The following is a 144,179-nucleotide window of genomic DNA, read 5'->3' on the forward strand; positions in this document are numbered from 1 at the left end:
GCCAGATGTGGTTGACTGTTGTATTATGCTTTCCATGGGGTCTGAAAGTAACCTTTAACTTGCTAATCATTTGCAGGCCCCTATTACATATTGTTGCAAAATTTTATAACAGCAGGGAGACTTTCAGGGCCTATAATGGTTCTCACTCGGGTTGGTTGGGAAACATGACTTAGTGATCAGGCTGCAATCTGGGACCAGTGGGGCAGTTGTTGTTAGGAAAGCCCAGGCCCTTCCACTCCATCAAGCTCCAATTCAGGGACCTTTGAGCTGCCAGTGGTCTGGCAACCAAGGCAGTATAAGGCTGCTCTCTATCTCCCCATGCCCGAGCCTCAGATTGGTCCAAGACTCTTCTGTGCTGGGGGAGTCCAAATCAAGAAAATAAAAGGGGAGTACCAATGTCCACAGTGCACACATGAGAGAGAGGGGAATACTTCCCTCTCAGGGGGTATGTCTACACTACCACCCTAGTTCGAACTAGGGTGGTAATGTAGGCAACCGGAGTTGTAAATGAAGCCCGGGATTTGAATTTCCCAGGCTTCATTTGCATAAAGCTGGGCGCCGCCATTTTTAAATGTCCGCTAGTGCGGACTCCGTGTCGCGCGGCTACACGCAGCACGGACTAGGTAGTTCGGACTAGACTTCCTAGTCCGAACTACCGTTACTCCTCGTGAAATGAGGAGTAATGGTAGTTCGGACTAGGAAGCCTAGTCCGAACTACCTAGTCGGTGCCGCGTGTATCCGCGCGACACGGAGTCCGCACTAGCGGACATTTAAAAATGGCGGTGCCCGGCTTTATGCTAATGAAGCCCGGGAAATTCAAATCCCGGGCTTCATTTGCAACTCCGGTTGCCTACATTACCACCCTAGTTCGAACGAGGGTGGTAGTGTAGACATACCCTGATTGTTTATGGGTCTTCTCTCCCCCATTGGGGCAATTATGTCAGTTTCCTATGCCCTGTGCTGCTGGAGCATTGGCCAGCAGGTCTACCATCTTTCAAGTCTGCCCCCAAATGAGCTGTTTCCCTGCATTTTAATTCCAGCACCAGAGGGAGCGTTTGTGTGGCAGGAAGTGGCAGGGCTGACTAGGCCCAAAATTATCCCTTAATCCCACACTGGCCAACAAGGGGTTTCCACATCCCATCTGTATAATTAACCTCTCTGTGGAAGGGGTAGAAACATGCACCCAGAATGGAGGGTCCAACAGTAGCATGGCATGTAACATGGCTCCGTGCCCAAGGATGAAGTTGGAATGTGCTGTGAGGGGGCTGAGCTTAGTCAGAAATCTGCATATCAGTACCCATCATTTGAAATAAATCTTCAAGCATTACAGCCCTGCTCCTTGTCCTTTCCATGAGTTTGCTACTTTGGCTTCAGTGAGGGAACGATGAACAGGCTATATGGTATGACAGTGAAAACCTCAAGTTTTCAGCATACGGTTTCCAACTTGCCAGAATTTCCCCTTTTGTAGAAAAGCCTAACTTTGGTAGTTTTCCAAATCTCTACTGCATTGGATTTGATTTTAACATTTCAAATAAATGGTTACTTGTGAAAATTAGAGAAAGTTGAAAGCTCTGCAAATACAAATATACACGTTTTTCCTGTCCTCTCGCGTGTGTTGTTGCTGTTTCTTATTTATGCACTGTAAGAAATTAGCATAGAGAATTACAGACAAATGAAAGACAATGGCCAAGATTTCAAAAGTGTCAAATGATATGAGATGCTTTCAGAGTGGTCAACTTGAGACCCAGCCTAAAGGGGTCTGCTTTTCAGTGTGGGAGGTCAGCACTTGCTGACACCCGGGTCCCTTGAATATATTTGAAAATGGGCAACCAATGAACTCAAAATCATAGTCACATCTGATAACCTTGACCACTGTCTCTGCTCCTAAGTACTTGATATACAATTGTGGGAAACAGTAATACACACATGGGACTTGTAGGGAGATAGAGGGAAGAAACCAAGTATAAAGATCTTGTGAATGTTTATTTTTATTAGCAATAAATCCATCCTAAGAGCTTTATTTTTTTAAAAAATGCTGTTGACAGTATTTTAACTCTTAAAATGGTTAGAAATTGTTAATTACTTACGTTAGGTTTTGCTCCATGGCCAACCTTGAACATTTTGTTATCTAGTATATCACAATCCATGCCTAATCAAATAAATAAGATAAGAGATGTGATATCAATAGAGGACAGCAACATCACTTGAGCTGAGATGTAGGCAAGCTCAAGACTCAAAATACACATGCACTGGAGTAGCTAGAAGATGTGGAGAACTGGGAGTGCTTCAAGAATTGCTGCTCTGAGAGAAAAATGGCCTACTTTCCTTGACTCTTAGCTGATACATGCCATACGTTGCTGCATGTCTCAGGGTCTGGGAAGCATCAAAGCTCATTACCAGTAAAACCTCTATCCTCATAGATTACAACACAGTTAAGCATATGCACAAGTACAAAATCTTCAAGGCGTGTCATTTATTCCTCTCCCTGCTACTCACAAATGGAACTGAGGCCTTCAATTGTAGGACATTCTTCTGGGTTAGTTCAATACTGAATATAAAAAGTTGGTGTGTTCCTATCTCCTGTGGGGATAGCACTGTCCCTCTACCTGAAGTATTCAGTATTGCCTTCACCGTGATGACTTCATAAAAGTTCCATGCTCCCCTGATGGGGACTGAGAAAGGAACTTGTCTTGGCTGGATAGTTTTAACTAACCTGCTACTTGAATCTTGTTGTAAATCTTTTACCTCAATTTGCCTTCGTGCTATAAGCAATCAGCACTTGGTTGCAGTCACTGTCAACATTGCAGCAAATCTGCCCATGGTAAATTCTTTGAGCTTGATTATTAAAATGTCAGGTATGCAACTTTATAGACATATATTTATGTTAGTATTATTTGTATTATCACAGATGTGCCTAGGATCCCTGATCATGGAACAGGAGCCTACTATGCAAGGCATGGTGTAACAAACAACCAAAACATGGTCCTTGGCACAAGAGACATAAAATTTAAGATTAAGATAATAGGTTGACACGGACAGACAGGGCAGCACTAGTGGTAGAGGAAGGAACACAAGCCAGGATAGGGAAAGAATAAGTTAAAAACATTGTAGATAAATTAGATGTGCTCATGTTAACAGGGCCTAATGAAATTCACCCTTGGGTACTTAAGGAATCTTGGAATTTTTAGTGATAGTCTTTGAGAACTTATTGAGGGTGTGAGCTCTCAGAAATGGAGTAGAGTAAATCTAGTGCCTGTCTTCAACAAGGGGAACACAGACAACCCAGGGAAATATGGACCAGTAAGCCTGACTTTTGATACATGGAAAGATATTGGAACAAAATATTTAAGAATCAGTTTGTAAGCCCCTGGAAAATAATAAGGTAATAAGTAATAGCTAACCTGGATGCTTTGAGAACAAATAATGATAAGCCAACCTAATTTCCTTCTGTGACAGGGTGACTAGCCTAGTTAATGGGGCGAAAAGTAGATATAGCTTGATTTTTAGTAGGCTTTCAAGACAGTCCCACGTGACATTGTTCATAAGCAAACAAGGAAAGGTGGTCTAGATAAAATGTCTATGAAATTCATGCACAAATGATTGAAAGACCATACTAAAAATAATCAATAATTCTCTTTCAAGCTGGGAGACCATATCTATTATAATCTACTGGATTCCCAATGAGGTCTTTCCTGTATCAACTTGATGGAATTCTACCAAGGCAAGTACAAAGTACTTTACTTGGAAAGGAAAAGTCAAATAAATTAATACAAAATGGGGAATAACTCATATTGCTTAAATAGCTCTGGTGATTATAGTGGATTGTGAATTGAACATGAGCCAACAATGTGAAGCCATTATAAAAAAGAACAATTATCATTTGGTGTCTATTAATGGGAATGTCATACAGAAGACCCAAGAGGAAACAGTTCCACATCAATTAGCAATCTCAAGCATGAGAGCCAGCATAATTTAACAAGTGGGAAATGGAGGCTGGCATCATGGGACCATTGGAGCGGCGCATCGATTGTTGTAAAGTTAATTATTGATGGTGACTGTGAATAGCAGTCACTTATGTTTTATGCAATATGGAAGGGGAGCTAGTGGAGGGAAGCAAGGAGAGTGGTGATGTGGTCAAGATGACGGTCTAGGAAAATGATCTTTTCAGCAGTATGCTGAATTCTTATAAGCAGGTCAAGTTTGCATTTGGCAAGATCAGAAGGAAATATAGTGAAGTAATTGAGACACGAGATGATAAAAGCCTAGATAAGAACATAATACATAAAAATGGCCATACTGGATCAGACCAATGGTCCATCTAGCCTAACATCCTGTTTTCCAACAGTAAACAGTGACAGGGAATGAATAAAAAGGCAATCACTGAATGATCCATCCCTTGTCATCCACTGCTAGCTTCTCACAGTCAGAGGCTAGAGAGACCCAGAGCATAGGGTTGGATCCCTGACTACCTTGGTTAATAACCATTGATGGACCTATCCTCCATGAATTTACCTTTGCTCTTGACAAAGAGTTCCTGAGGTTGACTATGTTATGTTCAGAAATACTTCCTTTTGTTTATTTTAAAGCAGCTGCCTAATAATTTCACGGTGTGACCCTTGGTTTTTGTGTTATGTAAAGGGGTAAATAACAGTTCCTTATTCACTTTCTTCATACCAGTCACAATTTTATAGATGTCTATCATACGTCCCCTTACTCATTCTTGGAACTGTCCCAATCTTTTAAATCACTCCTTCTATGGAAGCAGTTCCATACCCTAATCATTTTATTGCTCTTCTCTGTACCTTTCCCAATTCTAATATCACTTTTCAGATGGGGTACATGCAGTATTCACGGTGTAGGATCCCATGGTTTTATATAGTGATATCATGATATGTTTGGTCTTTTTAGCTACCCCTTATCCATTCTGCTAGCTTTTTGACTGCTGCTAAATGAGTGGATTTTTTCAGGAACTATATCTAATGAGTCCAAGATTTTTCTCTTGAGTAGTAACAGCTACTTTTAGACACCATCATTGTTTATGTATATTTGGGATTATATTTTCCAGTTGCATTACTTTACATATCACCATTAAATTTCATCAGCCACTTTATTGCCAGCTATTTAATGCAATCCCTTTGTATCTGCTTTGGACTTATCTTTAGTAAACTAGAACTTTAGTGGAGATAGATAATAAAGGCAAAATCTTAAAGATATCATGCAGAAGGAATTGGTAAAATTTAGCTAGGATGTGAAAACCAATAGAGAAAATTAGTACCTTAATTTCCCACGGATGCACATGCACACTGGGTATTGGCACGTGCATGTCGATAGTGTGATACATAATTTCAGCAGAGATATAAATGATTCCCTTGGGGCAAGACTGGAAATCAGAGTCCATATGTAAAATTGTTGTGAGGAGACTGCCCCACACAGGTAGAAGAGAAGCAGCCTTAGAGAGGCTGTGCAGAACCCAGCCAATTAGCGGAAGGCCAACCAATAGGGAGAAGGGACTAGCCAATCAGAGCCAGGAGAGCCCATATAAGAAGGACTGCTGAGCAAAACCGAATCAGTCTCTCGTTGGAGGTGGAAGTCAAGAGAAGAGGTCTGGCTGCCCTATAGGAGGGTTGAAAGAGACAGCACCACAGTCAGCAGTTCTGGGAAGGTTCAGGGAGAAAGATGGAGCTGCCAAACTGAGGTCCTGATATCAAGTCAGCAGTAGTGCAAAGGCTTCAGGGAAGTGACTCAGTGTATGGCTGCTGGCTATAGGATCCCTGGGTTGGGATCTGGTGTTGTAGGCAGGCCTTGTCCCCACCGAAATGAGTGGCCAATGCCTGGAGTAGAGTTTGCCACTGAGGCAGGTGACTGAACTGAGGATTGTCAGGTCCCCTGGAAGGGAGGAGAGAATTGAGCGAGGCTCAGTTTGAGGGCTATGTCCAGAAGAGGACACCTCTGTCTGGGGAGCAATGTTGGCCCTAGAGATGGAGGCAAGAGGGCCAGCATCACTCTTGCCTCCATCTCTAGGGCCAACATTGCTCCCCAGACAGAGGTGTCTGAGTGAGGCACCATGAAATGAGGAAACACAGGTGAATCAAGAGCTAATTCCCTGGACAGTCAGCAGAAGGCACTGCAGTAGTGAGTCACCTCCCTATTACAAAGTTTTTTTAAAAAAGACATAGGTTGTGAAAATCCAGTCCTTCCTCTGTTGTCTTCTCTACTGCTTATGATATATTTTACTCAGGACTAATAATATAAATCCTTTGGGGGGGAGGATTAATATTTAACAAAATCATACTGCATTATATCATTAAAAACCATAGCCAACTTAGCCACAGTATTCAAAAGACTGGCTCCTATGTGACTATGCATAGAAGCAGAAGTCACATTGAAAATCAGTGGTTGAGTACTCCTAAGTCGCTAAGGTGCTTTACAAAATCTCACTTTGAGATACTTTTGAAAACTGTGTTTAGGTACCTAAATAAAACTGGGTTTATTTTCAGATGTATTGAATAAATACAAATTCCTATTAAAGTTAATGGGTGCTGCTGCTGCTTTTACAAATTAGGATCCTAACTTGAGGTATCATGATTTGAAAATGCTAGCCCTCAAATTTACATTGTTGGCCTTAAAATATTTATGAACTTATGTGTCTTTATTATATCATCCCACCAAATGGTCCCAATAATATGAATATGAAGTCCAGAAAACATTACTTATCAAATCTGGTAAGCATCCAGTAGAGCTAGATGGGTGACAGATGTGCAAGATGTAATAATGGAAAATTCATGAAGGAAGCTTGATTTCAAGTGTTTCCATTTGGCCTTATTTTTTCTTGATGAGAGCTCAATACTGAAATTACTTGTAAGAATGAAACTTCCTAACAATCTATCTGCAGTCTTATGAGCCATCCAACCAAAGCATTACCATCAGTAAAGAAGAGTTCCTGCATGGAATATTCAATAGAATGGAAAATCTCCACTGTTATTTTGGGATAGCTGACACAGGACGTGCAGACTGATAATTATAACTCTGTCTTCATTTCTATCTTTGCTTACTCTTGTGCTCCTTCAAATTCAAGGAAACATCAGAGTTGTTCTTTTGCATGGGGTAGCTATCTGTATATTTGAAAATTCCATTTTCAGAAGTATCTATCTGTCTTACAGCAGACCATGGCTTGTCCGACTCTGCTTAAAGGGTATTTGACTGAATATAACATGAGCCATTATTGGTTTAGTAGTTCCCCTGCATGCCTCTCTCCCAAATGTGTTTTCATATTTATATTGTGAATCTGACAGTCCATGGTTTTCTTCACATCTGAGTCTCAACTTTGCAGACATCTTCTTTTCAGGTAATAAAGACCATACTGTGTTTTTGGAGCAGATTAGTTCCACTATGCAATATAATACATCCTTGTGGGCAAGGGAGTTGTCTTCTGTGCATAGGTCCTCAGGCTTTAAGAGACATGGCCAAGAGGGACTTTTAGGGTGAGGGTACTATCCAGGAGGACATGTCCAGATTAAAGATGTTCAGTGACTTTACCTGAGAAACAGTTTACATTCCCAGAGCGCAGACATTAATTGCTCCAGAAATCTTTACAAGGAAAATCAAGAGTAATGCACTTACATTAATGGGAACAATGTTCACAGACTGAAGAGTCAATAGAGGACACAGAGTAAATACTGAGAAGGTAGGCAGATCACTCTAAATGATATTATTTAAACAAATTAGGAGTAAGAACCTGAAAGTGGAAAAATGTAGATAAGAAAGTGCTGGATAAACAATTCAACTGCACACAAACTAACATGTAGAGCCCAGTAGCCCAGCTATCCTCCTCAGTCTAAAACATCCTCACTAAAGCTGTCTTTCTTATGTAAAGACAAAATCCAAACAAACATTGCATATTAGGATGCTGAGGAATGAGTTGCATGAGCCCCCTCCCCTCATACTTAAGTGCACAAACGTTGGATGTCTTCTAGATCATATGGTCAGTTGTCTTGGAAAAAGGGCTCCAGTAATGGGGCAGGAGAGAAGCTCCCCAAAGGAAGTAAGAGGTTGGAAATCTCTCAATAACCACTGAGTCTCTGAACAAGATTTTCACAAACAGACATCTCAAGTTGGCAACATTCATATTTAGGCAGCTAAATAATTGGCCTGATATTCAAGAAGTATGCTATAGTTTCCACTGACTTCCTAAACTTCACTGTTACCTCTCTGTAGCCTTATACTCTCTCCTCCTTTGAGGAAAAATCACTAGATTGTATTTTATTCAAAAGACTTGTGTGATATTTTACCAACTTCAATTAGCCATTTTAAGAAGAGAGGAGTTTTTTTCTATTTTAGCAATTGGAAACAAAACCAGTAGTCAAATCAGAAGGCTTTGGGGAGAGTTCTTTTTCTTTGAGTCATTGTCACAAATGGCTTTGAGGGAAAAAGTGGGGAGAGCTCACAAACAAAGCACCTCTACTAGTTAATATTGTCTAATATGTTCACTATATATTTAATCACAGAGAGTTTTAGAAACTATAGGTCAAAGGGTCATCTATGTGGCTACGTCTACACTGGCCCCTTTTCCGGAAGGGGCATGTAAATTTCAGCAGTCGTCGTAGGGAAATCCGCGGGGGATTTAAATATCCCCCGCGGCATTTAAATAAAAATGTCCGCCGCTTTTTTCCGGCTTTTAAAAAAGCCGGAAAAGAGCGTCTAGACTGGCCCCGATCCTCCGGAAAAAGTGCCCTTTTCCGGAGGCTCTTATTCCTACTTCAAAGTAGGAAAATAAGTAGGAAGTAGGAATAAGAGCCTTTGAAGTAGGAATAAGAGCCTCCGGAAAAGGGCACTTTTTCCGGAGGATCGGGGCCAGTCTAGACGCTCTTTTCCGGCTTTTTTAAAAGCCGGAAAAAAGCGGCGGACATTTTTATTTAAATGCCGCGGGGGATATTTAAATCCCCCGCGGATTTCCCTACGACGACTGCTGAAATTTACATGCCCCTTCCGGAAAAGGGGCCAGTGTAGACGTAGCCTGTGGGTTTTTCTCACTCATGGAGCAGGAAATTCTATCAGTCTGGACAATATTCTTTATGGTAATGTGGGGTTTCCCTCTCTGCCTCTCCAGAGAAAGGGAAGGATAGTAGATCCCATGAAGCTCTCCTGAGAGCCACAAACCAGGGTCATTAGCACCACCTCTCTATCCCTCCACAGTGACTCATTGACCCCTACAAGAATCCTCCATTTCTTGCTCCATTTCTCCCACAGAATCATATCATGTCGTATGTAGAGCCCTTTGCATTGTAGAGCTCATTTCACGAAGAGTAACGGTAGTTTGGACTAGGAAGCCTAGTCCGAACTACCTAGTCCGTGCCGCGTGTAGCCGCGCAGCACGGAGTTCGCACTAGCGGATATTTAAAAATGGCGGCGCCCGGCTTTATGCAAATGAAGCCCAGGAAATTCAAATCCCGGGCTTCATTTGCAACTCCGGTTGCCTACATTACCACCCTAGTTCGAACTAGGGTGGTAGTGTAGACATACCCCTAGAGGGGCCACTTGGGGATCTGGGGCAAATCTGTCAGGGATGGTACTTGGTCCTACCATGAGGGTAGGGGACTGGATGCAATGACCTCTCAAGGACCCTTCTAGTTCTATGAGATAGGTATAGATCCATATATTATATTATAGGTGCAGACACCTGTGGATATAAAGCAGACATCTGCAAATTTGCAGGACTCTGGCCATAGAGTTTGTCTTATGGAGTGGGCAACCCTCTGTTTGTGTATTTGTCTTCTAAGGACAGCAGCTAGTCAGAACACATCACACCACGGGGCAGTGTAGAAAGAGGACTCTTGGTGTCCAGATACATTGTCACTGATGCTTATATAATCAATATGATATGTTCTTTAATACCCCTGAATGCCAGATAGGATTTTGCATTTTAAGCATTCAGAAGTCGCATATGTAGTAAACTGTAGACAACTTTAGCTCAGAAGGATGAAGGGGTGAGTTAGTTCTGTTAATGTTTAGAACCCTGTGGTTTGAGGGAGTCTACATAGTTCAAGCATGATGTGGCAAGCATGAAATTATCCCTTCCAGCACAGTTAGCCAGAGGGTTGTTACTGAGTAACACATGCATTTTCTTCTCTCACTGAAACTGAGTAAGCCACCTCTTCTGAAATCCATTTCCTTTCAATCTTGGAGAACCAGACGGGCACAAGGACTTCTCCAGGGCAGCCTGGTTGTTCTTGCAAATGATCTCAGTAGATTCTGAGTTTGCTATGGAATTTTGTTTTGCTGGCTTTGTTTGAGAGAAAGGGTAGAAAAGATTTCAGAATACGGATACTATACCACAAAGACATTCTGCAAGGCAAAAGTGCACATGATAATTTATTAATTCCCATGCTAATTCAGCTATTTTCTATGACACATTTTCCAAGCTTTGGGTAATCTTTTCAAAAGAGCACAAGGTCAAATTTTAAAGTGCCTAAGGTGCAGATAGGTACTTAATGGAATTTTCAAAGTGTTCCTCTGCATCTTTAGGCACCTACGTACCTTTAAAACTCTGGCCCTAAGTACCATTTTTAAAAAATGTGACATAACTCCTTAAGCCCAGAGTTTTAAAGGTATTTACCGTAAAATCTCGAGTATAATGTGCACCTGCCTTTTAAACATCAGAATTCTTGAATAAACTAAACTCTTATCTATAATGCGCACCCCCATTATACTCAAGATTTTACGGTATCCTATTTGCCCCCATATTTCTCCTGCTAATTCTTCTAACACCATATAAGCAACTCCAAAGCACAACAAATCTACAAAGTCAGATTAGGAAGGTCCTCACAACTCAAAGGCACAACTGCAAACACAAACTGAGCTCACACCTGCCGGGGGAGCATCCCCCGCCCAGCTGTCTGCACGCCGAGCTCGCGCCTGCTGGCCCCCTCCCCCAGCTTGTGCCCGCCGAGCGTGAGTTTAAAACTTTTTAAAAAAACCTCTTATAGATAATGTGCACCCCACCTTTGATGCTAAAAGAAACGGGAAAAAAGTGTGCATTATACTCGAGATTTTATGGTAGGTGTTGCTGGCCTCAGTGTCACAATGCCTAGCTGGTTTAGGAGCCTAAACCTTATTTTCAAAAGTACTTTCTCACAGTTGGACATCTAAGTCTCTTTCCTGAAAATGAGATTTAAGCTCCTAAGTCAGTTAGGTGTTGTTATTCTCAACAATAAAATACCTAAATACATTTTTTAAAAATTGGAGCCCAAGCAGCTAACTTCCCAAAGGAGACCTAGACATGGCAACACTTTTAATCTTGCTTGGGGACGATATCAAATTTCATAATCTCATAATTGCCACAGAGGGGAAATGCAACTTTTTTATTCTCTCTGCTAAAAATACACACAGATGTTTAAATCCATGGACAATATTTACTTAGTCTTGAGGCAAAATCTTATTCGCTTCAGGAATTTGCTTAAATTAAAATTGTGTAAAGCCCTCAGGACTTGGTCCCATACATTAAATGAATTAATCAATACATTTCTTACAAGTACCAGCCTATTTTGTCGCAGACATTTCAAAAGTAAATTTGTAAAAGGTCAGATCCCCACCTTGCATGTAATCACTGTGACTCCATTTAGTTCAACTGAGGCACACTGTTTTATACCTATTGACATCTTGCCTGGTATCTGTATACTTGCTGCTGCATTTCTCTAAGCTTGATCCATTGACACTATAAAGCTTAATACAGAGACTGAAGCTATAAAACTGGTGTATGTGGCAAAGCTTTGATCATAAAAAAAATAACATCCCATGACTTTTTCTTGCTTTTTGATAAATATCCTTTGACAGATCTCTCTTTATTTTTATTGTGAGATAACATAGCTTTAATTCATGGGAGTGAAAAAGCAACACTTGTCACAGGATGTCAAAGAAAAAAAAAGACCAACTTCCATGAGATACGATACAACTAGGGTTTTTTGGGGGGAGGGGTAGCAGGGTGAAGGATGATTTCTATTACCCCATTGGTCTAATCTGCTGAGATTCACAAAAAAGAAGAGAGTTCAAATAGAGGTCAACTAGGTTTCTTTATCAGTAACACCTCTGGAATTACACATAAAAAAATCATTACTTTTTCATAGCAAAACAAGCATGTTTTAACTCTATATCTCTCTAAACACGGCTGAGGAAAAATTGTGGGCTGGGGGCAGGGAGGGAATAAGTTTTTCTCTTGTTTTTTGAAGGAGTGAAAGGCCACGCAGCATATGTACTTAAATGAGCAGTCTTGTTCAGAGTTGGACTTAAACAAGCTGTCTGTACTGCATACAGAATCATGCCAAGTGGCAACAAAGAGACTAAATCACAGAACTGTGGATAGATGCTGGAGGTGCATATGGCAAAAGTGTTTATAGCCATATTATAAACCTCTTCAGTTTTCCATGATCTCAACAACAATCACTGCCAGCTGGAGTGCTTTTGCTTAAGCATTTTAAACTTGGGTATAGATCTGTGCTGAGTATGTTCTCAACACTCCTTTCCCAATGGATTTGGGTGACATTGAGCAGTAACTATTTCTTCCTGTTTGGGTAAAACTGAACAGGTAAGCAGGTAAGCACTGTTCCTGAAAAAATGTAGATGAAATGTTAGACTGCTTTGGATTTGAGAGGCTCTATACATTTTGAAATGTAGTTTCCTAAAATTCAGACACTGTACATAGATTCATCTTGTTCAATTTCTCTTTGAGGTAAAGAATAAAAAGGCAACACTGAGATATCCGAAGCATATATTTCCTATAAAAACTTTTGTTGACATAAATATCTTATGAATATGGTTTTCTAGATGAAAACCTGCAACAGATTACTACTATAAATTGGTCAATACACCACAAAACTACAAATAAAAGTTACATACTCACTGTAGAGTCAAAAAGGTATCCTAAAAAGAAAACTAATTCCAAAATAACTCTATATGTGCCTCAACCTAAGCCTTCTCCATAGGCATGACAGAGGATAGGATTCTTGTCCCCAGACTACACTCCTCCCCAAACACCTGTTCCCTCCACCAGAAGACTATTCTAATTTTTCTAATTTTAGAGTGGAGTCCAAAGAACTGTGCTGGATAAAGTGAGACTATGTCTCCACTACAAAGAAAAATCAGAAAAAGATACACAAATCGTGACCGGCAATTTGTGTATCTTTTTCTGCTTTTCTTCCAAAAGAGGCTTTTCCAACATTTGGCCCATCTACACGGGGCCAAATGTCAGGGAAAAACCCTCTTTTGGTACATCCTTTCTTCCTCGTGAAACAAGGTTTACAGGGATGCTGACTTTTTTTTCGGAAAAGTGGACACATTCCTTGGACATGGCAGATGGTAGACTAGATGTACCCCGAGTCAGCAGGAGTTGACCAAATTCCAAACCACACTGATGTAGTGAAGTGAAAATAAAATGTTGCCATCTTTGTTACATGGCTTATTCCAGGGCTCACTGAGCTTGGTTGAAACACTGTGTGTTGACTCTCATTGTCTTTGTATTTGCCCATAATGATCAAAATATCTGTGTGGATCTTTGTGCATATCCAAAGGAAGAATTTGTGGCATGATGGTAAGTATCTGTGATGCATAATGTCATAGAATCATAGAGCTTGAAGAGACCTCAGGAGGTCATCAAGTCAGGACCAATCCCACCTAAATCAACCCAGCCAGGGCTTTGTCAAGCCGAGACTTAAACACCTCTAGGGATGGAGATTCCACCACCTCCCTAGGAAACCCATTCCAGTGCTTCACCACCCTCCTAGTGAAATAGCTTTTCCTAATATCCAACCTAGTGCTCTCCCACTGTCATTTGAGACCATTGCTCCTTGTTCTGCCATCTGTCACTACTGTGAACAGCCTCTCTCCATCCTCTTTGGAACCTCCCTTCAGGAAGTTGAAGGCTGCTATCAAATCCCCCCTCACTCTTCTCTTCTGCAGACTAAACAAACCCAAATCCTTCAGTCTCTCCTCATAAGTCATGCGCTCCAGTGCCCTAATCATTTTAATCGCCCTCCGCTGGACCCTCTCCAATGCGTCCACATCCTTTTTGTAGTGGGGGGCCCAGAACTGGACACAATATTCCAGATGTGGCCTCACCAGAGCCAAATAAAGGAGAATAATCACTTCTCTGGATCTGCTGGCAATGCTCCTCCTAATGCACCCTAATATACAATTAGCCTTCTTGGCTACAAGGGCACACTATTGACTCATATCCAGCTTCTCATCCACTGTAATCTCCAGGTCCTTTTCTGCTGAACTGCTACTTAGCCATTCACTCCCCAGCCTGTAACTATGCTTGGGATTCTTCCGTTCCAGGTGCAGGACTCTGCACTTGTCCTTGTTGAACCTCATCAGATTTCTTTTGGCCCAATCCTCTAATCTGTCCAGGTCACTCTGGATCCTATCCCTGCCCTTCATCTTATCTACCTCTCCCCCTAGCTTAGTATCATCTACAAACTTGCTGAGGGTGCAATTCATCCCCTCATCGAGATCATTAATAAAGATGTTGAATAAAACCGGTCCAAGAACTGATCCTTGGGGCACTCCGCTAGAAACTGACCACCAACCTGACATTGAGCCATTGATCACTATCCATTGGGCCTGACAGTCTATCCAGCTCTCTATCCATCTTACAGTCCATTTATCCAATCCACATTCCCTTAACTTGCAGGCAAGAATATTGTGGGAGACTGTATCAAAAGCTTTGCTAAAGTTAAGGTATATCACATCTACTGACTTTCCCATATCCACAGAGCCAGTTACCTCATCATAGAAGCTAATCAGATTGGTCAGGCACGACTTGCCCTTCGTGAATCCATGTTGACTATTCCTGATCACTTTCCCCTCTTCCAAGTGCTTCAAAATGGATTCTTTGAGGATCCCCTCCATGATTTTTCTGGGGACTCAGGTAAGGCTGACTGGTCTATAGTTCCCTGAATTGTCCTTTTTCCCCTTTTTAAAGATGGGCACTACGTTTGCCTTTTTCCAATCATCCAGGATCTCTCCCGATCTCCACGAGTTTTCAAAGATAATGTCCAAAGCCTCCGCAATGACATTTGCCAACTCCCTCAGTACCCGCGGATGCTTTAAATCTGGGCCCATGGATTTGTGTATGTTTAGCTTTTCTAAATAGTTCCTAACTTGTTCTTTCCCCACCAAGGGCTGTCCACTTCCTTCCCATAATGCATTGCCTAGTGCATTTGCCTGGGAGCTGTCCTTGTCTGTGAAGACAGAGGCAAAGAAAGCATTGAGTACTTCAGCTTTTCCCACATCATCTGTCATTAGGTTACCTCCCTCCTTCAGTAAGGGCCCCGCATCCTCTCTGATCACCCTTTTATTGCTAACATGCCTGTAGAAACCTTTCTTGTTACCCTTTACATCACTTACCAGTTGCAATTCCAATCACGCTTTTGCCTTCCTGATAACTCCCCTGCATTCTCGAGCAAAATATTTTTACTCCTCCCTAGTCATCAGTCCAAATTTCCACTTCTTGCAAGTTTCCTTTATGTGTTTAAGCTCACCATGGATGTCCTCGGTAATCCAATCTGGTTACCAACCATATTTGCTTTCCTTGCTGCGCATCGGAATGGTTTCTTCCTGTGCCTTTAATAAGGCTTCTTTAAAATACTGCCAGCTCTCCTGGACTCCTTTCCCCTTCAGGTAAGCATCCCAGGGGATCCTGACCATCAGTTCTCTGAGGGAGTCAAAGTTTGCTCATCTGAAGACCAGGGTTTGTATTTTGCTACTCTCTTTTCTTCCTTTGGTCAGGATCCTGAAATCTACCATTTCATGATCACTGCTTCCCAGGTTGTCACCCATCTCTACTTCCCCTACTAATTCCTCCCTGTTTGTGAGCAGCAGGTCAAGCTGTGCATGGCCACTCATCATTTCCTTCAGCACTTGTACCAATAAGTTATCCCCAACTTTCTTCAAAAACTTCCCGGATTGTCTGTGTACTGCCATATTGGTCTCCCAACAGATGTCAAAGTGATTAAAGTCAGCCATGAGAATCAGGGCCTGCGATCTGGAAGCTTCTCTCAGTTGTCCAAAGAAAGCTTTGTCTACCTCATCCAACTGATCCGGTGGTCTATAGCAGACACCAACCACAACATCACCCTGATTGCTTCCACCTCTAAATTTAATCCATTGGCTCTCAACAGTCTTTTCTCCCTCTAAGTACTGGATCTCCGAGCAATCATAATGCTCTCTTACATACAATGCAACTCCTCCTCCTTTTCTCCCCTGCCTGTTTTTCCTGAATAGTTTATACCCTTCTATGACAGTGCTCCAGTCATGCGAGTCATCCCACCAAATCTCTGTTATTCCAATCAAATCATAGTTCTTTAACTGGGCCAGGGCTTCTATTTTTCCCTGTTTGTTTCCCAGGTTTCTCACATTGGTGTACAAACACCTTAGATAACCAGTTGATCACCCTGCCTTCTCCATACAAATCAGGGTCCTTCTTTGTTGCGCATTTCTCCTTGTGTTTCTTCCCGGTGTCCGACGTCCTCACTTACCTCAGGGCTTTGGTCACCATCCTCCAACAAACCTAGTTTAAAGCCCTCCTCACTAGGTTTGCAAGCCTGCTCGCAAAGATGTTCTTTCCTCTCTTGGGGTATGTCTACACTACCCTCCTAGTTCGAACTAGGAGGGTAATGTAGGCATACCACACTTGCAAATGAAGCCCAGGATTTGAATTTCCCGGGCTTCATTTGCATAAGCGGGGAGCCGCCATTTTTAAATCCCCGCTTGTTCGAACCCCGTGTAGCACGGCTACACGGGACTCGAACTAGGTAGTTCGGACTAGGTTCCTATTCCGAACTACCGGTACACCTCATGGAACCTAGTCCGAACTACCTAGTTCGAGCCCCATGTAGCCGCGCTACACGGGGTTCGAACAAGCGGGGATTTAAAAATGGCGGCTCCCCGCTTATGCAAATGAAGCCCGGGAAATTCAAATCCCGGGCTTCATTTGCAAGTACGAACTAGCGGGGTAGTGTAGACATACCCTCCGTTAGGTGGATCCCATCTCTTCCTAACAATCCTTGTGCCTGGAACAGAGTCCCATGGTCGAAGAAACCAATGCTCTCTCTCCAACACCACCTGCACAACCACGCATTTAATTCCTCAATTTGACGATCCCTACCAGACCTTTTCCTTCACCTGGAAGATGGATGAGAACACCACAACACTTGCACTTCAAATTCCTTGATCCTTTTTCCCAGTGCTCCATAATCTGCTGTGACCCACTCAAGGTTATTCTTGGCCGTATCGTTAGTTCCTACATGGAGAAGCAGGAAGGGGTAGCGATCTGAAGTTTTAATCACTTTCGGAAGACTCTCGGTCACATCCTGAATGCGAGCTCCCGGTAAGCAGCACACTTCTCGAGATTGCAGGTCTGGATGACAGATGGATGACTCAGACCCTCTTAGGAGGGAGTCCCCGACCACCACTACCCATCTTCTTTTGGGAGTGGTGGTCGTGGAACCCCTATCCCTAGGACTGTGCATCCCATGCCTTCCGGTAGATGGTGTTCCTTTCTGATTTCTTCCCTGAGAGGTCTCTGCCAAAGCATTGTCCACCACAGTGCCTGTGGAGATTGCCTGAAAGCGGTTACTTACTTCTACAGGAATGGGTGATACCTGAGTTGGTGGTCTTCTCCTTCTAGAGGTTACATGCTGCCAGTTTTCTTCCTTGTCCTGTACTGCCCTGACTGGCTCTTCAGCCTGCTGTGGCTGCAGGATTAAATGCTGCCTTCTATCGAGGAAGTCTTCATCCTCTCTGATAGAACGTAGGGTTGATACTTGGGCCTCCAGTCCTCTAATTTTTTCTTTCAAAATGGTGACCAGCTTGCACTTAGTGCAGATGAAATCACTTCTTTCTTCCTGGAGGAAGACAAACTTGGCACCTGCTGTGTAGGTAACAACAGCAGAGCTATCACCATCCATACCTGCCTTCCTTTTGAGAGATTCCTCAGGGTATGTCTACACTACCCCGCTAGTTCGAACTAGCGGGGTAATGTAGGCATACCACACTTGCAAATGAAGCCCGGGATTTGAATTTCCCAGGCTTCATTTGCATAAGCCATTTTTAAATCCCAGCTAGTTCGAACCCCGTGCCGCGCGGCTACACGTGGCATGGAGTAACTAGTTCGGATTAGGCTTCCTAATCCGAACTAGCTGTACTCCTCATTTCACGAAGCCTAATCCGAACTAGCTACTCTGTGCCACGTGTAGCCGTGCGGCACGGGGTTCGAACTAGCCGGGATGTAAAAATAGCGGCGCCCGGCTTATGCAAATGAAGCCCGGGAAATTCAAATCCCGGGCTTCATTTGCAAGTGCAGTATGCCTACATTACCCTCCTAGTTCGAATTAGGAGGGTAGTGTAGACATATCAGTTGTTATTCAATGCCTCCCTGAAGGGAAGGAGTGTAGTGAAAAGACGTTAAAGAATGGCGAGTGCTATCTCACTGCCTTCCCACACCTCTTCCCAACTCCCTCTCCAAACTCCCTGTTAACAACCCCTGTTCCATGGAACTTCCAGGAATGCAGACACTGAAGCAACCTTATGTCTTGACTACTGCTACTGGAAAGACTGGCAGTGGATGTTGGTAACATTCCGTATCACTAAAACAACTGTGGGTAATTGTCTGGCTACAGTGAAAGAAGGACAGGAGACACTTAAAATGGGTTTTAATCAGACTGCAATTTTTTAATATAGATGTCTGTGACTTCTTGTCAGATAAAATGTACAGTGTGAGTCAATCCATGTTACTTTAAATCAGGGGTAAGGAATCTCAGGCCTGCCTGGATCTGGCCCCTGAGCTCAGAACCCCCACAGCGTTGGGGAGCCTGTGCTGGTGCTCTAGCCCCCCTGCTGCTCCACCAGAGGGCTGGAGCACACAACAATCTACTATGTTGGGCTCTTCTAGGCTTTGGTGGACGTGGAAAATGTGTGGAGTGTCTTTTTCCTCAGTTCCGGCCACATCAGTGAGGGGGGTTATTTGCTTCCCACTTGTGTGTGTCCCCTGACTGATTTTTCTGTGGGTCAGTGGCCCCTGACACAAAAAAGGTTCCCTATTCTTGCTTTAAATCATTACCCAGGGCTCTACCAGCCCCCTTGGATTTCCACGTAGGTCCTGAAGCCAACCAATGGCTTCAACCTTACCACCTGCAATCCACATAGAAGGGTTAAGGTGGTCAACTGGAAGTAGGGGAGGGCTGTTATTTTTTTCAGTACCTCCTGTTAAGTACTTTACCAGGCCATTTATCTTGTCCCTGTGTGGCTTCCCTATGGAGTACCTTCGCTGAACATCCACCCAACCTTATGAAATAAGTTGCAACATATGGTCTACCACCTTTTCTTCTTAAGACTGAGATACGTAAAAAATAACTCCCAAAAAAATAATTTCAAAATAACGTGTCCACGCTACGAGGAAGCCTCAAAATTTGTCCAATGCAAGCTTCCTTAATGCAAATGCGCTACCTTGATTTAGAGCCCCAGCAAGCACTGGGGAGGAATTAGTTTGAATTACTCTGGGGAGAAGTTATTTCTAAATAGTGGCACCGGAGTGTCCACACTACTGCTATTTTGAAATAACGACTTGGGAATTAGAGTTAATCTTCATAGAAAGCAGGAGTTAGTATTTCAAAAGTACCAGTCTGTTATTTCAAAATAACGGGCATGGTAGTGTGGATGTTTCACTTGTTCTTTTGAAATAATTCCCAAGTGTAGAACATGGCAAATTAGTATGTGTCTCTTAGGTTGCGATTTTCAGAGGGAGGGTGTGATGGGGTGCCACGGCCCCGCACTTTAAAGGCCCTTGTGACAGACCGTCAAGGCCCCGCACTTTAAAAGTTCCCAAGCCAGCCCTGAATAGAGGGCAGCAAGCGGGAGTGAGCACATGCGCGGCGTGCTCAGACGCTGCCAAACAGATGGGAGGAAGGGAGATGAGAACCATGCCAGCTCTGAAAGGGGTGCAGTGAGAGAGAGAACAGGGGTGCAGAGTGCCCCACAGTGACCAATCCGTGGAGGGGGAGAACGTCCGGGGTGATATCGGCTCTGCCTCACGCGGAAAGGGGACAGGCGGTAGCCAGGAGAAAAGGTGGGCAGGTAGGAAGGGAGGGGGACCCGACCTCAACACAGGAACTTTGAAGGAGGAGGTAGGCGAATTAGTGTGGCCCGAGAGGCCTGGAACAATAGGTAAGGAGGGGAGAGGAAGCAGCCCAGAGCAGGGCATACATAAAACCCGTGGGAAGCCCCACCAGCTGGACCAGACCGGGAATGGTCTCAGTCCTTAGGAATTGTCTTTTAACTTAAGCTGTAAAGTCTCACACTTTTAGCCCTGGAGGTCCCTGTGTCAATCAAGATGGTGGTCATTGCAAAGTCATAGCAGAAATAGTTTAAATAATCCACTAACATTGGAGGCATCAAATCCATAACATACACGAAATCTTACACAAAGGGAAAATGTTGTCAACTCTCAACATTTTATTGTGCTTCCTACTATATTTGATGTTTTCATAAAGCCCCAACCTTTGGAATATTGTGAATACATGGGAAATACAGCTTTTTTGTTTGTTTGTTTTAGTTTGTAGCCCTCAGTGTTGTGGAGAAAAACTTGAAAATCACAAACATCAAAATTCCTTAAAAATGAAAGCAAACACAAAGAACTTGTTTGTTTGTTTGTTTGTTTGTTTGGTAATTTATCATTTTGCATACTTGTTGCATACTTATGATTGTGTAGGATTGGTAGTACTTAAGGAATCTCCCTCTCTTTTTTTTGAAGGCGTGGGGGAGGTAGTGTAATGTCTGATTCCACCATAAAAATTAGGATAGTTTTCACTTAAAGGGTGTCATAATCAAGGAGCCAAAGACAGACAGTATCCATTGGACCATTCTTGTTCACAAGTAAGCTGTCATAGTGGCTTTTAGTTAATGCCAAGTGTATTTTAGTGTGTGTTCCCAGACATACAATACTTTGACTTCCCATTTTCAGGTAGCATGCACTAGTTTCTTTGTATCAGAAGGGATAAACACTTCCTAACACTTGTTGCCTGTGACATCTAATACATTTCATTTTCACGTTGACAAAATTCATAAATGCATTTCAGACTATTACTTAACAGCTCATTATAACAGGCATATTTCACCTGGCAATTCTCAATGCACCAGGCCTGAACAAAATGATAAACACAAGTAGTAGTGGATATGATTAGATGATATGTTTAAAAACATTTTGAAACTGAAAGGTACAGAAAACAGTTTATTTAACCTTACAATAAATTCAGCAAAATATAATACCTCAGAATTTTTTGTTTTAACCTGAACTTCCTTTTCAAGTTTATAAAAGACTGCAACATATTTGACAATGATATGGACACAACAGAGCCATTTGCTATGTTTTATTTTCTATAATCTGGTTAAACGTAGCATGCAAGTAATTGAATAAAAATACTTGTATATAGGATTTACTGTGAAATAACAATTCTACTGGTAGCAGACAAAAACCTCTCCATGAAAGTATACAGGTAACTTTGACAAAAACAACAGCAAACAATTTTAAAAACCTGAAAAATGTTCTCATTTCTTCATAATCTTTCATGTCTCATTAATGTCTTATTGAAATGGGCTCTGAAAATATATTTTCATAAAATTTTATCATATTTATATTGCTAACTTGTATTATGTTGTTCTTTTGAAATTTCTAAAACTAGATCTAAGGCATGAATAATTTAGAATATTAATGTTGATGATGGTGAATATTCAACATGCACAGTTCAGCCCTAAATTACCATTCTGTACTCTGCCAAAAACACACCTGACTTCCATGAGAACCTGAGCACAACTGCATACACCAATGTGTGTGTGCATGTATGTGAACGTACATAGATTTCGACAATCATGATCATATCCTTCCAACTTGAAAGCCAGATTTGGGGGTAAGGGTGGTGCTGAATTGGGTCCTTTTGTGTTTCCTAAAATAAACAATTGAAACTACTTGTAAAACTATGCACAAACATGATTTGTTAGGATCACCAGGTTCATGCTAAATATTACAAACAGAATAGATAATATTCAACTTGCCTTTTGTTAAGGCAGCCTAATTTTAAAGAGTTATGTTGGTGTAAATCTGCAGTATATTTATGGCCCTTAGGAGGAAATCAGAGACTCATTACTCCAGTGAGACATCAGCAGCTACACGGAGACAGTTGTACATTTCCTGTGGCAGGTCAGATCGAGTAAGATTATTTCCATCCAAACGCAAATGTTTGATCTTGGAATAGGTTAGTGGTCCAACAACCTTACAAAAGCTGCTCAGTGGGAACTCTGAAATGCAAAATAATGATAATAATTAATTGTAATAGCAGTCTACATGACACAATAGTCTGAAACTATGACTAATGCAGAGGAGTCTCTGAGGGCTTGAATACAATGGGCTGCATATTTAGTTGGAGTAAAGTGGTAGTTCCCTTTACTTTCGTGGAGTACCATGGATTTACATTAGATGAGGAGCTCACTCTTAGTTGCTGGCTTTTCAAAGGAGTTTAGATCTAGATTATTCAAATCCTCTGCACTTACAATAGGTGCCAGATTTTAAATGGAGTCTACTCACATTTAGACTCTTAAATTAGTGGCCACATTTTCAAAAGAGCTCAGTACCCAGTTGGCAGGTGTGTTGGAAGGAAGGCATTTACTAAATTGTAAGAGAGCTATAAAGCAAATGTTACATGGCATAAATATGAAGAGAGACATAAATGTGGTAAAAAGAAACTAGGCCTATGCTGGCAGATGGATGCAGGCCAATGGGCCTCTATATTAGGAATTATCTTTTAAATATCTTATTTTTATTTTGAAAATTCCATCCTAGGCCTTATTTCAGGCTAATGCTCTCCACCCTTAAGTCACGTAGGAAAACTGATGCACCTTGTAGATAAATAAAAAAATGTTTCTTGATGAAGTATTAAAGAAGAGAAAGATCTGAACATATGGTAGATGATATCTCCATTTGGACTTTAAGGAGACTCCTTGAGCATGCTCATTAGAATCTTCTATAGTTATTGGCAATTGGTCTTGATAAACCCAACATATGAGTACTTATGTGGCAGATCTTTACTTTAGTAAGGCTTTTGATAGCATCCCACATGACCTTATAAAGAAATTAGGAAAATATAACCTAGATGGAATTGGTATAAAGTAGGTTTATAAGTGATTCATGGTGAAGCTGGAAGGGCATATTGAGCATATCCATCAGGGATTGGTCCTGGATCTGGTTTTCTTTACTATTTTCATCAATTATATAGATCAGTGATGGACAACCCATGGCCCATACACTCCCTGACTGCTCCCCCTCCTCCATGCACTTCTTGCGTTTCAGTGCTCCACACTTTCTACTCCTCCTCCTCCCTCCCAGTACTTTAGGGGCACCATGAATCTGCTGAATCAAGCTCCATCCCCGCTCCTCCCTCTTCCCCCTAGAGCTTGAAGGCCTTGAATCAGTTGTTTGTGGCTGTTCACACTCTGGGAGGGACTGGGAGCTGTGGGGACAGAGAATGAATCAGAAGATTCATGGTGCTCTGAAAGTACTGGGAGGGAGGAGGAGATGTAGGAGGTGTAGGGCTCCAGTGACCCCAATGCATGAGAGACACATGGAAGAGGAAGGCAGAGAGAGGGTGCCTGGGTCACAGGTTGCCCATCACTGCAGTCCACTGAGAAGATGGAGGGCCACTCATGCAGCCCACTCACTAGTCTTGGTTGCCCATTGCTGATGTAGATAGTGGGATCCAGAGTACAACTTATAAAGTCTGCAGATGATACCAGCCTGGGAGGGGTTGCAAGTGCTTTGGAGAATAGGATTAAAGTTCAGAATTATCTGGACAAACTGGAGAAAAGATTTGAAGTAAATAGGATGAAATTCAACAAGGACAAATGAAAAGGGAGGTACAATCAATTGCACACATACAAAATGGGAAATGACTGCATGGGAAGAAGGACTATGGAAAGGTTTCTGTGAATCACAAACTAGATGAGTCAACAGTGTACCACTTTTGCAAAACAAAGGAAGCATTATTCTGGGATGTATTAGCAGGAATGTTGTAAGGAAGACACGCGAAGTAATTCTTCCATGGTACTCCATGTTGATAAGGCCTCAACTGGAAAACTGAGTCCAGTTCTGGGTGTTACGTTTCAGGAAAGATGTGAATAAATTGGAGACCATCCAGAGGAGAGGAACAAAATGATTAAATGTCTAGAAAACATGACCTGTGAGGAAAGACTCAAAACAACAACCACAACATGGATTTATTTAGTCTAGAGAAGAGAAGACTGAGGTGGGAATATAACATTTTTTCAAATACATAAAGATTGTGACAAGATGGTGAAAAATTGTTGTCCTTAACTTCTGAGATAGGTTGGACAAGCAACAAGGGGATTAATTTATAGCAAAAGAGCTTTAGGTTGGAAGTTATTTTAAAAAATCTTATCTGTCAGGGCAGTTAAGCACTACGGAGGTTGTGGAATTTCCATCACAGGAGGTTTTGAAGAGCAATTTCGACAAACACCTGTCAGGAAAGGTCCAGTTGTTAATCCTGTCTTGAGTGCAATGGACTAGACTGTCCTGTTGAGGATCCTTCAAGCCCTATACTTTTCTAATTCTATGAGCTGATTCCAATTTCTTCCCAATATGATTTGTCTGTTTCAGCAAAAACAACAAGGAGCCCTATGGCATCTTAAAGACTAACACATTTATTTGGGCATAAGTTTTCATTTGTCAGAGGCATGAAGTGGAAGGGATACACACACACACACACACACACACACACACACATATGCAACGGTATTACATTCCATATGCAGAGGACAAGTGCTAACGAGGTCAATTCAATTATCGTGGATGTGGCCCATTTCTAACAATTGATGAGAAGGTGAGAATACTAAAAGAGGGAAAAAACACTGATTTTTACTTTGCTCTTCCATTCTGCTTTTGTAACCAACACACCTGCTGGATGCCATATACTGTCCTATCTAGTGGCACTAATAACTCTTACAGAGAGAATAATGGGCCTATTCTATAGCTTTAGCTAATTCTGTAGCTTGCTTTTAGTTCATGTGCTAGAGACTCATACGCTAACCTCCAGAGGATGCAAGATCAGTTCCACTTGTCAGCATTACACTTTGACTGCAGTTAATACATCAGGACTTCCAACAGGGCAATCAAAACTGGGGCAAATCCAGCCACTTCTCTGAAAGAACCTTTGGCAGTGGAATGAGTGCAGTTATCTGCGTGCAGAAGGGATTGGATGTGTTGTGTTATGCAGGGAACCTGCCCTACTTCCTACCCAAAGGGAGTCAGGGCCCAGGAAAGGAACCACAGTCTATTCTAGACAGGGAGCATGCTAACATCTTTTCATGGCTTGTGAGAGAAGATTCCTCCCTGCATCTGCACAGGACCTTTTCTAGATTTGCACCTATTAATAGAATATATAATATACAAAACCTCTCAAGAGTCTCTATTCATTTACCACATACTAGAATTTAAAGGCTAATCATGTCTGCCTACTTCCTGCTTCCCAGCTGTTGCACCAACTGGAACTGAGATGGACCCAAGGAGCTAACTAGCCCTCTGAGGTTACATCTACACTGCACACTTATTTTGAAGTAAGGTATTCCGGACGAAATACTCTGAAATGGCTTATTTCGAAGCAGCACATCTACACTACAGGAAAGCCTCAAAATTAGTCTAAAACAGGCCTCCCTAATGTGGATATGCTTCCTCAGTTTAAAGCCCCAGGAAGCACTGGGGAATAATTACTTTGAATGTCCCTGGAAAGGAACTATTTCAAAATAGCAGCAGTGGAGAGTCCACACTATAACTACTCTGAAATAGCTATTTCGGAATAGGCATTATTCCTCATGGAATGAGGTTTACAGAAGTCAGAATAAGCCGTCAGTTATTTCAAAATAATGGAATTGCTGTGTAGATGCTCACATTGTTATTTTGAAATAACAGATGTTATTCCGAAATAACGTTGCTGTGTAGGTGCACCCTGACTGTACTTAAAAACTTGACTTAACTGGCCTAATTTAAATAGGAAAATCCCTACTGAAGCAACCTTGCTAAAAATAAGGTATGTAAACTTACAAGGTTCGATCCTAGGCTGCAATGAGTTTAAGAACTGGAGGGAACAAAGGTGCCTCTATGGCTAAGCCTTCAGTGATTCTATGTTAATTGGGAGACCTAGCTACTAAATTATACCAGCCAAAATATCCAGGTTGGGCTTTGCTCCACTGTCCTGGGATCAATGAAATTTATTGCACTCAATTGTAATCTCAGAATGCTGAACTCCTTGCCCACTCCTTTCCTACAAAGTAGTCTAGCCTGCTCTATGCAGTGATGTGGGGATATGTCTATTTAGATTAGATTCACCCAGTGTTGCTTGGGTCCTAAACTCAATTATTTTTTTGTTTTTGGAAAATAAAATGAAAATGTACATGCTTCATTGAAATCATTGCTCTGGGGTGGGGTTGAGGGTGAGGGGTTAAGTATGCAGGTTGCCCTTGGGAAAGAGGACTACTGGAGTAGGTTGAGGCCATGTGAGAAGCACCTTTCTATGGCTGCTGCAGCTCTAGTGGACATAGCTGAGGGAAGGGAGCATGTTCTCCATCTGGAGCAGGCAAAGGTTCGTCTGCCCTCTATGCAGCCAGAGTGAATACAATAACTACTGGAAAAAGTTGTGACTATTACATGAGAATAGCTCCTCTCGACTTCCTTGGAGCAAACTGTGCACTTTCCCCTTGCTCCCTGATGAATTGGAACAACCAGCAGCAGTGCTCCTGAATTAGGAGGAGGGACTTCAGCCTTTCTTCCTCCCTACAGGGCACTAGGAGGGTTGGGAGGTTCAGGGCTGGGGCAGTCCCAGGCAGCAGGGGAACTTACCTCTAGCCTTCCCCTTTCACCTTCCTGGTGATGCTGTCTCTTTTCTATATGGTTTTATGCATCTCCATATGAATGGGGGAGCTTCAGACCCTCCCAAAGGGGAGCGAGGCTCAGGCTTGAGACAATCCCAGATGAGGGCCACCCCCAGATAGCTCTTTTCACCTGCCTGATGATTCTCTTTTCTGTCTTATTTTAGGAGAAGCAATCCCATTCCAGACATTTCCTATTTTCCTGCCACAACCAAACCCTTACCTTGCTTTAAGTTATGATAAAGAGGAAGTGATATACCAAATTTGGTGGTCCTAGAACTTACCGTTCGGGAAGAGTTCTTGAACACACAAACACATAGGCTACGTCTAGACTGGCCCCTTCTCCGGAAGAGGCATGCAAAGCAGGCAAGTCAGAATAGGGAAATCCGCGGGGGATTTAAATATCCCCCGCGGGATTTAAATAAACATGGCCGCCGCTTTTTTTCCGGCTTGGGGAAAAGCCGGAAAAGAGCGTCTAGACTGGCGCGATCCTCCGGAATAAAGCCCTTTTCCGGAGGATCTCTTATTCCTACTTGCAAGGAATAAGAGATCCTCCGGAAAAGGGCTTTATTCCGGAGGATCGCGCCAGTCTAGACGCTCTTTTCCGGCTTTTCCCCAAGCCGGAAAAAAAGCGGCGGCCATGTTTATTTAAATCCCGCGGGGGATATTTAAATCCCCCGCGGATTTCCCTATTCTGACTTGCCTGCTTTGCATGCCTCTTCCGGAGAAGGGGCCAGTCTAGACGTAGCCATAGACACATGGACAGACAGACAAACTCTCTCAAATATATATAGAAGCCCACCAGCTCTTAACAGACTACTTTGTTTTGATATGGGATTCTTATATGCTTTAGGCTTCTGCAGCAGACAGTGCAAAGTGACCTAAGCAAGGCCTCAAGACACTAATGCTGATAAATGTTTCATTTTCATTCTGGCAATATATCGAGAATTTCCATACAAAATTATTCTCTCTCTCTCTCTAGCAGCTCTGTTGCCACGTCTCATCTTGGCAAATCACAGACATGGAATTGAAGTTATTATTCAGAGTTTAGAAGATTTAAAGCACTGTTAAGTTGTTATGTATTAGTAGTATTATTTGTACGCTGTCACACCCAGCATTACAGTTTGCTGCTAGGCCCAGGCCCAATTACCGTACATGGAACAGGTGAACTCTGAGGAAAAAATGACATCTAATACAGACATTGTCTGATGATTGCTAAATATGACTCAGAAACTGGAGGACACTAGAAAAAGTGCCTTAACATGAATAGATTTATGTTTCAAATGGGTAGCCTTGTTAGTCAGTATCTATAAAAATAACAAGGAGTCCTGTGGTACATGCATCTGACAAAGTGGTTTTTACCCATGAAAGCTTATGCCCAAATAAATCTGTCAGTCTTTAAAATGCTTCAGGAAGTTGTTTTTGTAGATTTATGTTGGGTCTCAAAACAGTGATTTTTTGAAAAAATACATAAGCACGGTCCATCAGTTTTTTACTAATACTTTAGGGGTAGATCATCAAGGCTCTCTTATGCAAGGCTCTCTTTCACTATCTACCTGTATCATGGTCAGCAGTGTGCACAGGCAGGCTCTGCAAGGCCCAGTTGACCAAGATGAATACACAACTCTCATTGTCTTCACTGGGAGCTTTGAGTGGTTGGCATTTCTGAAAATTGGGGCCTTTTGATTGAATACCTAACCACTATAGGCCCAAATTTCTGAAGAACTGATACTCACAACTGTAGAGCGGGCTTCATGGATTGAGAACTGGAGATGCAAGCACAACTGAAAGCTGATCTTGCTTGGATTTAGTTGCTCCACTAGGATGCATCTACACTGCACCGTTATTTTGAGATAATAAGCATTATTTAGAAATGACAATGTGAGCATCTACACAGACATTCTGTTATTTCAAAATAACGACCGGCTTATTCTGAAATCTGTGAAACTTATTCTACGAGGAATAACACCTATTCCGAAATAGCTATTTCGAAATAAGACATGTATAGATGCTCCACTGTTGCTATTTCGAAATAGCTCCTCACCAGGATCATTCTAAATTATTCCTCCCGAGTGCCTCCTGGGGCTCTAAATAGAGATAGCACATCTACATTAGGGAAGCCTGCTCAGACTAATTTTGAGGCTTCCATGCAGGGTAGACTTGCTATTTCAAAAAAACGGTTTCGGAATAACTATTCCGGAATAACTTCTTTTGAAATAGCTGTGCTGTAGACATACACCTAAGATGCTAATCTCTGAAAATGATGGCCTTAGTCTTTTGATTAGTAATTCATAGGAAATGCACAATTCTATGCCAAAATGGAGACCTGATCATGAAAATTTTACAGCAATATCTATGCGGAATTGAAAAGAGCCTACAGAAGTTACTCTGAGCAATGTAAACTCAATGAATGTTAACTTAGATACCCAGTAATGACCATTTAAATATCAACATTCCTATGTGAAGTAGTTAACAAAGGAGATAAAAAACCATAGATCTCCACAATTTCAGCTCAGTTCAAAACAAGGTTAACTCCTCTGTCCAAAGAAAATTGGCTGAAAATGGAAAAATACAAAACTGATAAAGAATATATATATTTAATACTTGGAGGAGACTGAGGGGGAAAATAATCAAAGAGAAGAAACCTTTTTAACATTTTGTTTTTGTCTCTCTTTGTTTCTCCTTGACCAGTTAAAGCTAGTGAACCTGGGGGATAATATACTGAGCTTCCATGGAAGTGTCAATATCTAGGGATCTCTTGTGGCCGAGGCAAAGAGTTGCATTAATTGTATTACACAATGTGTTAAAATATGCAAATATGACTCACTGTTAATTTGGTTGACTTGGAGGTAGAAGTTTTCTAGATTTTCATTGACTGTTGGAATGGTCTTCAGCATGTTAAAGGAGAGATCCAACTCAACTAGGGAGGAGATATTAAAAACGTTGCCTGGTATTCCAGCATCTGTCAAACGATTGTGAGACAGACGTAAATATTGCAGAGCCTTAAAACCTTGGAAGTACTCGTCAGGAATGTTGTTGATCTGGTTGTTGTCAAAATACAGCATGAGTAAAGCATGCGGCAGTCCTTTTGGTAGCTTTGTAAGTTGATTGAAGCTCAAGTCAAGATATAAAAGTGACTTCAGGCTTTTAAAAGCTCCAGAAAGAGAGTCTGTTTTCAGCTGGTTGTTCTGTAGGTGAAGGACAGTCAGGTTCACTAGCCCCTCCAATACATTGGGGCTGATTTTTGTGATCTTGTTGTGACTAAGTTGCAGGTCATCCATAGTATTGGGAAGTGGTCCAACAGCTTCAACCAAATTGTTATAATTTATATGTAATTTCTTTAAACTCTTTAGTTTGGAGAAGACTCTTCCCTTAATTTTTGAATTTTCCAAATTATTGTGATCTAGGATCAGCCACTGCAGGTCTGTTACATTATCAAATGCATTCTCTTCAATGCCCTCAATCATATTGTTTCGGACATAAAGATATTTTATTCCAGGAGGTACAATTGGGAGGCTTTTCAATTTGAGGTCATCACAATACATTGCTGATGGATAATTTTCAGGACAATTACATTCTGGGGCACAGATCGCTGAAGATGGCCCTTCCATTGAATGAATGTAAGGGTAATCTGAGTCTGGAAAATATCCCACATCGTAGTCGTATTGGCAGAAAATACCACTAATCAATACCAAAAAGAAAGGTAGGGAGCTTAGATGCATCTTTGCAAAGTGGCTTGTCCCTGTATGGTAGGAGGAAAAAAGTTACAATTTTGAATTTATTTTCCTTGATATTATTTTTAATTTTACCATATAAAATTATCCATAAAACTGATAAGGAAGATAGAGTTAATTAAAGTTGTTAATTTATGAATTTGTCAATTAGGATTGTTATTGTTTCCATAACATGAACTTGAAGGTTTTCCTGTCATATTAAATTTGTGAAGAGAGCTTTAAAAGTTGGTAAATCTGATATGACAAGTAGTTAGAAATTAGAGAATAGGATAAGCAATTACCTACATTTTACTTTAACCACTGCATAGAAAGTATCTGTAGTGGACCAATGACATTTGATAATAACATAATACATTTATAATGTCTTATTTTGGGATGTGAATGAAAAATAAGGGCATGTGACTTTCAAATGAAATAATTTGGTGGTAAACTCCATGATCAGCTAACACATTTTAGCCTCAGTAAGTTATAGATTGAGAAAACTCATCAACCTGTACAAAAATGCTCATCATGAAATAAACTGTTTACCAGCTATTGTGAAGGTGGTTGGATGGATTAGAAAGGTACATAACAGGGGGAAAGTGGAGAGCTATGAGTAGAAGGAATCAAAGAAAAAGAGAGGATGAGTCTACTTGGTCTTTACTATGGTGTTGATGGTTTTGTTAGGTGATCTCAGTTAACATGAGGAGAGAAGGAAAGACGGGGAAATGTGAAAACAGGAATGGAATACTTCCTGCTTAAATTCTCCTTTCCCTTTTTCTCTTATCCGTTTTTTTTTTTAAGACTGGCAGGTGAGTTCGGTCACACTCATGTGCAGTTATTTGATGACGTAGCTAAATTTTCAGGATTGTAGTGAGTAATATTCAAAGGAAGGTTCTTCCATTGAACTTTAATTGGGTCCATTGTTATTACTAATTAAATACAAGAAAGTTGCTGCGTATTTAAATAACTTCCATTGATCTGACTTAAACTGAGAGCATCCAGGAAGTTCCAAGTTAAGACTTACATCTCACTATATAATTATTTGTTTAAAATAGCTATTGTTTCATCAGTCTTCTTTGATAATCTCTTAAATGTTTTCTTTTATGAGTAGGAAACTTATATACAAATCCACATAATGTTTGGAAGGTCCAGAAGAGTAGCTGGCACTGAAAATATCTATCTATCTATCTATCTATCTATCTATCTATCTATCTATCTATCTATCTATCTATCTATCTATCTATCTATCTATCTATCTATCTATCTATCCCAACACTGAATAAATTGGTTATATACTAATGTAAATGGCCTTGCAAATTCTAAATGTTCAAACTTAAATAAAATGAATATGACAAATAAACAGCGCAACTTGTTTTAAACAACCAATCAAGGGTCCAATAAGCCACTTGCTTAACATAGGTGGTATTCAGATCCAGATGAAGCAAAATTGTTCCCATTGCACTTGGGAATGCTTTGATGTGGTCTTGAGCCAGGAAACTGCTTAATATGGGTGGTTTCCTGTAACTTTTAACTGCTTAGTGTTTTAACATATTTATATAAGTAATATATATACACATACAGTCCTACTACCAAGTCACACAGTGGGTCAGACCCACATCTGGTGTAAATAATTGTAGCACCATTGAAGTCAGCAAACTGGGTGATTCATACCAGCAGCAAATCTGGCCCTGTGTTTTTAACTGCAGTTGAGAATGAGATGGAAAGCAGTAAAAATTAGTTCAAACTCAAAGTAAACTTTAAATTGTCCTCTTGTTCCCAAGTAATTCCAGAACATACCCATATGCAATTTGGTATACATATTAGCATCAGACATGGAACTAAAATCCATGGAAAACTCCAGCAGAACAAGGTGAACAATTTTTTTATTTTATTATTTATCTCGTGAGAGTACATTTGTAGCTATACAATGTTGAGAACTCCTGCGGTGCTTACAATTTAATTAAGAACAGTGTATTTGCCTTCAGTTTATTTTCCTATTTTTGTTGGCTGGCTAAAAGTCATGTTATATTCCAGTGGGCTAATAATTCTTGAACTGAAACATCACCAAGAAGTTCTTGTTAATCTATCTTCTGACAAAATGTGAAAGTTTTTAAGGTGGTGTTACAGTATTTCCAATCAATTAATTTAAGTTTTTTCAGTTATGCCTTATTATGCTAAACTTTTGATCAAGGAGCTCTATTAAGTATCTTTAATTCGGCATTTATCCAATCAAGATTACCTAATTAAACACAGAACGGTAGACCTGTCACTGGGGAGATTTTCAAATGTGAGTTATAAGTATGGTTTTATTTGTCTGTTAGCCACTATTGTCTGAGAGCACACTAAATCAAATGCAAAATATGTTGCAGATCCCTTGCCAGTGTAAATGGGCACAGCTTCAGTGAAGTCAATGCAACTTCACTGATTTACATCAGCTGAAAATCTGGCCCCTTCTCTGTAAACACATTCAGGATGGGAGGTCTTACTATTTTCCTATAAGCATGGTAAGTCAGAGCTATGACCAGAAATTTGAACTGGTACTCTTCAGCCTTCCAGTAATATTCTCTGAGTAAAGGCCTATTAATATAGGAGCACAAATATTCTACTTTAACTGTATATTTCATTGCTTTTCTGGTTTTAATTTGTACTTTTAATGGTTCTTAGTTGCTTTTCCCCCTTGGTTTCATATACAGGACTCTTGCTTCAAATAACATGCAATATTAAATACGATGCAGAAGACCAGAAACAGTGTTAGGATTTACACTAAATGTTAAAAATTAGGTGGCATATGATTCATATGAATGTGTGTATTTGTTTAAAATTAATATGGTGTGTGGGTATACAAGAATCTTCCACAATAAAGTAAATATTATGTAGAACAATTATCTTGTTTAGTGCCAGGTTCTTAATGTTTGGATCTAAAAAGTGCCCTTATCAAAAAATGTAAAAAATGTGATCATATATATACTTATGAACTATATGATTCTTAATTATAAGATCAGGGTATATGCTGAAAATATTTTTTGAATGAATTATTTTTCATTTTTTAAAAAGTTTCATTGTAAAATACCTGAGCACACAGTAGGGAAACTGCTCAGCAAATACAGGCAATGATAATTGCATCCCAGCAAACTTCAAAAAACCTCACTAGAGTGGAATAGATGCAATGGCAAAATCTCTTTAAAATATTTTGAAACTTGATTATATTAATTATATTGTTTGCTTCTTATGAAAACAATGTAGTATCTTCTATATTAAAATGTGATTTGGAAATATCCATTTCACTCTGTTAGCTATGATGTGTAAAAGGAAATTAAAATATTTAATTGGAGATTCGACAAATTTAAATGGTAACAATTAAAATAGCAAACTATAGCATTTTCCTTTCATCAACAGCCATATGAATGATTTAAATGTTCATATATTCATCCTTCTGTTTAAATTGTATAGTAATGATATAACATATCAAGAGGACTGTTAAGGTGTTGTTATGAACAAATACCTGGAGGGCTATTTGAAATGAGTGGAATTTTTAAATTCTCCTTTTGCTCTGTATGAAATTTCTCTTCCCAAATATTGTACAAAATGTTCACCACTAATGCATGCAACATGAGGTTATTTTAAGCAAACAGTGAAATCAATACACTAAACTGCTGATTTGTGTTCAATTTACAAATTGGCAAACTTGTTCTGACATTTTTCATGTCCTCATTACAGCTACATTTAAATAGCTGAGCATTATAGTTAAAATATGCAAGGGCACTTACCTTACTGCCTTGAAGCTGCTTTCTTTAATTCCCAGAGCAGATGCAATAAGGGACTGAATCGACCAATATATGCTGTAAACAGTGTCAGGAGGTAACTGGTTGCCAGATCCTCTGTGATACAAGAGCTAAAAAAAAACCCCCAAAAAACAAGAATAAAAAAAACACAACCTCAAACCAAAAAAACCCTAGTCACGCTGTTCTCTGAAGCTGCTATGTCATCATGATGATCTTGTGGTGTGGTATGTACAAATGCTGCTCCCTAATGAAGTGCAGGTGGACAGTGTATACTGTACAAGGACAACCCATCTGCAGTCCTTATGGAATAGAGAAAAGATAAGTGTTTCATAAACCTGAGAAAGTTTAGACTATGAACCACAGCCTTACATAAGGAATGTTAGTATTCTAAGTGAAAAATACTTTAAATAAAATACAAATTACACACAGACCTTTCCTGTCTCCCAATTTATTTTATACCACTGGGCATGATTTAACAAATAACATTCAAACCTCAATGTAGTTTTATGTCTTAAGGAAAGTCATTCACTTATTTTTGCCTTGTTTTTCTTTCTGTTACATTATGTCCATCATAATGTAATAAAAGTTTCAACTAAGGAAAAGAATCAAAGATGAAAATACACCAAGATTTTTGTTAGAGTGCTATACTATGTATCTATCTCCAGCATATTTTAAGCAGATATTGTCTCCAAATATTTTTTTTCTATATACACAGTAATTTACTAGCTTTGGGAATTTTTTTTGGTGATCTAATCGATCAAATATATATATATGTTTCATAATAAAAATGCCCCATAAAGACTTTTTTGCAGTTGTAAATTCACTTTAGACATATGTTCCTTTTTGCTTTTCAAAACACTGCTACCCTTCATAATCTGTAACCACTCAGCTATGCGTTGTCTGGTTCTTATTTCATGGATATCATTCAAGAATGCATCCTAAAGCTTGGATGAGAATGTTGGTTTTAGTTGGACAATCCCAAAAGATAATGTAATAAAGAAAATCATTGGCAGAACTGTAATTGTTCATTTTGGGTCTTAACATTTCCATAAGAAAACCCAAGACACCTAAACTGTGTGTTGATGTGTTTATGGGATGTAAACCCTTTTCAAAGAGTTCATTTGTTTCCCCCTCACACAAATGTGTCTATGGATAGGATAGACAAAGCATATTGAAAAGTTCTGTGATAGAATGTTTCATGCTGGTCAGATATGAAATAAGTACACTTGAATTTTGTCATCTCTTTGAATTTTATTAAGAAGGTGATTGTTTTGTTTGCTATCACTTTTTTTAAAAAAAGTGATTTTGTTCAGAATTTTCATCTGTCATCCATGTGTTGTACTTAGTGTTCAGTGCAAAACTGTCCTTTATGTCAATATAGGGGAGTAAGGAAACTACCCATATTACAGGTTGTAAACCAGCGGGTATGTCTAAACTATGGGAGTTTTTTTCAAAAGAGGAGATGCTAATTCCGCAGGAATTTGCATATCTTCTTCCAATCGCTTTTTCAAAAGCGTGTCTTTCAAAAGTGAAAGTAGTCTGGATGCATTCTATTCGGAAAAAAAACCTTTTTCGAAAAACCACGTAAAATCTCCTTTTTTTAGGAAGAACTTTTTTTCAAAAAAGGTTTTTTTTTAAAAAAAAACCCACACCCAGACTACTTTCACTTTTGAAAGACCCACTTTTGAAAAAGCGATCAGAAGAAGATATGCAAATTCCCATGGGAATTTGCATATCCTCTTTCGAAAAACACACACACGTAGTTTAAACGTACCAAGTGTGAGGCAGGGGTGGGGTTAATTTTAACCCTTTTGGAGCCACTACAGGTTGAGACTCTCTAGTCTGGCACTGTCTAGTCTGGCATGGTTTTAGTTAACAAATGTCTACTTATCATGGAGTGGGCAAGTTTCCTGTGGGCCCATAAAGTTTGTTTACAGCCACCATCCTTGGCGCTCAGTGTCTTGTGCTGTTATTTAGCTCTAATTTACTCCTAAATGTCTTCTAAGAGCCTAGTAAGCAGTAGAAGTGTTGGTAATGCTGCTAGACAATATTGACTTCACATGGCCCAGCCAATTCTCTGTTTTGTCGCCAATCAAGTCCTGAGGGTACCAGACTAGAGAGGTTCAACCTGTACTCTCACTTTTGCACAGGAAGCGGACAGGGTCCTGACTCTGTCCCAGACTTGCAGGCCCCTTCATTTGTGAGCCTCAGTGTTAGGGGAAGTAATCTTTAGTGGGAACGTAGAACTAATGTATAGTCTCTGAGATCTACACTAGGGAGTTATTTGGAAATAACTTCCCTTGTCTCAAAATAACAAGCAGAGCGTTCACACTACCAAGCCCATTATTTAGAAATAATGGGCTGGTTATCTTGAAATAATAACTCCTGCTTTCCAAGAATAATAACACTTATTTAGAAATAGTTATTTTGAAATAGCAGTAGTATGGATGCTCCACTGCTGCTATTTTGAAATAACTACTCCCAGAGTCATTAAAGTAATCAAACTCATTTTTTGAAGAGTAACGTTAGTTTGAACTAAGGGGTTTGATTCAAATTAACACAGCCCAGAGCGCACTTCCTGATTTGAATCAGCTGGCGAGCGGAATAGCGCATGGGCGAGATTATGCTAATGAAGCATGGGATATTTAAATCCCCGCTTTATTAGTAATTTTGGTCGCCTACATTTGCATCCCTATCTTGAGATAGGGAGCAAGTGTAGATGTACCCCAAGTCAAAGTAGCACATCCACATTAAGGCAGACTGCCTCAGATTAATTTTGAGGTTTCCCTGAAGTGTGGACACGCTATTACAAAATAGTTATTTCAGGAGATATTATTTTGGAATAAGTTATTTTGAAATAATTCCCTAGTATAGACATGCCCTGAGTCACAGCTCAGTACCTGCTTTTGCTCCTGGGGCAAACTGTGTAGCTAAGATGACTGAAGCACCAGTATAACCACTGTCAGATCAATGAAGAATTCTTCCATCAACCTAGTTACTGCTTCTCTAGATGGTAGATTTACTACAGTGACAAAAAATATCTTTTCATTACTGAAGCACGAGTCTAAACTTCAGCAGTGCAGCAGAAGTTCCACGGCTCTGCTGCTGTAGCATTTGTAATGTAGACCATCTACTTGAGGAAAAGAAGTTGGTCCAGCATCTGCTTTTACTTCCATCCATTTCATAGGGGTTTGCAGTATATATTCCTTTCACTCATTTTTATTTCATGAGACCAATGGGTAAAAGACTTTTTGTCTAGTCTACTTTTTCCTCAACACTGTAAATGTCTATACATTTTCTCTTCATTTACTCTATTCAAACCTCCTTCCCTGCCATGTCTTTCTGTTTGAGGGTGGCTGCATGAGATCCCATGGAATCTGCCAGTGGAATCTGAGTATTGAAGACAATGGAGCTACATCCCTTCAATCCTTGTATGCCATTGTGTTACATTTTGCCTTCTTCACCTGTCAATCTTCCATTTTGCCAGCTTCTTTTTCACATCCCCTTCTTCACACCTCCTTCCATGCTGCTCCAATGTATTCTGTCCTTTGTGTCTTGTATAAATCGGAGCATATTATCAGCACTCAGTAACAATCCTTTCTGTTACATTAAAAGTATGGAAACAGTAGGCATTTTTCACTCATCTTGAATTAAATACTGTGGGGCAATTTCTGTGCTTTGCTACATATGTGCAACTTCCATTGAAGTCAATGTAACATTAACATTGCTTGTTTTGATTGTTCTGCTACTTTTGCTGCTGCAAAGAGAACTGAAATCTCCGTTAAAACACGCTGGCTATGCCACAGGCATAGGCAATTTAAGATAAGTGCTCTTTGTAGTGCATATTGTAAGTTACTGAAAAGGCACAAGATTTTCTTAACCACCAGTGTATGGTGAATGAAGAAAAAATAGCATTGGCTCAAGCCTTCAATAATAATTAGCTGTGTGTTTTTTCTGAAGCCCTGCAACATTTTAAATATATTAGTTAATGCTGACTCATACCAAATCAGTTCCACTAAAAACAACCCAGTTCCAGATCCTTGGTGTTGCAGACACTCATTATTTTCCAACTAAAAGCTTTTATCCTGTTATTTTGTTTGTCCAATATTTCCCCTACACTTACATTTCAATGGAAAATATTGGGGTGCATACTATGAGAATTATAGGGTTTGCGGTGATCAAATTTTTTTCCTTTCCTTCTCCTAAAAAGGAAATAGTGGCTTTGGAGGCTTATAAAAATGGTAATACCGGTGCTACACCCTAGTAACAGACCCCAAGACATTTTTTATTTGTCTGGATTTTTGTTTCCGAGGTTCTGAAAAATGAAACACAGCTTTGTGATGCGTCATATCTGACAGCGTTTAGAAGTTGGTAAACATTTACTTCTTCCAGTGGAAGGGAGAAAAAGTAGGATGACTCATTGCTTGAGTCTGTACATACTGACTCTGAAGCAGGCATCTACCATCTAGTTGAGAGAGTTTGTCTGTTTGTTCAAGAACTCTTTCTAAATAGTCAGAGGTAGGCCCACCAAATTTGGTATACACCTTCCTTTTATCCTAACTTAAAGCAATGTAAGACTTTGGGTTTGCCAGGAAAATGGGATGTGCATGGAATGGGATTGCTTTTCAGAAAACTATACAGAAAAGAGACAGAATCACTGGAAAGGTGAAAGAATCTTCCTCTGGCCAGGATTGTGCCCACTCTGAGCGTTCCACCCCCTAGATCTTCTTGAGGGAGGGCAGGGATGCTGAAACTTGTTCCCCCAGATTCATATGGGCACATTGCTGTTCTTTCATCAGGAAGCAAGGGGAAAGTGCACAGTTTGCTGCATTCCTCACTCTGGCTGCAGAGGGCAGATAAACCTCGACCTGCCGCAGATGTAGGATACACATCCCTCCCTGTCTGTGCCTGCAAGAGGTGCAGCTATCATGAAGAAATGGTTCTTACCTGGCTCTAAGCTGCGATGATGAGATAGTGCTGGGGTAGTCCTCTCTCCCCTGGGCAGCCTGCTTACTGAACTCCTCAGCCGCAGGCCCACCCCAGAACAATGATTTCATTTTCATTTTAATGTCCAAAAACCAAAAATGAATGGTGGTGGGAGGGTTGAAACTTCTGACCATCCCTATGTATAGTGTGAAAGTCTGAGGAAGAAGGGCCTTCACATATGAGAGGCAATTTAATGGTAAAGCTCAAGATTCCGTTTTTTCCTCTTTATTTTGTATGCCTAAATTGTCTTTTGCTGTTTAATGATGTCAGATGCTATATGTGTCTATGCTGAGATTCTAATTTATATATGCACATTTCTAAATTTGCCATAAATCATGTTCTCATTTACTCTTTTCTAAGATGCTCCAAGTTCTTTGACCACAGGTACAGAACATACTGAATTTGTTACATTAACATTGAACAGAACTGATATCTGTATGGAGTATTCCATTATCACACTCCTAAGATGCAGCAAATCGAATACTCTTACCTGAAAGCCATAGGAAATGTAAGGGATGTTTGTCATTCTGATTTTTTATTCCTGTATTAATACAAATATCACATGGATGTTTGTGTTATATAGGCTGTTGTTATGTCATCTTACTAACATACTTGTGCAGCAGGCTCAAGAGGTATACTTTATTAGTTAATTTAAAATTAGCTCTTAATAAAGGACTTTATAAATATGTGTACAGCATATATAAGTATAAACGTATTCCAAAGCAAAGCAAAAGGAAAAAATCAAAAGCATTTTCATATTAAAACTAAGATCTGTGGCTAGATGTAGGTTTGTGGGATTGTGAGGCAGTAACTGTAGTTTTCATCATACAAGCTGACAAAACTTATTTATTTCTATATTACTATTGGTATGCAGCATGGTTTACAGAAATAGTACAGAGCCCTTCCCTGAAGGTCTTAAAATAGAAAGTAAACAGATAAAATGAAACAAGTAGCCAGTGGGTGATTATGCAGACAACAGTGAGTGGAAAGGAAGTTGCTTTTGAATGTTAGCTTTAATACATATCTTTTGCTTATTCTTCAGTAGCAGAATCTTGTACACAACCACAAACCATTTCATAGAATCCAGCTCTTCTTCTCACCATTGGTCCCGTATGAAAATCCACAACTTCCCCCAAGATAATTTACTGTCCATTTGGCCTAGTAGCTGAACAGGAGGATCTTAATCATCCATGTATATTGCAACAGCACCCGGAGGCCTCATTTGAGATCAGAGCCCATTCTGTTAAGTATGTCATAAGCACAGAGTAAGAAGAAGGTCCTACCACAAAAAAGAATGGGGACTGTGATGGAGTGGACTAGGCTCTGAGGCTCTGTGTTGCAGTCCTCATGGCTCTGCCACACACTACCCCAGATAAGGGCAGTGGAGAGGGTCTTCCAAGCTGCCTAGAGTGGATACATGGGATAAAGCCAATTAGGAAAGGGCTAATATTATATGGAATAGCCAATCAGAGCCAATCAGGGCCATGTATAAAAGTAGTTGCACAGCCAGTGTGAGTTCTATTTGCTGGCAGGGACTGAGAGGGCAAGAGGTGCTCCTGGATGTCTGGAGGGGCTGAAAGAGCTGGGAAAATCAGTTGCTGGCTGGGACTGGGGGAGAAAGAGGTGTGAAAAGAAAATGCTTTGTTGTCCAGGAGACATTATTTGAACCCACAAATAATTATAGGTACAAGAGCACTCACAGATTGTGGCCATAATGGGAGAAGTGAGTTTCTAAGCTGTTTTCTGATATTACCAGTTGCAACAAAGAAGATATGGGATCATAGCCTCACTTGGTCTAGATTGCCTTAGCTACAGTTACCTTAGTGGAGCTATGCTAGTGTATGTCAGCTGAGTGTCTCGTCCAGTGTCTGAAAGGAAATAGGATAAAAACAGCACTAGACTAAATATGAAAAACACAACTAAAATTATTACTCAGTAAAACATGTTACGCTCACTCTCCTTATAAAAAAACCAAACTATAAATAGATTTTTAAAAGGTCAGATTAAAATTTAGAGGCCAATTTTCTGCTCTCCTTGGATCAAATCCTGCATTCTTTTTGCACTGTACTTAAGCAAACTTCATAGTCTTCAATAGGAGTTTGTCTTCAGGAAGAATAGTGTACAATTTGAGGACTTCAAGATTTGCATCATACGCTTTACAGGAGTAACTCCATACCTGCACTGGTATACCTGAGAACACAGATCCAGATTGCTCTCTCCTCTTCACAAGGAGGGACAAGCTGCACACTGAGGGTACGTCTACACTACAACGTTAATTCGAACTAACTTAGTTCGAATTAGTTAATTCGAACTAAGCTAATTCGAACTAACGTGTCTAGAACTAAAAACTAGTTCGAATTAGCGTTTTGCTAATTAGAACTAGCAAGTCCACATTAAGTGGACCCTGAAGCGGGGTTAAGGATGGCCGGAAGCAGTGCCGGCAGGGCATCAGAGGAGGACTTAGAGCGTGGAGATGCTGTCTGAGGCTAGCCGAGGGCTGCGCTTAAAGGGTCCCGACCCCCACCCCGGACAGACAGTTCTAAGGGGTGCCCCGCTTGCAAAGCAGTCCTGGCTTGGATTGCCTGGACTACCCACACTGGGCACATCACACCACTCGGCCATCAGCCTGGCTGCACTTGCCGCAGGCTGCCATCTGGGGAGAGGGGGCAATCGGGGGGCTGCAGGAGAGCTTCCAACCCCAGAAGCCCGCAGAGCCAGCCCAGTCCTCCCCATCGGGGGCTCGTACCCCATTCCTCCCTCACCTCCTTCCACTTACCCTTCCCTAGCCCCCCTTCTTATTGATGTACAAAATAAAGATAAAGTTTCTTCCAACATTGACTCTGTCTTTATTGAACAAAACTGGGGGAGACTGGGAAAAGGAGGTGAGGAGGGGAAGAGAAAGGCTGGGAGAGGGGAGGGCAACTAACATGATCAGGGGTTGAGAACAGGTCCCAGATGAAGAGAGGCTAAAGAGACTGGGACTGTTCAGCTTAGAAAAGAGGAGATGGAGCGGGGACAGGATAGAGGTCTCTAAAAGCAGGGGTTGGGTGGAGAGGGTGCACACAGAAAAGTTCTTCATGAGTTCCCATAAAGAAGGACTAGAGGACACCAAAGGAAAGGAATGGGTAGCAGGCTTCAAACTAGTAAGAGAAAGTTGTTCTTCAGAAAGCAAATAGTTAACCTGTGGCACTCCTTGCTGCAGGAAGATGTGAAGGCTACAACTAGAACAGAGTTTAAAGGGAAGTGAGATCAAGTCATGGAGGTTGGGTCCATGGAGTAGTCTTAGCCAGGGGGTAGGAGTGGTGTCCCTGCCCAAAGTTTGTGGAAGGCTGGAGAGGGATGGCACGAGACAAATGGCTTGGTCACTGTCTTCGGTCCATCCCCTCCAGGGTCCCTAGGGTTGGCCGCTGTCGGCATACAGGCTACTGGGCTAGATGGACCTTTGGTCTGACCCAGGACGGCCATTGTAAGCTCAGGACTCAGGGTCGGGGGTCTCAGTGGATCCCCTTGATTTTCATGCACACCTGCTCCTGGGTGGCCAGGCTGGCAGCTCTCCTGCCCTAGACGGCCACTTTCCTGTGCCTAGTGCGGAGATCGTGGACGAGGTCTACAATGTCCGCACTAGCCCAGGAAGGTGCCCGCCTCTTGCGGTCAAGGGCAAGCTCCCGGGAGCCGCCAGCCTGGTCCCAGGAAGAGGGGGTGGGCTGGGGGACATCGGGTGGGTGGCTCTGTGCCGTGCCAGGTGCAGGGTCTGCTGGCTGGGTGCTGGCAGGCTTGCACCTGGCACAGGCACCGTAGCCAGCCCGTGCCCCTTTAAGGGGTCCGGGACCGGGAGGGGGGCAGACGAGTTTCCCTGGTGTTGGCCAGAGTGGCCACCAGGGAAACCTGGGGAGGGCTAACCTCCCACTAGTTCGAACTAAAGGGCTACACAGCCCTTAGTTCGAACTAGCTAGTTCGAACTAGGCTTAATCCTCATAAAATGAGGTTTTCCTAGTTCGAACTAAGCGCTCCGCTAGTTCAATTCAAATTCGAACTAGCGGAGCGCTAGTGTAGCGGCTATGAATGTTAGTTCGAACTAACGTCCGTTAGTTCGAACTAACATTGTAGTGTAGACATACCCAGAGCTCTCTGCCCACATGGATAAACTGAATCAACCACTTCTGTGGCATTGTCCTCCACCTCCCTATGGACCTCGCAGCTCTCTTGCTGAAGGACGTAGAGGTGGAGGTGGGTACATCTGGGTAAACTGAGAGGGGAGTGTTAGGTTCGGGTGGAAGAAGATGGATACACCTCATATCTTTGAGACCCACAGATTCCCCAGAGAAAAAAACATTCATCATGTGTCTTTCCCACCAAAGATCTCATGCAAATCTCACTGAAGTCTATGAGATGAGAGTCACTCCATTGACTTTGATGTACATTGCATCAGGACCAGATTGTTGTTTACACACACACACACACACACACACACAATATCTTCCTAAAACCTGGATGGGAATTACAAAAGGTAGAAAAATCTCCACCTTTGCACTCATCAAGTCAAGTAGATCTAATTTACTTCTATTATTCTCAGATACCATTGTAAGAATGGAGATGGACACCACAGAAAATCCTAAAATAAAGACCATACTGGAATGACATTTTCACGGGTTCATGAAATATTCCTTATACATTGCAGCAAGAAGCAGTGTTTTCACAAGAAAAGTCCATTTAGCCACTTGATTATAGTATTTTAACCCTCTACCAACTGGTTGCAGATTTGCAGGTTGGTTTTCCATGGGAGGAGAAATCATTGATGCTGTGTTTATTTTCTTAGTGTAGCTTATACTTTGTAATATATACCAGCCTTTGAACAGAGGTGGTCAGACAGGATACATCTGTACTACAGAACAAAGTCGAATTAAGCTATGCAGCTTCAGCTATGTCAATTGTGTAACTGAAATTGAAGTAGCTTAACTCGGCTTTAGGCGCTGTCTACACTGCAGGAAGTCAAAGGAAGAACACTCTTCCTTCAACTTCCCTTACTCCTCATGAAATGAGGGTTACAGAAGTTGGAGTAAGAAGCCTGCTATTTTGAAATAATTTTGAAATAACAGGCTTGCTGTGTAGATGCACACTCTGTTATTTCAAAATAACATGAGTTATTTCGAAATGTGCATGCAGTGTAGACATAATCACAGTATCAGGACAAACCTTCTTTCAAGAATCTCATCCAAAACATTAGTCCCTAGCCATCAGGCAGCAACTCTGGCTCTTGAGTTTATTTTATTCAGAGAGATTAAGTCAGGCAGGAAACTGTGAAAGAAACTGCTGCCCATACAGTATTTCTTCCAAGACTGTACAGTGGCTGCAGAAGGGGGATGGTTCCAGAGCCCAGATTCCAGTCTGAGCCCAAACATCTAAACAGTAATGTTTAGCCCTGCATCTGGAGCTCTGCATGTCTGAATCAGCAGAACCAGTCCAGGCAGGTGCATTTAAGTGCCAGGTTGACATACCCTCTACTCAACCTTATTTATTGGATATTTACATTTAAGCAAATTTTATAAGAAATAAATTAATTGGAATTGTGCCTTTTCCTACTCCCCTACTCAACTGGCATGAGTGGAAAAAAAATTCCCACACAAAATACTCATAGCTTGTTTCACATTCTATGTGTCATAGGCTGCATCTAGACTACACCCCTCTGCCGACAGAGGGATGTAGATTAGGCATTTTGGAAGTGCAAATGAGCCCGGGATTTAAATATCCCGGGCTTCATTTGCATACTCACGTTCTGATCCTGTGCTTCTCAGGATCTGCCGAAAAAGCTCCCCACTGTCAGCAGAGCCACAGCTACACTTTACTTTCACTTTCGACACAGCCTGATCAGCATAGCGTCGGAATGTGAGTATGCAAATGAAGCCCAGGATATTTAAATCCAGGGCTCATTTGCACTTCCGAAGCGCCTAATCTACATCCCTCTGTCGGCAGAGAGATGCAGTCTAGATGAAGCCATAATGTCCTGCTTTATTTTTTATCTCTGAAAAGAACTAAATTGAAGTTTTCTTTCAAAAAGTAATACAACATTAATGAATATAAGAGCAGTGGATTTCTGCTTAAATGATTGAGACCCTGAGCTTGCTAATTATATTTATTATAGTAGCTCCAACTAATGTTCCATCTTTGAGCTTCTCATGTGCCACCTGTATGCATGTTGGCCCTCTTTGTGCAGAGGTGAGTATTATAGTAGCTCCAACAAGCCATGCTCAGGAGGTGACCTCATTGTGCCAGGTGTGATACAGAAGGACACCATCCTTGCCACAAAAAAGTGAGGATCTAAACTAAGATACTAGAGCTGGTGGTGAGAAGCAGGGAGGCAAGAGTGTTAGAAATTCATGACTATATAGACTACTAGAAGATTTACCCAGCATTTGCGGGGGTCCATAACTCACATAATTTTTGTTTTCTGGTAAAGGAAATGGTGGGGCTGGGGATGAAGGGCTCAGTATGCAGGCTGCCCTGGGGAGAGAGGATTACCCCAGCCCTGTCTTACTGCAGTAGCTTGGGGCCACCGAGAAGCACTAAGCCATGGTTGCTGCAGCTCCAGTGGGCACAGCCAGGGGAGGGTGTATGTTCCCCATCGGGTGCAGCTGTAGGTCCATCTGCACCCTGCACTCCCCAGCCAGAGTGAGGAGTGCAGCACACTGTGCACTTTCCCTTAGGGGAAGAGCCAGTAATGTACCTGTACACATTTGGGAGGGGGAGTTTCCCTCTTGCCCTCACTAAAGGGCACCTATGGAGGTGAGAGGCTTGGGGCTGGGCAAGTCCCAGTTGTGGGAGAGAGAGGAAGGAGCCAGCCCCTTTCACATGCCTGGTGATTCTCTCTCTTTCCTGTATGGTTTTATGAGCAGCATTCCCATTCCTGGCACATCCTGGGTTTTTTTTCTGGAACAACCAGATCCTTACACTGGTTTAAGTTAAGAGAAGAGGAATCTACATACCAAATGTGGTGGTCTTAGCTCTTACCATTTAGGAGGAGTTCTTGAACAGACAGACTGATGCATGCAAGAAGAAAGACAAACTCAGATATATAGTAGACTATGATGTAAATCTGATCACAGTGGTTCTGTTGATTTTTAATTATAGGATATAAATAAATACATAAAATAAATAAATAAAATAGACTGTCCTCCACTCTGGACTAGACTAGCAATGACCAAAGAATTAGATTTACTTCTCCCAGTATTTGTTGAGCCAATACGTAAGCCCAAATTCGGGATGAAATTATAACCATCCTCCTGGTACTATGAATGAATGCAAAATGTCACCCACACTTGTGCTTTCTTTTATTTGGAAGTTTGGCAGGCTGGGGAATGGCCAAACTCTCTTTACTTTTGTTTTGCAAGGGAAGAAATACGTTTCTGAACTGAGAGTCATATCCTAGATTATAACATAGGGCTTACTTTCAAATGAAAATGAAGGTTTAAAAAAAGGCTGATAAAACTAAAGCAGAATGAATGCAAAACAGTATAATTTAACTCCTGGTTGGCTTCTTATACCTGATAATATTAATGGGATGATCTAACTAAAACTGGCTAGCCACTGCTAATGTTATAAAATCCCTTATGCATCACTCATAAGAGCACATTGGTTCTTTCTCACTCTGCAGCTTGTCTTTATATTCTTCAGATTATTTGGCTTGTAAACCTGATTTTTCTTTAATTGGAAGATAGCAGTCAACGTTTTGCATTTACTAAGAAGTTTTTGGCATGCCTGCTGATCTAATATTCCTGAGCATAGCTGATGGCAGAAAACAGTCAGTAGCCAGTTGCTAATTGCTTTGATCTCTCTGTGAAAGAGATCCTTTGAGCATGGCTGTAACTTTTCTGTGCTATGTAACTTTGTTCCTTGCCCTTCCTAGGGCCTGGCAGAAGGCACTTGCTGAGACTGAAGTCAGGTGTAGGGGAAAGGAATGGCAGGGCTGGAATGCAGCCTGCAGAGTAGCGGGGGTGGGAGGGTGGGGAGGGGAACGACGACAGTGGAGTCATTTTGACCTACTTTATGTTTATGGGGACAAGCAGCTAGTCTCACAGAGAACGCAATCCTCACTGGCGTTATTCTGAAATAACAGTCTGCATCTACACTACAAACATATATTTTGACATAATGTCAACATAATATCGAGTTGGAGGACTTTGTCTGTGTCATGCTCCAAAGTTCCGTAGTGCAAATTCAAGTGGAAAATATTGCCTTTATCTGCAATATATTCCTTTAACTGAAAAGATGAAGTCAGTGTTTAGAAAATAATGAGGATCCTTCCTATTTAGTCCTTTGCAACCTATTTCCATAGGGCATTTATCCACTGAAGGAGAATTCACATGACCTTTAGAATACTATACTAGGCACACTTTACATCCTAATATGAATGATCTCAGTCATTAAAACTGGTTGTCCTGATTTTAAAAGTTCTGAGTATGAGTAGTGAGGGACTGGAGTGAAAGGACACCCAATGAGTTAACATAATTGCTTAATTTTGGTCATGCTGTGAGGCGATGTTAAATTGCCTTGAAATTTGGGATCCGTGAAACTCCATTAGCAGAAACATCAAAGGCACTGCTATGTTTTGAGATCTCAATACAGTATGCCAACTTCTCCCAACACAATAGAAAGATATGCACTGACAAACTGAGTGATTAAATATTTTCAGGAGCGAGCCTTCCGGAACAAGAAAATTATCCAAAGTTGCTTGCACAGATAAGCAATATTGAACGATAGTCAACTTTTTTCCTTTTGATGTAGACTCATACTTGAGTGATTTTTAAACCCCATCTTTTTCCTTTATGCTCTGGAATTCAGCTTATGCAGGATAATCTTTTTGTCCCTCTGAAAGAAAGCTTTACTCTAAAATTAAAAGAAGGAAAAAGGAATCATCAACAGAGCACTATATAATTACCTTAATTGGTTGTTCTGAGTAGTTTTTTCCTGTTAAAAGTGCCTTCATATTATATGCTAGTATTTAGTAGCAGACACATATGGTGCCTATTTTCATAGTTTATATGGATTTGCTGGAATCTGAACCTTTTCTAAAAGACATGGAAAAGCACTAGTCTAATTGATTTAACTAAAGCTTTCCATATGGAAACAATAATCCAACTTGTCCAAAGTTGAATTTTGTCAAAATAATAGCAAAATCCTTAGGTTTCTGCTTTAATTCTCTTAAAATATATTTAGTTGATTTGAAAATGAATGTCTATTTAGATTAAATATGAAATATAATCATGGGAAATCTATGTAGGAAGAGTTGAACAAAAGCACTGTGTTTAGCTTGGTTTATTGTTACGTGTGAAAACACACTGCCATTTCCATCAACTTCTAATTCCTAAAAATGTATCCTAGGTCTTTTTAACCAAATAAAATCTCACACATTTTATGACAAAAATATTAATATTTTGTCTCTGCTGTCTTCTCTTCTCACCTTGGCCATGGCCTGATCTAAGGGTAAGAAAGCAATGAAAGAACTCCTATTGACTTCAACAGCTTTCAATCATGCCTGAACAGAGAGAGGATTTTTTCCTTTAAAAGCTGCATTTATTTTTTGACAAGGAAAACAATGGGTAGATTCGACTCTGCAAATATGAGTGCACAGTAGTAATGTAGAACACACCAAATAGTCTAATGGAAATCAATGAAACTACCCACATGCAGAAGTCTTTGCAGGTTTGATGCTTAAATAAGGGTTTTTGTAGTTTTGTTAAAATGTTGAATCTGATCACCTTCAATGGAATTTTGCTTTTGCTTTGTGCAGCCATAAATATGGATTTCAGAGCCTGAATGTCCCTTTTTCTTCTCCATATATAGTTCTTGGTTACAATCCTAGATTTTAACATTTGTGATATTGCATAATTCAATTGTTGTATTACACATGAATACACTTATTTTTAAAGAAAGACAATATTCATGCAATAAACTTCAGCAGGAGTAGCTTTTGCCATACCCACCAAATCCCTCTTCCTGCTCATTTGCATCACTTCTATCTTCTGTTGAATAAACTTCAGACAGCTCAGATTCATTCATCCAAGTTCTAGTCTTGTCTTGGCAGTGGGAAATCACTAACATCTGGATCTGATGTATGCAACCACAGATTACTAGCACCACATTCCATATCATCTCACTATGCCTTCCTCACTCAGTGGCCTTAGACGCATGTTAAATAAAAGGAATGACAAGGCAGCTTTGAAGACCTTCACAAAAAAGTCGTCCAGAACCACCCTTGGCAGTCCCTCAGACAGAGAAGTGTGCTACTGTAAACAGACCTACCCCCGAGGCTGCTCCCTAACCTCTTGGGCTACATCTCCACTGCAGGCTTTTTGCACAAGAACAGTAGTTCTTGTACAAAAATTTGTGGAGCGTCTACACTGCACGCATGTTCTTGCGCAAGTAAATTTACAGTAAAGCATCAGAAAAGAGGGCTTCTTGCACAAGAGTTATTCCTTTCCCCAGGAGGAGTAAGCCCTCTTGCTCAAGAGCTCTTGTGCAAGAAGGCAGCGTGGATGGGCAACAGGGGTTTCTTGCACAAGACACCCCTATGGCTAAAATGGCCATCAGAGCTTTCTTACACAAGAGAGCGTCCAAACAGCCATGGACGCTCTTGCGCAAAAGCACATCTCTTGCGCAAAAGCATATGGCAGTGTGGATGCACTCTTGTGCAAGACCTTTTGTGCAAGAACTCTTGTGCAAAATAGTTCTTGCGCAAGAAACCTCCAGTGTAGACATAGCCTTGGAGTGTATTAATGGCAGGGCTGGTCCTAACCAATTGGCGGCCCCAGGCGACTGCCCAGCTCACCCAAAGGGTTGAAAAAACACCAGGGAAAATGTGTCAAGCAAAAAAAAAAAGGGGGGGGGGAGGGTCAGGGAGTTACCAGGGAAACCTGGGGGAAGGATTCGGGAGATCGAGTCTGCCCCAAAGACCGGCTCTGTGGGGGGCCTCTGATTAATGGGCCTTATAAAGTGCTCAAGCAGTAAAGCAGGCAATGGGTAGACGAAAGACAAGATCTTTCCTATGGTTTTTTAAATGAACACACTGTATGGAGGAAAACAACCATTTATGTTCCTTCTGAAATCAGTTTCTAAAATGGCTGATAGCGTTCTCCAGAGCCAGGGGCTACCCCACAGTCCTCTCGATCTGTTCCAGTTGATCCTGTGGGATGATGGAGATGACTTCCATTCACAACTGGACGTCTTTATGGCTCATGTTTCTCAACTAATTTCACTTCTTCTTCTGTGTAAAAATGTATGGTCAGGAAGAGGACACACTTAATGTGGATTTTCCTAATGCCATACTTCACCCACTCAAATGCTGTGCTGGCTTTACAGAGATTCAGCTGCTTTAATTTCTCTTTTCGTTATTGGATAACTAGGAATGAGAACTTAGAGCCAGCTAATGCACTTGTTCACCCTTTAAAATGAGAAAGAAAGACTTCAATAATTTCTCATTGACCGTCGTGTAAATATGGCTGCTAATGTTTAATGAAATGACAGAGAGCCTAATTCATCCCTGCTGACAGACCATAGACTGCAGTGCAAATTTCTGTGTGCTAATCACATTATAAATGAGCAAAATCCTCGGAAATAAAAAACATCGACAGAGATCCAGGGTCACATTGGCTGCATCTAGACTGGCAAGTTTTTCGGCAAAAGCAAGTGCTTTTGCGCAAAAACTTGCCAGCTGTCTACACTGGCCACTTGATTTTGTGCAAAAGCACTGATGTTCTACTGTCTGAAATCAGTGCTTCTTGTGCAAATGCTTTGACGTTCTCGTTCGGGAAAAAGTGCTTTTCCAGAAATGTTTTTGCGCAAGAGGGTCAGTGTAGACAGCTAAAAACTGTTTTGCGCAAAAGAGCCCCGATAGCGAAAATGGCTTGCGTAAAACTGCATCTAGATTGGCACAGACGCTTTTCTGCAAAAAGTGCTTTTGCGGAAAAGCGTCCGTGCCAATCTCGATGCTCTTTTCCGCAAATGCTTTTCCATTAAAAGCATTTGCGGAAAATCATGCCAGTCTAGACGTAGCCATTTTGACTATTTGAGCATACATGTCCAGAAGGTGTTGAGTTTGTCCTAGCTGTGCTGATTAAAATGTCAACACATATGGGCTACGTCTAGACTGGTATGATTTTCCGCAAATGCTTTTCACGGAAAAGTTTTTCCGTTAAAAACATTTGCGGAAAAGAGCGTCTAGATTGGCACAGGGCTTTTTTGCGCAAAACAGTTTTTAGCTGTCTATACTGGCCCTCTTGCGCAAAAACATTTCCGGAAAAGGGCTTTTGCCTGAACGGGAACGTCAAAGCATTTGCTCAAGAAGCACTGGTTTCGGATAGTAGAATGTCAGTGCTTTTGCGCAAAATCAAGTGGCCAGTGTAGACAGCTGGCAAGTTTTTGCAGTCTAGACACAGCCATTAATGGTGAGCAGAATAACTATGCTTATTTGGGTCACTGTGTGCTTTTATTCTGTTGCTCAGCCCTTTTTTCTTTTATTTTTTTCTGGTTTAACAATAGGTAAAGTAGAGTTACCAAAAGCCTATTCAACACTCTCTGGTGGTAGATGGCACTTGAGAGTAGTGGTGGGATTGTGAAGCCGTTGGGAATCTTTTGTGATCGTTTTGTGATATTACAGTCCTAAAGAGTTAATATTAAAATAATCATCCCTTCACTGCTCCTAATGTGTATCAAATAAGCAAAACTGAACTAGATATTAGCTGTGCAAAGAATCAAAGCACAACTGGAGGAAGAGGTTATGAGACAGAAGGTTCACCGGCAGGTCAGAACATTCAGAGGTTAGGACTAAGCAGCTGCCAGGCTCAGAGAGTGGAAGATTCTAGACACAAATTAAGAATCAAAAGGGAACTGAAGAAAGGCTTCAGCAGCTGGAAATTGGAACAGCATGGTCTGTGTAGTGTCTTGATCTGACTTCTGGGAATTTGGAGTTAATCCTTTCCTGAGACTCCAAGAGTACAACTGTTCATACTGTTTATATAACAGCCTGTTTATGATATATCCGTACATGACCTTGTGCACTTTAAGAGAAAAGAGATCTGCAACTGATCATAATGGTCATTTCTGTCTTTATAATCTACAAACTGGGTATCTTTAACTGGCTATTTTTCTTTACAGTTACTTTCCAGTTTCTGTAGTTGACATTTAAGATGCAACACTCTCTGTGGATCTGTGGTGTTGCTAAGAATGAATGTGTGTGTATTTTCTGTAAATCCTAAACCTATGAGGCATTGTTTAAAATTACTGGAAGTAGATTACAGAAGCAATGTATTAGATATACAGCATTGACACCAGAGACTGTGATAAGTATTTGGGAAGATGCAAGAATGATAGAAACAGTTTGCATTTTCTTATTTCCAGGTATTCACTGCCAATTCAGTGAAGAGACAAGTGCAAATGTTTCCCTTAGCAATCTCCTACGCAGATTTGTATTAATTTTTATGCAGGAATTTATGAATGGAGATAAACTAATACTTATTGTGACCACAATCACAAAAGTTAGCAGGAAACATTGGCCTTGATTCTGCAGAGCATTTCAGCATGGTCTCATCTATGGGCTTTGATGTATCATGACCATTGTTAGGTTCAGAAAATACAAAAGGCCAGCTGTATCTCTAATTTGTATTATTGCAACTTCTTTATTTCAAAACTATAGGGAGGGTTTTTTTTACTATAGCTATTCCTGTATGCTAAGAGAGAGAGAGAGAGAGAGAGAGAGAGAGAGAGCTGTGAAACAAAGGCTAGCATGGATGATCACATTAGTACAGCTTTTTGAGGCCAGTACTTTAGACTTCAGTGGTGCTACACTGATTTCCAGTGGCTGAAGAAGTGGTTCTAAACTTTTCCCTCTCAGTATTGTGGTTTCACCCAGTGTGAAGTGGCAAATGAAAGCAATTGTAAGCATATGGTTTCATTGTTGATTCTCTAAGAATACCCTCCACTCTGTAATTCAGCGCTTTTGCAGGTCTGCCCAAGGAGAGGCTCATAGTATTTCCTTATAACTTACCTCCTCCCCCATGCAATGCAGTTGCTAGGAAATTCAGACTTGCCTTGGGGTTCCACCCCTGAGACATGCATTTTCTTCCTTGACCAGTGGGCCTCAATCCCAGAGGTTGTCTATGGGTTACCTTACCTTTTCACAACTTCTGGAGGAAATAGATTGTACTGCCTGGCCAGAAGGCATTCTGCTCTATCCCATTCTCTCACCCATTCTCAAGGTTCTGCGTTTTTGTCCCCCCCCCCCCTTCCATTTCCCCTACTGTGAGGCATTGTGGGTTTGATTTGTATGGCAAAACAGTGCTTTAATAGTTCTGGGCTTCCCAACAGTTGGGGATCAGGAAGAAATTTTCTTCACTTCAGGCAGATAACCATTGTGTGTTGGAGGGGTTTTTTAGTTTGTTGTATCTCATTAGTGCCAAGAGCCAGTGTAGTAGAATGGGTTAGGAATAGTCACATATTTGATGATAAACCAGTCAAGTGTTGTCTTGTTTTGGACCAGCTCGAATTTGCCATGAGCCCACTGGAGTGAAGATGTATTATTTTGTCCTTTATTTATTCCAACCTACTGCACAGGTCTGAGGCAGTGAGGCCACATCCTATTAGCAGTGGTTGGATTGTAGAGGGGATGTAGTTAGTCTTTGGGAACAGCATTTGCTTTAACATTGCTCATACATGCTTTTTGTAGGGATCCAGATCCTTGTATTCAGATGAGAACTATGGACTGAATCCCACAGATGTGGGAGATAATGGGATCTTAGCCAAATGGGATATATAGCCAGAGTATGAAGGAAAAGTACTGCATTGGACTAGTTCTATTGCCAGTTTGGGAGAATGGAATATTTTGGTTATATACAGATCTAGAGGTCTACATAATACATGGATAAAAGTTATGGCAATTCATTTAAATCATGTACATATTCATTGTGTGTAGTCTTTATAGGTGTGTCTAAACTACATGGCTCAGTCGACGGAGCCATGTAGATTTGTTTACTCGGCAAAGGGAAATGAAGCGGCGATTTAAATAATCGCCACTTCCTTTAAATTAAAATTGCTGCCGCGCTGTGCAGATCAGCTGTTTGGCAGCACAGCACTGTAGTCTGGATGCTCCACGGTTGACATCAAAAGCATTTGTCAACCTTCCCGGTAAATCTTATCCCACAAGGCATTCCAGGGAGGTCGACAAATGTCTTTGATGTCAACCGCGGATCATGCAGACTACAGCGCTGTACTGCCAAACAGCTGATTGGCACAGCGCAGCAGCCATTTTAATTTAAATGAAGCGGCGATTATTTAAATCGCTGCTTCATTTCCCTTTGCCTACAACCCTAATCTACATGGCTTCATCGGAAGAGCCATGTAGTCTAGATGTGCCCTATGATTGCTGATGATCCTTGTATCCTTTGGTGCAATAATGACACAAAAGCTCCTATAGAAAAATATGTTTTGGTGCCTGTCAGTCTTTCTTTTTTACCACAGCCACATAAGAGGCTATGCAAAGTTTCTGATCTTAAACTCTCAGATAACCCTAACTAAATAAGGAGACTATTTTACTGCAGGCATAGAAAACCCATGAAATAAGTATGCAAATAAATTCTGTCCCCATCTTCTATGGATTATATGGGTTCTTGTCATTTTTGTTAGCTACAGTAGTGACAGCTACAAAAAGAACATTTTCTTTTTCAGGAAAATACATTTATAGAAGACCGTTGTGTAGAAAAACATTTTTGTTTGTTTGTTTTCTAATTTCTTTGGTGAATAAGAGTCATTTCATACAATTTGTGCTCATTTTTGCTGTCACTGAGGAGAGAAGGTTTTTTTATTGTTCTGGATTCATCCAGGATTATAATTCTGAAAATTTGTCTCTATTTTGATTACATAACCTACATAATAAAGACGAGGAATTGGGTGTTTGCCTGTATTACAGCATTCTTTAATACAAAAGCCATACAAGTTTTACAAATTGAAAAAGATTGACTTTTGCAGAATTAAGTGGCCTTGGAAGGTTCTTTTAACATGACCATTGGAATGAGTATAAAATAAAACTTTGTAGACAATGGAAGCAGAAATGTGCAGCCTTCCTTTGCCATGACTACCACCCTCCCGCTCTAACTGGATTACTTTCAAATCACTCTTAAAGGAAGAATGTATTTCCAAGAATGATGTCCGAGTTCTGGCCAGTCATTTAATCTCCTTTCCAGAAGTATGAGTTAGTTGATATTCCAAATCCCATGAATTCAGAATTCCCTTTTTTTCAGACAGGCAGGCTGCATATCTCTACTTGACTTTAAAAAAAAAAAAGTTAAAATCTGAAAACAGTGAAGAGAGTCTACTAGTGTACAATACAAATTCAGTGAAGAATGTTGAAGTTTTTAGCTTTTAAATCTATAAATGGATTAATATAGAAGGTTAAATCATAATTACCTCACTCTCACAAATAGGCCCAGTGAAAACTGCTCATGAAATTAAGGTGTGCTGGATTCACCCCAGACATTGTTAGTCATCATGATCCAAAAATCGTGAAGAACAGGAATATATGACAAATGTCTTGTACTGCAAATTATTTATTTTTTAGGCCAACAAAATTGTTATTTGCTAACCTTGACTAAAATTGCTCAGGTTGATTTGTAAACACTTAAGGAAAAGGAAATATGTATACAATGAGTTTGTTTTATTTTTTTTTACCAAAATAATGACATTAGCAAACATTTATATTGTCTTTGCTAAATAGATACATTCAGAATTAGACTTAAAACATGTTATAGCAAATATTTTTAAACCTCCAGGGCTTGATTTAAGTTTTAAAGGGGCTAACTGTGCCCAAGAATAAAAAATAGTCTCATCTCTTTTTTCTCTACCAATTTCCATGAGTGGCTATAAAAACAAAACAAAAAAACAAAAATCCCAAACAACCCTCAATCATTATCATTTGTTTTTAATATCAAAAACTTCGACAAATATTTACCCCAAATCTCATATACAATGGAATGTGAATACTGCATTGTTCAGCTAGCTGAAAGATACCACAGAAAGCATTCTGGCACAATGAAGGCTGAAATAAGTCAGAATAGGGTACAGCTGGTGTGTTTTGTCTTATACACTTATAAAGATCACTTATTTTACATCAATTGGTGATATCCACTCAGTGAAATTTTCAGAATTTGGCTTTAATTGTTAACAAATTTTAAACAGGCTTATGACAACAGGTATTTGTAGCTGAAATACAACCGAGCCCCATCTCTATGGATTTATTTGTAATTACCAAGCTGTATTGCCGAACGTTCATAGACACATCGGAAAGTAGATGGCTGGATCTCCCAGTATTGTACAGGGTTGCTAAAAAGACTCACACCTGAATAGGAAGCCTTTTTGGTGTTGTATCCAGGAGGGCAAAAGTCGCTGGGGCCAACAGAAGCAATTTTATTGTTATGAAGGTAGACTACCTGAAATACATATAATTGTATAAGTGAGAAATCAGACTAATATGACAAAGTGCATAAACAATCTGGATATTTTATAAAGTCAGTAAACAACATCACAGCATAGCAATCTACCAGCTCTTCCAAATACATTCTCATTTGATACATTTTTCTGTACTACTAAGAATGCAACTGAATTTTACCATGGCTAATAACCAGCCATCATAGTTTTCTGTGATGAAAAAGCTCCCAAATTCTCTGCTAAAAACATAATAAAATGAAAAGCTGAACCTTAGTTTCTCTAGATACAAACTATATTGAGCACAATGTTTTGTTGATACAGTACAATCCTGTTTATCTGAACAAATTAGAGCCAGGGCCAGGACAGATAATAAAAAATTCAGATAATATGGATAGCTTCAGCCCCAAAGCACAGGGCTTATGGTCTGAACCACGCTGGCTTATCTTGACAGCCCCAGTTCAGTTAATATGAAGGGCTACATAATGGAGCCTGGGGTTAATGGGGTTCTACAATATACATTTATTTATTTTTTCACAAAAATGCGAACACTAAAAAGTCTCTATAAAAGTGCAAATTACATGCATTTTTCCATGTTTTCCCATTGCAAATAGATTTGTAGGATCCCCGCTAATAACATTTGAAGAGTGGTCAAACAAAGCTGTGTTGCTTCTAATATGAGGGCCCAATTACAAAAATACTTAAGCACATGCTTAAATATTTGGGACTGCTCATGTGCTTAAAGTTAGGCTTGTGCTTAAGTGTCTTGCTAAATATGAGATATAAGCCAAAAACTTAAAGCAAAGCTATTATACTATGATATAATCATTATTGATTGCAGACGTTTTTCAATAATAATAATTTTCTTGGACAACATATTTGTTATAGAAGTGGACAGTTGCAAACAGTGTGTGTGTGTGTGTGTGTGTGTGTGTTAAGTGAACATAGATTGTTTACTATTTGGTCTTTTGCTTCAACATAGGAAATGTCATTGATATTGTAATAATTGTAACTACTTGCCAAGAACAACTGTAAAGATTTTAATGCTGACTGTAGCATATGCACTATTTTCCACCAAAGTTTGCAGTATACAATTCTATTATTTATGACAGCTGTTATAGGCATTAGTCAAGATTGATTATATTTTTCTCTTGTAAAGACACACATAGCTGAGGTTCAGAATGATAACTCATCTGGTTAGGAAGGGACAAAATACATCAGGGTGTTAATTTTGGTATCTGTATTTTTACTAATATTATTTTAAGAATTGAGTTATTTTTTGAGTGGCAAAGCAATTATTATCTAAGTAATCCCATGTAAGTACTGTGAAACCTCTCTACTATGTTACATGATCACATATTCAGAAAATGGAAATACTTTATAGGGGAAAAAACTATTTTAGAAATGCTTTAAAGTGCTATATTTACAAAAGGGACAAGTTTTTGTTTCTTTCCAAGTATAATGCCTTCAGAAAGAGCTATAAACCCTTTAAGAATGACTTCTGGCTAGGAATGTCACATTTTTAAAGTTTGCTATCTCCAGTTTTGCAGAGGTACATGCAAGTACAGGTTCCCATTTAGGGAATTTTTCCTTTTCTTTTTCTTTGATGTTTTCTAGGTATAATACTGGCATCACTGATGTCAGTGGTTTTGTCATTGACATCAGTGCAGCCAGGATTTCAATTCCTATTTCTAGACCTTCGGGCTTAGAAGACGTCTGAGTTTAAATTTGACTGTGGAACTGAATATGAATTGTTCTTGTCTTCAGGAAGTAGTAATTTTGTGGAAGGCCAAGGCAAACGTTTCTGGAATAGTTTGGAAAAAATATGACTGTCTAAAGCTGCTGAAAAGTTTTTAATCTGAAATGAAGTCTTGAAGAGATAATGTGCAAAGAACAGCAAAGTGTGCATGATAAATTTATCAAATGTATTATCCCCATTGCATACACATTTACAGGTCTATGGACCTTCACACTTAAAAGACTAGATACCTCCATCTCCATATACTTAGAACCATAATTGAAAAGTCAGTCCTTTAGATGAAATACTTCCTTTTACATGACAAGAAGATTATTTTTCTCTCCCTTCTTTTTCTGTTATAAATTCTGATAGTCCCCCTTTTTTTCTCCACTCAAGCTCATCTGAAGCAGTGGATTTTGCCCACAAAAGCTTATGATACTATATATATTTTTGTTAATGTCTAAGGTGCCACAGGACTACTCGTTTTCTTTTGCATTTCAGCAAATATGTAGTCAATTACTGCCAAACATTGGATATGAGGCTTGCTTCAAGTCACAGTTGGGGGGCACAAATGAAAAAGAGGATGGCCAGTACTGCATATTGTTTAAAGATCAATAGTACTGCACTGTTTCTCAGTCCCTTTTAATTATTACCCATCTGAGTCCATAAGATATACTTTACCTGGATGTATTTGTGCTCAGCCAGGCCACCAGGTACTTTGACAAGTTCATTGTTATCCAAGTGGAGTTCTTTCAGATGAGGTATATTGGAAAGAGAGCCATTATCAACAGCACTGATACTGTTGTAACTGAGACCCAATCTGCAAGGAGGAATAACATGGGTAAACATTAGCAAAATAACTACTTCTCACAGGTGATTGCTATGTCAGTTCTTCACAAAGTAGATGGCTTTTCACATCTATCATACAATGGGACAGGATGTTAATAGGTTACAGAATCACAAAGCCACAGTATGTTTGGATGAGCAGAAATTTCCATAATTTGAAATATCAGAAATATCACTGTGTAATTCAATTTGGTTCCACTTCATCTAGTATTTCTGAAGCTTCAAGGGGTAGCCAAGTTAGTCTATACAGGATAAACTTAAAAAACAACAAATGATCTGGTAGCACTTTATAGACTAACAAAACATATAGATGGTATCATGAGCTTTTGTGAGCACAGATGATGGTCATCTGAAGAAGTGGGCTGTGCCCATGAAAGCTCATGATACCATCTACATGTTTTGTTAGTCTTTAAAGTGCTACCAGTGTCTCACAAACATGAATCTGTTCATCCTGATGGCATTTCTTGGAGATAAGATGTATTTATCTCCATTTTACAGTTGGGGAACTAAGGCACAAGATGATTTAATGACCTGCTCAGCAAAACACAAGGAATTAGGGCAGAGCTGGAAAATGAACCCAGATCTCCTGAGTTACAGCAAAGGGCTATAACCACATAAATATCCTTTCTTTTAATAATATGCCCATTCTGGATTTATTAGTGCAATTTATGGGTTCAGCTTGGAAAATCTTGCCTGTTAGGTATGAAATCACTAAAATTCATGAGTTTTCATCTCTAGACGATCTGGTAATCCAAGTTAAAAGAGTTTGTTTTTCAGAAGGAATGCAATCTTGTAAAATAATCTGCTGTGATATATCTAGTAGGGAGGAGTCTGCTTTCTTCTTTGCCCTAAAGCATTGTTTTTTAATTTTCAGGGAAGAATTTTCATTGTATGTTTTCTTAGAGAAATAGCCCAAGAACTGCATGGATGCAATCAAAACCTCTAACAATAGTACAACTAACTATAGACAAAGACTACTAGAGAATGGTGGGTTCAAAGCAATCTTCTGTGGTATGCTGTACAGTTTATACCAGTTACAAAAGCCAGATTCAGGACCTAACATGTAACTATACAACTAAAAACATCCAATTAGGTTTTAAAAGCCATTAAAAAGTTCCCAGAATGAATGCAAGTCAAGAATAGAAACCCGTGTGCAGAGTATCTTAATAATACAATAAACGTGCAAAGAAAGAGTAATGATAACATTTAGCACAACTCACTATATTTAAACAAACAGAACTGCTATATTTACAAAACTAAAAAAAAAGTCTGATCCAAAACTCACTGACGTTTCCCACTGGGCTTTGGATTAAGCTCTAAATAAGTGATTTGACAGTAACATTGCTCCTATAAGAGTCAACCTTATTATGGTTCAAAATATCCCTTACCTTTACTAGAAACTTGGTATGTTTCAGATCCTAAGAACGTCACTTAAGTTTTTACCTAAACAAAATTCCCAATGACTGCAGTTTATAAGAACTAAGTAACAACTTCAGGATTTCATTTCATGTAATTAGCTTGGCCTGAGTTGCAAATAACGTAGTGGAATTGTTTGGAAATCTCTGGCAATGTGTATCATACAGGATGTTTGGGGATGTGTCAGAAATATGGTCTTTCTGGCAAAAAAAATCTACAAAATCTTAGTGAACATGTATCTAAACATAATTTGGACACAAATACATGTATCTAAGCAGACATGTGCAAGATAAAGAGAATTCTGTGGGAACAACAGACTTGGCTTTTATTTTTTATATTGACAGAGATGGAAAATGTGACATACAATAGTTTTAGAGTGTTAGAACAGTACAGTATTCATCTTTTTTTTTTTCTGTAGGGATAGAAGGGGAGAAAGTTGGGAAGTAATTCTTAATATAATAGCTTTTTATATTTTAATTTTTTTTATAGATGTTTTAGCTTTATTTGTCCCATCACTGAACAACTTGTGAACACTTAAAGAGAAATAATCTATAATAATAGAAATGAATATTTATGTTGTAATTCAAAAGTATGTATTCAGTTCCTTCAGTCTCTAATGGCTCTGTTGGTCCTCTCCCACGTTGCTGTCATATGGGCCACACAAACAGCATGAATCTGAAAATCAGCATGTAGGTTGAGATACAGTTTCCATTGTATGCAATAGAAGATCACCCTGAGTACAGTCATGTGCCTAACACATGTACTACCCTGTGGAATTCCATACAATATACTATCTACAGAATCATTGTCCAGTTAGTTGTGTTTGCTTTAGCTTCGTGTGAATTGTGTTTCGGGAGACTTAAAAGTAAACTACCAGAAAATATTACTGTCCTTCTAGTAGTCAAGGATTCCCCACAGAGTAAACAGTAGAACTACGAAGAGTCATCATGATAACAATGCCCAACCAATGTGTCCTAACATAGGGTATGTCTACACAGCAAAGTTATTTCGAAATAATTTTACCAGCATCTACACAGCCAAACTGCTATTTTGAAATTAAATCGAAATAGCGGAGGGCTTATTTCAAAATTGGTAAACCTCGTTCCATGAGGAATAGCACCAATTTTGAAATTGCTATTTCGAAATATGTGCCGTGTAGACGCTTATTTTAAAATAGGGGGCCTGCAGCCCTTCTCAGGGTTCCCTGGTGGCCACTCTAGGCACAACCAAGAAAACTCCTCTCCCTCCCTCTCTCCCCGGAGCCCTTAAAGGGGTAGACTCTGGCCACAGTGCCGATGTCAGCGCCAAGCCTGTCAGCCCAGAGTCAGCAGTCACTGTACCTGACCCAGTGGCCCCAGCATGAGCCAGGCAGCCAGTTCCAGCCAGCCCTCCACTGCTCCCCAGGACCAGTCTGCCAGCTCCCAGGAGCCTGCTAGAGCCCAGAAAAGATGGGCACATGTCTGGTCCAGTGGGGGGGATACTGCCAATGTCCATGATCTCCACACTAAATGGAGGAGTGCAACTGTCTACAGGCTGATGGATGCCAGCATGGCTACCAAAGGCCACATGCAAACCCAGGAGCCGGTTCGCATGAAAATAAAGAAGCTACGGCAGGCATATGCCAGGGCCACAGGGGGCAGCTCCCAACCAAGGGCAGACCCAGACCCTTGCCCCTATTTTGATGCCATGGACCGCATCCTGGGGGGCAGGACAGTCCATGCCCCCCAGGTGGTCATCGACCCTAGGGCAGAGCTTGCTGCCTCCTGCTGCTCCAGCCCCTGCTGCTTCCCCAGCTACTGCTCCTCCTTTCACTCCTTCTCCCCCTCCTGCTTCTTTCTCCCCACCCTCCCCACACCCCCAGGGATGCTGAGGCCCCCGCACTCATGGTGCTGGGAGACAGTTGGGCCAGCGAGACCCCCAACCCTGAGTCCTGATCTTCTCCTCCCTTTCCTTCCCTTGCCTCCCCCTGCCAGCTCCCCCCTCCCAGGTTTCCCCCTCCCCCTCCCATCTTTCCTCCTCCCTTCTCCCACCTTCTTTCCACAGTCTCACCTCAGTTTCATTCCCCCCCACCACTCCAGTTTTGTTCAATAAAAAGGCTTTGTTGTAATGAACACATGTATCTTTTAGTGTACAGCAGGAAGGGGGAGGAGTAAGTGGAAAGACGTGAGGGAGGAATGAGGCACATGCCCCCAGTGGGGCACATCAGGGAGACTGTTACTGCCTGCAAAACATGCTGCCAGGCTCGCAGCAACACGTCCTAGAGAAGCACCAGAGTGCCCAGGGGCAGCTCTGGCTCCATGCTGCAGAGTGCTGTGGTGTTCTGAGTGAGGGCAACCAGAGCAGACAGAGAAAAAAATGCTTTGCTGTCCCTCAGAAAGGTAGGCAAGCAAGCAGGGAAACCTTAGAACTGGCTGTCCAGGGGGTCCCCTTAAACACAGTCTCAGATATCTTGTGTGGCTGCTGCCTGAGGCTAACTCCTGACCTGATGCCCTGCCAGAACTGGTTCTGGCCAGCCTTAAATGTGATTCAGTGTCCTATCAGTGTGGATGTGCTATTTCAAAATAGCAAAACACTATTTTGAAAAGCATTTTGTGTCTAGACGCGTTATTTCAAAATAAGCTATTTCGAAATAATGCTGCAGTGTAGAAATACCCATAGATATTAGGGATGCTAGCTATTGTGTAATTGAATAGTCATATAACCGCATGAAATTTTAGTGGTTACATGGCTATTCAATAGTCCCCAGGAGTGGGGCCAGCAGCCAATGTGCTTCCGGCCCCACTCCTGGAGAGCCCCTGCCACCCCACACTGCTGCCTCTGTTTAAAAACTAGCTCCTGGTGCAGATCTGCTGCCTGCTGCCTTGTGCTGCTGCTTCTGTTATAGAGGTAGTAGTGCGGGGTGGCAGCAGCCCTTGTCTGTGAGGGGTCCAAGCTCCCCACAGACAGAGGATGCTCCATGGGATGCGGAGCAGCCTCTGTCCATGGAGAGCTCAGACCCCCACAGACAAGTGCTGCTTCCGCAAAGCGGACTATGCTTGTGGTAGGTCCACCCACATGACATCAAAAGCTACATATTGGGCACTTACAGCCCACTCTATTAGCCTCATTTAGCACAGACATTTTAATTAACAGCTTTTTGCCCCCTCTTCCTCTTCCTTCTTTTCTTGCTTTTTATTTGAAGCTCTGTGCCTCTTGTTCCACATTTGTCATCTGAAGAAGTGGGTTGTGTTTATGAAAGCTCATGATACTATCTATATTTTTTTGTTTAGTTGCTAAGGTGCTATAGGACCGTTGTTTTTTATGTTTTTTTAGTTACAGACTAAAATGGCTACCCCTATGACACTACAATACATAGTAGTGTGCTTTAGAAATCTCACTCCTTTAATGGACATTGTGTACCCTATAAAAAAACTCTAATTTTTGTTGCTAAATGGTTTGGCACAACTCAAACTAAAAAATTATCACCTTCTTAACTATAGAGTCATTTCTTCCTCTTGTGTGTATTGCAGCTATTGTGTGTAAGTTCTATGAAAACTTTATTACTTAGCCAAGTTGGGGAGTCCAGTTAGACTTTCAGAATCCACTTTGGTGATCTTGTTCCCGTCAAGATGAAGCTCCTTAAGAGATGGAGGAAGACCTGAAATAGAAGATGTCCCCAAAAAGTTTTAAGTAGAACACAAACATAAAAATCTATACCTCAGTTCTATTATGTCTCCTTTATATTGCTATAGTGGCATATTAGGACATTAGCATAACTGAGATCAGGTCCATTAATTGGTGTATAGATATGTCATCAGACAAGAGTAAAGAATCCTTCAACTTGCACTTTGAAAAGTATCTGTTTTAAATATTAAAGAACTTTCACAATGGAGAAAATATGAAGAGAGAGAATTGGAAAATAGCAATTCACGTTGGCTACATCTAGACTGCATCCCTTTGTCGACAGAGGGATGCAAATCAAGTACGTCAAAATTGCTAATGAAGCAGGGATTTAAATATCCCGCACTTCATTAGCATAAACATGGCCACCGCTTTTTTTCAAAACGGAGCTTTTTTAAAAAAAACACACATAAAAAACAGCAGTCTAGACATAGATCTGTTAAAAATAAACCCTTTTTTGATAGATACTGTAAACCTCATTTTTTTAGGAATACAGGATCTGTCAAAAAAGGGTTTATTTTCGACAGATCCTGTCTAGACTGCCGGGGTTTTTTCGAAAAAGCTCTATTTTGGAAAAAAGCTGCAGCCATGTTTATGCTAATGAAGCATAGGATATTTAAATTCCTGCTTCATTAGCAATTTTGATGTTCCTAATCTACATCTCTTTGTTGACGGAGGGATGCAGTCTAGACACAGCTTTTGTGTGAAAAGTAACCCTGTGCTGAGGGGCAGTATTCACCAGCTAAATCTAATATAAATCTTCAAAACTGCTTAAATGGGACTCTTCCCAGAGCTGAATTGCTGCCTTCACACACTTGTGTGTGCATGTGTTAAATTAGGACCCAGATATCTTTGATAGTTAGCAATAGTGGAAAAAGAATGAATTAAAATGAAAAACACTGGGGTTATTTTTTACTTTTATTTCAAGTAGGGGTGGGCAAACTATAGCCAGTGGTCCACATCCAGCCCATTGGCCATTTTAATCCAGCCCTTGAGCTCCTGCTGGGGAACAGGGTCTGGCATTTGCCCTGTTCTACATATGTTATGGTTCCGCATGGCTCTCAGAAATGGCAGCAAGTTCCCCCTCTGTTTCCTATGCATAGGGATAACCAGAAGACTCTGTGTGCTGCCGTGTGCCCCAAGCACTGCCTCTGTAGTTCCCATTGGCTGTAAACCACAGCCAATGGGAGCTGCAGGCATTATGCCTGTGGAGGTGGGAAAGCAGAGCATAGAGCTTCCTGGCCACACCTCCACATAGGAGCTGGCCAGAAGGGGAACATGCCACTACTTCAGGGAGCTGCTTGAGGAGGTAAGCATATCCTGGATCCTGTACCCCTGAGACACCTGAGCCCCCAGCTTCCTGCCCCAGCCCAGAGCACATCTGTGTGCCCCTGAAATTCCCCATGCACCAATCCCCTGCCTCAGCCCTGATTACCTTCTTTCCCGCCAAACCCTTTGGCACCAGCCCAGCCCCCCATACACTAGCCCTCTGCTCCAGCTCTAAGCATCCTCCTACAATGTGAACTCATTTCAGGCCCTGCCCTAGAGTCCGTACCTCATCTGGATCCCTCACCCCCTCTTGTACACCAACACCAAATGTGAGCATTCATGACCCCTCCATAAAATTTCAGTACTCTAGTTGTGGCCCTTGGGCCAAAAAATTTCCCCACCCCTGGTGGAAAGCATATTTGAATGTGAATCTTAGTATGCAAATCCAATTTATTACACCTCCCCCCACCAAAAAAAAAAAAACCCCTCACCAAAACCCCAGGACCCAATATTTTGACTCTTTTAGGCAGTATATACAAAAGAATGGCCATAACAGAATTGAGGGGGAGAATAATACTAAATAAAAAACTTCTGATATTAACTTTATGAAATTATGTGCATTTTTACAACCACATACTAGACAAAATGTTAACATAGCAGCTATCATTTCCTGTAGTTTGGAGTCATTTTTTATATTTATGAATCCTTTTTGTACAGGCTACACTAGAGATATTTTATTTTAATATACAATGAATTATTCAAAATATTGCAAATTTTTCCATTTTTGCAGATGAATGCTTCTTTGACCATGAAGATCACACTCACTCACAGGGCCTGATTCTCCTACAATCTACATTAGTTGTACACTGGACTAACTCCCATTGAGTTCAAAGGGGTTACTTCTGATTTACACCAGTGTAATTTCAATCAGAATCAGGCCTATACAAATCTTCCTCCCCTTTTCTCTCAGGTGGAAGAAAACACAAATAAACTGGTTTACGTTTGTAACTGAATCTCATGCAGAGCTCTGTTAATGGAATATCAAATGATACAACCCTTATACTAACCAGCCCAATGAAGATGTGAAAGTGCCTAGACTTTACCCCAAAGGCTCTGATTGATTTCCAATGGAATTTGACCATGGCCTTGAAGTCTTACTGATCAATGCATTTCACATTCTGCCTATCTACCTAAATCTAGTCTTACCTTTAGGGATATTAGTAATGTTGGTATCCGAAATACGGATATAGGAGAGTTTCTTCATCCCTTGAAAGGCTCCATTTTCAACCCCTGAGCTCTTGAGTGGGTTGGTGCCCAGTTCTGCAAACAAAACATGTTTGTGAACTGCATGGTAGTTTATATTTAGACATATTAAACACCACAGCATTTTTACTTCATAGAATCATGGATAATTTTGCAATTTGCTGTCGACTATCAAGACATTTCTTAGCTTACCCGTGTAAAAGATAAGACAAGAACACTATCTAGAACATATATATCGCATCAAGTTACTTTAGCAAAAATCTCTTATGATTCATACCTACGACAATCATATTATTCAGTCCATTAAAGACAACTTTCCTCAACTTGGTGATCTCATTCTCATGGGCACGTAGCTCCTGGAGGCTTTTGGGCATGTTTTCTGGAAGTTCCTTCAAGTTATTCTTGGAGAGGTAAAGTCTCTCCAGTTTCTTGAGTGGAGCAAAGGCAGCAGGGCTGATCTTGCTTATTTTGTTGTTCACTAGGATCAATGCCTGTGAAATAACAAAAGCGGGAGATTTTGTTACCTCCATTGTGGGTATACATTTAGGGAGACATTTCAGTAAGTATGAACATTTTTTTAAAATTTGTTGGTCACTGTGTTGAAATGCAATGCAGAATTTCAAAAAAATCAGAACAGCATAAATTAACAAATGGTACAGAAATATCTGCAAAAATATCTACAAAGTAATTTATAGACATATCCTGCTCACTGGTGCATGTGCAGCTCTCAGTAATGACATAAATGACAAACAATAATGGCGTAATACACAAGAATTTCCAATGACAGTAATTAATGTGAGGACTGCACTAGCTCAAAGCTAAGGAGCATTACATATTACAACAAATTCACATGACGTTCTTTCATTTTCCCCCCCATTTATGTACCCGGCAGAGTATTAGGAAGCTAAATGAATTCATGTTTGAACAATGCCTTGAGAATACAGTTGGACCTCCCTGGTCCAGCATCCGCAGGACCTGAGCTGTCCCAAACAAAGGACTTTCCCGGACTGGGGAGGTCAGGCTTCCAGGCTCTCCTGGGGCTCCCCTCCTGACCCCCCGACCACCAGCTCTGCTCCGGCTGCTGGCGCTGCTCCAGCTGGTGAGACTTCCTGCACCTGGACACCAGCCCCACCCTGGCTACCAGCCCACTGGTGGGACTTCACTGCTGGCCACCCATCTTGCAGGCTTCCAATCCACAGTTTGCCAATCCACAGATGTTGCCAGATAAGAGAAAGCTGGATCAGAGAGCTTCAACCTGTACTGACTGGAAAATGCCATGCACGTTAAGTATCATTATTTATTATTTTTATTAGCAGAGCACATTTTATCTAGGGCAGCGGTTGTCAAACTTTTTGGGCTCCGGAGCCTTTTACATGCATAAAAATTTATGCAGAGCCCCAGCGGTCCACTGATTGTATGTGTTGTACTTATGCAGAGCCCCAGCAGTCCACTGATTGTATGTGTTGTACCTATCAATGTTTCCAGTTTGTCAACCTCGCGGAGCCCCTGGAGATGTCTCATGGAGCCTTCGGGCTCCACGGAGCACAGTTTGAGAAACACTGCTCTAGGGCTTTCTTCTTTACTCACTGCACTCTTTTACTTGCAGGAATGCAAAATAATAAATCAAATGCCTTCATTCCTCATGTTTCGATAGCAAACATGTTTTGGTCTCATCCCAATATATTTCTAACTAATTCTTAATCCTCCCATAATTAAACTTCTATCAGCTAACAGTGTACCTAAATGGGTAAAAGCTGAATATTTGACATGTCCATCAGATTGGTTATACATTAAATAAATAAGTGCTTGGAAGCATATAAGTGTCTGTGGGTATGTCTACACTACCCCGCTAGTTCGAACTGTAGGCATACCGCAATTGCAAATGAAGCCCGGGATTTGAATTTCCCGGGCTTCATTTGCATAAGCGGGGTGCCACCATTTTTAAATCCCCGCTGGTTCGAACCCCGTGCCGCGCGGCTACTCAGGGCACAAACTAGGTAGTTCAAACTAGGCTTCCTAGTTCGAATTACCGTTACTCCTGGTGGAATGAGGAGTAACGGTAGTTCAAACTTGGAAGCCTAGTTCGAACTACCTAGTTCATGCCCTGTGTAGCCGCGCGGCACGGGGTTCGAACGAGCGGGGATTTAAAAATGGCGGCGCCCCGCTTATGCAAATGAAGCCCGGGAAATTCAAATCCCGGGCTTCATTTGCAATTGCGGTATGCCTACATTACCCCGCTAGTTCGAACTAGCGGGGTAGTGTAGACATACCCTGTGATAGCCACCTTTTCTTAGAGAAAACTAAAAGGTGAAAGAAGAAAGCAGAATGATAGTTTTGAGCAATGTAAAGATGTGTCTGCACGGTATGTTCTTCCTGAATATATTCCCCTTTCAATGTATCTTAACTAAAACAAATAGTATGCTTTGCAGATGGCCCCACCAAGTACATGCGCAGCCATATATATCTTCTTGTAATGTTGTGTACTAGCCAGCAGCAACTAAATTGCTGGAAGGAGGTCACACACAGTTCAACAGGCTAGATCACTTACAGTAAGCCTCTCCCAAAATAAGTTTAACAGTCATATGGAAGATATGGTCACAATTCTCACTTATTTACTCAACACTGATAAATCATAAGAACTTCAAGTGTAACAGGCCAATGGTCTGTCTAAATCCATGACCTTTATTTGAAAATAATCAATGCTTCAATTTCTGTAGAAAGCTGTAGATCCCATCCCCAATACAATGCAGCACAAGGGGAACAGGTTTCAGAGGGGTAGCTGTGTTAATCTGTTTCAGCAAAAGCAACGAAGGAGTCCAGTGGCACTTTAGGGCATGTCTAGACTACGTTTTACTTTGGAAAAGAAGATATGCAAATTTGGTGGGAATTTGCATATTTTCTTCCAATTGCTCTTTCGAAAGAGGTCTAGACACTGGTTTTTTTAGAAAGGGGGGAGGGGGGAGGCTCGAAAGAACTGCGTCTGGACTGCTTGCTTTTTCAACAAAACCTCTTTTGAAAAAGTGATCGGAAGAAGATATGTAAATTCCCACCGAATTTGCATATCTTATTTCAAAAGTAAAACGTAGTCTAGACATGCCCTTAAAGACTAACGCATTTATTAGGGCATAAGCTTTCCTGCAATACAACTCACTTCTTCAGATGCTTGATGAGAAAAGAAAAGAAAAGAAAAGAAAAGAAAAGAAAAGAAAAGAGGAAGGGATACAGAGATGGTGAGTACTAATTAAATCACAATGAATGTGACTCACCTCCAATGATGGAAGGAGTGAGAGTAATATCCAGTGGTGGATTTTAAGCCTTGAATCATGAGGATTTAATGCCCTTTATAATTTTAATATAACCAAAGTAACTACAGGCATTATTGTGAGTAACGTACACTTTTTGTTGATTTTTTACCAATGGTGATATTTTTATAAGCACCCCAGTGATGTAGATTCCTCAGTCCCATTGACATGCAGTGCAAATTAGGCTCCTAAGGCACACTAGGGCTACGCTTGCCCGTCACGTCACTGGTGGCGGTGTGCAGTGTACGTGTGGCTGCATGCAGCCATGAAAAGCAGGCTGAGTACAAGCTGTGGTGTGTAATCCATGCCAGTGAACGGCTCCAGCAGAGGGGAGACAGCAGAGAATGGCTTCAGCCCCTCCTTGCTGATGAATCCTTTCCCATCTGACATTCTACTGCCAGAGCATTTCCCTGTGGCAGGGAAAGGCTCCAGCTGTGAGGAGCTGTTGGAATCCTTCCCAGCTTCCTCCTCTCTGGCAGAGCCTTTCCCCATTGGGGGAATCTTTTCTTGTGGAGGGGAAAGGCTCCTGCAGTGGGGAGGAAATAGGAGACTATGCTGCTAAAAATAGTGTAGACAAGAAGAGAGAGCTTGGGTAAAGAGCCACGTAGGCCACGTGTCTATTCGTGTGCATAGCCACACCCATCAGATGTGTCTTCACTGTACTTGTTAAAGCTGGGCCTCACAGCTAGCATGGCTGTTTAAACACGTGAAAGAGGGTGTGGGGAGGAGGGGATGGAAGGGGCTATGCATGGATGTGTACTAACTATTGCAGCAAGGAGGGTACAGTACAGATGTACAATCAGGTGCTTCTGAACATTTTACCTGCAATCCTGCCTTACATTAGTGAGTAACATGTATTAAGTACAAAAACCTAAAATCATTAAAATATTTTTTAATCTGCTTTAAGTTTCTGCCTTTTCATTAAATGAAATCCTTATCAGCCTCTTTCAAATTCCCTCTTATTGTGTTGGAGGTAGTGTTGGCCAGAATTAGCCAGGCACAGGTTTTACCATAAAATGTTCAGTAACTCTCTGTATCCCAGATCGTATCTATTTAGCTGATATTAGCAGAATCTGGAGAGCCACTGGGAGCAGAGCTTTGAGTAACGGCTCTTGCCAAAATGGCTTGGTCAACCTTTTCTGTTTAAAGATTATATGCTAAGTATGACCATGTTCTATTTGGGAAATTTCACAAAATTCTTTTGCCGTTTGCAAACTTTCACAAAATCTACTCAGTTTACAAACCAGGGTAGTTATAAAAAGCATTTTTTATAAAGATTTATTTTGTGGAAAAGAGGATGGGTATTATGGAAGATATATTCCATATGCCAGTGGTTAAAGATCTTTTCTATACCATTACTCTGCCTCCCATCCCTTTAAGGTCAGAAAGGACCGCCATGATCATGCAGACAAGAGGCAGGCAAAATATGGCCTGCGGGTCAGATTCAGTGCACCAAGCATTTGTATCTGACTTGCTATGATACTCTGGGCCACCAATATCCTTGGCTCCCTGCCTATCACACCCCCACACACCACTCAAAGAGGCTAGCAGCTGAGGCCAACATGTGCATCTCTGCACTACACTCCCCCCCCTTGGAGAGAGGGTCTCTGCACCCTGCCCACCCCCCGTCCTAGAGCCATTCTTGCAGCCTCCCATTGACCAGAAACTGCGGAGACCGGCTGCCCCACTCTTCGCGAGAAGCATGTTGCTCCAGCAGTTCACAGCTTTAAGCAGTGTGTAGATGAGGGGGAGTGTGGCAGGCAGGGAGCCTACCCGAGGGTCCCACTGGGCCACAGGCTGGGAGCCACCTATGATAAGAGCCTCTCAGTGGTAGCCAGCACTTGCCACCTCACTGCCTCCCACGCCCTACCTCTCTGCCCCAGGTCACAACACAAAACCTCTGCACCCCTGTCCAAAGTCACAATTCACTTCTGCCACAGGTCTCAACCCAAACCTTGTGCGCCCCCTGTCTCTGGCCACAACTGCCTCCCGGTTTCTGCACCCCCTCCTATACCTCTCTCCCAGGTTAGAATCCTTTCCTTCTCCAAACCCCACTCCAATACCATGCATGCCTTCCTGCACCCCAGTCTCCTGCTTCAGATCACATCCCCCTCCTTCATTCAAACTCCTTCCCAGACCCCAGACCTCCTTCTGCGTCCAATCCCCTACCCAGACCTTCTTCCTGTACCCAGCTTCCATCCCAGGCTGCAGATCTCCTCTGTTAATATCACAGAATACTGAAGCTTCAGGGGATAGCCGAGTTAGTTTGTTACAAAAAAACAAAAACAAATGGTCTGGTAGCAATTTATAGACTAATGAAACATGTAGATGGTATCATGAGCTTTCGTGGGCACAGTCCACTTGAAGTTGTGAAATCATGATTAAAGACTAGCTAGGCCAGCCACCATTTAACAATAAGGGAAGGTAAAGGCAACATGGTCACTACCTCCTGTCACCTTGGTTACCATCTTAATTTGGTTACCATCTACCTTTGGCATTTAGCATACATTATTTTTCACTATGTAGTGCAGCATGGAATCTGAAACAGAAGCTTTGTCATGTTTTAGAGCAGCAACAATTTCTGAGATAAAGACAGAATGTATCCTTCATGTATGGCACCTGCAATGCTATAACCATGTGTTCTTCTCCACATGGCAAATAACTCCATTATATCTGGGACTCAACAAAAAAACAAACAAACAAACAAACAAACAAAAAACCAACAACAACCACAACAGAAGAAGAAGAAGTAATTAGCCTTGGAATGGTAATCTTTACTTTTCTCTGAATATGCCTCATGTTGCTTTCTTGTAATGGAAATTAAAAAAAAAACTTGTGAAGGTTTAGTGGGGTCAGTGAAAACATGAAGAAAAGCTGAGGAAAAACATCTGCAGGCAGTATTAATGGAGAAGGAGATGGTGTCCAAACACAAACCACACAGGTCAACTAGCCGGAAAAAGAATTAACCTCACAGTGGGGGATTATATCCATCTAGCTCAAAAACAATCACAAATGCACTTTCTTGTTTGTGCAGAACCAAAAATGCTAGATGGAAGATGGGTATCCTTCATGTTTCAGGACAAGGTGCTGCAACTATCTGAACCTGGTTTATTTTAGTCTGGCATGGAGCTACTTCGAGTGGCATAGAAAGGTAACAGACACCTGTAATGCTCGAATAAGGCTGGGAGTATGTGAAACCTATGTCAAACTGTCACTTTCTATTGCTGGTCTGAAAGAAAAACAAATCTTAAACATATACACACACACATGTTAAAGAAAAGGTTGGAACATACCAATTACTTTTCCATAATGCCCACTTTGACCACTGGTTTGACATGGGCATTGGGATACCTAAGTACAGACAGTCAATAGTGCAGAATGGAGTCAGGAGGAGAGAAGAAAATAAAGAGGAACAAATAAATGTTGGAATCATAGATACCTCCACTATGCAATTTTATTTTCTCAAAGCCCATTCAGCTATGGCTAACAATTAATAACAGTTCCCTTTAATAGTCACAGAAAGTGAGCTTCCATTACCATCTTCCTTTCCTCTTTTTATTGGCCAGGGTATGTGCAGGACAAAGTTTTGTCTTTCACTGCAGGCACAGACTACCACCAACTAGGAAAGGAGGAATCATTACTTCAGGAGTGGATAAAAAACAAGCACCTTTTTGAGTGTATTATCTTCTTAAGGCCAAATTCTTATCCTGCCTTCACTTTATGTTCGGGATTCTCAGATGAAAATAACATAGTAAGATCAACAGTTACTAAGTCTGTGCATATGTGCACATTTTACATGGAAACAAAATGGAGGCTGCATGGTAAATATCTGGCTTTAATTATAATATCTCTCATGGATTCTTTCTAATGCTCAGATGAAAGCAGATGGATTTATTGTAAAATAGCAGCCTTCAATAGCAAACTATAGTGTTATCCATGCGAATATAAGTGTTGTGAGGTGCAATAGTCAATATGGGTTTCAACAAAACAAAGCATTTTCATCATCTGTACCATGCTTTTCTAAATGCAGTCACAGCTAAGCAAACCTAAAATGAGTAAGAACCAAGTATGTGGTTCTCAACTCAACTGACATGTAAACTTACAGCAACTCCCATGACTTCATTAGAATATCACTGGATTCTCACCTCATGCAGTGAGAGCTTATATTTTAAGGCTTCATTTTCCTTAATATATGGGTGATAATGTAAATTACATTGATGCTCACTTCAAGGACCCTGGAGACTTCCAGAGTCACATACAGGCATTTAAAAGTAAACAAGACTTATATAATAATGTAATATAACTTACATAATGTTAATTTGTTCTGACAAAACACTGAAATAGGACAAAGGGAATGACTCAGCAAAAATAGCATTATTCTCATTGCTAAACATCTCTTAGGTCAGCGCATCAAGCAAATATCACTATATGAATGGAATATATGCAGGATGAAATGTTGGCTTCATAGAAATCAATGTGAGTTTTGCCACTGGTGTCAACAGAAGTAGGTTTCATATCTTAAGTGTTTGCAGATCCAGCACAAGAAGACAGTGGTTAAGATGTTAGGAATTCTTTTCATTTTTTTGTAATGCCTTTTTTTTTTCAAAATGTGGATTAACAAACTGCACACATATATAAAACCTACCACTTTACAGACTCTCTTTGTTATTCACTAAAAGTAGGAGTGGATTGTAATAAATTCTTCAAAATATAACCATCCATAATAAATGATAGTACAATATTATTCAGGGCTGTTTTTGCCAGCTGATGATAGTATCCTTACCTGATGTTAAATCTCTAACACATTCTCTGAGGACTTCCAACTAAAAGCAGTTTTCTAAATTGATGAAAATTCTTTAATTTCCTAAGCAATTTATAATATTATTTTATTATGGCAGTGCCTTCACTATTGCCAACCTTCGCCATACAAAACTCATGATTCAGGCACCAAAAATCATGAGATATGGTTTCAAAATCATGAGATTAAGAATATTGAAATTCTATTTATTTGACTTCTGTGTTTTGAATCACATTTTCAAACTTTTCTTCATAATCCTTTTTGGAATGAATGCTAAAATGCTCCCCTAGTCCCATCTCTCCAGGAACTGAGACTTTATGAAAAACAAAAAATATTCCTAAATACAATAAAATTGCAACAGTTGGCAACTCTTGAGCTGGCAAACAAGAACAGAGCCCCATTGCACCAGGTAGAAGAGGAATTGGACAATTAGAAGAGGAGATAGACCAGCCCCAAACAAATTGCCATCTAAATGGAGGTGGTACCTCATGCAGTAGTTTGCATGGGACTTAGCTTTGCTTAGACCTTTGAATAATGTAGCTTGAAGCTGTACTGTATATGGGTCCTTACTATACAGTAAATGCAGTGTGCTACCACCATCTGAACTCCACACTACAGAGTGTGAGGTAGGAGTCAGTAAAACTGTATCAGAGTTAGAGAAATGTCTGTGCTGTACAGCTTATTGATGATCCACATATAAACCAGAGGGGCTGAGAGGGACAGGAAAGTCTGTATAATGCCAATGGACAGTGGTCAGCAGCAGGCAGGATTGAACTTGGAACCTCTGGGTCTAAAGCCATGAGCTTTTAGCCCAACAGCTAAAATCCACCTGGTTTTTAGCTAAGGCTGTAGAGAAAATTTCACTCTTCCTCTCAGTGGTTTCAGTGCCTCTGGGTTATACACTGGGGATGTAAGCAGCTAGTTGAGTAGGAACTTGACTAGTCGCTCCCCTCCCCCCCCCATTGCTGCCTCTTGTCAAAGACAAGCAGCAAGGGGGAGAGCATGAGCCAATGTTGGGGAGAGCCGGCTTAAAAACCGGTCCCCCCCCCCCAGCACCATCTCCGCGAGAAGCAAGGAGCAGTGGGGAAATGGCGCGAGCGGGGATTGAAACAGTTCCAGTTGCAGTGGTCCCACTGCTGCTCCTCTGCCTTTGGAATGTACAAGAGCCTCCTACGGCTCTTGTAAATTTCAAAGGAAGAGGCACAGAGGGGAATCTGTGTCAAGGAGAATCGCAGCCTCTCTCCCTTTGAAATATACAAGAGGCTTGGGCGGCTCCTGCACATTTTAGAGAGAGAGAAGCAGAGAGAACCCGCTGCATCTCTCCCTTTGAAATGTACAAGAGCCACAGATGGGATAGTGAGTGCCCCCCATTGACTAATCAAGTAGTCGAAGGAAATTCCATCGACTACTCGATTACCTGATTAATCAAAATTTAACATCCCTATTACACACAGGTTATACAGAGGTATGTCATCTCCATAATCTCTGGGGTCATGTCTTCACAGCAGGGCTAAAGCCAAAATAAGCTATACAACTTGAGCTACATCCTTTGCATTGCTTAAGTGGAAATAGCCTATTTTGGCTTTTGGCACTCCCTACGCAGCAGGAAATCCAAGAAAGAGCATTCTTCCTCAGATTTCCCTTACTCCTCGTAAAATGTACTCCTCGCACATTATGTAGAAATAACTGCTTGTCATGTAGACAAAACCAATGTTATTTCGGAATAACATTCTCCTTCTTTTATATTAATTGATAATTATAAACATAAAAATAATTCAATTTAAAGTCATTGTTAGTTTTATGGGAGGTTTTTTGTTTTGGTGCCCAATTATGTTCTTGAGGGCTCTCAGAATTCAAGGGAATATGTAACCTTTCCTTGAAGACTGAACAAATTAAATTAGACATGCCAAAACAAGGGAGACACGAGAAAATACAAGTGGTTGTACATGGAACATCAATAAGATGACAGAACAATTCACTGGGAATTAATGCATAGCATAATGTATAACAAAGCTGGTAGGCGAAATCTGGATGCTATTAATGTCAATAGGGTTGTGCCAAGATTGTATCTAGTAATTTTGTCTCTTTTCTAAATGAATGTGTTAATTCCTTTATTATATATAGGAATCGTGGCAGAAATGTATCAACAAAATAGTAAGAAAACTTAAATGACAAGTAAATGATCCAGCAAAGCACATAAGCACCTGTTCTGTGCAGACCCTGCATAGTCCCATAGATGGTGGTGTAGAAGAATTCACAGAGAAGTGGACAAATAGGGCATCAAGGTTGACATTGTTAGCAAAATAAAGGGGATGAAGAACAACTTGAAATGAAACTATGTTGGCTAAACAGGTGGAGAAAGAGTTATAAAGCTGATGACAAGAAATGTAATGTGGCAAAGGGGGAGCCGGTCAAGTTATTCAATGAGGGGCAGTGACATGAACAGGCAAGTAATATGATCTTAGCAGCAGCATTTCCTAACTCATTGCATGTGATGGAAAGGGGAAATTGCTGCTTGATTGCTCAGTGTGAAATACAGAAGATACAGTATTAACCTGTATCAAGTTTCTTTTGCTGAATAACAGCTCTAAAATCCATCATCTCCTCCCATTTTCACTAATGGTCAATTCATTATTCACTTACGTGGAGATCCTTTAAGTTCTTGAAATCACCGTCCTTTATTTCAGTGATTTTGTTGTTCTGTAAATCTAGCAGGGTGGTGTCTGGGGGAAGATCCTTTGGCACTTTATCCAGACCTGTGGAAGGGGAAGAGGATAAGCAATCAGCTCTAAAACCATTAACCAGCTTAGAAGAAGGGTCAAGATTTTTCTTGGCAACATTTCATTTTTCTTTACACCACCTCTTTCTAAGATTCATTTTCTGAGAGGCTTCTGAGAGGCTTTAAGCCAATTTTAATTTTTCGTAGAATTTTTCTGACCCCATTAAGTCAAGAGGAACCGTCCTTTTTGTTTTGTCATGTCATCTCAAAATACATTAATTCCTATTTCCACGCCATCATTTTTTGAGAATTTTTCAAAAGTTGCCATTCTGTACAGTGTAAGGTACTTCAATTTCACAAACCCTTTCTAATCTAGTTAATTGCCCTGGTTTTAGTGAATTTCTTGACAAGTCAGGTTAGTAGGATTGGATTCTAGATATCTGTTTGTTACTGTACACATGACATTGGTGAATAGAAAGCATTTCTATCTCTTAGACTGTGCTGGATTTTTATAGGTAAAACTATTTTCATTACAGTTATTTCAAGTAAATGAATTCTCCAGTAAGTGTTAGATGGACCCAATCCTTCCTCCACTCAAGTGAAAGACAAAAACTATCCTTGATTTTAATGGGTGAAAAAAAAATCAGAACTCAATTTCAGATGCTGCTAGTTGAGTCAAAGTTTTCATTTTCACCTTTATCATGCATATATACACACAAAATATCCATCTACTGAAGCTCAGAATTATTGAACAAACTTGCAGTACATTTGACAATATCTCAAATCCATCTCAACAAAATAAAAAAGATTAAAAAAACAACAACGACTGAAGCTATATCCAAGTTTTATGGAGAACAGATCTCTTGGTTTCAGTTTGCTACAACATCAGAATGCAGGAATGCCAAAAGAACATCAAAACAATTTAAATTAAAGACTCTCTTTGGGACCATTTTCTGAATAGCGGATATGTAGCTCCAATGAAGTAATGGAAATAAAATTAGCCCCACTTTCCTTTCGTGCTATGGCTTAGTCTGATGAAAACCTCACAATAGATATATGCTGGTCATCTGAAGAAGTGGGCTGTGCCCATGAAAGCTCATGATACCATCTACATGTCTGTTAGTCTATAAGGTTCTACCAGACTATTTGTTGTTTTTTAAGTTTAACAGATATAATGTTACCTGATTTCTTTCCTTTTGGACCTGGTTTTAACAAATTGCAAAATACTGTATGAAGGAGGGCAGAGATAATTGATAGATACTAATAGTGTCTATGTATGCACAGCTAACAGAAGTAGAGCTCTCTAGACTAGTTTTTGACAAACATTCATCGGTAAACTTAATATAAAAATATACTGGAAATCTCCTCAAAAAGGATTTGACCTTCTTAGATGGATGATTTTAGTTTGACCCAGTCTTGAGAAGGAGGGGAGGAATAGGGAAAGGGAGGGAAATAGTTTATTTTGGTGAATTGTGGCAAACTCTTAAAAGAGGCATTCCTTTTCTAATATATTTAATTGAGCTGATGTATAGAACATACTCTCTGCAGGATCAGGCATAAATAGTAATAAAAACCTTGAGGCAATACTTATGCAGGGAAAGTAAACTTTAGTGCCCTGCACACCTGAATTTTATAATGTACAGCCTCAGAGAATTGTAGTACGAGAAGGGACCTGCACTCATGTCTAGGCCATCCCTGGCAGAGGTTTGTCTAACCTGCTCTTAACAAGTTCCATAAGCAATTTATTCCACTGCTTAACCACTCTGACAGCTTGTAAGGTTATTTTTCATAATGTCTAACTTTAACCAGGCTTGCTGCAATTTAAGTACATTAGGGTCTGTCTACACTGCCACCCTAGTTCGAACTAGGGTGGCTAATGTAGGCATTCGAAGTTGCAAATGAAGCCTGGGATTTAAATATCCTGGGCTTCATTTGCATCTTGCCGGGCGCTGCCATTTTTAAATCCCCTTTAGTGCGGACTCCATGCCCGCGACTACACGCGGCACGGAGTAAGGAGTTCGAATTAGGCTCTCTAATTCTAATTACCATTACTCCTTGTTCCACAAGGTGTACCGGTAGTTCGAATTAGAGAGCCTAATTCGAACTACCTACTCCATGCCGCATGTAGCCGCGGGCACGGAGTCCGCACTAAGGGGGATTTAAAAATGGCAGCACCCGGCAAGATGCAAATGAAGCCCAGGATATTTAAATTCTGGGCTTCATTTGCAATTTCGAATGCCTACATTAGCCACCCTAGTTTAAACTAGGGTGGCAGTGTAGACATACCCTTACTTCTTTCTCAGGAGTTAAGAAAAATAATTTTTCTCTATCCTCCTTGTAACTTTACATACTTGAAGATTGTTATCGCATTGCCTCCCAATCTTCTCTTTTAGAGACAAAATAATTACTTTTTTTCCAATCTTCCCTCACAGGTCATGTTTTAGACTTTTAATTATGGTTATTGTTCTTCTCTAGACTTTCTCCAATTTGTCCACATCTTTCCTGAAATGTGGTGCCCAGAACGGGACATAATACTTCAGTTGAGGGCTAATCAGTGTATAGTAGAGTGTAAGAATTAATTCTCATGTCTTGCTTACAACATTCCTACTAATATAATCCAGGGCAAGTCTACACTAGGAAATTATTTCAAAATAATAACTCCCGAAATAACTATTTTGAAATAGCTTGTCCACAATACAGGAAAGCCTTGAAATTAGTCCGAGTTGGGTTCCCTTAAAGTGAATGCACGACCTCAACTTAGAGCTACAGGAAGCACTGAGGAGTAATTACTCTGAATGACTCTGGGGAGTAGTTATTTCAATATAGCAGCAATGTAGCATCCACATAACTGCTATTTCGAAATAACTATTTCAAAATAAGCATTATTCCTTGTGGAAAGCAGGAGTTATTATTTCAAAATAACCAGCTCCTTATTTTGAAATAATGGGCATGGTAATGTGGACGCTCTGCTTGTTACTTCAAAACAAGGAAATAACTCCCTAGTGTAGACCAGGGCCCAGAGAAATATTTGCTTTTTTTTATTTGGTTACTGTTAGGCAACAGTATCACACAATTGATTCATATTTTGCTTGCAATCTGCTATTCCTTTCTACAATACTCCTTCCTACACAGTCATTTCCCATTTTTTATGTGGACAACTGATTTTTATTTCCTAAATGGAGTCCTTTGCCTTTGTCCTTATTTCATTTTATCATATTTTCTTCAGACCATTTTTCCAGTGTGTGTAGATCATTTTGAATTTTCATCTGTAATTCTCCAGGTAGTCTTTATTCCCCTTTTTATTGATGGGTACTATATTTGACCTTTTCCAATATTCTGAAATCTTTCTTAGCTTTCATAGTTTTTCAGGGATAATTTCTGACAGCTGAGATACTTCCTCAGTCAGCTCCTTAAGAATTCTGTAGGATGTATTTCAGCAGACCCTGGTGCCTTCAAGAAATCTAATTTGTCTAAGTATTTTTTAACTTGTTTTTTCCCTATTTTAACTTCTGATCATAACTCAATTTCACTGGCCTTCACTATTTTAAGCATTCAGTTGTTACTAATCTGTTTGGTGAATACCAAAACAAAGAAGTTATTTAATGTGTCTGCCATTTTCAAATTTTCGGTTATTATTTCCCCCTCATCCTTGTGGCATAATAGACCCACCCTGCCCTTCATCTTCCTCTTGCTTCTAATCTTTCTATATAATGTTTTTTCCCTGCAGGATGAGAGAGTGACATCATCACATCACTTTGCATCCTCCCACCCCTGTGCCCTCAGTTGCCCTGCCTCCCCTTCCGCCTCCATGCTGGGAGCCTTCTAGGGTGGGCCTGGAGCTGTGCGCCCTCCCCCCACTGAGCGGGAGGGAACCACGTAGCCTCCCCTCTCCTCGGTGCTCCAGGGGGCTGGAAACCACATGTCCTCCCCTGCTCCTAGCCCCCACCTGATTCTGCATCCTCCCCTGCTCCAGCCCACTCCCCCTAGCCTAACACCCCCTAGAGAGAGGGAGGTTGGCGAGTGTAGCAAGCGGGGGCATAGTCCCCTAGTGTATTTATAAAATGTTTTCTTGTTACCCTTTATGCCCCTTGCTAGGTTAATCATGTTCTGTATTTTGACCTTTCTAATTTTGTCCCTATGTATTTATGTTATGTGTTCATATTCATCATTTCTAATTAGACATAATTTCCCCTTTTTTAGGACTCTTTTTGAATTTCAGATGCTGAAGATCTCGTATGTTCTATGTTCCTCTTTCAGCTCTTCAATTATGGCTGTGAAGAATTTCCACGTTAGCACTGGTGTGGGTTTGATGTGTTCGCAAATCTCAGACCCAAAGTTCATTGAATATGAGCTATAGATATTCATATAGAGTGGCTACCATTACAAAGACCACAAATTGTGGTATCTGGAGTAGCACTGTTATTTCCTTCAACTTAAAACAAGTTTTCCTTATTCTTAACCAGGGAAAATAAGCTGTGGTTATGCCACTGTGTGGTAGTTGTGGATAAATATGGATTGTCAATGGTGACCATCATGACTAATGGTGAGCAACCAGAACTGGGAACCCCTGTGCATGTTCCAATTAAAAAGGCCTTTTTTCTCTAAGTTCAAGTTCTTAACAAACATGCACGGTAGGGCTGATTTAGGGGCCCTGGGAATAATAGGATCTAATAGCTATAACTTTAAGGTAATGGCTAAAAGAGGTGATGTGGGAAAAGATCCAAGGAAGAGCAGCAGTGAACTGGAAGCCGTGGTATGTGGCTGCTCTATATAGGATTCCTGGGTTGGGACTTGGACTAATGCATGGATCTGGATTCCCCCACTGGCCAAGCATCATGTGGCCCAAGTGGCTCCTTTTAGAAGTCTGATCAGAGAGCTGAATTTCAAGGAGCCCAGGAGGAGTTGAAGAGAGAGGGCACCTCAGGAAGGAGGGGCTGAATCCAGTTTGAGCTGGGGTTTGGAAGACTTTTATTCAGGGCTTCAATACTCATTTGACTGGGTGACTTGGCTGGAGGGCTGAGCCACTGAAGATGTATGTGCCTCTCAAGGTCAGCAACCTAGAGTGGACACCAGCAGCAGGTGTAAAAAGATTGTACCACCATGCCCAGCTAACAGGAGGTACTGAGAAGGTGAGCACCATGTCACATGGCAAGAATCAAGTGGGCATCATATACTCTTCTCTCTTTGTTCAGACCATTGATCTACAGTCTGGTTTTAATCTCCACATTTTGCTACTAAAAAACATTACCCCATCTTAGAGCTGAATCCTGTTCCCATTACAGTCAAGAGCAAAATTCTGGTTGATTTTGATGGTCCAGGATCAGGATCAACAGGTAATAAGTCATTGGGTTCACATACACATTTGCTTTTAGACAGAGGCTTGATAGTGATAACACTGGCAACTACGAACACTTGCTCAGTTCAAACAATTTTGTCATGAAGGTTTTATTGTAAAACAAAGAGTTTATCCAGTTTCTATACATATATATAATGATTAAATCATTTGTATTCTTAATGATGTCATAATTAAATAGAGTGGCCAATAATGGTCTTCTAAGTATTTTAAATAAAATAGTGCAGTTAAGGTGGGAAGGGCATAGCACACTAGAAACCATCCAATTTCAATTATATCTGATGCTAAGGGAACATGCTAAGAGAGGGTATGTCTACACTACCCTCCTAGTTCGAACTAGGAGGGTAATGTATGCATACCGCACTTGCTAATGAAGCCCGGGATTTGAATTTCCCGGGCTTCATTAGCATAAGCGGGGAGCTGCCATTTTTAAATCCCCGCTGCTTCGAACCCCGTGTAGCACGGCTACACGGGGCTCGAACTAGGTAGTTCGGACTAGGGTGCCTATTCCGAACTACCGGTACACCTCGTTTCACAAGGAGTAACGGTAGTTCGGAATAGGACCCTAGTCCGAACTACCTAGTTCGAGCCCCGTGTAGCCGCGCTACATGGGGTTCGAAGCAGCGGGGATTTAAAAATGGCGGCTCCCCGCTTATGCTAATGAAGCCCGGGAAATTCAAATCCTGGGCTTCATTAGCAAGTGCGGTATGCATATATTACCCCGCTAGTTCGAACTAGCGGGGTAGTGTAGACATACCCTAAGTGTGTTGGTATTACCAGTGAAGGGGCTACTTGCTAGAGACTAAATCGCAGGGCGTATTTTCAGACCGAAAACTTTGTTTCAAATATTGGTGATCTGCAGCTTCATGCTGTATGTATGAATGAAAAATGGGATCTCTTCGGATTAATTAAAATAAATTGTACATGACGTGTGATGCAAACCTTGGTACAACGATCAACATCTGCTTGTAATTTTGGGACTAGTAATATAAAAATGAATTTGTACATGTTTCCTATGCTTTTGTTGAAACAGAGAAAATGTACAGTAACATCAAAGTCTGTTTCATATATATATATATATACACACACACACACAGAAAGAGAGAGAGAGAGAGAACAAACGTATATATATCCTGGACCACAGAAATCATCCTTAAAAACACTAAACTTATTTCACAAAATGTATAGCATTTGTAACTAAGATGCTTCTACTGCACTAACTGATTTATTTAAAAAGTCTGAAGGAGGGCAGTCAGGAGGAAGCAGGGATTTGTGTTTATTCTTTTGTCTGTGTGCATGTGCAGAGCAGGGCTGAGAAGTCAGAAGTCCCCAGAGCACCTATAATGGTGGTAATTACTAGGCACACTGAGTAGCTGTCTCTGAGGCTGTGCAGAGGGTTTACGATAAGGGCATGCAAACTACCAAGATCCACACATTCTCATGGTTACTCTAAGCAACCTGAGCACAGTAGAGGGGAAACTTTACATGGTGGAAGCTGGAGTCAGTGCTGTGGTCTCAACAGAAGCAATGCAAGACTGAGCTGGGTTTTATTGCCTTTACCACTTTGGAGCCAGACTCCATAGCTCACTGGATCCTGGGGAGGCAGCCAACTGCTGACTCCAGAATTAGAATTGCTGTTGACTGAAAGAATCTTTGGGCAGCCTTGCTGAAGAAGTTCTAAGAAGTTTGAAGGAAAACTGTTTAAGTCAATAGAAGTCTTTCTATTGTCTTCAGTGTGCTTTGGATCAGATCTGTTAATGTGGGGGTAGGGGTCTGTTACATAATCAGAAATAAGGGAATCGTAACAAAGAGATAAAACACAAATAGCATGGGCAAAGGTAACCCCAGCAACAAAAGACAGGTCAGCTTCTTGCTTCACTTACTAAATTATTGCTGCTAGACTTGTGGTCTTCTACAAGAACTTTGAGGGAGAGTTTATGATTGTGTGCAAATTGTAATGCATGTGTAAGAGACACAACCTTCACTTTCTTTTCTTTTTTAAATTGTTCAGCACTGAGAATATACTCAATGTTGTACAATATTGTCCTTGGCTAGACACCACAAGTCTGCCTCATCACATGTAATTTATAAGATCTATCAGAGGTGGGTTCTCACAACCTGTCTTCAAATATTCACACTGAATTTGACAAAGAACCCCATAAAGCCCTTGTTTGTTCTGTGTGCACCATACATATAGATGTTCTGAAAGCTTGATGCCTCAAAGTGCTGAGCAATTCCTTGAGAGAGTGGGGAGTGCCCTTAAATCTCATTGACATTAAAAGCATCAAAGAGGCATGGTTAAGCATTTCATGAGATAAGGACGCCATAGCCCTCGTCCCTTGCCTCACTTACAGCGCTTATGCACTTTCTTCACTCCGCAGCTAACTATATGTGATGTGCTATCTCCTTCTCACTGAGCACTGCCAATAAATAGTACCAACTGCAAATCAATCAGATCCAAACCCTGTTTCACTACAACCACTCAGCTATTATTTCCATGGAAGTTCTAGCTTTCTAACCCAGCTGTTTGGAGATTTAAAAAAAAAAAAAAAGATTTTTTTTTTACTTCAGTTGCCTCATACTTAATACTAATAGACATGGCTTTGTTTAAATTGACCGGAGGGGGAAATCTGTTAAACAGGAACTAAGACTGAACATTTCAGCCTAAAAACTGAGTTTCTGAAAATTGAAGTGAAGAGATGGTATGAATGGAAACATTTATGCATCCATAACCATAGTGATCACTGCCATTCCCCTACTAATATTTCAACACAGAGGAGTCTAGCTTCTTGAGAGAAGGCAAACTATCTCTTATACTTACTGCAAAGTGCAGGCCAGTAACTTTCCTCTTACATTTCACACTAATAGAACACATTTTCTATTTTCATGTCACCATTTTGTGACCTTTAGGAAGATTTTGTAGGTAGTTTTATCTCCCACTAATCACTTTCTTCCTTGAACTGGTCTCAAGCGCTGCATATTTACATTTCACCCATGCTCACCTGCCATTACATCTATACACTCATGGGAACAGAAGAAATAATATACAGTTGTTTTCCAAAGATGTCTCAGATTTCTGGTGATGGAAAATGCCATCAAATGTATTTAAGGTATGCTCTCCTGGGCCCTGACATCACTAGCATTCCTTGCATACACCTCACTAGGGACCTCTATAGACTTTGTGAGGCATTGTGAGGAGTGGGGAGAGGGGGGGACCAACAGACAGAATTTCCCTGCCTCCAGACGAGGTGGGGAGGGGCAGCTTTGTGTTTCCAGAAGGGACAGGGCCTTGGGTGCAGGGAGCAGAAGCAAGCACCAGCCAGCCCACAGTGCTGCTTGGAATGTGTCATTCCCTCCAGCAAGCCCTTAGTGCTACCCAGGGTACACCCAGGGCTCCGGCAATTTAAAGGGACACAGGCTCCCAGGTGCTGCCTTTCTGAATCACTGGTGCCTGGGGCCCTCTTCGCCCTCCCCATTGGCTGGCCTGAGCACTGTGCAACAAAAAATGTACGAGTCCCCATGGGCACTGCCTGATTCTGTGTGAAACATTTTCTGGGAGCAAGGCTTAACCCCTGAGCAGAGAATCTAGTCTCTTTTCTGTAAGGATTGATATAGGTCATGAAACTCATCTGTGTAGGCCCCTATTTACATATACACTTCTTATCTCCATAGCATCTAAGGACCCTGTAAAGTGTAAGCATTCATTAATTTAGTGGAACTACCTTTAATCCTACTTTTCATCTCAGGAAACCAAGCCACAGAGATTAAGTGATTTGCCTAAGTGCATGTGGTATCTTTGGAAGAAAGCCAGGAATTGAAGCCAATTCTCTTGAGGCTCAGGCCAGACCCTTGAACACAAGGTCACATCCTTCCTTTTTCTTGTGGCGTGGCCTTCAAGATCATCTGTCCAGGTGTGTGGTAAGAAAGTGGTCACAGAAGGAAGGGAATATCATTGATGTGTAATATTACCTGCTGGTCCATGGTGTGTTTTAAAAACCATACTGTATATAAAAGATCATATATGTTTTATGAGTTCTACTCGGTATATGCTAGAGATGGGTTCTGAATATTCAGGATGCTTTGAGCCAAGATGTTGGTTATGCCCATTTTAAAATAAGGACCTTCATTATTTGCCACAATTAGATCCAAATCCAGGTTTTGACTGCCAACACCACAAAGGTTCAGGGTTATTGATCTCTGAAGTTTGGCATCACAGCCCTCTCTGGTATATTAATGCCTTAACATAAACTATCTGTGTTGCTGCAACGTGGAGGCCATATATTCAAAATGACAAACAGGCAGTGGCTAAGGTTTCCAATCCTGCAGGATTGTCCTGGCATCTCCAGAAATCAAAGATTAATCTTTAAGTAAAGTCTATTTCATGCGATGAAATCTCTAGGAATACATCCAATCAAAATTGGCAGCCTTACCTAGTACAAATCATAAAGTTGTATTACAACTTTTGCTGAGCAATGTGGTACATAATATTTTTTAAACTAAATATATTTAATAACATAAACTGCACTATAGCAAACAGAGATGGACTCAAACCAAATCCCTGAATAAACTCTCTACTGTAAACCCTAGCAAGGGCCAATATGCAAATACAGAGATGACTGTTGTGGTACAGGTGTTACCAGCACTCACAATATCATCACGAAGGTCGTGATTTAAAGCTTTTTCAAAAATCTTTCTCTAGATTATAGACAGCTGAGGAATTTGGGTGAGGCCACTTGTAATTCCCAGTTGTGGTCATCAGAGGCTGCTTTCCTGATTGAGCAGGACTCTGCAGCAGCTGCTTGCATTTCCTGTGCAATGCAGCTGTGAGAACATACAGAGCCAGGAAGAGAACGTGGAAGGCTACACCACTAGCTAACCAGACCTTTGCACCCCTTAATGATGAAGTAAGTCGAGTCTTGAGGGAGAATGACCTGGGAGGTTGAAATGGGAAACAGAGCAAGCCAAAGGGGAATGGAATAGCTTGGGGAAAATAGTAGGATTTGGGGCAGTAGTTCTCAAACTGTGGTCCATGGATCACTAGTGGTCTGTGGTCGTCTTGCAAATGGGCCATGGCTGAAGCTCAGCTCCCTTCTCTGCCCTCAGCAGGAAGCCTGCTCTAGCACACCAAACCTCGCTGCTGCACCTCCTCCCCCACACTTCAGAAAGAGCAGCACATGCTGTCTGGAAGCTTTCCACACTGATCCAATTGGCCAGAATCACAACCAATGGAAGCAGCAGTAGGCCATGCCCATGACACAGTGCCTGGCAGCAGCAGTGGGAATGAAACCAGGTAAGTGCCCCCCCCCGCGTTCCTCTCATGCCTGGACCCCGTACCCCATCCCCTTTATGCACACCCCAATGAGACCCCAGCCTACTCCCGCACCCTCCCTTCTGGCCAGACTCTGCACCATCCCTTGCTCCTGCACCGTACTTCCTACCCAAACCCCCCAACCTTAGCCCACTCCTGTGACCAACCTCCCTGCCAGACCCCACCCCACCTTTAGACCACTCTTGCACTCAGTCTCCCGGCCAGACTTCCCCACTCAGCCCACTCCAATGCCCCACCTCCTACCCAAATCTCTCACCCCAGCCCACTCCTGCACTCAAGTTGTCATCATGGATGGTTGGCTGGTGGTCTGCAGAAAGGTCTGTATTAAGCAGGTTGGGCCACGGGCCAAAAAGTTTGAGAACCCACTGACTTAGAGATTGCTTGTTTTGGGTTGAGGGGAGAGTCTGCTGCATTATTTTTGAATTCTCAAACTATGTATTAAAAATGTACTATGCAGAATTTGCAAATGGCAACAGTTGACTAATTGCTTCCTGTGATCCATGAAATAAGAAATTATTCTGGTGAGTATCCAGAACTCCCCTCCCCTGTAAAAGTAAAATGTTACTTGTCTGCTACTAAGCCACTAATGGTATTGGATAACCTATATGAAGGAGCTGAAGTGACTGAAGAGTCTAACTGACTGTGCAATTTGTAAAAAGATTATCCACTGACTTTGTTTTGTTTTTCACCCAAAAAGCTGAAGTGCCCTCGAGACTATTCAGAGCGTCAACCTCAATCTTCTTCGTAAAGGTGACCTGACCTGAAAAGCTTTTTCAAGTTTGTTTACTTTTCGATTCATGGTTCTTTTGGTCCACTTTTGGTGTTATTTTTTTCCAAACCATTGTTTCTTGACTTGCTTTATGTAAAATAAGAAGAGAGGGTCTGAGCTTCCCCTTCAAAATACATGTGTAACTGACTAAACGCCACCAGCTGCAGAAGCAGCTGTTAATGTCATTCCCTCCTTTTTTAAATACTTATGCATTGCTACTTCTCAGCACAGAGAATGACAACTATAAAGTTCTTAGGTACTGCAGATAAACTAAAAATTTATATTTTTATTTACTTTTATATTTTTATCAAATAAAAATTGATGCAGGCCCATGTGCAGAGTCTCTCCTTGAGTCCTCTTTCCCATTTCCAGGCACTCGTATCAGGGCTTGGCACATTGTAACCTTTTTCTCTAATAGTTCACAAACCAAACATGATCTGTATTTTAATGTCTATTTCATTATAATTATGGTAACTACACTTCCAATATTGTGAGCTTCAGTATGCAAAAGGACCATGAGATTTGCTTAAAAATCATAAGACTGAGAAAAAAAATGGTGGCCCTTTTCTTTGTCTTTTGATCCTGTAGGGTCTCGCTTGGATCACATTTTTCAATTTTCTCCAGAGCCAAGAGAGCTAGAAATTTACATTCCAGGAGATTTCATTAAATCACGTGTTTCCAGGTGCTGGGGTATTGGCGATGTCTATACTACACTGATGTATCAGAAAAAGGTACGCAAATTGCGCTACGCAATTGCGTACCTTTTTCCGACAGTTTTTTCGGAAGACGCTTTTCTGAAATGTGGCCAAATTTTGAAAAAGCCTCCTCTTTCGGAAGAGCCCTTGTTCCTCATGAGAGGAGGAAGACAGAGCTTCTGAAAGAATGGATCTGCTCTTCCACCAAAAAAAAACAAACAAAAAACGGAAAAGCAGATACACTCCCTGGACACAGTGGAGTTTTTCCAGGGAATGGATCGTGTAAACATAGCCTTTAAGTGAAAAGTCAAATAGCACAAGACTTCTGATAAAATTGCAAAAGCTTGCAGTATTGCTTTTTGCCTGGCAGTAGTTAGTGGTTTAAATCATCCATTCAGGAAACAGAAACAATGTCATAAGAGTCCTGTAATTAACCAGGACAATGTGCATTTTGAGTTTGACAACTGTTTACACAGCTGATGTTATTTGTGAGAATTTTCATTTGCTAATGATGAAAATACACTTCTCTCAGGTATTTATATTTGTAAAACTTGAGCACGCCACAGTCTGGTATGAGAGCACTGGCAAACTAATATTAAAATTTGAATGAATAGTTGGGACAATATTTCCCAATGTTTGCTTAGCTCTCATTTTAAGCATCTGGAAACAGGGATTATAAACTGTTTTGCACCTTTTACTATAGTCTCTCCCCCACTCTCTGAGGAGGCAGATGGGTAAGTATGATCATTCCCATTTTATAGACAGCAGAAACTAAGGCAGAAAAGCTAAATCACTTGACCAACCTAATAGAGTTTGCATCATGGCAGTGGGATTGTGACAAAGGAGTGCTCAGTCCTCTGCTTAGTCCGTTATTGTGCTACCTGTCATGCCTTTCTTTTTGCCATAGCTAATCCTCAAAGGAGATAGTTCACCTGCAGGCAGCTGGAAGGAACCTGAAGTGGCACTAACGCATAACAATCGTTCCAGGCATCTCTCCTTACAAATGTGATTAAGCTTGTTCCAGACACAGAGATACTGAAAGTCATTAATTTCCAAGGCCTTAAAGAATAGTGGGGATCATGAATAAAATTTGGCTATTAGGAAAAATGTCTTTGCGAAGCGTTCAGTCCTGCCGATTAATTTATATATTCCTGTCCATCTGCACAATGACAATAATCAAGCACATTTAATGAAAAAAGTGAGGTTATTTTTGACTCCCACAACTCAGGAAGTTGCAAAGTTTGGCTCTGGGATGGACTAGTGATAAATACTATAATGCACATTTATACACTCAGGGTATGTCTACACTACCACTCTAGTTCGAACTAGGGTGGTTAATGTAGTCAATCGAAGTTGCAAATGAAGCCCAGGATTTAAATATCCCGGGCTTCATTTGCATCTTGCCGGGCACCGCCATTTTTAAATCCCCGGTAGTTCGGACTCCGTGCCCACGGCTACACGCGGCACGGAGTAGGTAGTTCGAATTAGGCTTTCTAATTCGAACTACTGTTACACCTCGTTCCACGAGGAGTAACGGTAGTTCGAATTAGAAAGCCTAATTCGAACTACCTACTCTGTGCCACGTGTAGCTGCGGGCATGGAGTCCGAACTAACAGGGACTTTAAAATGGCGGCGCCCAGCAAGATGCAAATGAAGCCCGGGATATTTAAATCCTGGGCTTCATTTGCAACTTCGATTGACTACATTAATCACCCTAGTTCGAACTAGAGTGGTAGTGTAGACATACCCACAGAGCTGATGTGGAAGCAGCTTGTAAATCTATAGCATATACATGCCAACGGTGCTCTTTCTGCTAAGACCTACCAGTTTCCATACTCCACGTCCTTTGTGAATTTCCCATTTTACTTATAGGCCATGTAGTGCTGCTTCTTATTGAAATGAAACTGACAGCATCCAGTAATCCCCATTAGATTGGATCAGTTTGGGTTGATTTGCTAACTAACTCTGAACAGTGTGCTGCACAGTTTTCTCCTTGGTGCCTTCTCCATTCAGTGCTTGCATACAGGGCTTCGCCTTATGCTACACTAGGAAATTATTTTGAAATAACTTATTTTGAAATAATAACTCACAAAATAACTATTTCGAAATAGTGCAGCCACACTACAGGAAAGCCTTGAAATTAGTTTGAGTCAGGCTCCCTTAATGTGGATGTGCTATCTCAACTTAGGGTACATCTACACAGTAGTGTTATTTTGGAATAACTGACGTCATTCCAAAATAAGATAGTCCACGTCTACATGGCAAGCAGTTATTTCAAAATATTGTCAAAATAATGTTGAGCTGGAGGACTTCTGTCTCCAACTCCTGTAACCCTCATTTTTCAAAGAGTAAGGGAAGTCAGAGGAAGAGTGCTCTAACTTGGACTTCCTGCTGTGTAGACAGCACCCAAAGCTGAAATAAGCTATTTCGACATAAGCTATGCAATTGACATAGCTCAAGTTGCATAGCCTATTTCAGCTTTAGCCCTGCTGGGTAGATGTATCCTTAGAGCCCCAGAAATCAGTGGGAAGTAATTACTTTAAATGACTCTGAGGAGTAGTTATTTTGAAATAGCAGCAGTGAAGCATCCACGTTACTGCTGTTTCAGAAGAACTATTTTGAAATAAGTATTGTTCCTCGTGGAAAGTGGGAGTTATTATTTTGAAATAACCAACCCCTTATTTCAAAATAATTGACTTGGTAGCATAGACCAGGGCCAAGATGTAGTGTCTCTGATTTGACTTGGAATGAGACAATGATTTCTTTGTACACAGAATGTACAGCAACTTATTTATTAGTAAATTAATAAAACTACCATATAAAATATTGTGTTATTGGAAAACTTTGTTACAGAAAAAGGGAGAACCAGGTATAATGAAATATGGGCAGCTGGTCTCTACTATCTGCTTATCCTCTTAAGTGATTTCCCTATGAACAAATGGTGGGTATGGGCATAGCAGACCTCTGAATAACTGGCATATAAAGCAACAGCAGGTCTAGAGTAGACTTTCTCCTGATTCTGCAATTGCTGAATGGCAGTGGCAGTGGCAGTAGCAGGCTCCCCTAAAGACCATTTCTGGGAAACCATAAATGGACTCAATGAGCCAGCAAATTATCCCATCAAAATGTGGGTTGGAATATCTTTGTTCAATCACTTTTGAAGGTACTGGGAATGAGGAGTTTTCCTTTCAAGGGAGTACTCATCTGGTGCCTAACCTTACACAGTTTAAGTACCTTGCTGACCCAATACTTACTACAGACTTCATCTTGCATCATTGAACTCGATGGGTACTTTGCTATTGAACTTAGTGGGTCCAGAATAATACTCCAAACTCCCCAAATCAAAACCTGGCTTGCTTGGGTTCAGTGTAAAAACAGGGATGGATTCTCAGAGTATAGTTTCTCCTTGCCTATAGGAGATATTAGGTTGGAGGTTTTGGAGGACAGTCACACTTCACATGTACATAAATATATACATAGTTTATAAAGGATTAATAAATGATCAGTAGATGCAGTAATATATTACACACATGAGCAGTGTGTATTATTAGATGGGTCTAAGCCTGTTAATAGATCTTATTGATTCTTAATCATGGCTATAAGAAACTTGCTCTGGATTCAGTAACAAATGATTAATCTTAAACTAAAACAACTGTTAAACATTTCTTAACCCAATATATATTTTGTAACTATATCTTCAACTTAGAGCGACCCACACCATTGCCAGCTCAATTTTGAAAAAATCAAATCCTGACTCCCATTGAAGTCAATAGAATTTTTTGCCATTGAACTTCAATATAGTAGGGATTTCACTGTCTTCAGTACTCAGTGAACTTTTTAAAATATATCTTCAAATATTCCTTTACTGAAATAAAGGTCAAAATACAAGCAGAGAAGCAGAGATTTTCTAGCTAAATATACATGGCAGAACACGGTCTGACTTTTAAACTAGTCAGACTAAATCTGGACTTTGAAAACAACTTTTGAGAGTTGGAAAGATTCTGTAAATGTGGCAGTTATTTGATTTGAGCCACGTAAAGAGGATGTGAATAGTTTTCCCATTACAGCTGATTTTAGCTCATCCTCAAGAAAGGAGATATCATTCCACATGAGATTTTATAGTGAAAACAGAAGTGTGACTCAAAATTCATGCCAGTGCAGCTGGAAGCCTTTGTAACAGAGTGAATATTCTCACTGTGAGCCTTGGGCATAGAAGAGACATTTAAGTGTTGCTGGAAGACTTGAAACTAGTAGACAATTTAATTTGTGTCGGCACCGTGATACACACTTGAAGATCAAAGAATTAATAAATTTCTAGGAGAGAAGCTGAATCATTTTTAAAAAATACAACACTAATTATATTGTGTGAGCATTTCATCTAGTTATTTCAGAACATCATTTGAGGCAGTTATTATCTCCATTTTACAGATGGGGAAACTTAAGCCTGGAAGGCTAAATGACACACAAAAGGAAACACTACAGTTTGATCTAAGAGTATACCCCATATCTGATTTTCAGGCTTTCCTGTGCTTTAGCCACTTACTAGGTCTTGCACATCTTATTCACTTCAGGTCCATTGTGTGCCTGACAGTGGACTCAAGGAGCAATTTTGTTCCGTGTGTGGCAACTGGGCACAAGTACTTTGTCTGTACTCCCCAAGATCTAAAGAATGTTCCTTCCCGATATCGCCTGGGCACAAGACACCCCAAAGGGGGGCAGAGATGATGTAGGACCATGGCCCTGTGCCCCTCTGAATTGGCTAGTAAACCATTTTGTATCTTCAAAGGGGGTAAATAAACCTGGATGCCATCTTGTTTACTAGAAAGCCCTGGGAGGACTCCTTGCACTAACTTTTGGGGAGTCAGACTCTAAATGGCCCCCTCGCCAGAACTTGTATTAGTCAGTGATCAGCTGGAGGGAAGGATAGATGAAGGCATGGCTTCTCTATACCTATATATGTACACATGCACACCTAAAGAGCAGGCCATAGTCAATTGTAACCCTCTCTCTTGTTGCATAATAATTGCAAAGGTGACTCCAATCTCCGTGGAAAGGCTGATTAGGTTTTATAGAATGCAACATTTTCTTTGGACCAAAAATTATTATAACATGGAACACTGTGGTTGCTTTTTGGCAAGAGGTGGGAGGCTTTATGGTGAGATACTGAAATGGCCTTGTCCGCTCAAAGCCCTGGGGTAGGTGGCACTTGGGTAATACATCTTTAATTCAGCCACACTCTTGATGTGCCATTGGGAAGTACATTCCTCCTCTCCATTTTTGATTTTGGAAAGTAAACTTCTTGCTTATAGCTCAGATCTTTTTCTTTTGGCTCAGAAGCAGAACAAATCAATTCCTGGAGATTTCCTTTGGAGGGTGTGACTGATTTAAAAAAATACAACAATATAGCTGATATGATTTATTGGAACATCATGCTTCTTTTTGTTGTGTTTATTTAATCTGATTTTTGCAATTGTTGTTTTAAATGTGCCCAGCTGTAGACACAACATGTACTAGGAAAAAAGGCAGGGTTGATCTCTGACCCCCATATGGCATAGTTCAAGTGCTGACAGTTCCGCTATACATGTTATTTGCTTCTTAGGTGCAAAACAATATCCTAATCCAGATGGTGGGATTGTTTAACCTCTGCTGAAGCAGAGTTTTGAGAGTTATAACCTTTGTCCCAGCACTTGCAGGTTCATCCTTGGGCAGGAATATTTACCATGTTAACCTTCAGAAATTCTGCCAGTGGGGGAGGGGTTAAATTCTGTCCACAGGAACCTTCCATTGGCTGCTGTTCAGTGAATCAACTCAACCAGTTCATTCCTAAGCACCTACTACTGCTCCTCCCCCCGACAGCCTGGCTCTCTTGGTGGAGCAAGAATTGTGAGATTTATGTACCTCCCAGACTCTCATACTGGGCAGACTTTCCTCAGCCAGGCAGCTTGTGCATTGGTCTGCACCAGTTCTGGATGAACAAGTCTGGAGCTCTCTAAGCCCTGGTCTCCACTAACGAGTTATTTCGAAATAAACCCACTTATTTTGAAATAATAAGCAGAGTGTCCACTCTACCAAGCCCATTATTTCAAAATAAGGGGCTGGTCATTTTGAAATCTGCACCGCTGCTTTTCTTGGGGAAGTAGTTATTTCGAAATAGCGTTAATGTGGATGCTCTGCTGCTGCTGCTGCTATTTTGAAATAACTAATCGCCAGAGTAATTCAAAGTAATTGCTCTACAGTGCTTCCTGGGGCTCAAAGTCAAGATAGTGGGACCACAGTAACGGAGTCTGCCTCAAACTAATTTCAAAGCTTTCCCATAGTGGAGACATGCTATTTCCATTTTATTTCAGGAGTGGTTATTTGAAATGTGCATATTTCTGAAATAATTTCCTAGTGTAGACATGCCCTAATGTCCCTCCTTTTATGATAAATATTTAATTGAATATGTAATCCAGACATTAGTTTCTCTGTGAGCAAGAGTAGAACTGGTTAATTCTTAGTATATTCTTCCAAAGACTCGATTACTACTTTTGGCCTTTCTGTGTAAACTCTCTTTGGACAAGACAATTAAATGTGGTAATATGTTGCGGTAATTTATTTGGCTACATAAAAAGCCCAATAAGTATGAAAGCTGTGACAGTGATTTGGGTGGAGCTGGATTTTTCCTTGTTAGGTTTTGTTGTTTCATGTGGATTTTTCAATACTTTATTTCTCTAACCTCAGTTCCATTCAATGTTTGCATGAAGTCAATTCATCTGGCAGCAAGCTGATTGTCTTGATTGGCAGAGAACAGGTTAGAGGCCAGATAAATGTGTAGTTGCGAGCAGGTTCCCAGTATGGGGGACACACTAGTTAGAATCCAGGAAGTCAACTATACCTTTCCCACAGCATGGAAAGCTGGTGAGACTATGGCCAGTGCACATGAAGCTCACTGATTCTCTTACAAACAGCTACTTTGCAGCTCCTGCCAGCCATGCCTGCACTTACTGGACATTGGTTAGGGTCGGGAAAAATAACCCCAACTATATGTACAGGATGATGGGGGCTAATTTGGCTACGACAAATCAGGAAAGAGATCTTGGCGTTATTGTGGACAGTTCTCTGAAAACGTCCACACAGTGTGCAGTGGCGGTCAAAAAGGCAAATAGGAAGCTAGGAATTATTAAGAAAGGAATAGAAAATAAGACCCAGAATATCTTACTGCCCTGTATAAAATTATGGTATGCCCACATCTTGAATACTGTGTACAGATGTGGTTTCCTCACCTCAAAAAAGATATTTTGGCCTTGGAAAGGGTTCAGAAAAGGGCAACTAAAATGATTAGGGGTTTGGAACGGGTCCCATACCCGTTAAAGCAACTGGGACTTTTCAGTTTAGAAAAAAGGAGACTGAGGGGGGATATGACAGAGGTATATAAAATCATGAGTGGTGTGGAGAGGGCCGATAAAGAAAAGTTATTTATTAGTTCCCTAAATAGAAGAACTAGAGGACACCAAATAAAATTAATGGGTAGCAGGTTTAAAACTAATAAAAGGAAGTTCTTCTTCATGAAGCGTGTAGTCAACCTGTGGAATTCCTTGCCAGAGGAGGCTGTAAAGGCTAGGACTATAATAGTTTTTAAAGAGAAGCTATATAATTTCATGGAGGTTAGGTCCATAAAAGGCTATTAGCCAGGGGATAAAATGGTGTCCTTGGCCTCTGTTTGTCTGGAGAGGGATGGCAGAAGACAAATCGCTTGATCATTGTCTTCGGTCCACCCAGTCTGGGGCACCTGGTTCTGGCCACTGTTGGCAGACAGGATACTGGGCTAGATGGACCTTTGGTCTGACCCTGTACAGCTGTTCTTATGTTATGTTCCAGTCCTGGATGTGAATGAGCTTCCATTAGAAATTGCACAATACATGTTTGAGATAAACTGTGGGTCAGATTTTTACTCCATGTTCTGCACATGAAAGGATCCATCTGTGAGCCTGTCTCCTCCATCACAGTAGGATGTACTTTGAGGGGTCAGCCACCACCTTGGCACAATCTCACCCTTCCCAGGGTCTACATTATGTGGGCTGCAAGATGGGATGAGGATGCATCTTCTGCCATCAATCCTGCTGATATTATCTGGGAAAACTGAAGTATCCTTGGACTATATTACCTTTCCCACTGCAATCCCCCTCAATAGCATGAAACCTGCTGGGGCTGGAAGGGAGAACAGGACCCATGTTTCAGGGGAGTCCCTGATGGCACAGAACTATTGAACGCCTGTCATCAGGAAGGAAGCTGAGGGGACAGGAGGGCATGAGGACAAAGGCAGACATGTTAAAAAGATTCAGGAGGTAGCTGTGTAAGTTTGTAACTTTAAAAACAATGAGTAGTCCCGGGCACTTTAGAGACTAACAAAAATGTATATAGAATCATGAGCCTCAGTGAGCAAAACCCACCTCTTCAGATGAGCTTGAGTGCTTCTATGTGTGAATGACCCTGACTGCCTGCAGAACCCTGGACTCCTTATAAGATGTAGCAGGAAAAGGTTTAAAGAGATAACAGTTCCTCAAATGCTCCAAGTTCAAGCTTCATATTGACCAGTTTTACAACAATATAGGGTGCTTTTTATACCTGTCTTGTTGGTGCCAGGGCTCTTCTGCTGGGTCCAGTACTCTGAGAGGTGCACATGCTGATGGTTGTTACTCTGTGCTCACATCTGCAACTTAACTTGGAGGACTTTTGCTCTTTATTGGTTGTTTGCCAGACTCATGACTTCATAACTATGTGAGATGGTGAATAATTCACAATTGACCTTTGTGAAATATCCAACACAATGAGGCCCCCGTCTGAGTGGTACATTTGTACAACGCCATACCACACATTATTGATAATTATAAAGACTAAAGCTACAGTATAGAAAAGCAATACATACCCGTACACTAAATTGACAGCTGAACAACAATTTGTTGTTAAGAAAGTGTTTCTTATGACTTTATTGAATTTGATCAAACCATGTTCTATTCAGTAGACTAACCAATTGCCTTAGAGAAAACAACTTGTCATTACCTTTGAGAGCCAAATTATGCTACTGTCACTTATTTTGAATAATACGCTGAAGTAACTGAAGTAACTCCATAACTATTGGCATTAAAGGTGCTACTTATTGTTAGTAAGATATCACAAGATGTACCTGAATAATTTCATAGCCATGTGTTTTATAAATTTCTCTACAAGTTTTTGATGTTTTGAAATGTTTGTGAACTCTTTTGTTCAAGTAACTAGTTTCAGTCTCATTAACGGTCAGGTGTGGCCCATATTGACAAATCAGTCATTATAGAATCATTGAGTAGAAAGCTAGAAGGTACACACAGATCATCTAATCTGACTTCCTCTATATCACAAGACACCAACCCCACCCAGCCATCCACACAAAAAAGTCAACAGACAAAAGATTTACAGTAGGTCATCGGTGTGGGCGTGTAAACATAAATAGGATGGTTTCTCTGTGCTTATAAGGCTAGCATCATCTGGCCTATAGAATTTAGAGCGTTTAAAGATTTTTCACATCCCTACTATCTAATACCATTGTATTAATTTGAGATACATAAATGACAGAGCCTAGAGAAGTGATTTTGCTTGCAAAGGTTGTGGTTTTGTGAGAAAGGAGACATAAAGCACAAACCTTTCAATAGTCAATGCCGCAAATCCCCAGAATGCCTACAGTTTATAGACACCTTCTTAAAGTTCAGTCTAGATAACAACAACCTTTGAAAGGCTTTTTGTATAAAGCAAATCTTGAAGAACAACCAAATTATAGTATGGCAGGACTCATTAGTTATGCCATCCATCTAAAGTAATTGCAAACAGTTAGCTACAAAACAAGTATTTTCAGATTCTCTGTGGAGCTACTTCACACTTACCTAAATCTGAACACTGAACAACCCGAAGATGGCACTGACAGCGGAAGGGACATACTGCTCCAGGGAATATCTCAGGACCATCTGTAGGAGGCAGATCAGCAGACCCTTCATCTTCTAGCATAAATTCAAACAAGCCTTTTTGGTGGAATGGTTTGGCCCAGCATACTGGCAGAAGCAGGAGGAAGAAGACAGCCACCTTCATGGTTTATTTCATCTACTCAGAACAGAACCAGTGAACCTAGGAGTCAAATCAGAAGTTTAAAGAATGGTAGTATTCTATCATTCCTGCAAAGCTCCTTTCCTAAGGAGATATACAATATATCTACCAATTATATAAATGTGTTCCTGTTCATTGCATTACAGTTGGGCTACTTATATTACTTAGTATAGAAGAATGCTAAATACTTGTCAAAAACACCTTTTTTTTAGTGGAGGTTTGGGGTAATAGCAAACACACCTGTGTGCATTTATTAGGAACAGGAAGCATTGTCAACATTATTAAACAGAATCAACACAATAAGCCACATTTTCCATTTGTCATTACTTAGCACTGTAGCAGTTTGAGTGTGTGTTTTCCCTGCCAGTTGTTAACTGTGAGTTTGTTCCTTTGGGGATGAACCTGAGATTCTCAGATCCACCCTAATGCATATTTCATGTCCTGGGATTTTTTTTAATAGCCAGCCTGTTGTGTGTATTTAAAATTATAGCCCACCGAGGCTGATTGGGAAATGGAGCAAGATCTGAAGGTTGGGCAAAAAAATGTAGCTGTTAAAGTAATACTTATTTGCCAAGTTAAAGAACATTATAAAGCTTCATTTCAAGTTGATTTCTTCTTGGCCTACTTTCCAATTATTTGGCTTAGGCATGCTATTTTTTATACTATAGGTATAAAACCTTTTGCACTGTGTAAGTGTTTGAACTTGTACTTTTGTCAGCACATTTTCTAATGAGATTTAGGGACCTGATCCTGCAAACATTTTTTTCAGAATAGCCACTTTGCTCATGTGAGTGGTCCCATTGGACTTGGTGAGGAAAGCTACACATAAGTGTTATTTTTTACTACTGGGCCTTGAGTATAAGGCATGCATTGTTCAATGTGGAGGGAAATAAGAATAATTTTCATATATTTTGTAATAGGTGATTACAAATTAGTGAACTCCTGAATATTTTTTTCTTTTCATTATATGCAATATACAGAGAAAGTTATCTGGAAGGATGAGGGGAGTTGTTGTTGACATAGTAAGGGCCTTTTCTTACATCAGTAAATGTAGTCCCGGGTACAGTTTAACTATATACAAAAATAAGTGTTCCTTTAAATGTGTAAATCAATAATTCAGTGATACAAAATTCATTTCTAAAATGAATGAACTAGAAACCAAACACTGTATGTTGAGGCCTCTCTTCAGAATATTAGAACTTCAAATGGCTTTTAGAGAGCTGGTGGTAGTCTAAGGTTAGATGTACTATTAGAATGTACCTAAGGTTATGCTTCTGTTACATAATTTGCATGCAATAAGCAACATCACAAATTCTTTTATTTTTTTTCTTAAGAAGATGACAAGTCTTCATTACAAAATATGTTGATATTTTAAAATTATAATGAAACCCTCTCTAATTTAGCCATTTTAGGACCATATAGTATTCTATCAAATATGAATATAGATAGTTTACTCCGTATATAATCCCTTTTTCTTCAGTGGGACTTCACCTGGAGAAAGGTATTCATTGTGACTATGTATATGGCAATATGGCTTTTAATTAGAATTAGAGACATTTTCTTTTCCTGTAGATTCTTTAGTGTGCCTATAGTGGACATTTCAGTAATAAGAGGTAATGAGCATGGTGAAACTATATAATTGTAAATAAAACAGGAAGTAAGAAAAATAAAATGAAGTGGCATTAAGCCAGGACCATCTTCTTACTATTGCTTCACCTAATTCAGAGCATTTATCATTTTGGAGTAGAAGGTAGTAAAATGACAATACAGTTTCTGAAAAGCATTCTGAATCTTGGCATGAGGAGTAAAAATCTTAATTTATTACCATTTATCATTGCATGATTGTATTGTAATCAACAGAAATATTATCAATTCCAAAAAATTGTCAGAGTTTCCATTAACTTTGATATGCCATGTGTATCAGATACACACAAGAAATGCCATTAGCGTGCTATTGTTGATTTTTAAGAAGTACTCCTGGGTATAAAGTAAACTGGTTTTGACCCATTAATATTTTGATCTTGTTCCCATTGATCCTAGAGGTAAAACTTCCATTAGTTTTAAAGAAAGCAGAGCCAGGATCTTCTACTGGAAATAAACACCACAGAGGCACTTTTCATATTTTACTCATGCACACAAATATATACTGATTACATATATCTCAGATATATACTGTCATAGGGCCTTATTCTTCAGTCACTATGCAGCCAAGGCTCCTAATGAGTTCAGTGGGAATCTTACATGAGTGAGAACTGTAAGATTAGGGCCATAATTGATGTTATGGGTCTTAGCTTATATATATTATGTTAGGAACTCAGTGAGTGGGAGAAAACATACTAATAAAATAGTCAGAAGTTGGGAAAGATGTAAACATAAAATAACCATTTAAAATTAAATAAAAGAAAATTCTTATTAATGTTCACACTTCATTTAGAAAGACAAAGAGAAAGATGGATTTCAATTCATAATGGTTTACAATAAGAGTATTTGGGCTTAAGAGGACAAAACAGTTTACATTTCAATTAATTATATGTACACAGTGAGGAAGACTTTTCCACAAAAGCTGCATCATTACACGTCACCAAAAAACACTGTTTTGGTGGTCTTCTTGTTACACTGCCTAATGAAAAAATACGGATTTCATTTTCTGTCAGAAAAGTTTCTTATAACATTGCAAATTTTTACTTGAGTGGAATGAAATGAACAATTTAGAAAATTCCTAAACCACATGTATTACCTATTCTGTATAATAAACAATAGGTGTGGAAACACAATAGTGGTCTACTGACAGGAATTCCAGCTTTTTAGAAATTTTGATTTTCAGCTCTTTCTTTCAGACACACCTTCTCTAAGAGATGTAGTCCATTGTTTATATATATCACATAACCACTCTTTAATGTTATAAAGACATTCATCAGGTCTATATAACTGACATCACATTGTTTTTCTGAAGCTGAAAACATTCAGACTAAAGCTTAAAATACATGGAAAAAGGACTGCAAAATTTCACTGAGTCTTTTGCAACTAGAAATGTAACTACTCATACGTTTCCCCCCCTTCCCTCCATCATATAGTCTAAATATATGACTACAAACACAGAATTTACTGTTGCCAAAGTTCACCATATGAAAAAAGGAATACAGCATTATTTCTACACAAGACAGCAAAAATCAAATGAACAATAGGAAATGTTCTCAGTCCATGAGAACATATTCTGCTTCTCATGTTCTCAAATGACACAAGCGAGAGTACAACACTAACATTGCTAAACATTTAGTAGGATTTTTCTTGCTTTTCTCAGTAAAATGCAACCATTTTTGCTCTAGACTTGACTGTAGTTTTATTAGTCTGAAGCATAGTTCAGAACAACGATTGAAAACCATACCTTTTTAATCCAGGGTTTTGCAAGAGGAGCTCTCAAAGCTGAGCTGTAATTAAACTAAATATTCAGTCCCGGCAAAGGACTTGCAGGTGTGGAAAGGAGGAGGGGTAGGTTACTGCTCAGTGACTGTCACTTGGAGGAAAACCCTCCTGCTTCTATTCCACAGCACAGTTAAAAAATAAGGTTTCCTCAATGAACACAATCCAGGCTGACACCCACATTAGATCATATGGTAATGATATGTCTCCTGTATTGTAGCCAAAATCTTTATCAGACCCCTTTTTTTTCATTTGCTTTATTTCTTTTTCATCTGTTTAGGATCCCAAACTGCTTGTACAGTACAACACAGAAGCTTCATTGTAATTCATCTTACTTATTTTCTTAACTTCCCTAAAACATATATTTTACCAGAGTTTTCCTCTGTTTTAACCATACTTCCCTGAATCATAGACTTTACTGGAAAAATAGTTTGGCTATTTTTCTTGTTTATAGCCTGTGTAACTCAAGAAAATTATATTAAATTAATCTTGTAGTTAGTCAAAATGCAAATTTGTAGCAGAAAGAAAAAACTTGAGTAGCTTTAAGTTAAACAATTTACACACATACTAACCTGCCTCTCTGTAAATGTTACAGTCATTGCATGAACCAAGTAGTTTAGCTAAAGAACATAATTCTATATATTCAGAGTATATAGATTTAAAAAAAAAGATTGCAGTGTATTCCTAAATATATATAAAAAGCCTCTTACTTATTGTTTTAATTAGTGGAATGATTTGAACATTTGTGTTCAGAAATGTTTCATATGAACTGTTTTAAAAGTACACTTTCACCAGAAAGGAAATTAGTTTAAATTCATTTTTGGTACTACAGTGGGATTTTAATAAAATACAACTGTGACTAAATATGTCTAGTTCACTATTGAGATAAGTCTCTGCAACTTTATATTATATATATATCAACAGTTGAAGTCCAACTTTGCACTGTTTTTAAAAACTCCAGCATACTAAAGGAAGCCCAAATACAATAACTGGCATTTATTTTATTACCTAAAAGCAACATGAACATGTGTAATTTAACTTTACTGTTGGCTCTCCTGTCTAAATACTGCAGGTTTACATCTCTGTGTTTTGACTTGTACCCTGTATGCTTGCCCTTAGGCTGTGACCAGGTGCAAATCTAAAATCAAAGTCTGTGAAATGTGAAAGGATGTTGAAAAGAAGTTTGAATTTGTAGACTCACAATAAACACTTGAAAATAGGTCTCTTGGCCTGTTTGAAAAAGATGTGAAAAAATTCTACTAATTTCATTCTTTTGGTGGAGAAAAGCATAGGGGAACAATTCACCTTTATAGACTTCTGTTGCAGTCAGTAGCAGTAATCAAAGTTTTTTATGTTCTATTTTATATGTTTCATTGGTGAAGTAAGTATCATTTATCCCTTTTCTAAATCTGAGTCGATGAGGAACTCTAGGGAGTCAAATTCTTTCCTTATACTGACCACAGGGTGTAATAACTGGTAATTATTTCAATTGTAACACGTTGAGATGCATTAATAGTTTGCTCTCAGCTTTTTATGTTCATGATACAGCCTTAACCTGTTCAGAGGAGTCTCTGTTAGGTTCATTGAAATCTTGGTTGTGTCTTAATGATTTCGACTAGACAAATCTCTGTCACCACCAATGTCAGCTGGTCACAAACATCTCAAAGCAAGGTTTTGTTGGGCAGCTGGTCATCAGTGGGGCAAATCAACTTCTCATCTTGAAATTTTGCCTCGGGATGAACTTATATCATCCTCCACTGAAACTTAATATAATTGTTGTGAAAATTATTAGAGGGAGTGAAAGGTACTAAATTAGTGCTAACTTTTTCTCCTTGTTATTTGGAGGTGGTGGATGTTAAGGAACACAGCATTTCATCCTTTCTTTTCATCTCCAATCTATGGGGTAACAGAGGTCCTCACAACATGCTACCTCCTCCTTTCAGGTTGAAGAAAGGAGATTAGTGTGACCAGCAGGGCCAGTTAGTGTGTGGCTGGAGAGTTTATAGGGTTCCAAACCTTCTATGTGGCATAATACTGGCCCAGTTGGGGAAACAGTTGTTGAAAGTAAGAATACACCTGTTGGACTCTTTTCTCCTGCAGGAAGATCTGTTCTAGCTGGTTCCCTCCAGATGACACAAAAAGGGAAAGTGGAGGAACCTTTCCATTTCCTGCTTTTCCTTCCTTCCAGGAGTAAATGGAAATCCTGAGGTTGGCATTCCCCCTACTTGTCAGTGGTTCAATTTTCTCTGGACTCTGTCAGTGTCCTCTCTACACTTGAAACTCCATAGTCAGATGCCTATCCCCTTCTCCTTTCCATGCCTGAGTAACCTACAGTAAGCGATCCCCTCCTCCTTTGCACACTTGAATGAGGAGTTGCTCCATTATACAGTTCTACACTGCAAGTACAGCTAATCGGCACACTCCTTGCAGCTTCCTATAGAGCACCTACATCCCCAGCAGGGATATAAGTTACAGTATAGATGGTGAGATGTGGCATACGCATGGAGAGAAAGACTTGTGGGATAATAGGATATGAAAAAATATAGCCCTCCATCTCCAAGCAGTGCTTCCTCCATCTCCAGTGATGTGTTAGCTGCATATTGTCCCATTTTCTCCCTGCTGCCTGAGCCTTTCCCCACCGGAGGGAAAAGCTCTGGCAATTATGTGTATTGTAGAGGTACCCTGTTGTGCAGCAATCCACTTCTTATTGGCTAGCTGGGTCCTACTTGGGGACATGGACTCCTTTCAGATATTGTTATTCCTTATTGATGTTCTCTTTCTCCTGTCATAGCCCATACCAAAAGATGATGCAATGTCAAGTCACTGCATTATCTCAAAACCCATGATGACGTACAAATATCGGAATTGGTGAGTCCCCTCTCCCATCTGCTAATCACTATTACTTTTTTGTCATTATTTGAATAAATGGTTTTTACAAGAGTTAAAAGCCAAAGACCAAGTTCTGCTCTGCCGCGAGGCTAGACTTTCAGATATTAAGTGCTGGCTTTCAAAAGTTCTTACCCAAACATTTCTTGTTATTATTTCCTTATAACACAATCATTTTACATCCTTTAAAAAGACAAATTATGGAAGCCTAGGAGTGCAACAGAAAGGTTCAGAATGAATAAGCAATAGGCAGAAAATATTTTTACATATCTTTGCAGGAACAACAGGGCATTGTGTCTTGGTGCTTATTTTATGTCTCTCCCATTAACTGTTGCTTCAAAAGGATGCTTCATTCCCCGCACCCCCAAGTATTTGGCAAACCTCTGAATGGACTTCCCCTTTCCCTCTGCTTCCCCATTGAGTTATGTGCCCATTAATTTTTGCCTCTGCACAACTTTCTGTTAAGATTTGCTACAGTGTAATATTCAGCTCTTACCTATGGTCAGTGAAGTACCTATACGATAAATGTGGTTCTATATTTGTCCAGGCTTGTCATGACAAAGTAGTTGAAGAAACAGAGTTGGAATTTTTGGATATTCTGGATATAAAAGTTTCCTTTGTCTGCTCTGTCGTCTCTGAACTGTATTTCTAAAGTTTGTGACAGTTCTATAGGTCAAATAAGGCTGATGTTTCCCATGTTTGTCATTTGCCAACATTTGGACTATGTGTTGTCTGAAGTCACTGAGAGCACTTTGTACAAAGTTGAATGTACAAACTCATGCCTTGCTCATCCCAAAATATGGCAGAGATTTCCTCCTCCTATTTGGAGCAGAGAATTGCCTCCTCCATGGAATTTTTCTATAATCCCATGCATGTTCCCCTATCCTGCAGCACATGCTCCTTGAGTCTGGGGTCCATGTGAATACAGCATGTGGAGACTGGATGGGCCAGAAGGGTCAGAAAATCAATCTTCCTCTGGTCATCTATTGGGGTCAACTCCATAAGAGGATTTTCCCTGAGAAGATAGAGCCTTGTCTCATAGACTCAAAGACTCATAGACTTTAAGGCCAGAAGGGACCATTATGAACATCTAGTCTGACCCCCTGCACAGTGCAGGCCACAGAATCTCACCCACACCTCCAAGAATGATCCTCTCACCTATATCTCAGATATTGAAGCCTTCAAATACTTTGAAGACCCCAAGATGCAGAGAATCCTCTAGCTGTGATCTGTACCCCATGCTACAGAGGAAGGCGAAATGGTGAATGGTAGGGTATAATCTATCCCTGGAGTATTTGACACCTAATTCCCTCTCCAGTAAGGCCTCGGTATTCTTTCCTGAGCCAGATTATGTTTCCAGCCATCACTGGTAGGAGGGGAGTTCAAGTACTGTGACAGTCTTCTCGCTAGCTGTGATTGTTAATTCCCTGATTTTAGCATTGGCCACAGAGGTACTCCTCATACTTCCATCAGAATATAACAACACCCAGATGCACATTTTGTGAATACTCTTACCTATCCTATCCATATTTCCTCTACATAAATCCATGGTACAACAGCATCTTGGATACTGCATGCAGATGTGACAGCCCCATCTCAAAAAAGATACATTGGAAAAGGTTCAGAAAAGGGCAACAAACATTATTAAGATTTGGAATGGCTGCCATCTGAAGTGAGGTTAATAATATTGGGACTTTTCAGCTTGGAAAAGAGTCTACCAAGGCAGGATGTGATAGAGACATGACTAATGTAGAAAGAGTAAATAATGAAGTGTTGTTTACTCTGCATAACACAAGAGTGAGGGGTCAACAAATGAAATTAATAGGCAGCTGATTTAAACAACATGAAGAGAAGTCTTTGCCAGAAGATGTTGTAAAGCCCCACTATATCAGTGGTTCAAAAAAGAACTGGATAATTCACACAGTCTAGGTCCATCAATGGCTAAGATGGGAAGAGATGGTGTCCCAACCTTTATTTACCTGAAGCTGCCCCAGCAAGAATGAACAGGTAATATTATCAAGTTATGACTTGATAATTCCCCATGGGGCACCTGGCATTGACCACTGTTGGAAGACAAGATACTGGACTAGATGGATCTTTGGTCTGACCCAATGTGACCATTTTTATGTTATGTCAGTTATAACTAGCCTTGGCTAGCAAGCGATCCACAGACAGCAAGGTTTCTCCTTGTTGCTAGCTATTGTGTCAGGAGAGAAAGAGGGTGTAGAAGTATGTATGAGACAAGCAAAAGAACACCTTATTCTCCTGTTGGCTAGGAATCACTATGTGAGAGCACACAGGTGCTTGTATATATGTTGTTTCCCATGAGCTAGCCTACTCACTGTTGCTATGAGCTGACTCATGTGTGATTTTCAACACCTCCGAAAATCCCTATTAGCAGGAGATGCAATGGGCTGACCCAGTAGATTCTACCTCCAAAAGGCAGTGTGGGCAAAGGAAAAGCATGCCAGCTCCCCATTGAGCAGACTGCACCTGGAAGCCTGAGAACACCTTATCAGGAAACAGTAGTGATGAATGAGAGCCAAGGAGAAAAGGCAGTGGGTAAGTTCTGTGGAGTCTGGAGTGGAGAGAGAAGGAGAGATCAGGGGCAGACAAAAGGAGCAAAAATCTCAGGAGAATAGCTGTTTTTATGAGATGTTAACCATATTATGTTAGGATCTGGTTTTGGAGGCAAATAGGTCTTGTCATGAAACTTTTATTTCCAATTTTCGTGATATTAAGATCCCAATCCAAACATCCTTGGTCATGCCAGCTCCATTTAGTAGATACATTGTATATGACTACTCTGTTATTTCATAGAATTGTTGAAGCAATGTGCCTAGTGTGTCCTCTATTAGTCAGGGGTATGAACCAGTGTTTGAAAATGAGCCATGCATCCTGTGTAGCCATATCCTGTGTGAGAACTTTTTGCCAGATGATGAAAACTGTGACCTGCTGTACCACTAGTCAAGTCCCTGACTTCACTTTTAGTCATAGAATATTTCTTGCTTCAGAAGAAGTTAATTATGCTTGACCTAAGTCTCTGCCCTTCTGAATCCAAGAGACTGGATAGTAGTTTTGCCCTAGAGCAGGGTTCTTTTGTGGGTAGGTATTATGAAGAGCATTGGTGCAGGCTAGCATTCTACAGAGGAAATTAATGATTTCCAGGCATGGATCAACCTATACAGATTGAACCCCTCTAGCCTGGCACCCTCTGGTCTGGCAACAGCCATGGCCTGGCATGATTTTAGTTAGCCGGATGTCCACTTATTATGGGTGTGGCCAAGTTTCCTGCAGTCCCAGGAAGTTTGTTTACAGCCACCATTCCTGACTCTCAGTATTTTGTGCTATTGTTTAGTTCTAATTTACCCCCACATGTCTTCTAAGAGCCCAGTAAGCAGTGGAACGGTTGGTTAATGCTGCTGGACAATACTGACCTCCCGTGGCATGGCAAATTCTCTATTTCAGCACTGGTGAGGTTCTGAAGGTACTGGACTAGCGAGGTTCAACTTTTGCTATGATTCCTGTGATCTGTAGAATCTTTGGCGCTGTAAGCAATTCCATCACTGAACTACTGCTTTCATTTTGGTTATGACTTCTTTATGGTACCAGAATGCACTGGAAAAATCCTAATCAGACACTCATGATGATACAAATGCAGCTTTTATTTGAACAAAATTGTGCATTGGGGTCCAAACGAAAACCAGGTGTTTCTGAGTATAGGGCAACCTATGGCCTGTTGGGTTCTATGTATGGCCCATGAGACATTTTGTTTACTGTTGCCCACCTGCAGGGTTGCCAGATTCTGCTCGTTTTCATCAGCATAGTTGTCCCCCCCCCAAAGCATTACTAAAATGGCGTCCACATAAAGCAAGAGCATGTGAAATGAGCTATGTGTGATTACATACAGCATTGACTGTGAGAAACATGCACTCCTTCTGCATCCAATCAAAGTGCTGCCATGATTCAATCAGTACACCCCACAAATTCTAGGTATGCAGGCACAGTTAGCAAAACTACCCTGTCCCAGGAGACCATCATGGATATGGCACTTTTACAGCCCACTGAGATGCAAACTCATGCAGCCCACTCATTAGCCAAGGTTCCCCATTCTTAGCCTAGAGTGTTTTAACTTGCCTCTCTCAAACCTGAGGAGTCACTGCACATGAGGTGGGGATCACCACCAAGGAAAGTTAACTTCTGACTTGGGGGCTCCATAAGAACCATGCCAACTGCTTCATCAGCTGTGCATTAGTAAACTCATACTGACCTCCAAACTTTGGAGGACTGGAATTCTGAGGACAATGGGAATGGAATAGATGTACAACATTGGTCTTCTAATTTGTGCAGTGAGGTGCACCTCCCTGTGATGCAGAAAGGAGATCAAAAGCTTTTGATTTCTGATCACTGTTGGGTGCGCTACATGAAAATGAGTTGAGTAGTGTCAGTCCAGTTTTCAATGGCTGTGGAAAGCACCTCTGAACTGAGAAAAATGACACAGAGGCTGAGAACTAATTTGCTACAGGGACTAAACTAACCCATTACCATTAGAGGTTAATCCTGTAGGCCTACATGGTGGCACATTGATGTGCCAGCAACTAACAACACGTGTGATACTGCTATATCAGTTTTTTTAATATATAAAAGCTTCAGTTTGCAGGGCTATCAGTTCTAGTCAATAATCTAAAAAAGAAAAAACAATCTAGATAATTTGAAATCTCATATTAAAGTAAGTTGAATTTTACAGTAAGCTGCTTTTTTCATTACAGTTGTCAGCTGGCATCACTCAAAGCATGCAACCACAGAGATCTTTGGGTTTCCACAACATTTCCTGTTGTCTCGACTAGCACCCACTATACTGCTTGTCTTTCCTCACATGCAAAACCCTAGTCCTGATTTTTAAAATATAAGATGGCAGATCAATGTAACCAGCCAGGATGGTTTCTTATGGAGGAAAAGGGTAGAATTCATACTTTTTTCAAAGCAGGCCAAACAATTCAAGCACTACTCTACAGGCTAGCCTTAAACTCCAATAAAATATTGTACAAGCCTTTTTTACAAAGCAGTAATATCTTATTTTTCCTTGTAAAATATTTGCAAATAAGAAAGATTTAGACCTGAAATCCAAAGATGTGAATTTTCATTTTAACAGCCCCTGACCACTAATTCTAAACCTCATTTCATATAGTTTCATTTTTATTAAATAGCCTCAGATATCATTTCACAAAATAATTCATAAAGTATCATTTCAGATGGAATTGTCCTCCAAATCTTAGAGTATTTTTTTAACAAATATAAAAACATATAACTGTCTTCAGCAAACTTGATGGAAACATTCCATACATTTTGTACTTTGACAGCACTTTGAGTTGTGTTCCTCTCTTAATATGAAACATATACATGCAGAGTTTCCATTTTCTTTCTTTTTTAAAGAAACAGTTTAAGAGAGAACTTATTTAGATGAGAATTAGTCAAAGAAACCTGATGCAAAGCCCACTGAGATCAATGGGACTGTATCCATTGACTCAATAGGCTTTGAATCAGGCCCACAGAGTCCACAATATATGAGCCCTGATAAAGGAATGTTCTGGAACATGAATTTAAATATATGTATATAAGAAATTCTGGTTACTTTGATGGGATTATGTACCTGTTTTGAAGTTAAGCACGAGCACAACTATTTTCCTGGATCAAGGCCTCAAAGAATATGTCTACATGGCAACAAAACACCCAGGGCTGGTCTGCCATAGATTCATGTGGGTGGGGCTGGTGGGATACAAGATTATAGTGTAATTGTCTGGGTTCAGGCTGGAATATGGGTCTCTCTATGCCTGGGTCTCAACACTGTAATTTTATTGTCTCACAGCTGCAAACCCAAGTCAGCCAATACAGGCCAGCTGCCTGTTTTTGTATTGCACACCCAGAGAAGAGTTGTTGTTTTCCCTTATACACTCAAACATTTACAGTGCTCTGGCAGATAAATATAATTTATACCCACTTTAAGGCATGTTGACATTGCCAGTGTGTGAAAAAGTCCTTAACTGAGCCAAGACCTGTGGTGCCTGCTGCAGTGCAGGATTCAGTATGACACAGGTTTCCATTTCTTCGTAACAGGTCAACTTAACATCTCTAGGATCCAAAATAAGTGTAATGTTTGCAGACAGTCAACTGTGCAAACAAAGCAGCATCTATCCTGTAGGTATACTCAGTGGAGACATTACAGGGAAACTCCAAACTAAATAGCATTTAACATCCAGACTACAATATAAACAAAAATATAAGCCCAAACCTAAAAAAAAGTAAACTATTCTGTGATTGTGAAAGTTTGTACAGAACTCTGAAGTTACCAGAAGACCTTTTGTTCTTTGTATTTTAAACCCTTCTCCCTCCTTCCCTCTATCAGTATTTTTTAAAGCACCTGCTCACATCTGTGACACTGTTCAATCTCTTCTCTCCCTGGCTTTTTTTCTCATTTTAAATTGTTTTAATGATTGCTGTAACCACTCTTCAGGCATGAACAGACACCATGTACTATGTAAATTGTTCCACTGAAAACATAAATTGGGAGCTTCTGCTTCTACTGGAGCTGATTCAAATGACATAGAAGAGAAACAGACAGCAGGAATAGTGTGGCGGGAGTTTAAAATATGAAGTGTGTCCAAGTCTCAAAATCTAGTCTTCAGCGGTTATCCCCCCCCCACACACACCTTTTTTTAAATGAACAGAAGGACAGTCACATAATTGTTTTGTTTTGTTTTTGTTTTTGTTTTTTGTTTCCAAACACATAAAAGGCCTCTCAGATGAAAGATGTCCATCTCATAGAAAAAAAGCTAGAAATGTTATTACGCTCATTCTGAGACAGTCTGCCCCCATCATTCCAAATAAATGGAAAGACAGACAAAATGCAAGGGATGTGGTCTAATTAGGTCACAATTTTATTAACTCATCTGAAAACAGTCCAGCAGTAACTCCTACAGTACAAGTCATCAGGCCATCCTTAATTATTCCCACCTGGTGCAGGGCTGTCATCACCACAGCCTTCCATTGTAGGTCCCCATACTATTGCTGGGATCCCTGTGCCCTCAGATGGTATTGGGGCTGGAGAAAGGGGGTCATATCACACTTTAGGAGCCCTGATCCTATTCCCCTCCACTAGGGGATGCCTTCCCTAAAGTCATCTTCCAATTTTGGTTTATCAGGATACCAGATTCCTATGGAACAAGTATGTAAGCTGGACACTTATCCTGAGACAACTTTAACCTTACCTACTATCCTTCTCCATCAGATTCATGAACTGCTATGGAGGAAGGCAACCCTCCCCTTCTTTCCCACCCGCTGCCCACCTCCCTCTGACCAATCTGGCAGTGAAGGGAAAACGTTCCTTCCCATTCACAAAAAAGACAGCTAGAAAAATGCCTCCAGCAGACCAAACTACCTGGCCCTATGCTAACCACATGAGTAGAAAGATGGAATCTGCTAATCTGGATGTGAGAGGAAACACAGGCTGAAAGGACAGGAATTGCATTCCCTTTTTAAACAGCCATTACTCTTTTTTTCCTGCTAGTCTAGACAAAAACCTTTTGAGGTTGTAGGTTTACATTTTTTGCATAAGTGAATCCATAGAAGCCTGTATATACATTTCATTTGATAATCTGAGTTCACAAAACTGAGATTTTGATTGGGTATGCATCAGTTTTTGTGTCTTAAAGAAACCCAGATTTCTTTCAATTTGTTGAACACACATCCTCTGAAAACAGTTCAGGCCTGTTTCAAGAATCTGATGATGAGAATCCAAAAACTGGGACACCTACAATAATTGATCACTTTTAAAAATCTTGGCCTATTTCTCCCTGATGTAATTCTGTCTGGCTTTATATTTCCTCGAAAAAAATAATAAAATAGCTGATGAAGATGAACCAGTAGATCCAATGTGTCTGATTTACATCAACGACCATAAGTGTGTTTGTCTGAATGGAATTTTTGATTTTTACACTCATTAAAGATCTCACTTGCTGCATTTGTGATCTCTAAGGCTTTTATTACAACTATATACCATGCAAACATCTGCAAAAATTTCAAAATGAAATGCAAATGCTTTGTAAATAAAGGTTTTCACATTTCATACAGAATTTTCCCAAAATGATCAAATGAAAAACATATGTAAATTGGCAATTCTCCAATTCATGTAGCATCACTTTCTCCATTTAACTGATTTCTATGGGAATTTAGGCTGCTTGCGGTATGCAGGAGTGAAAAGAAAAGTATCTGTTGGTGGCAAAGGAGGAAAAAATAGCAAGGCATAATTCTTGAGATTTAGCTTTGCTTTCATGGTAGAATTGGTCTTCAGGTTTTGTGCTGTTACAGGCAGTCCCCGGGTTATGTACAAGATAGGGACTATAGGTTTGTTCTTAAGTTGAATTTCTATGTAAGTCAGAACTGGCTCCAGATTCAACCGCTGCTGCTGAAACTGACCAGGGGCTGACTACAGGAAGCTGGAGGCAGAATTGCTCTGCCCCCAGCTTCCTGGAATCAGCCACTGATCAGTTTCAACAGCGGCTGAATCTCGAGCCTGGGACAGAAGAGCTGGGCTGCCAGGTAGGTCCCTGCAGGACCAACCCGGGAGCACCCCAGCTGCTCTACCCCAGGGTCCACAACAAAAGCCTGGTCTGCTGGGGGGGGCGCACTAGATGCGCCCCCCCAGCAGACCAGGGACACGGGGAGCAAAGCCGCAGCGGCAGCGGGGTCCTGCGCCTCTGAGGGTTTGCTCTGGCAAAGCCTCAGAGGCGCGGGACCCCGCCGCTGCTGCGGCTTTGCTCCCCGTGTCCCTGGTCTGCTGGAGACGGTCCCCAGCAGACCAGAGGGACTGGGAGCAAAGCGGCAGCGGCGGCGGGGTGCCGTGCCTCTGAGGCTTTGCTGTGGCAAAGCCTCAGAGGCACGGGACCCCTCCGCCTCCCTGGCTTTGCTCCAGGTGTCCCTGGTCTGCTGGAGATGGTCCCCAGCAGACCAGGGGCACCCGGAGCAGCTTTTCTCGCCCCGGAGGTCGAGGTGGCGGGACTGCTGCGCTCTGGGCGGTCCCGCTGCCTGCAAGCTCCGGGGCAAGAAAGCCCCGTTCGTAAGTGCAGTTCTGACATAAGTTGGATCCGCGTAACTGGGGGACTGCCTGTACATTGCTGTGGGATCTGAGTTATATGTGAGAAAAGTAGACCACTAGTATATTCCAAAATCATTTTGCAATTAGTCACTGGACCATAAAAATCTTCCCTGGAGTTAGATTCTGGGAATTACTATAATCAAACCTACCATAGTTGCCTTAGTCTAGTTGCCTCTCTTCAGAATGGGACAGTGCTAGACAAATTAAAACCCATGGCAAATTAAAACCCTTCCATAGTGCAACTCATTATGCATTCTTCGTTATTGGGAGAACTTTACTTCCTCAATGCAGACAGCCAACCTGAAGCACAAGAACTAATATCTTTTATGTGATTTTTGTACGTGTTAGTGGCTGCTGTTATTCAGTCAAATAAAAATACTGACCTTTTAACCTCACTAATATTCTATGGTAGGAACTCAGTACTGTATTGCTAGATTCTAAACAAAATGTTATTTTATTTGTGGTGTATTTTGCTGTCACTGGACTCTTTCTTGGTTGTGTTACCCATTGGCTTTCTTTGTATCATTCTTTGTGTCATTTTTTTCAAGTTTTTTTAGAGTAATTGCCATGAAACCAAGACATTTGTATTCTTATTTAATTCTATAACAATTTTTCATGAGACTGTAGTATGTGGGAAACTCCACCCATAAGAGTCCCATCTAGGCTATTAACTAGCCACCTACATTCAATAGGTATGATGTCTCAGTGTGCACTGGCTGACAGACATTCAGTATAATAATTTCTCTCTGCACTCAGAATAAACACAACTTACTAGCTAGTGCTAACAGTCTGATGCACAAATGTGTTTTATAGATGTTGTGTTTCAAATTCTAGGCACAAAGTATTGCAAACTCAACCTTGAACCTGACATGATTTTTGATTGCATGAGTTTGGTAACGCTTTGTGGCATATAAACAGAATGTTATGTCTGTGAACTGTTGCATTTCTCTCTCAGCTCCCACTGGGCTGCTGTTGCTAGATCATGACATGGTACCAGTGGGTGAGCTTGGAGATGAATTAAAGTTACAATAGTATCACAGAAGCAAGGAGAGGGATAACTGTGGGGGAATTTGCTCAAAACCTTAGATGTCTATGCACAAATGGAGAGAATATGGGGAATGAAGTGGAAGCTAAATTAGCTAAATTAATTGGGATGACAGATATTGGGGTATAGCTTGTTCAGGAAGAATAAGCAAGAGTGGAAAGGGAGGAGGTGTTACACTATAAGCTAAATTAATTGGGATGACAGATATTGGGGTATAGCTTGTTCAGGAAGAATAAGCAAGAGTGGAAAGGGAGGAGGTGTTACACTATACACTAAGAATAGCTACATTTGTTCAGAGATCAAGAAAAGGTGAGAAGAGGGGGAAAAGGAGAGAAAATAGTATGGTAGGAGTCTATAATAGTCCACTACAACAAGAGGACATGTGGATGAAGCATTTCTAGAACAAATAAGGGAAATATCCAAAACAGAAGACCTGGTTGAATGGGGAACCCTAACTACCCAGACAACTGTTTGAAGAAAAATGCAGTAAAAACACAAAGGGTACGTCTACAGTAGCTCGTTAGTTTGAGCTAGGTATGATAATGAGGGCAAGCGGAGTTGCAAATGAAGCCCGGGATTTAAATATCCCTTTAAGCACAGCCCTCGGCTAGCCTGAGACAGCAGCTCCATGCTCTAAGTCCTCATCTGATGCCCTGCTGGCACTGCCATCCTTAACCTCGGTTCAGGGTCCACTCAATGTGGACATGCTAGTTCGAATTAGCAAAATGCTAATTTGGACTAGTTTTTAGGTCTAGATGCACTAATTCGAATTAGCTTCGTTCGAATTAACTAATTCAAATTAAGTTAGTTTGAATTAGTGCTGTAGTGTAGACATACCCTTAGGGTATGTCTACACTACCCTCCTAGTTCGAACTAGGAGGGTAATGTAGGCATACCGCACTTGCAAATGAAGCCCGAGGTGTACCGGTAGTTCGGAATAGGAAGCCTAGTTCGAACTACCTAGTTCGAGCCCCGTGTAGCCGCGCTGCACAGGGTTCGAACCAGCGGGGTTTTAAAAATGGCGGCTCCCCGCTTATGCAAATGAAGCCCGGGAAATTCAAATCCCGGGCTTCATTTGCAAGTGCGGTATGCCTACATTACCCCGCTAGTTCGAACTAGCGGGGTAGTGTAGACATACCCTAAGTGATTTATCTTCGAGAATTCATGGAGGCCTGGTAAGATCCCAAAAGATTGAAGAAGGACAAACATAGTTCTTATCTTTAAAAAGAGGCGACAAAGAGGAACCAGGGAATTATGGACCAGTCATCATAACTTTGATACCTGGAAAGATACTGGAACAAGGCAATTTGAAAGCACCAAGAAGTCAATAGAATTATAAGTAATAGCCAATAGAGTTCTGTTAAGACAAATAATGTCAAACCAACTCAATTTCCTTCTTTGGCATGTTTACTGGCCTGACAGAGTTAAAGAGATGATATATCTTGATTTTAGTAAGGTATTTGAAACAGTTCTACATGACATTTCCCCATAAGCAAACTAAGAAAATGCCTATGGTCTTGTTGAAATTACTGTAAGGCAAATGCACAAATGACTGGAAAACTCTACACAAAGAGTAGTTAGGTGTTCCCAGTTTGACAGGGAACTGTTGATATCAATTAGATCCCATAGAGATCTGTCTTTTGGGTCCAGTGCTATCCAATATTTTAATTAATGCCTTGGATAATGGAGTGGACAGTATAGCATACGTATTAAATCTGTAGATGATACCACACGGACAGAGGCGGCTAGCAGTTTGGAGACAGGATTAGAATTTGAAACAGTTCTGACAAATTGGACAAATGGTCTAAGATCTACAAAACAAAATTAATATAGAAAGTGCAAAGAACTACCACTTAGGAAGAAAAAAAATCAAATGCAAATCTACACATTGGGGAACAACTATCTAGGCTAAGTAGTTATGCTGGAAGGAATCTAGGGGTCAGAGCTATAGTGGATCACAAATGGAATAGGAGCCAACAAAGTGATGCAGTTGTACAAAGACTAACATTCTGGGTTCCATGAACAGGACTGCTGTATGTAAGGCACACAAGGTATTTGTCCTGCTCTACCTAGCACTGGTGAGGCCTCTTGAAGTTCTGTGTCCAGGTTGGGTGCAACATTTTAGGAAAGATGTGGACAAATTGGAGGGAGTCCAGAGGAAAGCACCAAACATGACAGAAGGCTTAGAGAACTTGACTTATCAGAACAGGTAAACAAACCTGAGCATATTTAGTCTTGATAAAAAAAGACTGAGGTGAACGGGCCTGAAAACAGTCTTCAAATCTACTAAGGGCTGATTATAAAGCAGTAGTTCTCCATGTCCACAGAAGGTATGGAAAATAGTAAGTGATTTCATCTGCAGCAAGGGGGATTCTGGTTAGATATTAGGAAAACTTTTTAGTTATAATCATTGTTAAGCTCTGGAGTAGGCTTCCAGAAGAAGTTGTGGGATATTTGTCACTGGAGTTTTAAAGAACAGGTTAGACAAATACCTATCAGGGATGGTCTAGTTGTAATTGGTTCTTCCTCAGCACAAAGAGACTAGAGTAGAGTTCTGTGATTCTATGATATAGGATACATGTCTTGCTTTAGTACAAAGTGGTATGCTACAACGGTATGATTTACTTCTATGGATACACATAATAACACATGCCACCAGAGTAGGATTTTCATCATCACCACCTCTAGGCTATGGCTACACTATGTGCTTTGCCAGAAGAGGCAATGCAAATAAAGCACAGACTAGCATCTTCTCAACCTTTAACTAGTTAGTAGAGGGTAATGACAAAAGCCCAATGGGTGGATCCATTATTTTTACATGAGAATCATGCAATCAACTACACTAGAGAAAATTTAGTATACAACTAAACTAACTTGAGAGTATTTATTTGGATATGTCCAGTTAGAACTAAGAAAGAAAGTAAGGTGTGTAAGATCTGAATCTGCTGCAGATTTTGTGTGTAACCATGGGAAAGTCATTTCATGTTTCTGTCTCTCATTTTCCCCCTCTGTAAAGTGGGGAAAATACAGCTACTTCTCTCCCGACTTTTATCTGTTTTCTCTATCTAGATGGTAAGCTGATTTGGGCATGGGTATAATACCCAGTAAAATATGTCACTGATGGTAGCCTCCAAACACTAATCTAAGGATATGATTGTTATAATAATAGAACTGGAACATGGGGGAAAACAACAATAACCAAAAGTCAGCCAAACAATTCTACTGTATAGCTAAAGAGGGATTTCTGCCTAATTTGTGTGAGGCCTTATGGGAGGGTGTATGCAAATTTAAGATATACTTAAGGAATTATAGAGTGGGAGGTGATTTATGTAATGCTTTCTACAGCAAGTTCTAAGGATTCAGCTCTAATATAATATCTTTAGGTTTCCTAGAAAAACGTAGGTAGACTAATGTAATTGTGTTTATGTCAACCATAATTTACCATTATTCTTCTGCTATATTTCAGAATGTATTTGTTAATATTAAGCAGTTATTTCCAAAAACTGTCCATGCTTTGGATATATGAAAAATATACACTCCGACATATATTAATTTAAGCAAGTCATAATGGCATTTGATGCATACCTTTGAAAAGTAAATATGCTATGATTAAAGAATTTAAAAAAAAAAAGAAAAAAATTAAAAATAATAGAAAAAATATAAAAACAATAGAGGAAAAGCATCAGGGAGTAGGAATAAAATTCAAACTTCAATTTGCCCAGGTAAGTTGAACAATTTAATTCATTCTATAAATAAATAGTTTGATTTTCAGTTACATTGAGCATCCACAACTCTATCAATGGGAACGATGAGGTGTACCTCTGAAAAAATTAGAGCAAACAGTGAATCCCAAAATATAAATGTAAGTGTGTAACTTTAGGACATTTTAGGTACAGCAAAACAGATTTATGAATAAAAGATTTTTTGGAGAACAAATTACCCAGTATTTTTTTTTTATTGGAATTTTTTTTTTACATACATTTGGTTGAATATTTTTGTTTAACTGCTGTATAGCCATTTTCAGAAGGTTCGAACACATTTATAACCATTCCTATCTCAAGGAGACTTTGGCCTTTGGGCAAACTGCCTTTAATTCTTTCCACCCCAAGTTTCATTTTATTATCAATACAAAATGGGACACCATTGTACATAGCATATCAGGCACTTCTAATGAATTCATGTTCAGTCCATTAGCCAACCAGAACACCCACCAAATCCTTGGCAACATACCTTTTTCATTATATTGTTTATAGCCTTTTTAATGTACTTGGTATACTTGTTAAAATCCAGCAGAGTGTCTTTATATACTCAGGAACACATTTAGGCAATCTAAAAACTAGTACAAAGAAGGACATAGGAAGATAAGGTACAAAACTTGAAGAGGCCTCCTGGGTCATTGAATCCTGTACCCTGTTATCACAAGCAACTCTATCATATAAACCTCTTCATAATATATCTAGCACCATCTTATAATGAGTTGTGTTGTTTGCCCCCACTTCTCCTATTGGTAGGGAGGCTGATCCCAAATCCTCTGATGGTTTGAAAGCATCTTCAAATATATAGCCTACAGATAATCATGGACAATTTATTTGTTCTTGTGCTAACATTGTCTATTTGCTGAAATCAATGATGTTATCAGCTGTAACATCTTGAGGCTGGGACTGTCTACAATACATTTATTCAGTGTTAACAGAATAAGATCCCCATGTCAGTTAGGGCCTCTAGGCACAATAGTACTACAAATAATAAATACCATGCCATCAAATTTTGATGACCACAAATGATCAAGAGACTTTTGATGCTCCATCCAAATGATCTTTCTGAAAAATATTTTTTACTGGCCTGTTAGGCTGTGCTCAACAAACAAAAGTGATATTGATGGAAATATCTCCAGGAAAATAATAGTAATAAATAGGTCTGGATGACTTCTCAGTAGCAAATAATTTGTCTGACAATTTAGTCTGTATTCATGAATTGTCCCCAAACAAAAAGTGGGGTTTATTTATGAATTCATCATTTGAATTGCTTCCAAGTGAGGACACAATAAATAGAGTGAATATACACATTTACCAAGCATTCATGTGAAAAAAGCCTTCACGTGCATAAATGTTCACTAAAAATAAATACAGAGTGGTCACACAAAATTGAAACTCGTATGATTTACAATTTTTGCTTGCAGATATTTTTTTGCCAAGTATTCATCCAGCTATAGAAGTTGTAGTAGTTCAAGACAGAGATACAGTAAATTCAGGATTCACTGGTGTGGCGTCCTGACAGTCAGTGATGATAAATGTTCAGCTGCATGTGTTTTTGTATGTTGCCTCAGTATATCATGACTCTGTGCAGGTAGCTAGCACAATAGACTTCATGAGAACCCCCAAAACCACAGATTCGGATAAGATACAAAGGGACACATGTCAGGTTTATTGTCAAATGAAGTGCATTAATAGTTGTTGGTAGTCAGATAGCTTCCTAGCCCCTACATATTTGTACCTGGGACAATGGACACGGCTCAGTCGGTAGTATGGATTTCACTATTGCCCCTTATGAAGGCCAACTAATTAAGTCGAGGTATCTCAATATTTATAGACAGAAATGAATAATCTATGATACACACTGTACGTCATTCACTACCCAAATCATTCACTACTCATTGTTATGCTTTCACTCTTGTTGTTTCAAACTATTTTATCATGTACTCAGCTGGTTGACTTTGAACTGTCCTCGTGGCATGTATTTACATACTTCATGTGCTTCTATCCATGCTAGCAGTTCTAGTGTTGAGAGACACTGGCTTGCAGGCAAACATTTGCTTTTGACACAGCCTATTACTCATAGTACAACTCTTACTTACTTTGGTTCAAGCACCAGGCCCATGCTTCAGGCTCTTTCTTTCTCCTACAGAGGTATCCTGGAATTGTTCCCAGCTTAAATATTTTTTACTTAGGCTGTGTCTAGACTGCAGGGTTTTTTCGAAAAAAGTAGTCTTTTTTCGAAAAAATTTCACCTGCGTCGTGTTCTTTCAAACTACAGCCATGTTCTTTCAAAATTAAATCGAAAGAACGCGGCTTTTCTTTCAATGGTGGTAATCCTCATTTCATGAGGAATAACGCCTTTTTCGAAAGTGTTTTTTTTTAAAAAGACGTTCTTGAATGCAAACAGGGCTTTTTCGAAACAGAGCATCCAGACTGCCTGGGTGCTCTCTTTCAAAAAGCGGCTCACTTTTTCTAAAGAAGAGGTTGCAGTCTAGACGCTCTCTTTTGAAAGATGCTTTTTCGAAAGAGGCTTGCAGTATAGATGTACCCTTAGAGTGCATCTACACTGCACCCTCAGCTCAAAATAAGCTACGCAATTTGGGCTATGCAAATTATGTAGCTTATTTCGAGTGTATTTCAAAATAGCGTATTTCATAATTTGGCACTGTCTGCACAGTGAAATAATGGGTGCACTGTCAAGATGCGGAATAGATATTTCAGGATTCTGGAAGTATCCCGAAATAGCACCGCAGTTAAGCATACCCTTAATGTGTATACTTGAAATGTCCCCCTCACTCACATGCTGCTTTCTCACATACATAAGCATGGACATGTGCTGGTTGTAGTCTCAAAAAAGCCTTACATTTTCTTTTCTTTTTTTTTTTCAGCGTTTGGGGACTATGGATATAAATCATGAAGACAAGCAATCTCTAAACAATTAGGAAAAAGTTACTGCTTCCTTTTAACTGAATTAAATTACACCCTATAAGACGATCATAAATTTTAGTCAACATTTTGTCATGATATCATAAATACTATTCAACATACTGGTCATCCTGTATGTTCATAATTCTTGGTACACCTTGTGGCTACAGCTGAGAAGTAAATGTACAGAAACTATTAGCCAGGAAAAACAACCTTTAAATAAAACCTCGATTAAAATCTTTATGATATTGCTTTGGTTAATGATTTCTCTGAAAGCTGCTTTTGGAAATATTTTGGTAGAAAAAACAATGAACTCATATGGACACCATTTGTAAATGGCCATAGAAGGAAAGAGTTTGGGTTTAGTGGGCAGATAAAAAAAATTAACTTTTTGTATGCTTTTGTTTAAAATATTTGTAGAGGCAGATAGCTAGAAATCCAAAGGTAAAGCTTAAAAATAAGAGCCCCTACAGTATTTGAGTAAGGAATTTTGACAACTGACATGACAATTGTTTAAACATTTATTACAAGGCTACAGTTATCATTATTTCCTTTGTACACATATGGCCGTATTCAGGGATTTATAATTGTATCCAGTGGGACAGGGGAAAAACATACTAACCGTAAAAGAAGTCTAAATTAAATGTTTTGTAAAAAGTGTTGAGATCTTGTTAGAGCCTGTTCTTTCATCTCAATACTAAGTTTTCCTTGATTCATAAGCCCACATTAGAGAGCTCTATACAGAAGAGTTCTTTTTGCACTCTCCAAGTAAAGTGATAATTAAGAAAAAAATAATGTATGCCTCAATGCTAATATTTCTATGTCTGTCTATATTAGGTACTTATTTGCAGGCCCGCCCAAAGAATTTGTGGGGCCCAAGGCAGCATTCTGAGCCACGCGGCTGGGCAGCACCCAGCCAGGGCAGCAAGGGGCCCTGAAGATGTGGGGCCCTGAAGGCCGGGCCTGCTTATTTGGCCCTCATTACTGTGTTATCTGAGTACCTCACAATCTTTTAATGTATTCATTCTCACAACAACTTTGTAAGGTAGAGAAGTAATATTCCCTACCATTTTGCAGATGGGGAACTTTGCTACATATGTGTGAACCTCACTGATCAACGTTGGGTCCACGTGGATTCATGGTTCAGCCCACACATTATAACTACAGGATTGAGACTTGGTGGGTAATTGCTACACAGTTCATGCTGCACTGGCCACTTTTGACAACTTGTCAGTGCCTTAAAGTTCTTTGCTGTAATATTCAAAGGTGCAGTGTCAATTTAAATAGCAATCCCTTCCTTGAAAACATTTTATATTCTAGTGGTACCGGTCACTCTCAAGATTACGATAAATAAATTATAGGCAAAATATTTTGTCCACAATTTATTTATTCCTTGCATTTGATATCATTGTGTGTATAGTCAGTTCCATTTTTCCCTTGTAGAGTGAGCTGTATTCTCTATGATGTGTTGTTGTCAAAGTCTTTCCTTCATAGTAAATGGAGGAGAGAGTTTTTTTCAAAATAGGAAAAATATAAAATATGGTTGATGGACTGAAAATACTTTCAACTTAATTTCTGAAAATGATTAAGTTTTAAGCATATTCTGCCCCTTTAAGGTTAACATTCTGTCATTACAGTATGCAACTGAGGAAAGTTGGGATTGGTTAATTTAGTGGAAAACAAATGTAGGGTCATGTATAGTGCTCACAGGCTTAATTTCTTTCCTCGCTAGAAAGAATGACAAAATAATAGAACAGAAGTTCTCAGACTGTGTTTTGGGACCCCAAAGTGGGTTATGACCTCATTTTAATGGAGTTGCTAGGGCTGGCTTAGACTTGTTGGGGCCAAAAGCCCAATCCTCATCACCTGGGGCTGAAACTGAAGCTCTAGCCCACTGCCTGGGGTTGAAGCCAAAGCCTGAGGGCTTCAGCCCTGGGTGCTGGGGCTCAGGTGACAGGTTCCCTGTCTGAGACTGAACCCCCGGGTTCTTCAGCTTTGGCTCCTCATGGTTGTGTGGCTCAGGGTTTGTCCTCCCCACCTGGCATGGTAGGACTCAGGCTTTGGTTCCTCCTATTGGGGTCATGTTGCGATTTTTGTTGTCAAAAGGGGATTGCTGAGCAATGAAGTTTGAGAACCCTGCAATAGAGCCACTCTCCAGAATCTGGCAGTTTGCATTTGCTGGTAAAAAAAAAAAAAGGCCCATGGTTGCATTGCCATGGAAACTGACCTATTAAATCACTCATCCTTTACAGAGTTGTAGTTGTGTTGGTCCCAGGATATTAAAGAGACAAGGTAAGTGAGATAATATTTTTTAGTGGACCAACTTGTATCTTTGTCCAATAAAAGATATTATCTTACCCACCGTGCCTTTCTAAACCGTTCACTGATTGCCAATGTGCTTCCTTCTGGGTATGGTTGAAAGCATTTTAGAGTCAGCAAGAGGACAGAAATGTAGGCAGCAATAATTGCAGGTAGTCTATTCAGCTAGACTATGATTTAAAAGACCTGGAACTTTGGATCTTTTGGGCTGCCTGTCTGAGCTTTCACATTCATGAATGCACCTGAAGAAAAATCACAATGAAAAATGGCATACTCTTTTTTTAATTTGCTTAAAAAATGTGAACTGACAATATATTGGTAGCCTTAACTATGAATCTTCTGCTTGCTGTTTGTTGATTAAACAATTGTCTCTTGTCATATGAAGGTGTTTCTGTTTCTTAATAAATATTATGATATTACAAATAGTTCAATATTCATACTGTTGAATGGCCTAGATTTAACAGGATATTCTGAGCAGTTGTAATTTGAAGGGCATATGGGGAAACCATTCTATAATGGCTAATGAGATACTCTTTGGATGCAAAAGCTGCTTCAGGTGAAAATGTCATCTGATCCCTGCATATGACAGGTTAAATTCAAGTTACAGCCTTCTGGAGGCAGGAAATCAACCTGGAGAAGGTGGCATTAGCACAAGCCATCTGTACTCTCTTCTCTGGCTGGTATACCTTAGCTGCTTGCTTCAGAAATTATTAGATGTACTCTAGGAATTGTTTGGGGGAAGTTCTATATCCTGTGTTACACAAGAGGTCAGACTAGGTATGGCAGAGTCCTCCTGGCCCTGGAATTTATGAATCTATGATTTCCACCACAAAATGGGCTGTCCTGATCAAAAAGCAGGTGATTCCAGATCAGCTGTGAATCATTCAACACATCAAGTACATGGATTGTACAGTAATTAGGATTCGGTTGCTAGGTTCAGATCTGCTGCTGCAGATTACTTGTATTTTGTGGCATGTTAAGAAGAAGTTGGTTGTGCCCACAAAAGCTCATGATACCATCTATATATTTTTGTTGGTCTCTAAGGGCTCATCTAGACTACGTGGAATGATCGAAAGAAGATATGCAAGTTCCACGGGAATTTGTATATCTTCTTCCGATAGAACTTTTGAAAGTGGAGCTTTCAAAAGTGAAAGTAGTTAAGACACGGCTTTTTCGGCGAACCACCCCTTTGTCGAAAAGGTGCATAAACCTCCTTTTTTGAGGAAGAGCGACTTTTCGACAAGGGGGGGGTCACCGAAAAAGCCATGTCTTAACTATTTTTACTTTCAAAAGCTCTGCTTTTGAAAGTACAATCGGAAGAAGATATGCAAATTCTGCAGGAATTTGCATATCTTCTTTTGACCATTTCCCATAGTCTAGATGAGCGCTAAGGTGCCACAGGACCACTCATTGTTTTTAATGCATTTGGTATGAACAGCACATGCACCTTAGTTTGCCTGCTGGGTATTATCCCACCTGAGCACATGAAATTAAATCTAAAGAGGCTGTTGGGGGAAACAAACAAGAAATGAAACAGTGACAAAGATAAAATACTGCCAGAAAATATATGAAGGCCCCTTGAGGAAACATTGAAGAAGGCCCATCTTCTTGGCCCCAGCTAATAAAACAAGGTTTATTTTCCCCAGGCCTGAACCTGGGATCAAAGGGACACTAAGCTATTAAAGTCCCTGGCTAGGGATGAATGGGGAGACTCTAGCAGGGAAAGCTGCAAAGGGGTACTTCAGCTATTATCTGAGGCTCCCAACTTGGGAGCAGAGCATCTAGGCTGAATTTAACATGCTCAAAACTTGTGAGGAAAGAATAAACTTTAGGTAAGACTCAGGTATGTAGGTCTTTTGTCGTTTTATCCATTTTTTCTGCTTATGTGCCATTGGGTAAATTTTCTTTGTTTTGACAAATGTTTTCTGTCACTTTTTAATCACCCTGTGTCACAGCCCCTGACAGAAAAGGACTTGCAGATGCCAAATATGGTTGGGCCAGTTGTCTTAACATCGGTAAACAGGGGGTCTGCAGCCTAGAGATCTAATCCAAAAGTAGTTGGGCCATGAACTTCAACTCATGAGACAAGTATAGGAAACCAACCATGAAGAGTGCCCTCATTAAGGACCACAAGAGAGCTAAAGGGCAAATAGGCCTGTAACTATGATATGTGTTCTTGGACAAATCATGTAGGTGAAAATTGTAAGTCTCCACTGATGTATTTAATACCTGATTTTCAGATGTACTGAATCTTCACAATTGGCCATTGACTTCAAGGGAAGCTGTGGTTACCCAGCACCTGCAGATGTGTCAAGCTGGGCATAAAAAGCATAAAATCACATACATTAGTAAGCTCTAGAGGTAAGCTCTTTAGGACTCCATCTCTCTTGGTTTCATTTCTCTATTTTCCAAATAGGAAACAATAATACTGCTTTGTTTTTTACTTGTTGTTGGGACACACCCCTTCAATCTCCCAGCTTTTAGTAAATGTGTAGCTGATTATGCCATCCAATGTTATCTTCATGTCTTTCAGTGTGCAAAGCACTTAGACCCCTGATCCTGAGAAATCATTTGCAGAATTAGGGCATTCATTTGCATGGTGATAATTAAGGTTAAGATTTTGTCACAGGGTATTTTTAGTCACAGTCACATGCAGGTCACTGGCAGTTAACAAAAAAACACAGACGTCTGTGACCTGCCTGTTACTTACCTAAAAAGAATCAGGGGAGCAACTTCTGGGTGGGGAGTAACAGCTCTATCCCTGCCACCCTGCAGTGGCTCACAGCATGGAGCTGCAGGGCCCCCTCATCCCACAACACCACATAGCTAAAGGGCTCCCACCGCCCATGGCAGCTCAGAGCTATGGGGCTGAGAGCTGCAAGGTCCCTGGCTGGGAGCTGTGGAGTGCCTGCATTACCTGACAGCTCTGAGGATCCCACTGCTCTTGTTTGCAAAAATCTCAGAAGCCCCTGCCTTCCAGGGCACGGGGATGAAGCAGAAAAACAGAATCCATGAAAAAATTGTATCCAAGAAAAAATCATCCGAATGATGATCGGTCTTGTCATGTGCTCTATCATCATATTTTAATTTCCTTTGCTAAAATAGATAATTTAGTCTATGGCTTTTTTAAGGGTTGGCACCTGAACTAAAATTTTATCAAAAGAACTAGTCAGTGCAAAATTTTCTTTTCAAAACGGCAGTTTTGAAAATTAGTTTATATTTCAAAGTCCACAAAATGAACAATTATATAAGTGTCAAGTAAATGAAACACAAGTTATTTTCCTTACTTTACTCATAAAATATTCGGTCTCTCATTCTGTTTCTCTCTCTCTCTCTCTCTCTCTGTGTATGTGTATATATATATATATATATATATATATACACACACACACACACACACACACACACACAAAACTACGTTTTAAGTGTCCACACGGATTAGTGACTGCACATATTCTCACTGTCTTGTGCAAGGCATAAGGCTGGGCAGACATTATGCCATTTACATAGATCATACAAAGCACCCGAGTCCTAACATTTTCATTTTAATTCTACATATTTTCTGAGTCAGATGTAGGTTTATAGTATATTCAGAGAAGAATAGGGATACTCTACCAAACTCATTGTTATGAGCAAGGTTTTGAACTAATTCACCAGAGAGAGAAAGTAAGACCCTGATGGCTGTTAATAGACATCTTCTCTCAAACACAGATGTTTTCCATATCATTAATCTTCTGTTTATTCCTTTATACAACTGGTCAAATAATGGAAACATTCAAATGTATTTATGAGTAAACAGCTTGGATTTGATTCACTGCTATTCATGTATTATACTGTTAAGTATTCACAAATGTTGACAAACCCCAAAAGTTTCATGTGTTCATACCAGAATCATCTTACTCATTCTTCATCTTCTAGTTACAAATTCAAAATGTGCATTGTTGGTTAGATACATAATTTCTCATTTTGCTTTTGATGCAATATGTAAGCTTGCAAGTTTAAAGTTTCTATCTAGTCAAATTCATTCCTTGATCTCAAGAATATTAATGGAAAATTAACATTAATAGGGTCAAAGCATATTTATAGTATTTAGCGATACAGTGAAGTACTATTTCCCCTCGCCTCAACACATAACCTGTTTTTAATTTGGTACTGTGGATGAAATCCTGGTCCCACTGAAGTCAATTGCAAAGTTTCCATAAACTTCAGTGGCACAAGAATTTCCCCCTACATATTTCTAAAGGATGCTTACAATGTTTTTAATTAATTTCTTTGGGTATGTCTATACTGCAGAGAAGATTGAAACTACCTCTATCTATCTTCCAGGGTTCAAATTAGCGGGTCTAATGAAAACACACTATTCAAACTGAAAGGAACACTCTGGTTGATGCCAGTAGTCCTGCTTCCATGAGGAGTAAGGGAAGTTGAAGGGAGAATGTTCTCCCTTTGACTTCCTTCAGTGTGGACAGCACCAAAAGTTGAATTAACGTAGCTAAAGTTGCTTATCTTAATTTGATCTTATCCCATAGTGTGGATGTAACCCGCACACCTAGTGGGTGTGATTTACTGTCCCATGTAGTGGCACTTAGACCACTTATAGCCAGAGATAAGAACGAGTGAGCTCTACAGCCTAAACTGAGAGCTAGCTGGCTTTATAACTCAAGCTGTAGAGGCTTCTGTCCTAATCTCCAAGGGTTACAGATCTGAATCTGCCTGCAGATGGTTACATAAACACACCATTTCTTCTCGAAGAATGGCATCTTTCAAGGCAGAAATACACTTCCTCCTTAAGGTTGCACCCTTTTTGCTTCATTCACTTGGCCTAAATAACATTTTTAATGTTGTTACTATGAGGGGATTGTGTGATTGTGTCCAGTTGGTCACATTATTAGAAACAAACACCTCTGCACTTGTCTTACATTTTTAAATATCCCGCAGCAAATATACTTCCATTAAGTATTGTGAGTAGAAAAAAAATCTTCCTGAGCAGTTTCCTGGAAATCAAATATAAGCTAAAACTCTCCAAATTGTAGCTTGTTTCATGAAACAATGTTGGGCATCTGAGAATCCTTCTTTCAGCGCTGCTTCATTAAACTACCCAACTCATCTATGAGAATATGTTGTTACAACTTCAAACATCTTTACTACTCTGCTAGCTCAAAATGTATATCTAAAATAATGATATTGATTCTGTTTCACTTCCATTCAGGCATTTTCCCAAAGATGGATTGTTAACTAACATCTCATCCAAAGCCCCCAAAGTTTTTCCAGTGATTTCAGTGGGCTTTTTACCAGGCTAAGGAAACACTTTGAGTAAGGGCAATTCTTTCCGGACAGGCCTCATTCTCCAACATGCTTTTGGACGGTGTTCAAGTTCCTCACCTCCATGAAGTTGTAAAATGATTCTTGTTGTTTGCCCAATGCTTTAAATCTTGCAGGGTATTATCCTGATGTCATCGAAGTCAATGTGAGTTTTGCTGCTGCTGTTAATGGAGACAGGATTTCACCCCAAGAGTGTATACAAAAACCTATAGGAACTGCTCCTGCATGGTGCTTAGTACCTCATGCCCGGTATGCATTCCTTCCATCCCCACTCAAAGACTTCTCAGGAGGGATCCTTATTTGATACAACAATGAAAATTTGGGGTTCTGAACAAATAAGTCAAGTATTCTTTACACCTTGCCTTTGTTAATTAAAAAATAAATGTTAAAACACTGTTCTGTTGTCCTAAATGAAGAAATAGAAATCAACTCTACAGCTGCTGCTTCCAGAGTTGATTTAAAGAACATACATTGCTATGGACTTATCCAATGTTCTTTACATTAATGCAGAAATTAGTCCTTCAAATCAGAAATGTTATTCATTGTGAATCTTTGCAGTTCTCATCTACCATGTGCGCAGGTGCAGACCCAGACCTCTCAGCTGCAGTTGCAGGACTAATCATTAGCATGAGGATATACACTGAATTGCTGCTGGCAGTGGGACACACAAGGCCAGATCCCAGAGTCCCAAACTGTCTATTTTGCCCTACAGCCAACACTGATAGTTCTGCACCACTGGCCATCGCAGGAATGTGAAAACTGTGGTCAGAGCACTGCCACGGTCCCTGGATGTGGAATGGCCTTAAAGGACTGTAGCATCCAGTAGGGTTGCCAACTTTCTACTCACGCAGAACCAAACATTCTTGTCTCACCTCCTCCTCCGATGCCCTAGCCCCTGCTCACTTCATCTCCCCCCGCTCTCTCGCTTTCTCTCCCAACTGCCACTCACTCACTTTCAGGGGGCTGGCTCAGGCAGTTGGGTGTGGGAGGGGATGAAGCCTTCATCTGGAGAGTATGGGCTCCAGGGTGGGACCAGATATAAGAAGTTCAGGGTGCAGGAGGGAGTCTGGGCTAAGGCAGTGGGTTGGGATGTGAGAGGGTGTGAAGGTTCAGGCTGGGGGTGTCAGCTCTGGGGTGGTGACAGGGAAGAGAGGTTTGGAAGCATAGGAGGGAGCAGAGGGATTCAGAGTATGAGAGGGGGCTCCAGGCCAAAGCAGAGGGTTGAGGTTTGGTGCATCAGATGGGGTAGAGGCTCTGGCTGGAGGTATACAGTCTTGGTGATGCTAGAAAAGAGGGTTCAGGGTATGTAAGGGGGATCCAGACTGGGGTAGGGCATCAGCTGTAGGAAGAAGTGAGAGCCTCATGAAGAAGTGCATCAATAAACTGCCCAAAATTAGTAAGACAGGTTTATAAAGAGCTCCCTTCCATCCTTTGTTTCCACCCTCTTTCCTTCCAGGTGATAAAACTTATCACTTCTAAATCAGACATTTTGAATCCGAGAGCTCTAAAACAACCTAGGTTTCTTCGTTGTGGACAAGCCTGTTTAGACATGAAATAATTCTAGTTGATTGCTCAGTCTCTGTGTGCTCAGTTATCTTATCCAAAATTGGAAAATGGTGGTTTTGTCTTGAACTTGTGGAGTGCTGTAAATGACTTGGTTTAGTTACACTGACGTGAGGGAGAAAGGCAGCTTGAAATTGGATGGAACCACAGGTGATACTTTGCCATTTGGCGACCTGCATGGGGAAGAAAAGCATTGTAAATCACTGTTTCAGTTTTGTAGATCTCAAGACTCGCCTCATTCTGCAGACCGGTGCTACTCTGGAGGGTAGTCAATGCTACCTTTTAGTCCAGACAATTTTAGGCCATCAAAATTCTTTGGTGATCCAACATTCTAGTGTTTGGAGGTTGTTGTAAGAGGAAGAATTTAGAACAAACACTGAAAAGCTGAGAGGAGTTTTAGAATGGCAAGTAATACGTCCTCTGAGTTTATCCCTTCCTGTCATAATTCATGGTAATAATGCAATACTAATGATGGCAGCTTTTCCATATAGATTGGGACTGTGGATTTCAAGCAGAGTGAATTTCCTACTACTGGCACTCACTCAAGCATCCTGTTTTCCAAATTAGAATAATCATTCAATTATCTTCATCTCCTCATTCCAAATCCACATGTCTTTTAGCTCCCTCAATAAAAATTATCTCCTGCTCAAAACAAATCTACCTTTAACTGCTCTTTGCATTAATTGAATCTTTATAATTTGTTTCCCTCCAAAGTGACGCCTCCTTTTATCCCCCAGGAGAGTTCATTCCTTATGAAATTAAATGTAACCTTTCATACCTTTAGACTTGAGTTACAGAGTGCTCAGATGTGAAATAATATTTATACAGTAAACATTGGAATGTTTTTCATGCAATTTCAGTGATATGTGATATAAAAACCATTTACTTGATACAAGTAGACGATCAGCATAACAGGCATAATGAAATAAAACAAGGATGGCAACCTATACTGTTGGATACAAGAAGATTCTGCCTAAACCCAATTCTCTTCTGCTTTCTGTAGTTATGAAACCAACAGCCATCACAGATTGTTTTTCTGGGATATGCAATGTGTTTATACACAACATTCCTTCTACCCAAGGGGGTCACAGTGTTGTCCTGCTGGAGGGTGTCGGTAGCTGCCAGCAAATGTGTTTTTTGTTTTGTGGGTGTGCTGGCTGTTTTTCATCATGGCTAAATGAAAGAAACAATTAATCTCCTTTATAGAGTAAAGATAGCTGAAACAGTAGAAGCATCTGTCCAAAGTAGTGGACAGATGCAAGGTTTGGGCAGAGGGGTTTGTAAGGGCTAGGGCATTTGCAGGCTGGAGCTCTGTATGTATCCTATAGGCAGAGAGCACCCAGAAAGCCAGAAGAAAGCAAGAGGAATACTGGTAGTAGAGCCCTGACAGGAAGCGGAGAGAAAGGCAGAGCCCATGTCTTTTGGGCACAGCACTCTCTGGGGCGGGGAGGAGGATGGGGGAATTTGGAAACTGTGAGCAGAAAACTGCTTTCTGCTATTTGTTCTTACTATGTTCAGGAAAGTACCATGTTGTGTACAAACAAGATTGTATCAAAGAAATGCCTGACTCAATCACCAATTTCTCCATCTCAAGCTATAAAACAACAAGGCTTTAATCATGCAGCTAAAGGAGAAACCATATGCTTTATAAAGCAGAATAAAGAGTCCATGGCATATGAAGTTGAACACAATCTCTTTCAGACAGCTAGACAAGAGGAAAAGCTGATTAAAAAAAACTAAAATAAAGCTGGACTATAAAAGAAATGAGAGTGCAATATCGTAGGATGGTGGTGAAAGAACAGAAGGCCCCACTACTGAAGGAAGGAAATTGTTGAATATGTTTTAGTGGTATTTTCAGGCTGACCTGAATATGCAGTTTTCTGAGTGAATGTTGCATGGGAGCTGGGCCTCAAACAGTCAGGGTACATCTACACTGCACGCTTTTTTCGCAATAAGCTATTCTGGAAGATATATTCCAAATAGCTTATTTTGAAATAGAGCATCCACACTACAGGGAAGCCTCAAAATTAGTCAGAGGCAGCCTCCCCTTATATGGATGCACTATCTCAATTTAAAGCCCCAGGAAGCACTGGGGAGAAATTACTTAGAATGGCCTTGGTGAGGAGCTATGTTGAAATAGCTATTTTGGAAGAGGAGTTATTCCTCATGGAATGAGGTTTTCAGAAGTAGGAATAAGCCACCCGTTATTTCGATATTATTTCAAAATAACGGAATTACTATTTAGACACTCGCATGGTTATTTTAGAACAATGCTAGTTATTCCAAAACAATGGGGCAGTGTAGACACACCCGATGCATGTGTCTACATGACAAAGTTATTTCGAAATAACAGCCGTTATTTTGAAATAACTTTACCAGCATCTACACAGCCAAACTGCTATTTTGAAATTAAATCGAAATAGTGGAGGGCTTATTTCAAAATTGGTAAACCTCATTCCATGAGGAATAGCACCAATTTTGAAATTGCTATTTCAAAGTAAGTGCTGTGTAGATTCTTAATTGGAAATAAGGAGCCTCCAGCCCTTTCCAGGGTGCCCTTGTGGTTTGTATGTGTAGATGCTATTAAAGTTAATTCGAAATAATGGCTGTTATTTCAAATTAACTTTGTAGTGTAGACATACCCAAAGACCTCAGCCCCATTTCTTAACAAATGGGAATAGGAATTTGTTTGTGAAGCAATAGATACTAATGGGCAGGGCAAAATAATAGAGTTGAAGGATTTAAGCAAGATAAGGATGTACAACCTATTAATACATTTTAACAATATTTATAATAATAATTAACAATATGAATATTAATAATATACATTAACCTATTAATACATTTTAACAATATTTATAATAATAATTAACAATATGAATATTAATAATATACATTAACCTATTAATACATTTTAATATGTAGAATGAAGGAGATAAAAGAATAAGATTACTAATTTTCACTTACAGCTTCTTTCCTAACTTTTTTTCACATGTGTTCCTGGCAAAACATTTAAAAGAGAGGTCTTCAATTTCCCGAGAGTCTGAAATAAAAATGTTCAAGTTTGGGTGCCTAACATTGATTATATAAATCCATATTTAGGTGTATAAATGGCATCTGCAGCTCCCATTGACTTAAGTAGAACTTGTGGGTGCTCACTCATTAAATGAATGGATGCAGTTCATTGCCAATATAAAGATATTGGAAGATTTACTCAGCATTGCTCGGATGCTTAACTCAAACAAGTTTTGTTTTTCTTCACTTAAATCATTGTTTTGGGATGGGGCTCGGGATGAAGGGTTTGTATGTAAGCTGCCTCATGGAGAGAGGACAACCCCAGCCCTCTCTCACCCCAGCAGCTTGGGGTCAGGTGAGAAGCGCTTGCCCATGGCCACTGCACTGCAGAAGACATAGCTAGGGAATGCATGCATGTCCCCTGCCTGGGGGACAGACAGACACACAGACAAACACACAAACACTCTCGAAAATGTAACAGATTACTGTTCCTTTCTCACCCCCTGCCTCCTGCTGACCTACAAGGGTTATAGCTGTCCTGATTCCCATCTGATAGGGGCACGTGATTCCCTTTCTTCACTAGTAAAGTTTTGAAAGGCTGAGGTGAGAAACAGCCATTTGGGGCTTTCCAATAATAAAATGGTGATGGAACCCAGCCCTGTTCCTACTGAACTCAGTGGCAGTTGAGCCTGTAAGGTTCCCTTGCTGCCTCCCTATGATCATTCTGCAATATAATGTTCCTTCTACCCAGCCCACTCCTTTTCCATTTTTCAAGAAACTGTCGAATTCCAAGCTCATCCCATTATCCTGGCACAACAAAAAGAGGAAGCTGTGTACCAAATTTGGTGTCCCTAGCTCTTACCATTTATGAGAAGTTCTTCATCAAATGGACTCACAGATGGCTGGACATACAGACAGATAGACACACATTTCTAAAAGACATTGTAAGGGGAGAATGGCTTAGTTTTCTGGAACTACATATTTGATTGTAACATGTTACTAATCACTTTTGAATTTATTTTTGTTAATATTCCAACGAGCTATTCCCGTCCTTCTTATTGGCAATTCAGGCACAAATCAGCTGAGCTGATACCACAAAGGGGTACTCAATATTTAAGGATGTATTTTATCCAGATCTCTCTGATTACATTCATGTCATTTTTTCAGCTCTTCTCAATGGCGAACAACAACACAGTACCTGCAATATTTGTTTGTAAGGTGACTCACTGCTGGACACTGATTCAATACAGGGGAACACTTAACATCATTCCTATTTTGGGGATCTTTCACATAATCCCAGACAATGTATTTTGGATGTAAGAAAACAAGAAAGCTCTGACTCTGGCTACTTTGGAAAAGAGATGAAGCCCTGGCAGAGAAGCGTGATCCCTTTTCTTCACTAGTGAAGTTTTCAAAGGCTGAGATGAGAAACAGCCCTTTGGGGTTTTCCAACTATAAAATGGTGATAGGACCCAGTCCTGCTCCTATTGAACTCAGTGGTAGTTGAGCCCACAAGGTCATAAAACAAATTCCAGCTCAGTAATTTTAGTTGGCAGAAGAAAGAATCTAGAGAGAAGAGTAGAGCTTCTTCCAAAAACAAATCTGATCTCTTTCCCATTTAGGACAGGATATGGGAAATAACTACCTCAGAAATTTATAAAAGGTGATTTACTTTGTAATGGATAATTTGATCTGCATGAAAATTAGCCATTGAATCAGTTTGGGGAAAGAATTACTGGCAATGGTAAATAAACACTCTTATCATTTTTTATGATTGATAAAGAGTACTGTATCCAGTCTGCTGGGCAGTACCAGTTTATTACTTGACTGCAGGAGCAGATCCGAGAAAATAAAGTAAAATTCCCACCTCTGGCCAAAGCAAATCTCTTGCTAGATTCCTCATACTTTAAGCTTGTCATCAGTCCAGAGACCATATGAGTAAACTTTCCACTTCTGCTCAAGACCGGGAAATGCAGAGGCATCATCGGCAAGTGGAAAATTATATTTTAAAATAGCTTAAACCAACATGTCAGAACCACAAAAGTGGTTTGATTTGAGTCAATTCATGTGTTACCCAATCCATTTCATCAGTACTTACCGGTAACTCATTGGAGAGGACAGCATGGTTTTCAAGCACAGCCCTTGTTAGAGTGTAGAAAGAGGTGGAACTCCACTGGCCTTAGAAGAGCTCTGACAGGAATTCTGCCTCACTCAGGCCTCTTGGATTGCACATAGATTTATTGCTGGATGCCTTTGTGGATTACAGCTTACTCTTACAATATGGGTGGCTCTCTCTGCTACTGGCAGGTAAGTCATGGAATGGGCCTGTTCTCTGTTCCCCCTCTTGGGCTACATCTAGACTGAAAGCCTCTTTCAAAAGAGGCTTTTTTGAAAGATACTTTCGAAAAAGCCTCTTTTGAAAAAGAGCGTCTAGACTGCAAGCAGTACTTTCGAAAAAGCAAGCTGCTTCTTCGAAAGAGAGCACCCAGGCAGTCTGGATGCTCTCTTTCGAAAAAGCCCTGTTTGCATTCAAGAACGCCTTTTTTTGAAAGAGCACTTTCAAAAAAAGGTGTTCTTCCTCGTGAAATGAGGAGTACCGCCATCGAAAGAAAAGCCGCGTTCTTTCGATTTAATTTCGAAAGAACGTGGCTGTAGTCTAGATGAAGGTGAAGTTTTTTCGAAAAAACCCTGCAGTCTAGACACAGCCTTGGGGAATAACCATAGAGCAGCAGCTGCACTACCCAAGGTTCAAAACTTGCCATTCTTCATTGTCCTTTTATATGGATCGAATAATCTTTATGCCCACAGACATCACTCCCATTACGTACCTGCATAATGGGGAAATTGAACAATAATATTTTCTCCTCTGACAGCTGTTCACCTCCAGCTGCCTTGGAGATCACCTTCTCCAAGCCCTCCACTCCTCAAAGACATCATTGCTTGCTTTACACCAGGTATTTATGGCTAAAAAGTAATAACATCATGACTCATCAGACACATCTTACAAAGCTGTGTCCTGCATTATCTACATGGGCCTCAAGGGAACTGTCCTTCAAAATCTGCTTCATAAACTATACTCCTATGGGGGAAAAAGTTAAAAACCTCCCCTCTCCCTCTGAGTTACCATCTCAAACAGGACAGATACCTTCTCACAGTGACCAGAATTCCTTTCTTCCAATCCAGCAAAAAAAGGAAATTCCAATATTAAGCAAATGTGGTCACTTCCCTTAGGGCAGAGAAACATTAGGAAAGCAGAAGGTTGTGCAATTCACTCATGCAGTCAAAGAACTTGGTTTTCCTTGTCCATATGCCTCAGCCTGAAGGACAAAGAGCACATTAAAGCAGTAGAAGGAAATTTAGAAAAGGATTTTCTAGCATGGACTGTTTCAAGGAGTTCTGAAGCACCACGAGGACTCATGCCCACCATTTTCTAGCTCAGGAGAAGGCAATAATTTTTTGCTGGGTTCCAATTTTTGAAGTGGTCCCAGGCCACACCAGAAGGGGCAGAGCCTCAGAAGGGGAGGGGACAGGATGCTTTGGGCTTGCCCACCCACAGACCAAAAAAACCCCTTTTGCACAAGATCTCTTATGCCTCAAAAAAAGGAGGTATACAGGATCTTGTGCAAAAGGGCTTTTTTTTCCACAAAATGACCCCGTCTACACTGCTTGTTTTTGCGTAAAAACCTCTTCCGCAAAAAGCATCGGGAGAGATATGCAAATGACAACACGACAAATGCTAATGAGCTCTTTATTTGCATTGTCTCTGCTGACAAAATGATGCAGTATAGACATAGCCCAAATGAGCCATGAATTATAGCCCTCATTACGTAGTTAGACTGTGCTGCAATTGTTACAGGTTATTGTGTTAAACACACACAACAAGGCAATGATAAAGCACTGGCATGGTTGATCCAGTTCATTTTTATTTTATACACTTCTGCTACTCTGAAATATTTCATGAAGTCAAACAATATTTCAGGCTGGTGGGTGCTCGCTTAGTGAGGAGATCCCACTGCCCCTGTCATGCTGAATGTTAAAGTCCACAGGATTAAATCATATCCTTTTATGGGAAGACCCACTGGAGGAGGGCCAATGGTTCAGGAAACCTCATGCAAGATTCTGCCCAGAATTTCCATCATATCTTCCCTTTGATAAGGAGATGTCAGGAGGCCCATGGAGGAGTCATGGCGGTTTCCTTCCAATGTCCTGGCAATCTGTTGAGGGATTTTCCATCTCACAAATGTCCCTCCATGCAATGTCCTTTGAACCCTTCCCACCTGGCAACAAGACTCCTATAAGATCCCATCATCTGTGCAGCCACTTTCCTTCCTACCCCTGCACTGTACTGAAGGAGAGCAGGCAGGGAGCTTAAGTTACTGCCACATCAGTGCGTGACACTTGCTAGGATATCTGTAATCTGAGGAGGGAAGAATTCCGAAGACATGGCTTCCCTCCCCTCTCCTACCTCCCAAGAAACCCTGCTGAGTCCTCACACCACGGCGCTCCATTGCTGGGGATTCTGTGGGCTCCAAGAAATTTGACCGATGCTGCAGAGTCTGTATTTGCCTCTTCTGTGCCCCATAGGGGAGATTTGCTTGAGCTGGGTTCTCTCCATTTGTCAGAATGGAGGGGCTGATCAATCCCCAGTTCCATTAAATAAGATAGCCTTCTATCTGATTGGAACTGCATCTCCTAACTATGATGGGAGCTGTTGATGCATAGCACCTCTGAAAGACAAGCTACTTATTTATGTGTCTACTTACGGAACAAGGTGCCTACTGTATCTTTTGACACTCACATTTGCAAATGGCAAGTAGGGTCCTAGGTACTCAGCATGGATGTTGAAGAGCCTGGAGAGCTTCCCCTGTTTTAAGTTTACCCTAGTGCTTCAACTCCATTGTTTACAGCTGGCCAATGTCTTGGATGTTTAAGGGGTTTCCACTCTCACAACAACTGCCTTCCAGAGTGCACTGAATTTACAGAACATGCAGGTTCCCTCTGCACTGAAAGTAGTGCATTTCTAAAGCATTTTTAAAGTACTATTCTTATAGATGTATAACAGAGTTGTCCAAGAGTACGGCTTTGGTTAAATAATCCTAGTGCATAGTAGTAGAGAGCAAGCTGTTGTTCCAGAGCAGCTACCTTCAGAAAGCATACACTGTGAAGTGTTTCTGCCAAACAGCAAGCCTCTGATGGCCTTCCATTACCACTCCCTTTCCCCATGTGATCTGCAACTCAGGAACACTGTCTTCAAGAGAGCTTTTTCTTTAATAATTTGCAGCTGCCTTTATTGGCTGGTCTTGAAGTCTCCCAAGAGATGTTTATGAAGTGTTCAAGGTTCAGTTATTGCTGAATCAGTGCATCTTCATACAACAGGAAAGAAGAAATTCTCTTCAACCAGTGTTGTTGTACGAGAACTTAATTAAAAGCAGCCCCACAGCTGGCTGCAGCCTGTTTTCCTCTTGCATTTTGGCAACAAATTCTAATGAAATTTGAAAGCAGGGATTTTGTTTGCTTCGCCCAGGACACAAGTATATCTGACAAAGGTGGATATACAGAGAAGCATTTTAAAATAAATGCATGTTATAGAGCCTCACTCACTTATATCATGTATCCAAATGTACATGTAATGGACAATGCATCCAGCCATATCACCCCAGTGGATGATCTCATTTCTGGCAGAGATGCTGAAAACACTGCTGTAAACAATTGATTCCTGATGTTTACAGTTTGTAACACCTCTTTCTCCCTTCAAGACCCTTCTTTGTTTTAGTGTCAAATGGGGCAAACTGGCCTAATGTATTTCACTAAAAGCCTCTTAGTTTCAAGACAGACCCTCCTATAGTGCTTTTGTGCTCTTCAGCTTCCTACTCCACCAGAGTCTTTTAGATATAAGTTACTCTTTCATCAGATGCCCTTCATTATGGCAAATGATGTTCTTAGTTTCAGTAAATAGGCACATCGGGAAAAGATGTTCATTTCTTGTGAAAGGAGAAGGCCCTATTTTGAGGTTTCACCAGCAATGTCAAACCTCTGAAGTACTTTTGAGGTTTCTTTGCAAGGAAACAAATTCTTTGATTATATAGTTCCCACATTGCTTCATCTCTTTTCCATTATGGACATTGAGTATTTGAAAACATCTGGTGTAGCTTTGATTACAAAACCTAAATGCAACGAACACAAAGGACTGTGCAATTCCTACGTGCTTTCATTGCTGAGATACTGAGTCTTGGTTTTGTTTTGTTTTTAATACAATGATGGACTATGTCCCATGATATGTTTATGGATGGATTAAACCAAGTTCAGACATATGGAGAAAGATTCTGGTCGCTGGAGAAAACTGAGGTGCTACTGTTTTCTTGACTCTGCTAGTAACTGATTCACAAAACTATAGACAATTATCAAGAGAGGCTATAGAGCAGAGTGAAAGTAACTTACATTTCTTACAGGTACTGTTATATCACAGTCCTGGGGGGGGGGGGGAGTCAGGGCAGGGAGTTGGAGGATTGTGATGCGACAGTATCTGTAAGAAATTTAAGTGTGGAGTGCAAGGGGCTCAGGGCAAGGGGCTGGGCTGTGAATGGGGGCTCAGAGCAGGCTGGGATGTGGGAAGTGTGCAGGAGTCAGGACAGGGAGGTTTTGGGGCAAACATTGTGGGGGTGAAGGAGTTAGGGTTGGGAGTATGAGGCGGGGCTCTGGGAAGAGGGTTGGTGATGTGGGGTGACGGAGTCAGGATTGGGGGCTGCAGGGTGCTCAGGGCAGAGGATAGGGATGTCTGGGGACAGGCAGGAGCCAGGGTTGGACAGTGTGAAGAAGGGGGTTCAAGGCAGAGGACTGAGGGTATGGTGGGCACAGGACTCAGGAGGCTGGCTCTGTGGGGGGACTCAGGGCACGGTGTTGGTGTGTGTGTGTAGGGGGGGAGTAAGGGGAGGTAAGGGCAGCATTTAGGGAGGACAAGGGGGCTGCAGCTCCCCCTCCCTCCAAGATTCGTACCAGGATGCTGCTTGCTCTTCTTCCCATGTTCCCGTGTCCTGGGTTCACTCGTGGAGTGAAAGGAAAACAGACAACTTGTGACACTTACTCCTCTGCCTCCCTCCTCTCACCAGCCAGGAGTGAGCGGCATGCACACATGCTGCATACTTTCACCTCGCTTCATGATAGTAATGGGAAAGGGAAGAAGAGCAAACAGCGTCCTGATACGTATTTTGAAGGAGAGGGCTTCAGCTCCTACTGCACTCCCTAAACGGTGCCGGGGGGAAGGGTTTGGGGATGGAGCAGTCCCAGACTGCTGAGGGAGTTCTGGATTGGGCTGGCCTGGGGCAGTCCCAGTTGTGGCCAGGTTGCATGGCTGTGGACAGGGCCCTGCCCTACACTACTCCTGTTTCTGCGCTGCCTGACATCCAGGCAGTGCAGCAAGAGTGGGGCAGAGAAACACAGATTGGGACATGAACACCCCACAAGGAGCCTGACTGTGAGTGCACGTCTCCTACAACCTGGCCCCTGACCAGCCAGCCAGCCGGCCTCTTTCATCTTCCTGGATACCTGCTGCTTAGCACATCAGCCTGCAGGAGAGCTCCGGGAGCCTGCTGGAAGTGTGTCACACCTTGTCCCGCAACAGACCACCCCAGCACTTGCCAGAGCAGCGTACCACCTTACTTTTCCTTATGCTAGAGAGGTACCATAAGAATGTCAAAAACAAATGTTGGGTCAGCCCACTGAACTGGCATCAGTAAGTATGCTGTATAGTTGGAAAGCTGAGGCTCATGGTTTCTTGAGGGCTCTGAGATAGGACTGATGATGATGGTTACCCAATGTACACAAGCTTTCAGAAAGAGATTCACACTGATTTTGGCCCTGGAAAGAGTTGATAATCCCTTATTTGAAGGTGAAGAAAGAGAACCCCATTCCAAAGTAATATGATTGGAGGGAGTTCAAAGTGGGGAAACATGAGTTTTCAGAATGATGAGAAAAAAGATCATAAAGATCTATTTGCACTGGCTTTCAGTCAGGGTATGGCTTGGAGAAAGCAAGTATAGAAACTCTTTGAACTAGTATCCTAAAGCATTCAAATCTCTGATAAATATAAATTCTCCCCGTCTCTTCTTTTTCTTAGCTTCAGTGGAGAGCACAAGAGGTCAATGTAACTACTATAATAGCTTGTTTTTACATTTGTGCAGTAAAAGCAGAGGATCTTTTTAAAAACATGCAGTAATGTAGAGAATTATAAAACAGCATGCATTTGGTAAATGTCTAGAGGAAAAGTAATTTAGTTTACAGACACACAACAAATTTTATAATAAAAGGATCTAGAACCAACTAAACCCTGGACACTACATCATAAAATGCAGTGAGTGTGACATTTGGATTTGCTTTAGTCAATGTACATGTAGTGAAAAACCCAAAGAAGCTGTTTTTCATTCATTTAAAAACTCCTCAACAACTTTGACAATGTATTTCTCAAGTATATGAACGGGTCCCTATGTGCCCCCATCCACTAAAGTCTTTCTTTTTAGGAGTCACGTGTTTTTATTAGATGTCAGTGCATCTTATGTGGTGCAGAGGAAGAAATAGAAGCAACACCATTTGCCTAC

The 144,179-nt window shown here is 40.6% G+C and overlaps 2 protein-coding genes and 1 long non-coding RNA gene across 3 annotated transcripts; all 3 read right to left on the reverse strand.

Moving 5' to 3' along the window:
* Window positions 1-20,611: 20,611 nt before the first annotated feature.
* Window positions 20,612-34,717, reverse strand: LUM (lumican). Its single transcript, XM_006131072.5, has 3 exons — window positions 34,457-34,717; window positions 29,801-30,715; window positions 20,612-22,338 (listed from the first exon to the last, which is right to left on the reverse strand). Exons 2-3 carry the CDS (start codon window positions 30,693-30,695, stop codon window positions 22,184-22,186), a joined length of 1,050 nt encoding a protein of 349 aa, XP_006131134.1. The 5' UTR covers window positions 30,696-30,715; window positions 34,457-34,717; the 3' UTR covers window positions 20,612-22,183.
* Window positions 34,718-55,393: 20,676 nt separating this feature from the next.
* Window positions 55,394-103,755, reverse strand: DCN (decorin). Its single transcript, XM_006131071.3, has 8 exons — window positions 103,573-103,755; window positions 99,971-100,208; window positions 77,856-77,968; window positions 67,390-67,603; window positions 67,056-67,169; window positions 64,464-64,557; window positions 59,340-59,478; window positions 55,394-56,925 (listed from the first exon to the last, which is right to left on the reverse strand). The coding sequence occupies exons 2-8, from the start codon at window positions 100,170-100,172 to the stop codon at window positions 56,731-56,733; spliced, it is 1,071 nt and encodes a 356-aa protein (XP_006131133.1). The 5' UTR covers window positions 100,173-100,208; window positions 103,573-103,755; the 3' UTR covers window positions 55,394-56,730.
* Window positions 103,756-129,425: 25,670 nt separating this feature from the next.
* Window positions 129,426-137,866, reverse strand: LOC142830140 (uncharacterized). The gene is made up of 4 exons (XR_012905110.2): window positions 137,687-137,866; window positions 136,451-136,520; window positions 135,541-135,616; window positions 129,426-132,746 (listed from the first exon to the last, which is right to left on the reverse strand). It is a non-coding gene; the product is annotated as an uncharacterized LOC142830140 (long non-coding RNA).
* Window positions 137,867-144,179: the final 6,313 nt, after the last annotated feature.

Source organism: Pelodiscus sinensis, chromosome 1 (genome assembly GCF_052426305.1).
Source record: "Pelodiscus sinensis isolate ZL-2025 chromosome 1, ASM5242630v1, whole genome shotgun sequence".
Classification (NCBI taxonomy): Eukaryota; Metazoa; Chordata; order Testudines; family Trionychidae; genus Pelodiscus; species Pelodiscus sinensis.

Coding starts and splice junctions, on each gene's coding strand:
- LUM (XM_006131072.5), bottom strand. CDS start 30,695: ATGCATCTAAGCTCCCTACCTTTCTTTTTGGTATTGATTAGTGGTATT. Junction 22,339..29,800: donor CCAAGTCAACCAAATTAACA/GTGAGTCATATT, acceptor TTTGCATTTCAG/AGTTCCCACTGAGCAGCTTT.
- DCN (XM_006131071.3), bottom strand. CDS start 100,172: ATGAAGGTGGCTGTCTTCTTCCTCCTGCTTCTGCCAGTATGCTGGGCC. Junction 77,969..99,970: donor TGTTCAGTGTTCAGATTTAG/GTAAGTGTGAAG, acceptor CCCCTTCCACAG/GTCTGGATAAAGTGCCAAAG. Junction 67,170..67,389: donor GAATAATATGATTGTCGTAG/GTATGAATCATA, acceptor TTTTGTTTGCAG/AACTGGGCACCAACCCACTC.